A 107,693-nucleotide genomic window follows, 5' to 3' on the forward strand; every position below is an offset into this window, starting at 1 on the left:
CTAGTAAGCCAGAAATCTGTATGATGGCTGTTTCTCTCCTAGTGCAACACATTTTAGGCAACATGATGTAACTGTTTACATGCTTAGTGTTCTCTTTCTGTTGCCAGAGGAAACAAAGTATTGAACTTGAAATTGATTTGTGTTTGCATTTAATTGAGCTAACGGGTCACTCGCTTATCTGTGCAGCCCAAAATGCTACATTTAAGTCAAGATAGAGCCAGTCTGCCTTTTTGTACTGAAAGTGGAGAAAGGGGGGAAAATCACATCAAGATAAGAAGGTGTGTTTCTCTCTAGTCAGACATATCTCATGCCAGATACCATTTCATCATCAAAATCTCCCAAATTAAGTCTCAGCACAATCAGGTGGAACTGGAGGGAAGTTTGTTGGGTTTTTTTTTTAATGGGTGCTTACACTAACCTGTTTCCAGTATTCATCTTGGTGAACTCTACCAAAAATCGGATTGCACAATGGTAATTAACATTCTCATTGTGCCTTGGAGGAAAATTTGGTAGCTGTGTAGTCTATTTATTACACACTTACTGTCTGCCATGGTCCAGCTGGTCATGGCTTTGCAGGCTGTTGAAACAGTCTCATTTTTCCTCTTATAAAACCCATATGGAACTTGTGGGTTTCTGCTTCCTTGGCAAGGTGAGTCAGGGCTGGAATGGAGGACTTCAGCCACATCAGCCGTGATTTAGATGCAAACACTCTCCCTACTCATTTAACACCTTTGTGGCTTAGTTGGCATGATCACAGTTCTGCTTTGGAGGGCAGTCCCATGCCCATCACAAACTGCAAACAGGCTCTGCCATGTGTGAAATCTGTACCTATCACCCACTGCTGTTTTATTCCCTGTTTAGCATGAGATGGTGGAAAGCAGCTCTAGAAAGTGAACTTGGGGATGTTTCAGGCTGTGTGGTTTCGTGTGTGAAACCGAACATGGGGAAGATGGGACCAGAGTATAGTTTTTAGCAGTTACTGGTGTAAAATGACTGCAAGGGCAGTGGCAGTTTTGGGTAGACCAGAGCCCTTCGGATGGGGCTGACAAGAGACCAGACCTGAAGATGCTCCTCCTCTGAACTTTGACATTCTTGCTCATATTGAAAACTGTGGTCTTGTCTAAAAAAAAGACTAAAAGACAAAAAAATAAGGGAAAAGTTAAAAAACTAATTGCTGCTGGCATAGGGCAGTGGCTGGGGCAGGAATCCATCAGGATCACAGGATATTCCGAGTAGGGAAGGATCCACAGAGACCACCCAATCCAACCGTACCGTGAATGGCCCACGCGGGGATCGAACCCGCGTCCTCGGCGCTGTGTGCCCCGCGCTCTGCCCGGGGCTGATCCCCTGAGGGGCCGAGCCGGGTCCCGAGGCACCGAACTCCTCCAGCCGCCCCTTGCGCTGCCCTCGGGCTCGGTAAAACCGGGACGGCCGAGCCCGAGCAGGCCGGATCTCCCGGGTTCGGCTGCAGGGCCAGAGGGGCCGCGCTGGGCTGGGCTCGCACCCGGCGTTTGAAGCTTTCCGGCCCCGGGGCTGCCGCAGGGTTTGTGCCCCGGCTCCGGGGCTGTGCAGGGCCCGCAGGTGAGGCAGAGCTCGTGGCAGTGGAGCTGCGCTGAGCCCTCAGCTTCACCTCAGCTGCTGTTGCAGCCACCGGCAGCGTCCCTTGGGCGCTGCTCGCCTGGAATTTTGCGGCAGACGCTTTATAGCTGATGGGCTGGCTTCAATTCCAAGAGCTCTCCTTCCCAAATGGAAGATAAATACTTGCATCGCACGTGTTTGGATGATGGCTTCCATCACTGGAGAACGCTGGGAGCTTGGGGTAAGCCCGACGTGTTTTGTGTTCTTTGATGAATGCATTTGCTCTTTGTGATTGAAGTTTTAGACTATGTTGTGTTGCAAAGCCTTATCAGAGGAATCGCTGTCTTTAAATGCATGTAGCTTAATAGAAAAATAAAAAAAGTGTTAAGCTTTAAGAAGTAGTGAAGTTTGATAGAGAACTCTGATTTGACTTTTACTGTTGTTAAAGAAAGGGTCCTCACACTCAGCCACAAAACTCGATTCTCAAAAAGAAGCTTCTTCTATGCTTGCAACCAGCAAGCTCCTTCACCTGTATGGGTGTTGCCATGTTGAGTAACTGCAGAACAGAATCACCATTGGTTGTATTTCTTCTCTTGACTTCACAATACTGATAGTGCTGCTTTGGAGATGATTCATTTAGTCATTTTTGTTCCCACTCTCTTGATAATTTTACCTGGAGATGATTTCTGTGTTGGCCTATCCCATGGGATGTTCCTGCCCAGCTTAGAGAGAAGATAGCTTATTCGTATTATACTTGTTGGAGGTGAGGCTGAAGAGTTTGAAATGGCCATTCTCTGTTTCAGTAGTTGCAGCTGTGAATCCAGAGCAGGTGTTTCTTCTTGGGATTTCCTCATTTGCAGAGGAGGCTTGCCCAAGACAGGCTTAAAAGTTTTGTTTGTTTATGTGATTTGAGATATTTTCAACAAATATTTTATTAGTGAAATTCAATTCCTACATTTTTTTAAAGAATAAAAGCTTTTCAGCACCTTCATTTCTGAAATAGTATTTGTTCTATTTCAGTCAGTTAAAATGAGCTGCTGATGAAGGCTGGCAGTTCAACCTCCTGGGTCCTGTCTTACATAGAAGTGTATTTGACAAAATCTGTTTTAATATATTTTGAGTCTATTGCTAGAAGTGTCTCCTAAAAGCTGATTGCATCTAAGGAAAACTTGAAATATTCTGAAACAGAAAATTCCTGGTGCACCAAGGTTTGCCTGTAGTCAATTTAAAATTTTGCCTTTTCATATCTACTTGTTATAAAGCTTTTGAAAAAGAGCAGGTGAGGGCGACTGTGTTATTTAGCTGAAATGCAAATATTCAAATAAAGATGACAGCATGTTAATTTAGACTTGCTAATTGCAATTTCTTTTATTATAATGTTATTATAATCGTTTTACTTTAAATACATTATTTTTAATAGCTATTTTTGGTGGCTTTCTGTGTGCTTGCTGATAATAAATAGTTGGGTTTAAATAAAATGCCTTCCCTTCTGTAAACATTACTAAGGTACTGCTGTAATTTAGCCGATTTAATGTTAGCTGTGTATTTGGGAGAATATCTTTTGCTGCCAGCAGATGTCCCCTTTCCATCGGGGTTGGCAGGAAGGGGCCCGGAGCAGCTTTGGAGCCAGGCGCTCCCTGTCAGCAGCTGCAGCAGGAGCTCCAGTGGCCGGGAATACTCTGGTGTCTGTGAGCCTTAAAGTCCGAGGTCATTTTGCTGCTCATAAAATTGTTGACTTAAGTTGGTTGTGTTGGTTTTTCCTTTGTTGTTTGTTTTTTTTTTTTTTTCCAAATTTGTCCTTGTTTTTTATTCTAAATGTTTTCTCCCAGTTCATTGGTATTCTATACGGTTGCTCTGAAATGTACAAATTGATCTCAAATTGTGAAAATCACAGTGGTATTTGACCACATTTAGTCGGGAAAAAAAATTAACTTTTAAAAACTGCTGTAAAAAATGAAATGCATAAAATGTTTGCTAGAAATCCAGTGGCAATGTCTGGACAAAAGGAGTGCTTTAAGTGTCACCCCAATGTAAACATACCGCGCTAGACCAAAAATGAAAGAAAAATAACTCTTCAGTCTTCTGGCTTCAAGAAAGGAAACCATAGCTCAGCACTGTAATGTCAAGGCTTTACAGCAGATGGCATTTGCAGTTACAAACAGGGCTGCAGCCCTTGGCGGCGGTGGGGCCCGGCTGGCAGAGCCCAGCTCTGGCTCTGCTCCCCCGCTGCTTCAGCCGCTCTGGCTGTGCCGAGGATGGCCCCGGGGCTGGCAGAGCCCCTCTCACGGAGCTGGGCGCCTTCTCAGGCTGTTCCCTCGCTGCTGTAAACTGCTGCTGGCAGACAGCGAGGTTGTTGTTCTTGTCGGTTTTAATCCTGGTCTCTCAGGGCCTTTCCCTTGGTTGTGTTCAGCGCCATAAACTGAAAGTCTTTGGGAATTCTCCTTGTGGAGGATCCAGTGAGATACTCACTTGTCACCATCATATTTTCTGAAAAATCCTCTTTGCCCGGGATTCTTCTCCTGGGAAGCTGAGAAGCCTCAGAGAAAAAGGAAAACAATAATTATCTCATTTGCTTCTCCTGTGTTTTGCTGCTTTGGACCATGGTTTGGAGATTGTTAATCCAGCAGGTGGTTGTTTGATTGGTTTCATGTGAATTGTTCTTACTTAATGACCAATCACGGTCCGGCTGTCACAGGACTCTGGAGAGAGTCACGGGTTTTTCATTAGTATCTTGTTAAGCCTTCTGTATGCATCCTTTCTCTATTCTTTAGTATAGTTTTAGTATAGCATTCTTTTATATAATATAGTATCATAAAATAATAAATTAGCCTTTTAAGAACACGCAGTCAGATTCATCATTTCCTCCCAACGATGGGGGACCCCAAAAATACCACACTCACTCAGACTGTAGAGTGCAGATCATATAGAAAGAAGGGTAAAAATGGGGAGAGGTTTTTAATGTTTTGTATTAGATCTTGAGTTGCTCCAGCGCTTGCCACATTTTGGGAGTGCCAAATGTTTTCAAGAGAAATTGGAAAGGGAGGAGTGTGGGGGGTTGCATATCAGTAGTTCCACTAGTTAGAAAAAGGAACAAACCATCCCACCCACAACCCTTAACCCTCGAACACCAGAGTTGTCTTTGTGAATTTCTGTTGCTTTGAAGTCTGGGGACATTAAACAGGGCCTTCTACTGCTCCTAGATCTTTTAGGACACTCTTCTGTTGTTGAGCAATAAGTGAAAATAAGAACATGTTGTGTTTAATTTGGGAAAGCAGCTTTTACAATAGACCTGATGAAGGCACAATTGTTCTGGTTTATACCAATGTCCTGTACGGGTCCCTACCTTCCGGCTTGGCTGTTACAACATTGTCACTTTTGAAAGGCTTTTTTGTTGTTGCTATTTGGTTTTAATCATTCCTCGTTATCAGCACTTTATCTTCTCCTTGCTGGAGGTAGGGGAAAAGTTAATGTGCTACTGGCATGGATCACTTGTGTGTGTATATTCCCTTCTAAAATAACTTGAGATGTTAGAATTGCATGCAAACATAACTTTAAAAATTTGTATTCCTGTGCAAAAATATTCAAAATCTTTACTCTGAGTACATTTAAAATAATAATACTTAGAAGTATGCAAGAGCAAAATGAAGAAAATATTGTTTTATTTCTTCTTACTACTATCCACAAGAATAGATGAAAGGTGGAAGGAAACAACAGAATAACTGAGGAGAGGAAAAATGATGTATTTTGAGGGGGGGGAGTCTCACTGGATTTTTCTGTGAGAGGCTCAAAAAGCTGATGGTTGTTGGAAAAATCAGTTGTATGCAATGGAACAGCATTACAATTTAGCTCTTTGCTGTATTGAATAAAAGCTTTTGGGTTTGTCAGGAAGAGTAAGATCTTTTCCTGCTCTTTTCTGAACAAATTCAGTTTTGGGGATCTCTCTGGGACTACTTTCAGTAGGGATGGGAGGCACACAGAGTTCTGCTGTGGGAGAAATGCAAAGATGTGGTGGAACTGCACAGTGCAAAGGCTGCTGTAGCTGCAGAAGCCCACCTTGTTGACCTTCACATCCCCCAGTAGGTTTAAGTCCAGGTGGGCTTTGGCTTCCCTAACCCTGTCCCTCCATGATCAGACAATGTCTTTCTACTCCTCTAGGGCCACATGTCCCTGCTTGCGTATCCTGCAGGGCCTTCCTCCTCCCTGGTCGGGGCAGGAGAGGTTAAAGTGAGGAAAGGACAGTCTGAGCCTTATCTGGAGTGTAACATTTGTCACTACCCCTTAGTCCAAGGAATTCTTGGTTAAGCATGCCCTGAAACTGTGGGACTCATTCCCATTGGATTAGGTGTGCCTTTCTTTGGTTTGATGCAATGCAGTCCTTGTGCAATTGGGAACTTCACTGTGAAAACCCACACAAGCTACACTGAATATTAATTGTAGCAATAGCATTAAATTAAAATGTTCTTGAAAAGATCAGGGCTTTTGGTCCTTTTTTTTTTGTTTTGCTTTGGGATGAGTTTGGTTGGTTGTTTTTTGAAAAGCAATTAAAAAACTTAGAAAACCAATCAATTTTGCTTAGTTTTTACCGACAAAAAATCCATGTCTGAGAATATAAACTGTCTAAACCTAAATCTGAGATTATAAACTGTCAGATTGCTTACAATGCGTGTATTTTGTGTGTGTGTGTGTGTGTGTGTGTGTGTGTGTGTGTGTGTGTTAAATTGCTCTAAAATGTTTTATCAAAAGTCAGGTACATCATATTCCTGATGGGATCTGGAGCACAGTTTGGATGATGATCTGCGGGCCATGGGGAGATATGTCCTAGAGTTGGAGTTACACCTGGTAGTCCTCACAACAGTAATAGACCTTTTCTCTTGCTTGTGAGGAGGAGAAGGCCTATAAGGATGGCAGCTCCATATTTTCAATGAAATGTGGCTTCTGCTTATCTGTAAAATCTTTTTGTTCAGCTAAAAGATATTGGTAACTGATAACAGTGTGTCTGTGGTTTTATTTAAAGTGACCTGATCTTGCCTTGTAAAAAGTAAGCCCCCAGAAAACAAAGGATTCCAAATTTTCAGGTTATGGGGACTGATTTGGAGATAATTTGGGGAAGAAAGAAAATGGTAAGGCTGTGGACCTAGACACTGATAATACATCCCAGAGGGTGTTTCTAACAACAAGGGAGACTGTGAATGCAGTGAAGGCAATATTTTGGGATGGTGGGTTGTTTGTTTCTTTTTTTTTATTCTGTTCACTGGCACCAGGTTCCGGCAGTGGTTCCCTTTCAGACACAGCCACCCTGGCCAAACAGCAGCGTGCATCCACAGTGTGGGAACTCACTGCAGCCTGGAGACCTTCCAGCTACACAGCAAGTCCAGCCTTGGATGTTGGAGCTTCCAGAGGGTTTGCAATGACCAAGATAATGACTCTTGTAATGGTTTAGGAGGTGGGATGGTTTTCTGACCTGTTTTGAACAGGAAAAGCAGGTTGCAAATGTGCTGAAGAGGCAGCATCGGCCCACACTGCCGGTGGGCTGGGAGGAGCCGGCAGCAAAGGGCAGCACTGCTGGCAGATTGCCCTTGGGGAGCCCTGGGAAGCCACAAACACGGAAATCAGTCCAGGTGCACTGTCGATGGAGCTAAAGCAGCTCTGAATGGGCAGGTCCAGAGCCACGGCAGCCCAGGCTCAGCTGAGCACTGCTCCATGGGGCAAGCAGGAATGCAGCTCCCAGCGCAGCTCTGTTCCTGTTGCTGCTCTCAGCAACTGCACTCACAACTGATTATAACTTATAGACTCTAGGATTTTTTGAGACAATTAGGATAAACCAAAGTGGGGGAAATAAGGGGTTACTGGATACAATTGCAGATCGTTCATTGCATGTCTGTCATTGAGCATAAATGATGTTTAGCCTCTAGATACAGAATAGGAAATTGGATTTGAAATCAGAAAGAAGAGCCAAGGAACAGTTTTTCTTATGCCAGCATCTCAGTTTTTATTGCTTTGAGCAAGGCTTAGTAAGGGGGAACATGCAGAATTTGTGTGGATGTCACTGTAAAAAGGAACTTTGAGGAATAATTATGGAGCTAGTAATGAAGCAGACACACCTGGCTCTTGGAGCCCTTGAATTTTAACTCTGGAATTTGAGTCAGGAATCCTTCAGAAAAGCTATTACAGAATTAAAATAACTTTTGAATTCTATTTAGCAAGCACATCATCTCTCTTCAGAAATTCTTCTCATTCCTATGTATTGTTGTTGATTTCAGAAATATTCCGTTCCATATTTGTTTCAGATAAAAAAATTGTGAAGTATACAGGGAAAAAATGGTTACTCTTTAGCAGACTATGCCACTGAAAATTGAACTCCAGAAACTCTTTGTGTAAGAGGACTTGCATTTTTTCCTGAATGCTCAAAACCACTGCCATCCCCACCCCCACTTGAATGGTTTTTTCTATTGTTCAGTGTACCCAGGAAAAATAAGATCCTGTGGTTAAAATTCATTTTTATTTTTTACCCACATAAACCATGGGGTGTTTTTTTAATTTTCATGTCAGAAACACTCCATCATGTGTTCCCAAATCAGCAGTGGAACACTGAAACCCAAGAGATGAGTTTTTCAGTAGCTTTTTTTGTGTGTACCTTTGGAACACACAGTGCTTTGCAGATCCCTGTTTGGATGGTGTGAGAGAGCAGCTGTGCAGAATGGTGGCTGCTGTGACAATCCCCCTCACTGGGGGATGTTGGGAGAATACCTGTGACCCTCCCTTCTCTCTTAAATGGGTTCTGCTGTTGTGCTTTAGGAATTACATAAAGACATTTCATGCTTGCTGCCCTTCAATGACTCCAAACCCAATATATGTTTTTCAGGAATGGCAAACAAATCCTAAGATCTCAACCTCACTTCTCCACCAGTGGTGAGGTTTGTAAATAGATAACCATCACTAATATGGAAAGCAACCCAGACTAGTACCTGTCACTGTGGTGGCTCTGTAGTGCCAAAAGCAGTAAAACGTGGCAGGCTTGTTTTGAGGGTTTTAGATATGAAGATGAAAGTGGCAATTTATGGTAAGGATGACATCATGACATAAGTGTGAAAGTTTGTCCTGCTTGTGATGCTCATGAGCAGCTGCTCAGGTTGTGCTTCCAGAACGATTTGTGGCATGGCCTGGGCTGTGTTGCACATTCGAGGGTCTCACACTGGTTTTTGTGTATTCATTCCCTCTCCAGAATGTGCCCTGTTCAGTGGAGTGGGCTCTGTGAAAGCTCTGCACAGGGGGATATCTGCTGGGGGGTTCTCTTGAGCCTCTCCCTGCCTGGCCAGCACACACGGCCTGGCTCAGGAATCTGCCCAGGTTTGTTCTGATATACCCCAAGTATAGATTTTGTTTGTGGAATGAGCTCATCTGGTTTTGGCCACATTTGAGTACATTTGAAGCATGATGTTAATATTTAGTCTAAAATTATCTTCGTTTTCCACATAGTATCTCTACAGTGAATAAGATCAGCAACTTGTGATTTTTTTTTTAACTCACCCCCTCCCCCCACATAAATTTTTCACTCTGAGGCACAAAGAAAGTTGGTTTTTTAAAGTAATTTTTTTGTGAACACAGTAAATGCACCAATAATCAAACCACACATCCAGCCTTTTGTCTCAAGTCTATTAAAGTATTAAAGATAATGTTCTCTTGATAATGCTTCATGATGGGAAAGCATTCCTCTCTATTTCAAAAGTGCCTTTACATTTATCTTACTGCAGCGTTCCCTAAAAGATTGCTAATGTGGAACTTTATAAATAATCCTTTCTGCACTGCTGTAAAAGTAATTTAATGGCCGTTTCTGGGAGGTATTTATAGGAAGTGCCAGGGGTGCCTGACAAGGTGAGGTGTTTGGCCGGGAGGGGAGCGGTGCTGGTGAGCAGCCGGCGCTGCTGGGCAGGGTGAGCACACCCTGTGCCTCCTGCTCCCAGCCCACCCAGCCTGTTCTGAGAACAGCTCGGCTCTGCAACCCTTGTAAACATTGCTCCAGCTGTGTGAAGCCACTGGAGTGACTGCAGTCGTTGCTGGAAGGCCAACCAAGGCCAGCCTTAATTATGCAGACAAAAAAGAGAAAATAATTTAAATGTTCCCAACACTGAGCAAACAACAAAGATTTCCTCTTAACCCTACTGTAGCAAGAACACCTTTTCTCTGAAGGACACATTTTTTTATTTCCAGAATGGCTCCTCTGCCTGAAAGCCTACCCTGAATCATCAGTCCTACCTGGCCATGCCTCTGAATCCAGCCTCTTTTGCCAGGTTTCTTCTTTCTTACAAAGATGATTTTTGTGTGCAAAACTCTGCACTACTTTTTAGAATATAAGTCTATAGAGGGTTGGTTTGATTTGTTTCTCCTCACTTCATTTTTTTGAGACATCCAGTGTGGGGTACCAGCAATCTGTTCTGTAGGAATGAATGCTGCCTTTCTTAAATACACCTTCATGTGTCCTTTCTTTAGTTTTGCATCTGTTTTGTGGAAACCACCAGTGGTGCAATACTGGCTTTCAGGTACTACCTTTAGTGGCAGGGGCAGATGGGAGGCTTCCTGGGCAGTTGTGCATGGCTGGTGTTGGAACCAATTATTTCATGTGGTTTGGATGCTTCTCTACTGCTGTCAGAACAAGAGAGGGACATCATATTAATTGTTTATATATAAATTATTCATTACTTTTAAATTAATAAAACTAGAAGCCTGTGTTAAAAATTTCTAGGGTTCATCAACCACCATCTGTTAGTAAAGTGAATGTGATGCTGGGGCATAAATAAGGCATTAGAGGAACTCAAGTAGCTTTTCATAGCAGCAGAATTTTGGAGCTGGGTAGGAGGACTTTAAATATGAAATAATAGGAACAGAATGGAGTGAGATAAGGCTCTCTAACCAAGAGCTGGCTGCAGGCATTGCTGCCACTGCAGATGTGAGTTGCAGATAAGAAAAGCCCCTGAACAGCTCTGTCCTGCTCCCTCCCCACGTTTTCTTCCTCTGGGAGTACAGGGAGGGCTGGGAGTGAGTGCACCACCCAAACCCACCTGATCCTAACTGGGAACTGGTCCTTCTCTTCTCCCAGTGGAATCTGATATGGACTCATCAAGTAGCACGGAGTGGGAAAGAACCAATGCAGCCTAAAGTTCCTTTGGTTTCAGGCCAACTTTAGATGGTGAATTTTTCTGGGAGTAGAGAGAGAAATTGCTGAAAAAGCTGGGAATTGCTGAAAGTTTGAGTTACGGGAACGATTGTGATGGAACAGCTCATGATCAATATGTCTGCAAAGACCAGGACTAAAAGGTGCACTTTGTAACCAATAAGACTCTAAAATGCTTTCTATATGTGACCTGAAATGTCAACCAAAACATATATTGAGTTCTGGGAACTGGAGATCACAGTACTTAACAGAGATTTTATGTTATCTCAGTGGGACATAGTGGAAAATAACTTGGACTTCAAATGATAGTTGCTTAAGAAAACATTTACCTTAGTAGCCTGCACAAACCCAGGTGATTACATAATACCTACTTGAAACTCACCTTTATTTCAGCTGGCCATGATATTTCTTAAATCTTGACCTTTATTATAAATATTAAACACTTGCTGCATTCCAGCTGAGTGGAGGCTGTCTTCTTGGTGACTAAAATGTTTTTTTTTGGCATTTATTTGAAGTACCTCATGACAGAGAGTGGGTTAAAACAAAATTGTAGCACAAATCATCTATGGTACAGCGATACTGAATTATTAGTATCCTAAGACACCCATTTATTTTACCAAAGGTTGTTCAGTGCTGTGATGTTCTGCCCTGTGTGAGCCTTGCAGTTCTAGTGTATTTTCAAAACCTGAATGTCCAGCAGGGAGCCTCCAGTATGGTCAAAAGCTACTAGGAATTATATGTGCTTCTGTGCCATATGTGCTGCAACTCTTCCTGCAGCTGTGCCTTTTGAAGGGAGAACCTGCTCTGTTGGTGTTTCAATTGAGTGGAAGAAGTCCTGGGTGGCTGGGTCACTTGCTAAAATGTCCTGGGGTCTCAGTTTTTACATTCACCATGTGTGAGGATAAGGAATGCCTTGCAGTTACCCAGATTACTGTAACTAGCACGAGTTAAGTGTGATTTAGATTGTGAATCTGTGTTTAATCATAATGCTCAGAGCAATCAGGTTAGTTGTTTTGTTTTTTATAAAACATATAAGTCGTAGAAACAGATAAGCAACCAGTGCTGTGTTTAGTCGAGTTGCATTTATACTGTGTGAGAAACCTTTCTCTTTGTGCAGTAATCAGCTTTGCTCTTCCTCCTCCTGATAACCTTACTAAAGGGTTTAGCTTTTGTGTTTTGCACATTTTTGATGGGGTATCTTTAGTTTTTACAGCCGTTATTCCCTTTCAAGTCTTCTAGAAGATTTATCTAGGTTTAATCTCAGCTGATACCCCCTTTCTTCCAGATCCTCCTCTTTTCTTGGGTAGGCGAGTTGGGCCACCATTTTAGTTACAATAAAGGCTGTTTTCCTTCCATATCCATGTAAAGGTTTCCAGCCATTAGGCATCGGTTCTTTTACTAAATTGCTGAGGTGTTTTGCCTCAATGAGGTGTGGAATTCTCTCCCTTCCGTAGGTGCTGCCCGCTGCTGTTGCGCCGCGGCCCCGTGTCAGTCTGTGCCGAAAGCAGCGCTGCGGCTCCGTCACCTCCCTGCTGGCTCTTGGGAGACCCCGGGCACTCCTGAGCACCGCTCGCGGGGAGTGGATTTCCAACCTTCTCTCCTTCCAGCACTTTCTTGTTCTAGAAGCAAATCTCCCCTGAGCTCGTCTGCGGCCAGCCCTGAGATGAAGAATTAGCAGCGCTCCCAGGAGTTCAGGCTTTGTTTTTCGGTTGGATCCATTGTATCCCGATCCGCTGTCAGGCGCTCGCCTCTCCTGGCTGTGAGGCGGTCCCGTCATGAGCTGGAGGCGGCAGCAGCAGGGACCTGTCCGAGTCCAGGACAGGGGACACTGCAGGGGCTGTGACCCTCCCGATGAACCCCGGCTGGTTCAGCGCAGGCAGACCAAGGCTGCTTCCCTCAGTGACCTTTCTGCATGTGAGATTTCATCTCCAATTCCTGCTTGCTTATGTTTGTTTTGTGGGAGTCCTACTGAGAGTAAAGTGACTCAAAATACACAAATGGAGAGAAATAATTCAAACTGCGTGTGATTTTAAACCTCCTTTTCAGTTGCAAGTAGAAAGCTAAAATTGGTTTGCCATTAACTTCTGACTTTAAGCCGAAATGTCTGTGCCTTTGGGGAGCTCACAAAGGCTATCCTGGATTCAGGTGTGTGTTTCCTGAGCACCCACACATTTTGCCAGAAAAAGAGACCCAAGAGAACTGTGCTGTGTCAGCTTTTCTTACCCCGACTTTTCTTGGGGGCAATTAGAACTGCACAGGATCTGTGCGTGAATTAAATTTTATAACACCCCTGGCCCCATGCCCAAGCTGCAATTTGCCTTCTTAAAAAAAAAATAAAATCCTAAAATCTTTTTGCTGTTGAGAGCAGGATCCTGATGGTATCTATGTGACTGAGAGAGTGCCAGTAACACCAAATGAAGGTTTGACACTTGTTTAAACAAATTTGAGGGCTTGGGGGACATTTTTAGAGCTGAACAACTGAGCTCCTTGAATCTCAGCAATGTGATTTCTTTTTTGTTAACTCCACCCCTGAGGATATTTTATGTTGCATGGAGCCAGTGCTGATTCTGCTTGCTGGACCCATCAGCAGCACATCTCTACTGTCTGCAGAATGGCCTTCAGTGAAGCCAGCCAAGTGTATTTTGAATGAAAGAAACACCAGGTAGCTTGAAAGAGAGCTTGAACTCTCTTGCAAGCTGAGAGTAAAGACAACATTTAATTGCTTTCTAAATTTTTTTCTACTTTGATTTTTAAAGACTGAGTTGCTGTTAAATATAATATTTTAATGTCACTCAGAATTGTTCTGGTTTTAGGTAATGTCCTTCCAACCAAACAGGATTTTTTTTTTTGTTATAAGTGATGGAATTCCATTTTACTCATCTGGTCCAGATGGTGTTTGACCTGCTAAGAGTTCATGTGCTGTTGGAAAAAATATTGAGGTTAGTGTACTATATGTGAAAATGATACAAAGTCATGAAGGCAGAGTCTCTGTGGGGGTGGTCTGGGCAGGAGGGCACAAATGGCACAGAAAAATGGAACAATTTACATTAGAACGTGCCCTGCTTAGCCAGTGATATGTTTAACTGTTGCTTATCTAAAAAATTATTTTTGCAGCTTTACTGCTATCTAAAAAGTAAATCTAAGTAGAACATTGTGGGAGATTTTCCTGCTTTCTGCTATGAAGTAGTTGAGGTCAGCCTTTCACAGGAGTGGAAGCCTGTAATTGGAGACAGACTTGCATGGTAACCAAAATATTTTCTCTTTTTTCTTTTCCTCCTTTTCTCTGTCTTTTGTATGTTTTGTATTCCTCTTTCTAGCTAAGGAAACCTTATTGGTCTCCAGTGTCATTTTAGCAGCTGGATTAGTTCCAAAATGTTTAGGCTTGGGCAAGCAGCATTTGAGTCTCTCAGCAAACTTTACTGACAGCCACAAAATGTATGGCTGTGCCTCTCCAAGCCACGATGTCATTCAGCCTGGATCTGGCCAGTGTTGGATTGCCTGTTATCCTCCATTGTTTGTGCAGCTTTTCCATTAGAACTTCTGTCAGTGGTGAGGTCAGATGGCAATGATGACATTCTTGGCATAGCTTCTTTCTTCATATCCTAAGAAAAAAATAATCCCATAGTAGCACTTAATTCTGTTTGAGTATTGCCTTATTTGTCCTACTGGCTTGATGGCTTATACTCCTCCTCCAGCTACTGTGACTACAGCCAGGCAAATGTCACAGGCTGGTATTTGCTGTTACTTGAATAAAGTTATCCTTGACCTCTCATAGTTGCTTTCTGTTGAAGGTTTTATTAGCCAATTTTTATTCCTGGTAAGGGAAGAAATGGTGGGAACATGGAAATGCAGAAATGCATGTACTGGTAATACTGTGTGTGCTGATCAGCACAGCTGGAGACAGAAACAGTTGCAGCAGGAACTGATCACACAGCACAGACCTAAGCAGGAGCTGCTGTGACAGGCAGGTGTGAGGATTAATGTCCTGAGCAACCTTTCCACATGGAGACCCAGCCTAGAAAACACACAGGGTAAAGTTGAACCAATGGCAGTTAAACTGGAAATCTGCACATCTGCTGTCAACTGCAGCTATTTCTGACCTGTAAATGGTTGTTGCATCTTTATTATGATGCAATTCTTAAAATGGAAAACCTTGAAAGTAAACCTTAATTCATTAAATCATAGGAAACCAGCTCTGGACAGGCTATGCAGCAGCTCTGGAGGCACTTCTTCAAATGACAGAAGACTGGAAAAATCTGTTCTTGCATCATACTTAGAGAATTTCCTACTTGAAAACAGTGACATACTGACTGCTAGAAGCTTGTCTTGTCCTTTTCCAACACATTGCAAGAAACACTTGGCTGGTGGATACACCAGGGAGTTCTTGGAATATTTACAAACAGATCCTTTTATTGCTGTGAGAAAAAAAATTATGATGCATGTAGGACAACACTCAGCTGTTCTGTGCTGTGTGGTTGCTGCAGTAGTTGTGCCTCCTTGGCAGAGAAGAATCCGTCACACCTTCTGTACCGAGCTGTAGTAAATTTAGGAAGGCAACCCTGACCTTTCATGCCTTGTTCTAAAAAATGCTCTTTGCCAGCCTAAATCCTTGATGTTGGTGTTACAGCCAGAAGCTTGCTTATGTGGAGAAGCTGGATTTAGGAACTTTTGTCTTTGATTCCAGAACCTGCAGTCATTAATGTGTGGAGGTGTTTATTGAGAGATGCTGCAGTTGTTAATGTGTAGGGTGGTTATTGTTTTTTATAATTGCCTGTTTTCTAGAAAATATTTGCCTTCCCAACATCAGGTTTTTTAACACGTTGCTTCCCTGTCTTTCCTGCTTTTTATTACAAGAAGGACCTTTCTAAGCCATCAGTCATTTATCATTCCATTGTCAGAAGAACTTAGAAGAGTAGTTGTTCCCTTTTCCCTTCAGCTTACATTCACATGACACCACAGATTATCCAGCACTGCATTCCCAAGCAATATTTTCATATCAAGTCCTCTTTGGGTGCATCACTTTTCTTTGATCAAAAATTACAGGCAAGAACAAGCACAGACTACAAACATCCTTCCAACTCTTACCAGCAGGTGTCACAGCAATGACAGAAAGGAAGAGGTAAGTATTTATTTTTCAGTTTCTGGTAATAAAAACCACAAATGAAATGAAAACTTTACATTTGCAGCTTGAGAACTTGTATAGCCTGACTTTTCTAGTGGATGAATCTCTTCAAAAACATGATCTATGGAACATCCAAGTCTTTGCAAAGTAAATATTCCTTTTCTATTGCTTCTGTATCTTAGTCTGGTTTTTTTTTCCTTCTGTTTTCTTTTGCATGTAGCAGGTGTTAACAAAAGTAACAGTAGGTTAGTGTAAAATAATTTTTAGAGGATCCCTGCAAATAACAATGCTTTTTGTATACAAAACTATGCATGAATTTGAATATATTGAAAAGAGTTTTTTCTTTTCCATGGCCTTCTACATATCTTAATACTTCACTCACTACAGCAGTGGCTAGTTCCTGAATACTGTTATTGTAAATTATTGAAGCCAAGGGGCAAAGAAAAAAGGTAGGGACAAAACAGCTCAATCCTCACCTCATTCAGTCCAGTGAGCATGTGGTAGATACAGAATATACATTGGTGTTTTGCTTTAGGCAGAGACAGAGAGAGAGGTCCAGAAGGAGCAGCAGGAAGAAGACAGCACAAGTCTGTGCTGTGGAATATTGTAAGGAAATACTGGCTACAATATGAGAAGTTAAAGGCCTTGATTTCTGCCAGCATTTCCTCTGGGTTTGGGTCCCGAGTGTACTAACGTTTGGTTACTCTTCTGAAGGAACTGACTTTAACAGGACATTCCTTTTCTCTGATTACCTGAAACACCAAATCAGTGTTGTGCAAGGTAGAAGCGACTTTTTCACCCTGCCTGGAACAAAGCCTGGTCTCTGCACCGAGAGCCGTGTCAGTGCTGAGCTCCACCCGCCCTGGCTGAGCGCAGATCCTCTCCTGTCCCACCCCAGCACCGAGCGGAGCAGCCTCCAGCCATTTGCATCTGAAAGGCGACTTGAATTGACGGCAAAGGAGACGCAGTCAATGGCTTATTGCTGGTGTCGGTGTGTGCTAATTATACCCCGGGTAATCACCCTACAGAACATGTGAACAGCTTTCAAACTGCCGGGGCTATTTTTACTAAAGCTCGGCTATATTTACCGTGCCTTCGGCTGGTGCCACTCGAGCATCCCCTTTCTGGTGTATTTATAGCCAAATGCAGCTGAAGGTAATGGGCCGGGACAGGCGCTCCGAGGGACGCTGATCCCAGCCTGGCCGGGATCCCGGCTCCTGCTCTCTGCAGGCAGGTGAGCGTGGCAGCCAAAGGCCGCAGCTTCTGCCTCCGTGCTCGGTTCGGAACTGCCCCACACCTCCCTGAGATTCCACGGGTGGGGAAAGGGCCCGGCAGGAAACTGCAGGGGAGATAAAAACCTTTCCAGTAGCACCAAGATCACTGAGATGAGATACACATTGTAAGGCCTGACTGTACCCACAGGAACTTCCCTCGGTGCTGCCTGATCAGCCAGGATTTGGCAAGTACCATAAACTTTGTTGGAATTTCACATTTATTTCAGAAACTGTTTAACTACATCTTACCTATGATAATATCCTTTCAGGAATGGGAATTACTTTTTATGATGAACTCCCTTGAATAATAATTTCTGGAAAAATCTTTCAAAATAATCTTGTGATTGTCTAATTGAAACAATGACACTTGCAAACAGGGGAGCAGCAGTATTGTGCAGGCTGATACTCTGCCAGCACTGCTAATCAGCTCTTAGGCAGGTGGAGGTTCACCTTTGCTGGCTCCAGTCTGAGCCCCAATCTCTGTCAGATCACCCTTCCAGGGGGAATATCCAATGTCCCTCAGTTCCCCTGTCCCAGCCTGGCACAGCTGGTTACCACTGCATCACAAATGGAGTTTCCTCCCAGTACATTTGAGTCTGCACTTCAAATAAATGACAATGTATTTGCATTATTTTTATTTATTTGAACACTATGATTTAAGAGCCTAAATGCAAGTTTTTCCCTTTATTTCTGCAAGTAGCACTGCAATCATAACTTACAAAAATGTTTAAAATACAAAATGTACATGAAATTACAATACAAGGCTCTGTAAACATCTAGAACTTAATCTTTATTGTCCCACGTTTTAAAATATAAAACTTCAATTTGAACGATTTCCGAACCTCAAGGAATGACATCCATTATGAGTATCAAAAATAGAGTTTCAAAGCTTTGTATCAGAACAAAACCATTTTTTCATTCTTTGGTTTAAAAAGGGTGGCAGTTCCCCTGATAACAGGTAAGTTTTACTACAGAAATTCAGATTCCTAGTTTATGGTAATTTCAGAACTCACCCCTGTCCCCCTGGATTAATATACTACCCCCTTTTTTTTCCCCCCAAACATTGATCTTTGACCCTCCTTATAGAAAAGCTACCTCATCATTAAGGCTTTCCTTCAGGATAATCTAAGTTATTAAAAATTTTTGGGAAAGTACTCAGGGAGAAGACAGGACTTAAGGACAAGGAAGTGGATGCCAACAAAATATTAACAGTTGCCGGGTTCTGTTGTTTAATTAAATTTGCATAGTCCAATAGAGATAATGTGCTTTTTATACCACTAAAATTATACAAGATTAACAGTCTTTATCTACGGTATCACACAAGCTAAAATAAAATTAAGACCCTTGTATTGAAGCTTTTACAAGGCAAATACAAAACTGCTTTAGTATCCAAAGCTATATTTTTTAAATTTCATTTTTAAATAGGAAAGCATTTCTATGTCTACAGGCATCAAGGTATTTAAAGGCATCAGAAAATTTAGTGCATAGCAACTCCGGATTGTTTGGGCTCCTATATTTTAGGTACAGTGTGAATTCCAGCTACTTGGAGAACTTGCAAGGAGAGTCTGTACCAGCAGGATAAAGGAGCATAAATCCCATACAGTATGAAAAGCTTTTCAGTCAGAAATCTCCTACAAACAATGGTTAATGCAAAAGACCCAACACATGAATGAAAACTGGAACGTGCCTTGCCACCAGCACACACTGTGAGACAATGACATGGTTAACAGCATTGTGTGGTTTGGTTTGTTTTGAAGGTGTTAAAAAGAGAAGTAGATGTATTTCTGTGAGTTCTTTCTAGGACCTTTAACGTACACAAGTAGAGGACAGAGTAAAGCACCATTACTGAGGGACAATTACAATATCACACTTTCCAGATTCCAGCCCTGCCAATTATTTCCTGCAAATGTCAAGATTTGCACCACTCAACAGTACATTCACAAAAAGGATGCTTAAGATTCCCAGCAGGTACATAGTGGCCTTACATTAAGTTGTTTGAAATAATTATGATACATCAAGTTAGTAGCCTCAGGCTACACTCTTAAAAGAAGTACATGATAAAATTACTATTTTACCCACTTAATATGGTCTTTAAAAGTTCATAATTCAGCTGTTACAGAGATGGGATTATAGCTATGGTATTGCTTGGGCACTGACTTCATTCCAGGTGTAAGATTCTGCCTGCAAAAGGCTCAATGGAAAGTTTTCCCCACCACTGTTTGCCAAAATGCAACATCAGTAGAAGCTGTGTTTGCCTTCCCAGGTGTTATAACTCAGCACTGCTCTCCACTGTCAGACCCTTTCATTCATTTGAAGTCTACAAAGGGCATGTGCTCCCCATGTGTTAACTGCTAAAATGGCTACACTTGTCTGAACTGGATCCAATGCAAATATATTTTCCAATTTTCTAATTCTTTGTGTTAATTCACTCTTTAATTTCTGTTAGATTGTCATGGCTCACCCAAATGAGCAACTGAAAGGAACACCTTGGATGTTCTGAGGTTCCCTATACTGCTGACCTTCCTTTGCCATGACTGGTATACCAATGGAGGGAAGCTCTGTAATGAGCGATTCCTGGGGGAGGGAAATGGCTGTGGCCTCCACAGGCCTCTCCACAGTGTCTAACTGGAAAGACCAGAGATTTTTAAGTAATGATGTAAACAGATTGTTTCAAATTCATCAGATTATGGGGATAAGGGAGATGCATCCTCAGAGCACAGCACAGAGTTTACTGCTGCTGCTGAATCCTGTGTATTTCTTTGGTAGCTCCTGCTTCACACCTTTGAAATTAAACATGGACACATCGTACTGCCTAACCACTAATTCACAGTAAATTACTTTTAGCAAACTGACATTTACAAACAGCCTGAATTTAAGGAACGGTAACTGTCATCTCCGTAGGAGTTCCAAGTGGCATGGTTGGGCATACAGCCTAGAAAAGATACAGATGTGATCAAATGATCTATTGCATTGAAAACTTGAATGCCACTGAATTGGTGATTTTAAACCCATATTCTGCAGGGATAATGGGAATATTTAGATCCTCAGCAAACATTACATTTTCTCCTGTATCTAACATGGCTTTGATGTTGCTGTTCTTTAATCTAAAATCCTACTGCTCAAATTTGATTACAAATGTAACTTGCTAAGAAAAAAGCTATTTCAAGAAGGAGCCTGTGCTAATAAAGATCAGGAAGATTATCCACAAAGTTATAAAAGTTAAATTTTGGAATGTAATTTCTATCCCAACACTTTCATGATGGAATGGTCTTTTTGCAGCCTATCAAGTAACATCTTCAGTTTATAAACAAGTGCAGATCTACATTTGGCTTTGCTTCCTATGAATCTAAGAAAGAAAACACTACAGTATTCATATACACAATGGCTTCCGTGGCATTGGCTTCAGATGACAGGTAAAATTTGCCACTGGAAGATCTTATTAAGAAAAAAAATGAAACAACAGAAGCTTTAAAGGCTTTCCAAAATGACCAAAAGGTGTTACAAATCATCAGTTACAAACTATACTACCTCTAAGGGCAAGCAGCACACTGAAGATGTGCATTAAATCTTCCACGTTCAGGACTGTGAATATTATAAGAGCAAACTAACACCTCCACACACCTGAAGCACTTAAAATATAAAAGTATTCTATTTAAATGCAAAAAGCAAAGCTTATTTGTAACTTTAAAACAGTTAAAATATCTGGTGTAGATTCTGTGTGTCCATTTTAAGAAGTCTCTTTACAGCATCTGAGGAACTATAATTAAAATGCTCTGTCTCTACATCAAAAATGTAACCCACTAAAAGGGCTTTGCAAGGATCCACTGTTCCAGTTCATAAAGGCCACAGAGTTGGAAGCACAGTAAGTCTAAAGAGGAAGAGGACGAAGAAATATTCAGAGAAACTGTGATGTTTTCATGGATGTTGAGTCGTTAGCTTATCCATTACTGGATTCCATCAGATATTCTCGTCTCCAGAGATCCAGGACACGGATGCGCAGGCTGGCTGGCCACTGTTGTTCCATGTGACACTGAGATCTGTGACATATCTCTTCCTATGATCTCATTCACTATAAAAAAAAAAAGAAATATTAAAGATTGACAGGTTTTATGCTTTCCAAAAGGCAGAACTCATCAGTATAACCCTTTAAAAAATAAATACTTTCAGAGCTAAGCCTTGATGCTGTTATGTAAGAGGAGATGAATGAGGAGCCTGACTTCAGCAACAGTTAAGCAAGGGGGAAAAAACATCCTGCCATAATCCATGCAGGAGAATCCCTAAGCCCCTTGAAGAAAATAAGCACATGAGCATTCATGACACACAGGTAACAGAAAGGCATAGCAGAGGTCAGGTTTATCGAGATTTCCCCACAGAACTCCTTCTGTTCAAGAGTGTGACAAGCACAACAAATAACTCGAGTAACTCCTGGCTCTTTCAGGCTACTTACAGAACTTCCTAAGAACCTGGATTCAGGTTAAGAGAATATTCTTTTTAAACACTACATACCTATTAATTTGGCCAGTTTTCTGTATACTTGCATTTCTGAAAGCACAGTACCTGAATTATATCAGTCAATTTCTCTACAGTGAAGATTCAGGATGCACTAATATACAGGCCAGTTTGTGTGTCAACTTCAGCCAAGTTTAATCAACTTGTACTATTTAAAAGTGAGGGACACCTCCATGAATGTGACAAAGTTAACCTAGATTATTAAGAAATTACAATCTTGAATTCCTACTCTAAATCCTATGTAATTAAATGCAGGACAATTGATTGGAAGATGATAAAAATTATAATTTTAAAGGCTAAGTGTAAAAGCAATGATAGAAATGTCTATTTTACAAAGATGGACCTTGGTAATGTTATCAAAGAAAACTGAATAACATTCTATGTGGACATGAAAAATATCACATTAAATAATAATGACAAATTTTAGAAAAATATTGGACCATAATCACAATCCAAATTATTATTTCATTGTTAGAAGCAATGAATCCTGTTGATTCCCATTACTGAGTGGGCAGTAAGTTATATAATCTCTTTCTCAGCAAGACTTTGAATAGGCTGAATTACAGAAGCTTTTCCCTAATCATTGAATGAGTTTGCTTGGACCTTCTATAAACAGGTATTTAATGGATCCTTTTGTTGACTATTTTTATGTTTAGAACGTTTTGTTCTGCTAATAAGGTGCTTCTATTGAACATCTTAACAGATTTGGAACCCAGGCTTTTAGTACTTTGTTCTCTATTGGGTAATTTTACAGAACAGTGTTGATGCACTTCACCACCTTTCTTAATGCTTCCTTAATTTTCCATAGCAGGATTTACTTTCCTACCAACTATTCCTGTCCGGTAGAAGCATAACAAAACTAATCTACAGGTGGTGTAAATTGTGTTTCTAGCACTGAACAGCCTGAGCACTGCCCTTCATCACAGTAGTGGTAGTTCTGAAAAAAAAAAGTATTCATATTGTGAATATGCTGAAGTCCATGTAACTTAGAAAATTCAGCTCTGAAAAGAGGTTGTGTCACTCAGGAAAGCATTAAAACCACCCCCTGCACAGCCCTGTGTAGTGGAGGAGGTGTTTGTTATCCCTCCCTGCAATGGTTTTCTCCTCAGGAGTGCAAGGACAGCTTGTTACACTCTGGTACTGAACCCAAGGGTTCTAACAGGTCACACCCACCATGCAAAAGCCAATTCCCTCAAGTATTACAAGATGTGCAATTCATCTGGCTTCAGAAAAACCTATCATTCAATGAACTTAACTGCACAAGGACACTGGAAACTGTGATTGCAGGTAGGGCACTTTCCCAAGTATTTTGATTAGGCCAATACAATACATAAGTAAACAACTGCTAAAAAACCCCACAACTTTTTATTTTTTAAACAAATGATAGATGCTTATTCATAAGAACTGTGCTCCACCAGCTTCTGTCAGGGCATTCATTAGCTTGCTCTCAGGAGCTCCAACAGCTCTTACCTACTCAACAGTAACTTTGTGCAATTCCAGGGTCCCAGCTGTTCAGTACTGCTAAAACTTTCATGAGTGCTACAATGAAAACATTATAAATAACATTCCAAAGTTCAGTATTTTGAAATTATTAGTTACTTCCCTTAAGTTTTGATGGCTGATCTGTATCTGTACTAGCACCATCAGCACAAACTGGTCTGTCCTGCAATGTTTTGTAGTTCCCACCGGCAGAGGTGTTTAACTGAACAGCACGTAGCCATTGGCACTGCATTCTCCTTAGAACACATTACACTGAAGACAATAGCTGGTCACATGGGGTTTTATTTGCCAAACTTCTGCAGAAGTCATTATGTAGAATATTAAAGCTACAGGTTAGTTTGTGTTGCTTTGTTCTAAATAATCACTGATTTGTTTATAAGAAGCTGTTTGTAGCTCAGTGGGGTTTTTTTGCAATACTTTCAGCATGTGGTGAATACAGATCTGGTCTAGTGGAAGACCCTCACTTGTCTCAGTGACTTTGTAAGAATTGCTAATTTATAAAACCAACCAGTATTCAAGTGTGCTTTTCTCAAAATAAGTATGTAAATCAGTGTTCTGCCAGAGCACATTGCAGGCCTCAAGAAAAGGCCGAAAATGCTTTTCCTGCTGTGTCTGACCAAGGTGTTTTTTCACAGACCTTGGCCTCCCAACTAACATATCTTCCTATTCTGTACTTTCCAAGAATGTCCATTTCAGCTGTCTGGAACTCTGTACCAAACAAATGGACTGGGGGGAGCCTGCAGACTCCAGAAGACTCTCCATTGTTTAGATGAGGTGCAGATGAGGGTAAAAATAAAAGCTTCAAAGAAAGGAGAACTTGCAGAAGGCAGCAGCTCAGATCAGTCTCTAATCTTCCATGGCACATATAATATTCATATAATACCAGCATTATCAGAACTTGTCTTCCTGGTGGGGAATGGTATAAATTAAAGCAGTTTCAAATGTAAATCATCTAGTCAGTAAGAAATAAAATCCTGCATAAGAATGTTCAAGGCTGAGGGCTAAATCATCCAACATTTTCCTTTTTGTATTAAAGACTAAAAGAGAAATCCAGGTCAGTATTTGAATGCATGTCGTGTCACCTTCTTCCAAAGAGGGGCAAGCACACAACATGTAACAGTGTGTGATTAAAACTGAAAACTTAATTAATGTGCATAAGTACAGGTTTTCTACAATATTATCTAGCAAAACTCAAGTTCTTCAGGTGACAAACTCAGAGAGGAACAAATTTCAACAATTCTGAGAAAGAACAAGTTCAGGCTCTACTGCTGATCCTTTACAAACAAAAGAAAATTTCTTTACTTTTAAAAAATCACTTTTCCCACACTCTCCTACTTTTGACTGTGGGCTGCAGGGGCTACTCTGTCCTAAAAAATATATCTACAAAGATTTCATATCCCTCTTGCTTAACCTTAAGAGCCATCCCATTAGCAACTAGACACTGGGAAAGAGCATGCATGGCTTTGTTAAACCTCCTGGTCTTGATACCATTTCCTTTCTTCAGCACAAGTTTGCAGGGGAAGGCTGCAGAGCTTGTTTGGGATTCTGCAATACAGATCTCCAGGATGGTTTTCATGTTCTCTGTGCTCTGTCTGCCAGGTTCATGTGTTTTGTAGCTCATACTTTTGCTGCCTCTTTGGAGAGAGCCAACTTCATTAGACTTTAGATGAACAGTTGTGCAAGTAGGACCTTGACTTTTCAGTCCATGGCCCCTCCAGTTAAGTCCCTGACTGTTTGGCACCTGTGGTGCCAGGTGTTGACTGCTGATCCCACAGCCTGGACCCCTACTCACTCCTCAAGTCAGGAGGAACCAGAAATGTCTTACACACTGTGAAGCATTACAGAGGCCTTGCTAATATTTAGGAATCATTTGGTATCTACTGATACCTAAAATAATTCTGGATGATCAGTGTCAACTGAGTAGATGACATCAAAGCGTTACAAAGTGTTTTCTGTGCTAACAGTCCAGGTCAATAATCCTGAAATGACTACTGGAGGAGACAAAGAGAGAGAGGGGTGCACACACTACACTGTGTACACATGTGGCATATTCCTCCATACAACACTGATAATTGCACTTTGAAAACTTGTCAGATATGGCACAGATCAAAATGTGATACAGCAGGTTTTTAAAATATTATTTTTCCCCTTTTTTTTAATATTGGGTTGTGAAATGGAAATTATTTTAACAACTTTCCTCTGTCTATGTAATTGACCTCTTTGGCGGTTTTCCCAGATTTCAGAATTTCAGCTGTTACTTTATTTGCAATAGTTTCACCTTTTCATCCGTTAGTATTTATCTAGAACATAAGCTGGCTGGTAAATTTATACTAACAGTTAAAAATAGATGGTGTGGAACAGAAATTAAATTGGTGGGGAGAAAATCTGCTCCAGACATTAGACTGGCCTGGTCAGTACTGGTGATACTGCAATATTGCATTGCAAAGCTTTTGCCTCTCTGTGCTGCATTGGAAAAGGAGCAACACACTGCATTGAGAAAGCACCAAATGTCAGACAGAGGCTCCAGCCTACAAAATTAAAAATTGCAAAATATGAAGCAGCATCCTAACATCAATATGGGTAGAACAGAGTAGAAGCAGCTCTGACTTTTGGATCTGCTGTAAAATAAGAGCAACCACTTACTCTGTTGTACTGGGTTCTTCCCATGGTTTTCATTTCCCATTGTGCTCTGTTTGCCTGTTTCCAGTCCCTGCTCACTGCACAAGTGGCAGCAGCTGGAGCACCAAGGCCCCCCCCGCCCCTGAGGGTTTTGCCTCTGGTCAGTTAAGGCTTGCCCTGGACAGCTGACAAAGCCACAGCCTGACAGCCAGGCTGCGCAGGATGAGCTCTTCAAACTTTGCAATTTGCTATCCAGAAGTTGCTAACCTAAAGTTAGGTTGAAGAGCTCAGCCATTTGTGCAGTGAGTGACACCCAGAGCCATGGGTGCTGATCCCATCAGCTGTTCCAGCACTGACCAACCCCTCTGGAGAAATTCCCACCTACAGAAAGTGATCCATGTTCACGGATTTGAACAGAACAGAGCTCTTGTGCTATGAAGCAAGACATCAGCATTAGAAGTTGGTGCTTCTAATAATAAATTCCTGGATGTTTTGGATAAATTAACCCTCCAGCTATGAATTTAGAATAACAAGTTCTCTTAAGGTGTTTTTAAGGTGTTTGAAGTTCTAATATCAAAAGGCATTATCTTCCTTAATCAAATGCCAAGCAAAAACTAACATGCTTCTGAATTGCTCTGTATCTAATTTCCCCTCTCATTGTGCTAAAAAGACAAATATTTTGTACTGGAGCACAAAGGAAAACAGAAGTATATCTAAGTATATATATATTTTATAAGAATATAAGATAAAGGAATTCATGAACCTACAGGCCTTTCAGGGAATAATGCAAGTAACCTCTTTTTCCTTGCAGGAAGCCACTCATCTACTTTCTACAGGACAAGCAAGTATCTTTATTGGCAGTTACCAAACATTTTAGGTTTTTCTAAGTAAAAAATACTTCCTGAAAACCTCTATGGAGAACTTCAGGCAAACCAGTTCAGATTACAGATCACTGCAATGGGCAAGAGCAGAGACGTGTGCAAGATACAACAATGCTTCCTCAGGATGTTCCACCAGCCTCCAAAATGTGTTTTTCCCAGGGAACTCCTGAGTTAGAGACAATATCTTTTGTGCCAAATGTTCCCATTTGGATTTTTCTCTCTGGGATCTTTAAGGTCTGCGCAAAATTCTGTCAGCTGCAATATTTTGTGACAGCAGATTGCAAAGCTTAACTCCCTATAGCAAGAGCAATGCATTTTAGATGTGCTGAACTTGCCCCAGGATTACTTGGTGGTTATTTACTGGTTTCCTTCCCAGGAATTATCTTCCATTACCTTTTCTGTGCCCCTCACTCATTTTATTATATTTGGCATTTTCTCCTCATTCCCTTTTCTGGCCGTAGAGTTCTAGCAGATCCAACAACAGGCATTCATCTAATTCCTTTGTGGCATCAGGGACAAAATGTGGCCACAAAATAGATCTAAGAAGTAGCATTTTCTTATTCTCTGCTGTTCCCTGGACATTCCTAGCATTTATTCACCCTTTCAAGACTACTTTTAACACTACTGAGCAAGCTCTCATAGTTCTCATGGCTCTCATTTTAAATTCAAGACAGCTTTAAAGGAGAATAGTTAGCACTGTATTGATGAGTGCAGGTTTGATTCTTTCCCTTACTCTAACTTCCACTTTAACTACCTGGTTTCCTTTAATCACAAGATCTTGCTGTAGAGGTTTCTAGACAGTTTTTGGTTTTCACCCTTCTGAATAGCAGAGCAGCAGCAGTGTCACATTTACCCAGGCTCCACACCAGGTTCCACTTTACAATTAACTGTTGCTTGCTCTTCCAGAGCTGCTGTCTGGCATGTCATCTACTTGAAGACAATTGTCACTGTCACTGCTCTGAAACCTTTTTACTGACACCTTACATTGAGGCAGGTCCTGCAACATGTCTCATTTTCAAAGGACTCGGCATGAGAATCTCTAGTTCCTCAATTGTCAACATCAATACACAAAACTTTCTAACATCACTTACCTCATTTTAACTGAATAACTGATTAGTCATCTGTTGGTCGCATTTCCCATTTAACTTCATAATTTTTATGTTCTGTTCTGATTTCTGCAAGTGGAAGCAGCTTGTAGTCTCTCTCACAGCAGAGTAATTGCACACTTATGAACCTTCATAAATCATCTGCAGACTGCTTGCAACTGTGTGACCCTTCTGACCACCTATTATAATTTCATAAACTTGATTGTTTTCTACAGTTTATCTTTTCAAGTTTGTCACAGCCTGTGATGCTAAAACTGCTACCAAACAAGATTTAATTTTTTCAAGAAGTTTTTGCACACTCATTTCAACCAAATAAAGAGATATTTCCTCATGTGGGTTCTCCTCATGTTTTGGTACTCCCTGTAGCAGCCACCTCACTTACCCCTTCTATAAAGGATGACTCAAGTATTCCATTGGTTATTTCCTGCCTTTGTAGATGCTCTGATCTCCTGCAGCACACTACAGTCACAGTTGCTCTCCTCTTCAGCAGTATAATTTAGAAGCTGTGTTCTTCCTAATTTAAGCCTGAAAATTGGCTCTGTAAGAATTCTGTACTGGCAGTGGATACAGTTAACTTGTCTGATTTGACACTGAGCATTCTTCAAGGTACAAAACCATCTTACTTTCCTCTGTATCCTATCCTGTACTAATATCACACTACATTGTGCCAAATACATAAAATACCCATTATTTTCATTTTAAAAAATGCCATGTTTCTCAATTGCATTTATCAAATGCTAACACTTGTGTGTAAATGTGTTTCTGTCTGGGTTTCTGTTTGTGTGCCCTTTATAAAAGGGACCTGTCAGCATACATTTCATAGGCCTAAATTTGGGGTTTACCACCCTATGTGCTATTTTTCACTTGGGGATACTGGTATTTGAGGTTTATTTTATTATTAGCCTCAATTTCCATTTTTCAAGAACTCCTGCTCTTCAACAATTATTCTGAACCTACCAGATTCTGAATTGCACAGGACATAGCGCAGAACACTGAAATAATCTAAGTTATAACTCATATTTTACTAATTGATTTGCTGTTTCAAGACACAGGAATGTCAGCTTGGTTTACAGTCCTTTCCCTGGCTTTGCCATTCCAAATAGGAGCTACTTACCTTACTAATAACATTTTGATAGGTAAGGAAAGCAGAATTAAGTTTCTTGAAAGTTGGCAAAAGACCAGTGTGGTTTATTTCAGTTTCATAAGCAAACTTAGGATCAGCCTACACAGTAATTGCGTGAAAGTTTTATGAAGAGCTTGGTTATTTCACTGTTACCAAATCTCTGGTACATTTACAATTATTAACCTTTACAAATCTAGGGAGAAAGTAGAAAATGTTATAAGTCTTTATAATGTATATGTGCATGTATTGAGAGAAAAAGGACAGTATAGTTCTTTGGCATTTTAGGCATGTATGTAATAAAGTGAAAACTACTAAAGTCTAAACACCAACAAGACCAATAGACCATGCAACAACTTCTAATATAATTAGTATTTAGAAGAGTCATAGGGACTAATTATCTTGCTTATATGTGAAATAAAGAAGCTGAAATAATAAATCCAGATATTCTTACCCAATTATAGTGCACATTCAACTCTAAATCTAGTTATGAACCTGTGTTCCTAATACTCTGACTGGAGGTGCGTGCCACCGTATTCCATCTATTTAAATTGACACAAATCTTTTCGAAAAAGAGAAACATTGCAAATTTCTCAGTTAACTGATCTGGCCACTCTTCTACCTTGTCCATATTTGGCTTAGGATTTTCATATCCTCTTATGCTATTTTACTAGATCCTACAGCACACAGGAAGTTCTGTGGCAGCTCTGTATACTCTGAGTGGAGGTTTTTACTGAATGAGTGTACACCTGGTTCATGAATGCTAAATTTCCAATTATTTCAGAATACAGAGGTGTCTGGTTATAGCAATACTTCAGTATTACACAGTGCTTTTCACTTGCAGCTCTTAAAACTCTTACAACACTTTCCCCTTTCCTTTGTGCTCCAATTTCAAACATTGAAGCATTTCAGTAAGCAGACTCACCCTCTAGATTTTCCACAAAGGAGTTGGACATGAGTGCTGAATGTTGAGTCCATTTCTCTGTTGAACCTGATGGCTGGTATTCCAGGTCAGAGATAAAACTGTCTGTGTCAGAGAAGAAGACAGACATAACTACTGACTGGACTAAACCAAGAAGTTACAGTTCACTCAACCAGGAAGTGATTTTCATTTTTCTTTTAATAGCACTAAATTGAAATACCCCGTTTCATTCACAAACACTGCGTATGTGACATAAGTAACTATTTATAATTATCAGAGTGCCTATTAAAAACAGTATCACTTTTCTTGTGTATTTACTTTCATTTAGCAGCCAGAGCCATATAGGTAATGGTTATTTTTTTGGATGTCTGCATAGTTGCATCATCATGAATTTATACTACTTAAATCTGATTTTAGTATTGGTGTTTAGAACATTCCTCCTTCAGTTTTTTTTAATTTGCTTTACTTACTGTGGTCAAATTAGAAGTACTTGTGGCACTTGACAGCAACTCCAGGGTAGGCAAAGGAGTCCTAGTGAACAAAACCTGTTGTGCCATTTTGCCTCTCCCCCAAGCACAGGGAGCTGTCCCAGCGCACAGCCTGCCCAAGGCACGGCTCTGCAGTGGGGCCACCACAGCTCCAGGGGCAGAACACCAAGTGTTGTCTTGGCACAGGTGGCTCCCTCAGACGTGGGCCACGTAAGAAGCCCTGCAGGTAGTGCAGAGCTGCATTTCATGGAACTGCTTTTCCTAGAGGAAAAACCAATGTCAAATAGTGTGTTCATTATTTCAACCAACAAGTCTGTGTTTATTCAGTTGTGATCAGCAGCTAGGCAGAGCTTACAACAGGGTTGGATTTGGTTTTTCCCCTGCCCAAGACAGGGTTGCAAATTCAGTCAACTAGGCTTTAACACAGTTAAGAAAATTACTCTGGACCCTGGCTAATTCGTGCCTCCTGGATAGAGGCACACACTTGTTTTGCCAGCGTGGTATCTAAGCCCTGCTTAGGGATGACTCCTGGGAGAACAAAGGAATCTACTCTTACTTCCTTCTGAAATTCAAGCAGTTCAAATTACCTCTTTGGGTGACTTCTTATGCTTAATTGTTCAAAGTGTAAAGTTACACACGTTTAAATGGGAAGTGGAAAGCATTATCTGGGTTTCAATGAAAATGTCCGCTGCCATTGTGAAGGAAAGGAGTAAATTAAGGACAAATTCTTCTCAAATAATAGGAGATAAGAAAAGATCATTTTCCTCCATCAATTATGGTAGAAACAGCAAGAAAGTGATATTTAAATAAAGATCTAATGAATCCAGGGAGATGGGCAGGAAACTGCCTCGTGAGGAAACAAATTAACTGTACCAACAACCCTCTTTAGAAAGGTGAAGCTTTCAAAAGAGCAGACAACAAACACTGCCAAAAAGCCTCCAGAGAGAACAGTGGAGTTCATTAGCTTATAAAGCAACAGCCTCTGCACCATTAAGACAGCACAGCTTATACAGTAAGGATTATATGTCACTCTGGCAGGGAAATATGTTTCTGAGCACTTTTTCTAATTAGTTTCATACTTAGCAAGATCCTGAGGTTCTTGCATGCACTACCAAAGCTGCTGACAGTGGTAAGTGTTTGCTTTTATCAATCCCTGACAAATTGTGCCATGCACAGCACACACAACATCTCCAGCCAGCACCTTCTGGAACAGAGCATGCACTGCCCTCGGGCACACACTGCTTTTTGTTTGGGAAACATGGGACATAAAACAACAGCCTTTTCAACTCTGTGATACAGCATAAAGATTTTGTTCTAACACACACATTAGGCAGAACTTGAGGTACCAGAAAAATATACATTGAAAATACCTTTATACTTTGTAATACCTTAAACATTTGAGAAAGCTTTTTGTAGCCAAAGAATATAAAGCCAAAATGAAAATTAGGAAGTTGAAACAAAAATCAAGAAAAATGACACCTGGTAGATCTGTTTAACTGATCAAAAATTCATACTTTTCTGAATGACCTCATTGTCCTGACTCAGTCTTTAGGTAAAGAAAGTTTAAGAAAAGCTTTAAACCCTCAATTATGAGCACCCGGTTTGGGTCAAAGCAGGAAGTCAACTTTAAATTACAGTTCTGTTATGGGTACTTGCAGACCAAAGAGCTCCTGGAGTCATTCCATTTGGTTTACAGGATCTCCTCCTACAGGAGTCAATTAACTTCCTGTTTTTGTAGCACTATCTGATTAAAAGTTTAGCCTGTGTATCCTTTACTGCAGCTGAACTGGAGCAGGATGTGCAGGCTGTGGGACATAACCTAGAAGATGTACTGCTTTTAGAAGAGTAAATCTCCCAAAATATTCTAGAATGCATGATTGTCTGCAGCGCTGCTTCAGTGAGTAGCAGAGAGTGGAGATTTTTAAATATGCTTTGTAAGAAGTTTGATACAAACTGTGTGTTTTAGAGGACAGGTGAAGAATTCCTCTCCTGACAGAGGTAACAAGGATCAGCAAACCTCAAGGAAAACTATGGACAGAGTGCAGCACACATTTCCTGGGACATACACTTTCTTCTGTCAGCTCCAGACAGAACTCTACCAGCTGAATTTACGTGAACAACCTCTTTAACTATGTCACATTGCTTAGCGCAGTATATTTAGCCTGGTTTTGACTCCACATGACCAGCAAGTATCAACTTTCCCTAACAAAAAAGAAGAAGCTTCCAGGCTCTAATTAACCCTCAGTTGTCTGTGCTGGAGCAGCCAGCTGATTGTGCTGCTCTGAGACCAAACCTGTCACAGGTCAGGCCAGGGCTGCTGTGGCAAACTACCACAGACAGGGGGGTGCTTTAGAGGTCACCATTCCAAGCCATAGGCCAGGGTTGCTTTCAGTAATTCCAGGTTTAATGCCAACTTCACTAAGCAGTACTATTTTTTTCCAATTAACTGTATGGAATGTTGGAGTATAGCTTTCCCATGCACGTTATGTACAGAAAAATGAAATGTGCCTGCAGAATCACAGCACCAGCCCTGCAATTACCTGCTACAGTAACAAATACTCTGCTCATGGCTTGGCTATGCTGTCACACTCTGCATTTCTGCAGCCTGGTGAAACCAACTCATTGCAGTCATGCTTACCTTTTCTCTCACGTAAGAAGAGAGCTGAGTCTGACACAGAAGTCAGCACAAGCCTTGGCTCTAGAGGACACGTGGGCTGTGCAGTGGGAAGTGGTGCTGAAGGGTCTGTGTGGATTTTTTCTGGGGTCACAAGGTGCACTGCTCTCCTTCCAGTTCTGCTGTGACTGCCAGCAGCCACACCTTGGTGCAGAAGTGCCACCTGCACTGATGGAAGAAGTCTGTAACCTCTTCCAATTCTTGAATGGGAATCTTTTTGACATGGTGAGTCAGTTGAGTTTACTTTGCCTTAGTTACAAGACGTTCTGTGGCTCTCCCAGGGAGAGCTGGCCACAGACACCTGAGGATTTAGCTGACATCTTCACACATTAAAAATCTGTAACTGGGATGCCTCACTGACAGATTTTATGGGCACAGTGAGTGAATCCCCTAGATGATACAGTCAAAGCACCCTTTGACAACCCTGATGCAAAACATTTCACCTTTGCTCACTGCTCCATCCTTCAGCTTTTAGACTACTGCTCAGTCTGGATCTTCATTCTGTTCATAACACACATTTTCTCAAAGTAGATTTCCATTCTCTTTCAATACATTTCAGGTTCTGCCTTATCATCTCAACATCTCACTGCAGGATTGCTTTTTACTGCTGCCTCATGCTGCTTGACAATACAGATTTCATAATCAGAATGCTAAGAAAGAAGGAGTTTCAACACAACTTCACTGAACAGTCTACACTGGTAGAGTTTTCAGAAAGCCTTTTAGTGCAGGATTGCTCTGACAGTTCCAGGCACAGTGTAGGTCAGAGTCCTTGGCCTTGCTGGGCACACTGCAAGGTGCAACATTCCGCTCTGTACTCAGGAGACAATAAAAACACCTTGGATTTGAGATGTACATCTCAAGTTTGAGCTGCTCTCCTCCACACTACACCAGACTCCAGCATTCAGTACTTTTCTGTGCTTCTGCAGACCTCCAATGGCAGGATGCTGCCTTAATTAACACTGATCTGTTAACAAGTAAGTTTTAAATACAGACAGAAATACATAGTATAGTCCTTCTCCAATACTTTCTTATTACACACCACTTTGATTCTCCAGAAATTAAGCTGAAGCTACAGTTAAAAAGCTGCCTGCAAAGATGTACAAGTCTTCTAGCCAAGATCAGAATAATCTGAGCTTCTCAGGAAAAGAATTTATAAGCTGGAGAGTTATCACAGAACTATTAAAATGAATGAATGCTAACAGCTTAGAGTTCTACATGGAATGTGTCTGACAAAGCAGCCTTATTGCTTTATATACACAAAGTGCTTAGGGGATTTCTGGTTATGATTTATAGTAAATGCACATACTGGATTTTCTAATCTCCAGCTTTATGTAATGGAGATGCAATGAGTAACAAAATATAAGAGGATTAGTAGAAGGTCATCCTGATTTGCTGAATCCAGCCAAACAATACCTTAAAAATGGTTAAATACAGGTGTACATGTTAGAAATCTCATCACTGTAGAAAGCCATGAAATCCAAGGTAAACTCCCTCCTAAACTGCAAACCACAAAAGATTAAATTTGAGATCAACAGTATTGGAACAGTTTTAAACCTAAAACCTGACAGTGGGAATAGGTTAATCACTACATTAGGAGCACTTTTTAAAAACAGAGGGGGTAGATTAATTATGCCTCATCATATAACCAGACTGAGTCTAACTTTGAGTAGCTTTTCTTTCAAGTGGGGAAGAAACTTTATTAGATGGGTGTGCAGCAGAGGCCAGTATGGATGATGGATATGGGAAAGGCCAGAAATGACCAGCTGCCTGTTTCCTGTCACTTCAGCTGCCTTGTTTACATCTGTTTGCAGCCCTAAAACCCCACTGTCTGCCCAGGGAAATGTTAACCTGAAGTGTTGGCCAGAGAGCTGACTTGCTGAGTGATGCTAAGGGAAAAAAGGTCCAACACACTGAGAGACAGAAAAGGTAGAGGGGACAAATAAAAGTGCATGAAGCTGCTTTTACTTAGTTCCAGCCCAAAAGTTTCTGAGCTTGTGCAGCCTGACAACTGCAAAACCTAAGCAGAAAAGAGAACTTTTCCAGAATACCTTTGAAGTAGTAGCATACAATACTACTTTGAAATTGTGTTCTGTTCCAAATATTTTTTATAATGTAATTTGAATTTTGTATCTATGTGACCTCATGCATTTTGATCCCTTGTTTCAAGTGAATTAGAAGGTGCTCCCTGAAGGGTGCAAGGATAAGAAGAGGGGAAAAAACCATAAAAGCAAATTCAAGGTGGAGATTAGAAAAGTCTAAGGATATCAACAAGGTCCTCCTGAAAAACAAGACAATGAAGAGTCACACAAAGTTCAGTATGGGGGATGGGGAGAAAGGAAAGAAGCAGGAAGGAAAGGAAGGAAAGGAAAGTCCTTTGCCAGACACATGGGCAGGATCTACCCTTCCATTGTGTAACTTGTGTTCAACCACAGTGTGAACAGAGCCAGGTAAAGGGCAAAGGAATACAGCAACATTTCAAAAGGTTCTCCATCTGGCCACTGGCAAACACCTTGGACTTTGCAGGGAAGCTACAAATGGGTTACAATTTCCAGGAGATGCTGGATCAAGACTAATCCAGATGCTCTTGACTTGAGCACTGATGGACGAAGCAGCTTTGTAGTTCTGTATTAGGCAGTGACTGGGAAGGGGTTTTGGTGTGTTTTTAAGAAAACACCTGAGTGTTGGCTGAGGAGGCAGTAAGAATCATTTCTAGGGGGTCTTACTTAAATGAATTTATGTAACTACTATGCACACAGCCACATCTGGAGGTGGGGTGGGGATTTCTCAGTTTTGTGGGTTTTTTAATTGGGATTTTGTTTTTAAGAATTTTAAATCCAATTCTGTCAAGATACACAGTAATGCTGTGATTTACTTTATCATGGGGTAGCACTTCCACACTACACTGAAATTTTGTAAAATATTTCTTGAAATATTTTATTTTCTTGGCAAAGAAATAGATACTATTTTAATTTTGAAACAGCATACATTACTTAAAAGAAAGAAGATAATTTATGCTCTCAGAGTTTTTTGTTTATTTTAAGAATACTGATTTAAATATTTAAGGCCAGTAAGCCAGACATGATTTAAAGAATTTTCAACTGGCTTTGCCTTAGTGCTTTATTTTGAGAGGTTTATTTGCCTTAATTGGTAACCTTCAAAAACCTATTTTCCAACTAAGTAGAGCTTTCAGGTTTGATGTATTAGTTGGGAGAACATATTGTATCAACACTCATTTTATGTATGTAATTATGTTTGGACTTTTTTCTTTAATTGTTATAACATTATTGTAGAATAGCCTATTTGCTATTTGTGCTTGGCATTATTTGTACAGAAACTAAAATTCAATTATACAAGAAAAAGAAATTTTAGAATTGTTTTTTAAACCAGAGTAATATGTCAGATAAATTATTGAAAAAAGTGTTCTTGTCTAAACATGGGGGTTTTTTTCCCTTAAAGCTGATTAAGCAGAGGAAGTATTCACTCACATTGAGAGAACTGAGCAGCTTTGCTTCTTGTCCCTATGCCCTTCCAGACTTTGGGAACAGCAGGTTTCATGCTCAACATCTGATTTGTATTTGCAGATTGGAAATGCAAACAAGCCCCAAACCCAGCCCCAGGAAATCATCGCACGGCGGCACCGTGGAAGGGAAAGGCACTGCTCACAAACCCAGGGCTGCTGCCAAGGGCAAGCTCAGCACTTAAATCCATGCTCAATTTTCCATACATGAAGTATGTTTAATCAGCAGTTATCAGAACTTCTTTAATTTTCTACAACAATCATTAGAAAAAAGAAGTTAATTAAGCTGCAGCCATTTGACTCCCATGTTTATTGTACTCTGAACCACCAGCAAGCGGCCACGCTTCCAGTGGGGCTCCAACAGCTTCTCCTGTGATTCCATGGCTTTGTCAGCACAGAAAAAGGCATACTTTCAGTGCTAAGCAAAAGAAATAGTATCAAAAAGCAACAAATATTTGTGATATAGAGAAAAAAACTTTTTTACTGTTCATCCATTTTAATTTCTGAACAATTATAAACAAACTGCCAAGATGTTCATAACTGCTAAACACTTCTGCTTACTTTATGAACAGTCTAACCACAGTATTCAGTTATATTTGATTTGTTTCTACTTTTTTTTTTTTTGTGGGTGTGGAGAGAAGAAGGATGAGAAAAGGTAGGTTCTAACCTGACACTTCTTGAAACATTAGATTTCCCTCTCGTTCCTCTATACAAAAGTATAAAATGCAATTTTTTTGCTGCATGCTATTTCACAAAGCCTTGCTTTTATCCCCTCAGTAAGTCCTTGACAGAATCAGTCTCTTCCTTCCTTTCTAAATAAACTTAAGTTGATTGATAAACAGTGTTTCTAAAAAGAGAGCTTTGTTTAATTAAGGTGGCTATTGAACTGAAAGCTCAACTAGACTGGTTTCTCTCATTTTCTTCCTACTGTGCCACGTCTTTAAAGGCATTTCTTACTAAATTTTATTACTACTGTCTGGAGGTAACAACAGCAAAGCTCCATTTATGCAGGGAGTTGGGACTGACACAGATACTTAACAGATGGCCTACACTTAAGTCTTTATTCTACTGCTGATGCAATTAAGTAATTACCAGGGATGGTTTAAAAAACCCCAAACCACAACATTTATGACTACTTTAGAAAAGACACACTGGCATGATTCCCTTCATCAAAACCAAACACATTTTACACAACTTTTAAGGCCAGGCCTTCTGTGCTTCCAGTCTTTATTAGCATGACATATTCTTTAAAAGTGAACTTCTCAAAAAGGTAGTCAGAGCGGAGAAAGCAAACAGCCACTGTGAGCAGAGGTGCTGGATGATGACAGTATCTACAGAATGTCTGTGAGGAGACCAAGAGAGTGCCAAAATGCATGTGATAGATTATCAAAACACCAGCCTGCCCTTCAAAACTGGGACAACTCCAAGAAACAAGACTCCAAACTCCATCTATGCAACTTAGATATCGTATTATGAGTTTTACTGAAATGTATCAGTGACACAATCAGAAAAGACTTCAAATTACTTTCTTGACTACAAGGTGTCAATGCGTAAGAGTTGATCCTCAAGCTTTGTTTTATGGCAAAACCAAAATCTGTGGGCAAATCAGACTAAAATGCTTGAATTGTATAACTACAAATTAACAGCCGACATAATTAGTTTTAGACAATTTGTTGCTTTGGACACAAAAATATGACTCCAAGACTGATGCTATAAATTTCCTTCTGTGAAGAGCAGTGTGTTCTAAACAAAACAACCCTCCCACACCCACTTGGTAGTTTAATGCCCATTATAACCCCAGTATTGCAATATTATATCTACTTACCATCATCTAGTGTGATGTCTTGTAGTCCTATGGTTTGAAAATTCAATTCCCGGTCTTCAGGCTCTGGTTTGATGTGCACAGCTGCCCCCTCGGGTGCAAAGGGAGACGAGTCACAGCCGGGGTGGGGCCCCAGGGGTGACACCGCGCCCAGGGCTCCCAGCGCGGGGCTGGCGGCCTGCGGCGAGTGCTGCCCCGAGCGGCTCCCGGGCGGCGGCGACGGGGCGGGTCCTGAGCTGGGAGATTGGTAAGGCAGAGGCTGGAGCTGGGGGGAAGAGGGGCCGGACAGCGGCGAGTGGCCCAGCGGGTGGGAAGCTGTCGGGGACGGGGAAGAAGCGGCCGCTGGGTTCGGAGAGTGGAACGGGACCTGCTGCAGCTGCGGAGAGGCCTGGCCGAGGGAGCGGCTCATGGCAGAGGGCAGGGAGCCCTGCCCCGCGCCCGGGCAGTGGAATCCCATCGATGGCAGCTGAGCAGGTGACTGTCCCGAATGAGCTGCGTGTGCCAGGGGGTGCCCTGCTGGACTTGATGCTGACACAGAACCTGGGTTTGAAGAATGGAACTGCACCGGTGGTAGAGCTTGGCAGCTGAGATTTATCAAATGAGGTACAGCCGTGTCCTGCGGAAATGAAATCGCATCAAATCCTGGGCCAGAGGCAGAGTTCAAGGGAAGCCCAGGCTGTCCATTGTACACATCACTAGGCTGCATAGGCTGGTAAGAAGGCCTCACAGGAGGTGCTGATGTTACCTGAAAAGACTGAACCACGGCAGGAGGCAAAACGTGACACTCTTCACTTGGACTGAGGTTTCTGCCCTGCATATGTGGCAGGTGTGGCACTGCCGAGGTCACCATGGCTGTGTAGGGTGGCTGCATGGGACACACGAGGCTCCTGGGTGACGTGGACAGCAGATTGTCATGGGGGTGCCCTTGCTCTGGGGAAGGCAGCTGGGCTCGCATGGAGTGCAGGCCCTGGACGCTGCCCGCGTGTGGCAGGGCCAAGGATGGAACAGCAGACAAATCCACCTCATCTCTATGCTCTTGCTTCATTATAACTGGAAAAAGTAAAACAGTTTTACAATTCCAGCCCATCTGTACCCTGTGACAAATACACACTGACTGCTGTTTAACAACCACAGTAGCACTGTTAGTGTCATTGCTTCCCTTCTGCTCTGCTTTCACCTTCTTTGTTTCTATGCCTGCTACACCAACCCTGCAAAGCCAGAACAACCCTCCCAGCAGATATTCAAGGGCAAGCATCTCCCCTTCCACCCCATCTTCCTATGCAATGGATGATTTTAAAGACATTTGCAACCCAGCCAGAGAAAGTCCAGTTCATCTAAAGGACGTTCTTGTCACCAGAGGGGGGGAGCTGCTGCTGGGCTGCACCGAAAATGGGCAGATGTGAGCTCAGTATCAGGCACTAGGAAATGGGAAAGGCAATTTTTAGCAGGCTTCAGGCCTTCCTTAGCCTCTGATCACAAGGACAGCTGAGCTTTGCAACACACCCTAGCTTGAGTAGTGCACCATGTTTTAACTACAGCAGCTCTTTAAGCACATCCCCCAATTCCAGTGATGGCAGCAACTGCTCTTAAAGAGCTACAAACTGACACACTTTCAGTTACAGGTTTATTTTTTTAAACTACTGGCAGGCTCACAACAAGATACTGATCTTAAGTACTAGTAGAAAAATGCTAACATTTAAATGCTCATTTACTAATTTGTAAAATACAGTTAACTAATATTACAGTCAAATGAACTGTAATACATATAGAGTGTTTTAAGTGCCTGTGTAGTAACAGCTGCAGTTACAATTCAGCTTGCTTCTTATTTAAGTAGTAACTGTCATAATTTCATTCCATCATTTAAATAATTTAAATAGAGATATTTCAAACAAAAATATAGATGTGTAACTATCTTAGGAGCTGATATTCTTGAAAAACAGTTGACAAATACCACAGAAATCTGATAACACAGTTAATGTGTACTTGGCATACCAGACACCTCGGTAACACTGCCTAAATTTAAAAAGTAGGTAATTTTAGAGCACAACAAGTGAGCACAGCTTATTTTAAATTGTGTTAACTAATGGAAGTTGGCTTTGTCAGCATACACAGAAGTTTTAAGAAGTTTATATTAATATCTGTATCTGACTTTAAAGACTCCTTCAGATATCTGACTTCAAGTGCTCCAAGCAGCACCAAAGGGTCGCCACCATCACTGGCACCTTGGGAATTCTGACTGCTCCAAATGGGCACACAGCTGAAATAAAGCAAGGGGCAGGAAAGGAGCAGGCAGTGCACATCTGGTGCAAGCTCTTCCTCACACCAAGTGAGGCTGTTTCACTACATCTGCAGTTAACATGTCCTGGTTTTACTTCTGCCTAAGTTACAAGCTGATTTGTCTCAGTAAACTGCAATGTATCTGGAGTGGGGGAAAAACTAATTTGACCTTCCTTGTATTTGAACCTGTTTTTTTTTTCTTTTTTGACATTTAGAGAGTGGAAAAAAATGCACAAATTTGTTCTTCTATGATCTCACTATCCATCGTGTCATCATGACGATTATTTCAAGAGCAGCTTCTGAGAGCAGCTTCATCATCATTCTCAAAGAAAAGGAGAATGCAAAAATTATTGTGTAGAAAGTGTAATGAAAAAATAACTAGCTGTAGTCACAGTACTGGAGCTTATTACTCTGTATTTCAGCTTTTTAATTAGACAAGCTTTAGTAACTGTTTTACAAACAGTTCAAAGCTAATCCTATGCTCCTATCAAAGGAACAAGACTGCCTGGAGTATTTTTGTATGTCCACTTTAAAAAACAAAATAAAATGCCACTCTTTTTTTCATTCAGTACCTGGTGTGTAAGTAAAACGTTGAGATTGGCTTTTTTTCCTCTTGCCATTGCAGAGATAAAACTGCACCTGAACTGCAGCTGTGATGGCTTTGTTATGGTATGGAGGAACTTCAAGTATGATGTTTGCCTATAGGAAAGTTGAAATAAAGAAGTTTTACACATTAAAAGCAAATGAAATTGTTAATTACAGAAAAACTGAAACAGTTATGGTAAAACTAAAGCACCCTAATATTTTTAAATTGGCAAACTTCATGCACATTACATAGTAAAACAGTACTACAGGCAAACTTTTATTTGGAGAATTTTATTTTCTTTCATATACAAGTGCTCTGAAGATAATGCTTTAATTAAATAGACATATCATATAAAGGATGCTTTGCTTATCTGCCAGCGCACAAGAAAATGTTCTAGCAGTTAAAAAACCCTGCATTTTGGATCATTAAGCTTTTAAAAAAATTTTAATGCTCTGGAAGTAATTTGTCACGTTAGCAAAATTATCTTAAGTTTCCGCTTTTTAATTTTCAAGTTCTTTTTTCATTGCTTTCACAACAAGCATGCTATTTCCAGTTCCTTCAAAGCATCCTCTTAAAGGCTACTTTATAGTCTTAAGACAATTCAGAAGTCTCCAATTGTCTGTCTGAATTAGTCAGCGATCTACTTATTTTAATAAATGAAGTCTAAATGTCAGAACAACAATGAAAATATCAATTTACACATTTTAAAAAAACAAGCTTTCTAAAGTAAGAAAAATTGTTTCTCACCCCTTGACACCTTTCCCTAATTATTTTCCCTTCTACCTCCCACTGAGGTCGTCCATCTGTTGAGAAAAATTGACAAATAAATCAAGCAAAAACCATTTTCTTAATACTTTAATAATTCATCTTAAAAATATTTAAATACTTAATATAAAACAGGATTTATTTTCAGTCACGAAGAGGCTGTTAAACTGACAGACACACACTGTAAACAGAGTAGAGGGATGCTTTAGGAGTTCCAGCAGTACAGCCAGTGCAGTTGCCTGCAGCCCAGTGTGAGGGTCCAGCACAGGCAGCTGAGCTGCAGGGAGGCTCTGAGCACCGGCAGGGTACAGAAGGGTTCTCCACTCGTTCTGAAACCTTTCTGAAGGGTGCTTAAACTGCTGCTGCCACTTGTGCTCATTCAAACAACCTGCTGATGACTTGGAGGCTGAGTCAGCAGCAGATAACCCAGGCCACCCCTCCCTGCCCGGCCCGGGGTCACAGTGCCCGGGGCTCCCCGCCCTGAACCCACAGACCCCGCGGCTGGAACCTGGGCAAGGTGCCCGTGCCAGAGGGGCAATCCCCTGGGCAGGCTCCCTGTGCCCTGACCTGGCATAACCCACACCCTGCACCCTGCTCCCTCTGCCACCAGGTGCTGTTACAGGTAACCTGGGAGAGCAGCAGCTCTGCCTCTTCCAAAGGTGTTCAGCTTGTGTGGCAGAACACATGATTACAAAACATTTTGTATTTGCTAATAAAAACAACACCATTCTTATTTACATATACACAGAAATAATAAGATGTAGAAGAATTGGACTCGGTTTGCAAATTTTTGTTTTTAATAATTTCTTTTGCTACTGTTTTCCTGAAAGTTCAAATCAGACACTTAAGTCACCAAAATGATAATTTAAGCTGTTCAGATTTTATGTTTTATTGTTTTCTAGCTAGCATTTATTTCATTAGCTAAGGAGTCAGTTCCTATGCATTAATTAAATCAGATGTAACGTGGCATCAATGCCAAATACTACTTTTCAATTAGATTCCATTTTCACTTTTTCATTTTTTTATAAGAAGTAGCAAATACATGGTATGATCTGTTAACAGCAGCTCAAATACACACCAAATACACACATTCCAAGTTAGTTACCCTCTAATTGTCTTCCTGAATCAGAAGGACTACTTCATTAATAACTGCCAACCAGCACACAGATCAGTGCCCAAATGAACTTTCCAATTACTACTCTTAAAACATCCTTATTTCTTAATATCAAGCTCAGGTACTGAGATTGGTTTGAAAAAAAAAAACCCAGCAAGACAGTATTTACCTTGTCCTTTTTCAAAAAATATAATTTTGGATTCTGGAAGAAAATTGGATCCTGTCACCACCATTTCATGGCCTCCATTTACTGAGCAGCTGTTGATGCTGTACTTCTCAATCTGAGGAAGCTCTTGCGCAGATCGCTGAGCTTTAGAAATATTAAGGGAATAATTATTATTCACAATTTTAATCATAATGACATTTCTTTTATGAGTCTAACTTGAAGAATCAGGGATGAAACTGAAATGACCGTCAGTTTATATACACAAATCATGATTCTCTATGATTTATCTTTGCTTTTAAAATTATTTTGAAATTATGTAATTACAGAAAAGAAACACCAAGAAGACATGAATGCCAACAGTCTCTACTGTTACAGTAAATTCAACTTTTAGTTTAGGAGTACTGGATTAAAAATTACTTTAGTAGTTTCTAGACAAAATAAATTCTAGGGGAAATTCAGATTAAGGTCATGCCTTGATTCCTTAGTGCCAATATTTAACAAATCAACTCTCTAAAAGTTCAGCTGTTCACTAGATATTTCTGTATAGGGAAAGTCATGGTACAGACTCTTGTCAATAAAATGGTATCAGCTTTAGAATGAATATTTTCACTGAGATGTATCAGCTGCCTCTGCTCATACACAGGCACTACTGAAGCTGCTGTATGACTACACTGAAGCTAAAGCCCAAACCCTTGTTTTTCCTCTGAACCTCCAAGTTATCACTTGGCAAGTACCTTCTTTACTTAAAGATACATTAACCTTTGCTAATTGAGTGCTTTACACACAATGCTTTTTACACAATTGCTATTTATAATTCTGGCAATACATATTGTCAGAGTGACACTACTCCTGACACATGCAGAAACCATGAGTATAAAAGATGTATAGTTAGAGCAATCTTACAGCATTCAACAGGAATGGAAGCAGTCTGCAGAGATAAGACTTTTCCACTGGGCTGTGGGATGTGAACACGGAACACGAGGCGCACTCTGGTGTTCTTCCTTCCAATATCTGTCTCTCCTTTCCGGAGCTCTATGTCTGAATTGCGCAGTTTCAAAATACCAGCACAATCGATACTGGAGATGGGAGAGGATGGACAGATGGATCACAAGAGAAATTGAAGAAAACCAATCAAAGTACTGCCAAAGTTCACTCTCTAAGCCTGTCTTTTGTTAAAGAATGAAGCTGTTGTATTTTCCCCCACATTATGGTATTTTAAGGGTTATTTTAAATGTCTGTGATTGAAAGAACGCTTAGTGTGGAAACAGCAGCAAGTACTCGTGAAACATTTTGTCTTGTAAATGTCCAGCTGCTGCTTTTTTGAACCTTTAAAAGATTATCTGTTATTGCACATTGTTTAACCTCCAAAGTGAGTTATTTAACATAGTAAATGTCATTTAGAAGGAAAAAGAGACCACTACTTAGTTCTAGTTTAGGAAGGACTAGAGAACGACAAAGTGTACCCATCAAATCCCAGCTGCTATTCCACACAGTGGTCAATTATTCATATGAGACACACAACCTCGGTCATATAACACATTTGTACGAGAGCTTCCCTGCCTCTCTGCTCCTTTACTTCTGACTGTTCTCACACTGGCCTGCTTTAAGAGATGTGTCTCTTCATCATGACCCAGATTTGTGGAAAATACGCTGATTTCACAGGACTTTTCTTTCACCTTTGCACAAACGAAGAAAATAAAAACTACACATAGCAACCAAATGGCTGACTCATGCTGTGATGTACCTGGCTGACATATTATTTTCAGGAAGAAGTGGAATTTCCAACACTTTGGTGCTGGCGATGATGATCTCCTGGCTGGCAGTGGCCACGGTCTTGCCGGTGATGCGGTGCACCTGGTAGAAGGCGTGGGGCCGCAGGTAGCGATCGTCGGCCGTGCCAATGAACATCTGCAGGTTCACCGGCTTCTCGCTGTAGCCCAGCAGCTGTGGGGGGCACATGGAATAGAACAGGTTAGGCGATTCCCACGGCATCTGTGGGTGCACACCACAAACACACAGCCAGTCCAAAGAGTTAAGAGTTAGTAGTATTTCATTACAAACTGCAGAAAACTGAGTACAGGTATCTGTCGCCGAACACAAGGACTGGCAACAATTACTGGAATGAATGAATGGATGTCAAAACATCATTATTATTTTTGAATCTCTCAAAGACAATTTTTCTATCTACAGAATTTCTACATCAAAGCTATGCTATGCTATAGGTCTGTTTCTGGTAATGTTTTTAATTACCAATTACCAATTTTACTAAGATGCACTTAGATTCTAGAAATACTAAAAACTTTTAGCTTTTCTACTGTGAAATGGAACAGCAAATTTTATTAAATTTAAGAATTTTTGTGAATGAAAATGTATCAAATTAGGACAAGAAGATTCAATTAATATCTAGACAATCAAGTGTGGTTTGTTTTTGGCAAAGTAAATACTTCAAACCCCCAAATTCTGCAAATGTTAATTTACACATCTTTCCGTTTCTCAAATACACATCTAACCACTAATGCAGCCAGTTGCCATAAAACCACCTGTTGCTTGAGCTAACTGCAGCAATTCTGGTGCAATACTGAAACAGCAGAAAAAATTATGAACTGAAACTAGAAGAAAAAGCCCATTTTACGATAGTACATGGGTAATTTGTTAAGGAAACAAACATAAAAAACAGTAACACCAGTTTCCTTTAACGCCTCTTATTATAAATCTGAAGCCTACAGAGTATTTCTTACAAATCCATTTTCCTTCCCCTTGCTGCAATTGGCAGATTGATGCAGGCTGTAAGTTATATAATTGTAAACTGCACTGGAGCAGATTTACGTTTCATTGACTTTGACATCAACTTATGTTCAAACGGGAGGGAGGGACAGACAGTCATTCTTTAAACGTGGTTTTGTCATGTCAATATTTTTGTCTCTAGGGAGAGTTATTTGGTCACACAACAATATTATCCAAGCTCTTTACACAACTAACACTTAAAAACCAAACAAAACATGTCAATTTAACCTACTTAGAAGAGTAATTTAAGCCAGTAGTCAGCAGCACACAAACCCAAAGCACACCCACACCCAGCAGTCAGAAGCCCCACTGCTGGTGCAGCACTCCTGGCAGGCAGTTTTATGGACCAGATGAACCAAGGTACAGTTTGGTATCTATATTCAAGTGGCAGCATCTACCAGGTCTGTTGCTTTTAATAAAGCTTTCTTAGTTAAGAACAGAAATTTAGGTTTCAACAGAAGCCTGGAAAGACTTTGTTTTGTCAGATATGTTATGCCTGGAGTTCTCAGTACAAAAAGAGCTAAATCCAGCTTAAAAACACCAAACTAAATCATACTATCCCTTCAGCCACTGAGTGGAGACAGTCTAGATTGTCAGAGTTGCTTCCCATGTAAGTAAATGTGATAAATAAGCATTTAGAAAGGTTACAGAAAAGAATCTCCTGTGACAGTCAGTGTACTGGCAGGTTTCTCTCCCTTCACTGTCAGAAGTCAACTATAAACTACAGGAACATCAGGATCACAAGGAACTTTTCTCTTAGTGTTGCCATCACAGTGGAGCATAGGGACTGTTACACCAATTAAACATATACACACACGCATAAGTTCCTTTTTATGCTTGATGCAGGACTCCAGTGTCTTTCCAAAAGTGTCTTTTTTGTTAAATATCAAATGAATAATTGATTTTTTTAATTAGTCTGAATTATTTTAGGAGTTTAAAGAAAATTAGGACACATATTAGTTTAGCATTACAGCAGCCATCTTGTCACAAGTTCTCAACACTGTGACTCCACTATCCATTTTCCTCAGAGTTAAAATTAAATCTTAACACAATGGAATACAGCCTAAATGTGACGTTAGTTAAATGTGTTCACTCTAATACTGGGAATTATAAAAATTACAAGCCAGACCTATTCAACAATTTGACTGACTTCCAAATGCGGTCACTGTGACAAAGCTAATTTCCAATTAAGGCTAATCTTCCCCATGCTGAACAATGGACATGTACACAGCAGTTCTAGAGATACTGGTGATACCAGAGAAAAGGAAGGGTGGGGGATACTTGTAAAACTAAGCTGGTCTCTCTACAGTGCATGAAGACCATCTTCTACAGAAGACACAGAGCAGGAGCTCAGTTTAGGGAGGTAAAACATCTCCCATGCCAGCAGTCACACTGGTATTGCCCAGGAGACTCGATGGCCATATACTCTGGCAAGGTAGCACAGACTTAAAAATATATATTGGGTATTGCAGGCAATTTATTGCTTTTATTCAAGGTCAAGTAAAAAGATAAACACCCCATTCCCCCACGAAGTAAAGGAATAAATATAACCAACGTGTGCAATACCTGTGGCAATAAAGTAAGCCAGGGAGTGGGAAAAAGAATAACCCCCACGTATTCCAGCACAGAGTGTAATTCAGGGCCTGACTGCAGCAATGGGGCCTCATTAAAGGAAACATCCCAGCCTCAAGCAAGCAGTGGACAGGCTGCAGTGTCCCTGTGTTCCCAACAGCCACAGCCAAAAGCCACTAAGCTCAGCAGGCTGTGCATGCTAACCAGACAGTCTGATGTGCTAGTGAAACTCAGGCAGGTGGAGGGATTGTGGATAGAAAAATCCCAACTTTTATTATACAAATCTGTGCTTTAGAATGAACATTTCCCCCTTAAATCTTGTGTAATAAGCAAGCTGGCTGCTCCAGGCTGACTTGCCATTATTGATGCAAAACCTACCTTGTGAATAACGAAGGAGAATTACCACCTCAAATCAACTTCAAATCAGGAAAAATTATTTATTTAGGCATTTAAAATGCATTCCTTTTAAATACAGTTTTGTTTTCATTCAAAAAAATATTGATTGCTCTTTATTTCATTGACAAGAGGGTAATGCCTTCTTACCACCTTGTCTGCGTCAAGCACAATTCTGTATGTTGAACATTTAAATCAGTAAAAAACCTCAACCTGCTAATTGTTTTTCAATGAAAATTAGAGTGTAATTAACTTGAGAGAAGAAGTACTATACTTTGTTCAAATACATAATGAAGTCATGGGATCTGTGCTTTTAGTTCACCTTAGTAAAGAATATACACGAATAAGAACACAGTGTGTTTTTATAGACCATAGGTATTTAAATAAACAGCATTTTACAACCTACTGGCAAGTGCTGCAGAATCAGCACCATGAAGAAGCATTATGGTAAGGCACTACAGTATCAGTGTGCTCAAGATTCAGTCATGGGTCACTTACAGAGGAACAGTAACCTGAACTACTGGCTGAGCCCTAGGAAGGCTTTCAGGTACACCTTCCAGCATTTGTTCCATTAATGTGCAGTATTAGAGCTGCTCACTACAAACAAAAAATTGCTAATTTTACTTTAAAAAAAGATACAGCACTTTCCCAGGAGCAGCAAACAGTGTGCTGCAGACAAGCAGTAAGTTACTGCACTGTGTCACTAGTGACCTCTAGAAACCCTCCCCTGTAACAGAATCCTGATCCACCACCCACTGCTCTGCCGAGGAAACTCAGCCAAGTTGTTTTTGTGTTTCTATATCGTTTCCATAGCAAAGGTCAGTGCCTGCGTAAGTTAAACTAAAGCTGGAAGGCTAAAGACTGAAGGTCACTACAGGATAAGCCACAAGGGCTTCACGCCAAAGCAGTTCCAGAGTATTACTACACTGCACACAGGAAACCCCTGCATGGCACTGCGACTTCAGAGCTTTTACCAAGCAACTACACAGGCAGGCACTTAAGGAGAGAGTTTTGGATCATCAAGAAGCTGTATGTTATGCAACAAAAACATTCCTATGTTCTTAATACACACACGGAAAATCCTTTAAAAATGTGTCATGCTAGAGACTATATGGATTCATTTGATCACTGAAGACAGCACTATTTAAACTTGGAATTTTGTGGCAGTGGTGAGAACCTTTCCTTGCTGAGAAAAATAGAGGTCACCTTATTTAAGAGGCATCAACCTGGAAAAAATAAATTAGCATTTTTCCAGATTTCATGTGGATTTTATTTGGACCATAGCTGGCTCACATATCATTGGTTCCATGCTCTGATCTAAAGAAAACAGCAACTTGAAAAGCTTGTGAGAAGACTCTTTTTAGTCTCTAATACTTAAAATTTTCACCTCCTCTTCTCACTGTTTTTTTTTAATGAAGAAAGTTCAGACCATGTTTTCCATTTATTGTTGCAGGCCAAGTCTTACCAATCTCTATTCAAGTGTACAAGTGTCATTTCTTAAGACATACAACAAAGCTTGGGAAAAATATCCAAGAGGAAATAGACACTTCACAGTAACCAGGGACTAAAGACATCATTGGTATACTTGGAAATAGTCTGGGTTTTTGAAACAATGTATCCAAAACCCCAAATACCTAATAGCGTCACCAAATCTAGAAATAATGTCAGCATTCCATACACCTACACTTTCAGTCTTAGAACTTAAGAGAAAACATGGAACTGGTTATCTGTGTATGGGGTGGTAGTGGTAGGGGAAAGATAATTTCATCAGTTAGGTTTTATGCTCAGCTATCAAGTATACTATGATACCAACAACATTCTGATGGTGTCAAAACCACTTTGATTGTATTTTTATAGCATTTTTCCTGCAAAACTTTCCAGCATTTATTAAGAAGTTGCCATGCTTAATCAAACTTTCTTTGGGGTTTAATACTCATGTTTTATGTGCCTTTTTTTTTGCTTGCTAATTGCAGATGAAGATTTCAGTGCTCCTTTGCCTTTGCACAAATAATTCACTGCTTAGGGCATTACTGGATTGGTGAAGTAGGCTGATTACAAAGAAAGCTTTTACATACAAATAGGTCTCCCTAAAAATAGGGCACAGTCTTGAAATACAATGCAAGTTTGACATAATCAAGTCCCTATAGTTCACAATCCATCTTCACCAAATGAACCAGTATCTATACAGAAATCCTCAGCTCAAATGTGAAGAACAGGAAGGAAGCTCATCTGTGTAAAGATCCACAAGCAGTTACTAAGCATTTACTTCAGATGGAGATTTCCAAGGCTTTTCAACACCTTGATATGAAAGGCAGCTTGTAAATAGTTATTTCCCCCTCGACAGACTCACAGCAGCTGGATGCATTTCAGTGACTTCTGTATTCCTTAGAACACCCCAGAGTGACAAGGTAAGGAGGACAAAAGAGAAGAATGCAGACTCCATTGTAGAGAGTGAAAAGAAATAGCTGTTCTTACCAATCAGATGCTTCTTCCTTTTACTTTGGAAGACTGAGCAAAATATGGTACAGTTCACTATGAAACCTAAACAATCCTAAAGGAAAAGAACCTTCACTGCTTAAATTTCAGTCCACTTCAAAAGTAAAATATAATTTCTTTTGAAAAGAAATTATTTAAAGAAAAACTGAACCATCTAAATGTTTGATCCTCCGAGAAAAGGGAGACATGACCCACAGGCCTGGAATCTTTTGGACAGTGATATCAGAGAGGCACCATTGCATGGCTTTGATCAATGGAACTTGTCTTCTGCAGACATTTCTCCACAAGACTTTCCCTTTTGAGTGGTGTGCAGCAGCTGTCCTAAAGAACTGTGAGGATGGCTGGGCTTAAAAGCTGAAGGGCTATCTGCCAAGCTGAGCAGCACATCTATCAGCCATGACTTGGGATGACAAGTAAGGGATGACAAGGATCCAAGGGCATGAAGATGAACATAATTTAAAACAAAAGACACCATGACTAATGCCAGTGATACAATTTATTCTGAATTTATCAACAGCTGCGTTTGGAAAAACTTGAAGCAAACCATGGGCATGAAATGAAGAAAGCAGAGCTCAGGGAAGCTACTGAAAGTCAAAATGACCTCAGTATTTGACCTCATCCCTTGCAGCCTTGCAGAGCTGCAGTGAGTGCTGACCTATAATCTCCAATGGGCTGTTTAAAAGAGACTGCAGAAACTGATGGAAGGAAACTCCATTCAGATCTATCATGCAATACCCCAACCGCTGGCTCAGAAAGTCTTAACAGCACATTGGATTATTTTTATAATTTCATTCTGATTCTGCAGAGGTTATAATGTTACAACAAGTTAAATGTCTGATTTTAAAGTTCAATACACTGAACCAAAACATCTATGCCGATCCCTTCCTGACGTGCAGTACTATTTTCTGTTGCTTGATTATTTGGTGCACCTTTCCATCAACAGAGAAGGAAAAGCAAACACATCAGAAAAGTCTTCCTTTGTGTTTTGTTAAATAAACTTATTGAGTAGACTGACTTCAAGACTTTAAAATAGTACACAGACCTTTGCAATTGTGAAAAAAATAGTGTCAGATAAAAGGAACAAACTTTAATAAACTATTAGGTAGGGGCACAAGTCCAATTAAAAACATTTTAAAGGTCGTCACAAAAACAAACAGATCCTGCAAAGGACTAAAGCAAAAAGAGTAATGGCAAATATCAGTTCATTATTGGTCATGGTACCATGTGTTTAGACATGTACAGAACATTCTTCAAGGTTTAAAAACTTGGATTTCTATTTCTGAAATCTCACACTTTTACACACTCACTGCTTGCAGACAGGATTGAAAGAGTTTTAAATACTGACTTCAGGCATTTTCCAAGGTGTTTTAGTCCTGTCCCATTTTACATTACACAAAAAAGGATATAATCGAATAGCTAAAACAGTATTTGCTAATTATGCTACGGAGAGTTTTTGGACAAGCATTGCTGGGATAGGAAGAGGTTATTCCCACATAACCTGTAGAAAAAAGAAAAATTTAGTAAACCAATGATACAAAAAGCAGATGACTATTGGTTTTCACACCAATTACTGCATTTTCTAGAGTGAGTACAGGCATCATTTTGCTATCTGTTTTTGGGATTCTGAAGCAGAAGATGCCTAAATCAAACTGTTCTTGAAAGCTACATAGTTTTAGAATCTCATCCAAAGGTCAATGTTTTTTGCCAGTACAGCCCATTACACAGTTCACACAGGCTGAGATTTACCTTCTGCCTTTTAGATTTATTGGCAGGTTGCTGTCACCAATCAAGAGTAGGCAACCAGAGCTGGGATACAGCCTGCCTTCTGGTGAGGGACAAACCAGGAAAAAATTCAAAACAAAAATGAAAACTAGAGAGTGGAAGGCAGGAAGAATGGGAAGGGTTGCAAAACACAGAACAAGAGTGCTATTTATTGGACATAGAGAAGAGGGAGAATTCCAATATTGTACCTAATATTCAAGTAGTTACATGCATTAGCCACAGAGAACAGCTGGGAAAAGGTGACAGCAACAGAATTACAGGTCAGGAAACATACACTCATTTAGACAACACTTTGTTAATTTATTTTTATCAGATCATCTGACATTGCCTGGATAGATCCTCTCTTGTTGGTTGCAGTTTCTTCCATCAGGACTCAGGTAGAGTTTGACAGGCTTTTTGAGAACACATTCCTGTCTCAGAACTTTCAAAGCAGTTCAAAGGGAGTTTACTTTTGCTCAATTAGTTTACTTTTTTCATCCACTGCAGTGCTTATCATGACTCCAAGCTCTGCAATCACTTTAAACAGAGCTGACACAGAGTCCCTCTTTTACAGATCTCCATGAAACCCCACACAGAAAACTCTGCTTGTCAGTGAGTAGCAGTGTGTAGCCATCTAAATAAATAAACTTTTATTTAATATTGCTTTGATTTTTGATCTTACATCTTTTTTTTAGCTGCAGAACTGCTGAGTTGTCCATATGGATTCCACACTGCATCCCCTCCTCTGTTACTGTGAATCTGCTACAGGAATAGTTCTGCTTATGGCAAAGGAAGAGAATTATTATATCCTTAAGCACTTTGCAGTATAGGAAAAAGACACTTCTGGTCCAGGCAAATTCTTAACTGCTTCCACCACTCCAAATCTATCCTGCATACACAGGGTGTGAGTGGATTCTATACAGTGTCTGCTGCAGATACACCATCAGTCGTAGAACAATTACCCATCACAGTTCATACCTACACCTGACTGCCACAGTGGCCCCAGGACAGACACTCCTTGCACACAGAAAGGTGCTAAGGAGCAGCTGTGAGCCCACAGTCCCTGAGTACATCACTCTGTGTGCTTACAAGATGACCAGCATGGACATCACCTTCTTCCCTAGCAACAGGACAAAAGAGAAAAGGAAATACTACTTCTTGTGCACAACACAGCCTTTATGATTTACTATCAAAAGATGTCATTAATTTAAAATCCTTGAGCTCAGAAAATTGCAGAAAATTACATGAGTAACAGGAACACAATACATAAGGCAAGTTTATTGTATATTTAAAAAAGAAAAGTTCATTTTAGATCAGAAAACTAAGGTACAAAAGTAAAAACCCCCAAACTATCCCATACAGATTCTTATCAGGTGCCCACCTGCTCTAAAAGGCTGTTCTGTTTTTAATCACAAGCATTATCCAAGTGAGGTCTCATGAAGAACTCTACCAGCTCAGACAGAAGTAAAAGCTCATTCTAGCGAATTCTAAGTGCAAACATTATTTTATTTATACCCATGGGAAGGGTGGAAATTCAAGCAATGATGACTGTTCATTTAGAGTTGGATAAAATGTGACAGCTACTTGTTTAAAAGGCTCAGTAGATGGGTGAATTGCAGACTATAACCTACGAATTAGAATGGTAAAATTAGGGAGTGCTCACAGGCTGTCTCCTGGCAATGCACTACAAAATTTCCACATCATTTGGATGACAAAAGCTCAACATGCCACCTTTCTCCTTGTAAACCCTTCTGCTATATTATTTATTCCTTCCCTGTGAAAACTGTCAGCATTATCACGCAGATTCTCTACCAAGGTAAAAGAAACTGTTCCAGATGACAAGGATTAGCTGGAACATACTCCCAAGAAAGCAGAGCTTAAAATGAAAGGTATCTGCTACTTAGAACATTTAGCATTAGAGCATGCTAAAAACAAGGGAACCTCATTATAGAATTAGCTTTCTTAAAGTTAAGAGATATACAAAGCAAAGCATGATGCTCCACTTACTTAATTTCCTCCCATTTGGAAATAAGCTGATTAAATGTACTCACAACAGATGATGCCAAATTTGTCAGAAGCTTAGTGTCCTAGCAACAGGTGTGGTACAGTATTAGTAATAGATTAATGACATGCACTAATACATTAAAGGCTTGAAGCCATGTACTATCTTAAAATCTTTATTTTAAATAATACATCAAGTGCATATGCAGAACTACAGAGGCTTCACAGTTTGGAGTTAAATACTCCAGCTTTCTATAAAATAATGTTCAAAAGCAAAACAAGTTGTGTCAGAAGGAAAAGCACAGTGGCCTTCAAGCACCCAAAGATGTTGCAGTTGGACTTGACAACCTCTGTAGGTCTGTTCCAATTAAAGGATTCTGTTCTCTTTACCCAGCTCCTTTCTTATCTCTGACACTGGTAAACACACAGTTATTTTACACAGGAAGATGTGGAGTACTTTACTGCAATGAGCACACACATGAAGTGATTGCTTGAAAGCTAAGAGCACCAAAAAGAAAAGTTAGAAAGAAGCAGTAACGCATATTGCGATGTGGATTTCTGATATAAGCTTCCAGAAGTACTGGAAAACATTTCAGTTTGTATGAAAGTAAAGTAATATTCACCTGCTTACAGATATCAGTATTACCTTTTCCAAATTTGGCCTTTCCCATGCTGTTCTTCCAAGCAGTAAGTAAAAAGTAAATACAAATCAATGCTTTGTTTCATAACAGCTTCCTATCTCCTATCAAACACAACAATTAATTTGCAGTCCAGTTAGAAGAGACCAAATTGCAAAGTTGAACATTAATTTGCATTTGCATTCATTTTAATTTAGAGAGACATAGTACAATGCATGTGTTGAAGCTTAAGACTGTCAGACACATAAATGCCATCCTCATTTTTAAGACAGCATTTTCATATAGCAAAGTATTTCACAATTTCAATGCAAATAAATAGCTTTTAAAATCATTGGTGTAAGTCACCCAATACAGATGTTTCTTCTAATTTGCATTACTGCAGTTAGAAGCATCCAGTACTGCAGCTTAGAAGCATCTAGTTCTGTAAGCAAAAGAAAGCCTACATATTTGTCAAATCTTGCAAATATCAGCATAAATTCCCTTAATGCAAATATTAGATCAAAACAAACACCCAGAGGAAAAAAAATTAAACAATATTGAATGCAGTTCACAGCAGTTCAGGAGAGATTTATTTTGTCAGCTAAAATCTCTCAGGTTTCTGTCCTCACTAATGATGTGTTAAATTCCACTGAGAGCACCTTGGCATGTGGAAGTTGTGTCTACTTGTCCTCCACTGACTGAAGCAACACACTACTCCACATGAAGGAACGTGTCTTGCCAGCTTTCCAACCCCAGCCTAAGCCAGGTATCCTCGAATTTCTCTAGTTTGCAGCACACACTTCCCTAAGAAGCACCTGACCTTTGCCTCTACTGTGCTAAGAAACCCTGTAGGTCTGACAAAAAGAGAGAGTTGCTGCTGGTTAGGCCACAGCATTGTGAGAAGAAAAACACTGAGCAACTTTGCAGGGAACATGAAAGCTGGATGAAGAGCTCAGCTTAAGAATTGCAATGGAAAAACAAGAAAAGAATTCAAGAAAGAAGATGGGATGCAGATAACCAACCCTTTTTAGAGGAAGAGAAAGGAATGATGCAAAGTCTTGAAGACAAAAAAAGTGTAATGAAAAATTTCAAGGTAAACTAACAGAGAAGAAACAGTGATAAGCAGCCCAAAGAATATGATTAGGAGTCAGGCTGAAGAAATTCATCAGATGAAAAGCCTGGAAGCAGAGGTTGCTTAGACAAATTAATAACAGCAGATCATCCAAGACACCTAAACTCTGCTAGTATATCTTCATTGATACAGATGAAATGTAATGATGTAAATTTCAGTGTGACACAATTTGCTTCCCAAAGAGGAGGAATAAACTATAAGGAGGAAAAATGATTATATGTTTATACTACAGTAAGAGTAGGAGAAATAATGGAGATGGATTATGCCAATCCCATCGGCACTTTGCATCTGGTCTCCAATAGTAATGAGTTACTTTCCACTACTGGAAAAGGATAAATATATAAAATACATTTTTAATGTATACACTGTAGCAAAAGATTTAAGACTGAAACACTGACTTTACTGGAAAAGAACATGAAATATCCTGGCTTTGGAGGAAAAGACAAAAGCTGCTGCAACCTTCATGTAACCAGATTTTTCTCCCCTCTTTTTTTAATAAAGATTTTGTAACTGTTGTCTGATTTGACTTATAAACAAGCCATTAAATTTTGTCTTAACCTGGCTTGGAATTAATATAAAGACCATTAAGCAATATTGAGGTAAGTGAAGAGACACTGCTTTCACCTAAGGATGTGGCAAACATAAACCAAGGCATCTTAAGGAGCCCCACAGTTTCCCAGCACCATTTGCCCCACATTCAGTGAATGAGGGTGGGTTCCCTTCCAAGCTGTGTGAGCCAGCTGACACCATGGATATTAAAGGAGACATCATGTCTCTAAGCAACCCAGACATCTCCCTAAGCAAGCCAGAAGTCTCCCCAGCACAGAGCAAGATATTTGTGTACACACCTGAACACTCCAAGTCAGAGAGCAGCACATCACATCTTGTGCACACAGTTATTCCAACAAGACCAAACCCACATATTTTTCTCTTCAAACAGAGTATGATGCCAAAGTCAAGTCTAATTTACCAGGACCTTACATCTTATTCTGAGCTCAACAATAACTGGTTTTATTGGTCAGTGTTTTCAAAATAGTTAACATTATATTTAAGGGAGAAAATCTTGCCCAGGAAAGGCTATAAGTAAGCTTACAAAAGGTAACAATTCACAGCATTGTAAATACCAGTAACTGTAGTTAAAAAATTACCTTCTATTCAAGAAAGCCAGACTTCCTACCTTTACTACAGGGTGTCCTCCAGTAGATGCTTTTACTGCTCCTCTGCTTCCTTCTGTTTCATAGTGAGCTCTGTGATGAGTTTTAGGCTGGACTTCTATTTTCAATTCACACTGCCCATAATGGCTTGGTAAAGGCCAGTCAAGAGGAGGCAATGAAGATGTGCTGCAATCAAGATAAGGACATGTGGTTACACAAATGGTGCCATCCGGCACAGCAGAAAGCCTTCACTGTAAAACACAGACAATGATGTCACTTCCCTAAGAAATGATAAGCAAATAAGAATAACTATCAGCTTAAAATTGTTATGTGAAAATCCACAGTTTTGCTGGTACGTTAAAATCTTGAACTAGAATGGAATTTCTTGAGCAAAAGAAAGGTACTCTATGACCCCCAGCCCCACACTACCAGTGCTACTCTATAATGCCTTTATATTCACTTTTTAACCTTAAGTATATCAGCAAGCAAATTCAAATGTGGTTTAGAGGGAACAGTGTAAACTCAATCTGCCAGTCATTAAGTTTTAATTCTGCACTGTCCTCCAGCTTGCTGTTTTTGCTTTCCTTTGGCAAGCACTGCATTTTGTTAACTATCATTAAAATGAACACTATGTGATCACCCTAAGTTTTAAAAAGCTACTTGTTCTATCTAAGCATAAAGACTTACTGCAGCAGAAAACAGAGACATCTAAAGTTGTGTTCAGCCTGTCCACAGACACACCCTTACATACAGTAGCAAAGTCACTCCAGGGAAGAAGAACAAAATACAGTAATAGAAATAACATGGAAGAACCTCAAACCAATGGTTACCTACCCTTTTACCCGCACAGATTTATAGACTTAAGATTCTAATAAGATGAACAGTCAGATTCAAGCCAGTCATTACCTGGCAGAATAAATTAAATTATGAACATTTAAAAGTGAAAATCTTTTTATCTCTTATGTACCCAAATTTCTCTGTCAAAATAGCTGGTATACACTGAATAGATATGGTACCTGAGAGAACTCTGTTAATGCACCACAGGCTAATCACCAATTATTGGGAGGTAATACTGGAAGTTGAATGATAAATTCAGTCAAGAAAAAAGTATTTGTTGATCATGACCACTCTCCATACAGTGTCTCAGAGAGATTTATTCCTCCTGCAATTAACTAACAATAATGTGGCACAAGTTGTATAAGACTCACATTATCTTTTGAAAAAAATATTTGGCATACTAGGACAAACATGGAGACAAGAAAATAACCAACTCTCAAAATTTTGTCATTCTTTGAAAACAAAAAGAAAATAACAGCATAAGAGCAAGGAAGAGGACTGTGCACGTGCAGATGCTTAAAATGCTAAAAAATTTGCAAGAAATTCCCCAGTAAATGACACAACTTTTGAGGCTGTACTGCATCAAACAGATGTTTTCTAGAAGTAGCTGGTCTGGCAGTTACAGCTGCTTCCCTTTTGATGTTGGATACCCAAACTGTTGTTTCTCTCTGAATATTTTCCTTGCCTTCTCTCCCCCTGAACTTCTCAGCAGCACTGGATTCTTTACAGGTTTTAGGGTACTCTGTCATGCACCTTCCTGCCTTGTAGGGGTATCAGTTTTATGTATTCTTGCTTCCACATCATCCTTACACATTTTTCAGACAAATACTGTAGAGGTACACATTGAGCCAAATCAGCGATCTAACTTGGGTTCATTTTGAAATGTAAATTCTTTAATCCTATTAATTTAACAGAGTCCTAGTTGCCTGTACACCTCCAAGCAGAACAAAGGGGTGGGAAGCAGAGTGGGAACTTCTAGCCAGCACTGTCACCTTCTTAAAGTCACATGAACCCACAAGACTGCATTACCAGATAAATTAAAAACCCCAACAGAATACAGTCTACAAACTCTTGGTATTTTGGGTTTTTTTTATTCTATGTACAATTCAATATTAAATGAGAAAAATCATGTCAGCCTTTGGGGTGCAAGAAGTAACAAATTTGCATATGTTTTGAATACTTTTTCATATGACGCAATGCTATTCTGTACCAGATGCTGAATATGGGAAAATAGGTCTGAAGCTGTCAGCTTTACTGCATGTAAGGATCTGTTCTCAAGAAAATATTCTTCAGTCTACACTGATAGGTGAGGATTAGCAGTAAAACTGCTAGATTTAACTCACCAGTTATCAGCTGTAAACTGTGCACTGAGCTTCACTGAACTTCTGCATAATCTCTGATAGTGCAGAACTTCAATTCAATTTATAGTGGTGTATTACTCTTAAAATACCTGGAACATGTTAAAGAATAAGCAGCTCAGCTGCTTCAGAAATGAACAAGTACTTTTTCTGTCTCTCCCCAGCTTACACAGCATGACAGCTTTGTGTTATTGATGAAGACACCTAACTTTGTATTCAGAACCCAGATCAGCTGCTGGCCATGAGGGGGTTTTCATGTTATTTTAGAACAGAAGATTAGGAAAAATAAGAATTCATGTTTTAAAGCCCTTCACTTTTCAGTCTTGATGGAGAAGGAACATGTTTGTAGATATTTCCATGTTTCATTAGTAAATTCTACCTAGTTTGGTGCCAAATTACTGTTAGAACAGTTTGGGACTTAGCCTTTCACAGAAGTTTCTCTCCCCTTTTTTTTTTTTTAAATTTTATTAAAAACGTCATTAGCCATGCAGTAACCTACTAATAAACAACCAAATCACATCAGGATAGGGAAGTAATGAGTGACAGTCATTCTAAAGCTTTCATTAAATCAAATCTTTGCACATTGTTGAAACAGCACTGATCTGTAAACCTACAAATGTTCTTCTGGAAATACCAAGGGAGTTCTATAATCTGATTAATGCAAGCCTCAGAAAGTTCATACTCATATATATCATATCAAGACTAAAGATTTTGGAGAACAGCAGCTATTAAAGGGAACTCAGAGCTAAAGAAAGAACCCCTTGGCAGCATTCTCAACAGAAACAACAGCATTTGAAGGTATCACTTCATTGATTTAATCAATATTAATCTAACAGATACCTTCTTCTCTGCAACCATTATTTACAAAACAGAACTGACTGATGAGGAAACAACTGATGTTCAGTGTAAGAACAGCCAAACATGTCCACAAGGATCTGAGCATTCACAGCTGTAAAAGGCAGGGCACAGCTCATGGGCTGACTCTGCCCCTCTGCCATAGGAAGAAGCCTGGGGCAGAAACAGGACTTGCTCTGACTCTGGCCCCAGAGCAGTGTGTGTGGGACAGAAGGAAGAACAAAGCCTATGGGACTCATTAACATAATTCAGCTAAGAACAATTACCTTCCACTTGTAGCATTGTTTTTGAACACAGGTGCAACTGATACAAAAATTCATTTTAGCCACTCTGTATGAAAATGTTCCTACCTCCTTGTAGCCACTAAATGTAGTAGCAACCTTTCAAAGATACCCCATAGACCTCCTGACAGTTGTGAAAGTTCACTGGTTGAGATTCCCAGATCTTCTAGAGAGATACTTTTATTAATTTTTGGTCGCAGCAAAAATAATTTTCCACTTAAAGCTACTCCCAACATTTCAAAAGAGAAAAAGCTCACTGACCATACAATGGCTATTCCACATTTTTTCCTCATCCCAAGTTTTTGCACAGATGAACCCACAGTGTATTCTGCGACAAGTCCATGTTGCAAGACAGCAACCCCCTGAGAATATCAAATCATAACTCTGATCCAATACTATGGTTTTCAAGATCTCTTGCAGAGCCAAGATACTGCTGTGGCTGCTCTTCACTGCCTAGAACAAAGCCATATTCTCCCCGATGGAGAAATTCTTAAGTTAAGAAGTTTGGGGTCATTCCAGCTGCCACAGTGGCCTATCAATAGACTTTATTAATCTGTTTACATTCAAAATACCATTCTGCTCCTAGCAGAACAGTTCACACTGCTGTCAGAGTACTGGTACAGTGAACTGCCATGTGGAAATCTCTGTTCCGTCATCCCAGAGCAAAGCAGAGAGATGAATAACAGGTACAGCACTAAGGCCCTGCACTAAGCACTACCTGAATTTCCCTGGATTTAGTAATGGTGTGTAAACATTACAGTGATAGTGTTGCTTATTAAAAACCTAAGAGGGTCAAAGTTCCTCTGCTTGTCTCACTTAAGTGGGTTCTTATCTTCAAAGTCAGTAATTTGCAAACATTTTCATTTTAAAATTTTGCTAGTAGAATAGCTGGTGTTATTTCTATTAATCAGAAAAAGGTGATAAATACTTGGCAGACTAACTTTGTCTATAGAACTCTTTCAATGTGAGTGCAGTTCTTAAAATTAAGACCGAAGGCCCAAGATACTTATGGTAAAAATAAGACATAATTCTGTTCCTCTCTATTCTTTAGACTTCCAAGAGAAAGATTCAAACAAAAGAAACCATATTCTGAAGTATTCCACTATCTACCACTTTATGTAAACTATTTTTTTTCCTGAATGAGTTAATTACATTGTTAGCCATCCTAGTTTTCAGCAGTAAAATACTCTCAAGCGGCCATTACATGTCCACCATTAAAATGATTTCTGAGCTGTAAATACATCTGTCAAAGCCTGTTTGGTTCACTACCATTGGGACAAAAAAACTATTTGATGTCCCATCACTCTCAGTGTCATAGATTAAATTAATGACAAAACAGTCTGGAGACAAACACCAATTTATGTTGTAGTTTTTAAATCAATGTGCAAGTCTCTATGAATTCCATGAGGGAAATAAAGGAAGCTAGGTTTTATTTCAAGATTTTTGACCATTACTGAATATTGCCAGATTATCTTCCAGACACAAAAGCACCATTTATTGCCATCAAATACTGTGGGACTAAAGAAAGAAAGAAAAAATGAATGACTCATTAAGTTTCCTACCCTGCAAATGCCTGTTTGCTTGAGACACAAATTAGATTCTCAAGATCCACTTGACCAAACCTTAAGTCTACTGTTCCACTAGTCATTCATGTTAAAATAGAAAGTTTAAAGCAAAAGATAATAAAGACTTTTTAAAAGCAAAAATAACAGAACTGCCATGATTTCCAATTGCATCATCAGACAGCACTTTTCTAACAGCCCCATGTTCCTGCACCAGGGCTGGCCATGTCTGTGATGGTCCTTAACTCCACAATACCACAACCAAGGTCAGCACCAGCAATGTTCCTGATCTCTTATGAATTGTACTTGTAGAGTGAAGTCCTCACCAAAGGTATTGTATTATATCACCTGCTCAGTAGAGATTTCTAGGTGATCTCTAGACTCTCTTTACTCTCCTTGTTCAAGTAAAAAAAGTACTGTAAAACAGACTTTCTGATTATTTTTTGCACTTTCTGGAACTCTTACAACTCAAACTCTAACAGCAAGTATGAAAGAAAGTCATAAAATCAGCACATTTGTGGAATGTTGGAGTAAAATGCTAGTGGGAAGGTTGGATATACTATCATTACATTAAGATCCCAATAAAGGGTTTTTTTAAGTGGAGGGGAAGGAAAACATGAGACAGATAAAACCATGTCTTACATATCTCCCTCCTCTGGGGAGGCTAAGGGTGAAAGAAAGAGGTATCTTAAACAGCAACAAGAGTAACCTTGTAATAAATATAATTACCAAGTTAATTGCTGAATATTCTGTAAAATGACCAACTGAATCTGCCATCATACCTGGTGAGTGACACCATCAGCAGCCACCTCCACTATTCCCTGTCCAGAAGCTGCTGCCCAGTTCTTTCACTTGGAGGAAGGAATTGCAGTGGTCCTGCCCAAGCCCTTGCCCACACTTCTCTTTGACAAGGAGCAGAAATGGGACTTGGGCCATGTAATACAAAGACATTTTTCATATGCCACTGACTGGCAGATTATGAGTTTCTGTGACCAAATAACAAGCTGTCATCAAACAAACCAGTTTGGATGGCATGTGAAATATGACTAATGCTCAAAAGCATCTTATACATTTTTAGATTTTCTTAAGCATTGCACACTTACTGAAAACAGAAGAATGAAGGAAAACATGATAAGGCCTGAAAGATAAAGTAGATAACAGATTTACAAAACTTTAGAGAGCACTCAGAGCAGAAGGTGCTACCTACACATTTCACACCACAGAACATGTAAGGCAAATCACTCCCCTTCTTCCAGGGGTCAGTTACTGCTGCTAGGTGTGTACTTATTTTATCTGCTTGGAATCAATACTCCTGTTTACTTCATGCACTGCTTTGTGCTTGACAACACAATCAAGACATTAAAAAGTACACTATTTTCACTATATCTTGTAATTTATACTACAATTAATACAATTGTACATACATTATGGAATAAATACATAATAGAGATTACATAATTCTTTATGATAACTAATATGCTCACTTTTGGTCACCATCATCAACTATTTAGAAACAGAGGATCTTGCATTTCATTTTTATTTATAAAAATGTAAGAGTCAACTTAGGTTTACAAGAATCAAAATTACAAAATACTATATGACAGAATGGAAGGTTTTACCTACTGAAGATGCACACTGCCATAGCCCCTGTGGAATAGGTTACAACTGCTAAGTAATTCAACATTTCAATGAGGATACAGCTGCCAGTGCAGCCATTTCCACCAATTCAATAGTCAGCTGACATTTTTGGCAGCAAATGCACCCAGCTCAATAGGTTTATGTAGCCTCCTTGTGTATAGGTGTAGTCTTCATTGTCTTCTGTCTGTTTGCCCATCTTATATTTACAGAAATTCTTCAGTTCCTGCTTCTAAATAAAGTCTGACATTTGAAAAAATATTTTTACTTTTTAATGAAAACACTAAAATTTCTTTTTATTCAGTTGTACTCAGTTCCCTGCAGTACAAGAGGAAACAGGTATGAGCTGTCCATGTTTCAAACCACTTTGTTCATCCCACAGAACCATAAATCCACAGCCCATGCCTGTTTGTTCATGACATCTAACCCTACAGTAGTGCTCACCTTTTAAGAACAATGTTAGCATGCAAGCTAACAAAAATGGCAAAATAGGACTGCTCAGTATCCTACACAAATATAATACAATTCCAAAATACATAAATAAGTTAAAACAATCATCATTGTTTCAGTTTGAATGAAAAGATTCTAGAAACAGATTGAACACCTATTACTAACAGATGGCAATGGAATTTTTAAAAACCCCAGACTTGAGGACAGTTAACTTATCTGTTAACACAGTTGTTTCAGACCCGGTAGAACAGATTTTTCCAGCCACCAGCTTTGTGTCTTTACTGTTAAATTTTACAGTAAACAAAAGCCATAAACAATTATGTGGAAGAACATTAAAGGAGAAGAAAAAAAAAACCACTTCTATTTACTAAAATCAGTACAATTCTTTGGAGAGAAATTAAAACCTGTGGTTATAAAATTAGGCAAAAAATAACCAAATGGTTGAATAAGTATTGTTTAAATGGATTTAGCTATTAACAAGCCAAGCTAGATGACAACTTCTCAAGAATTTATACAAGCTCTATAACTTGAAAGACCACAGAACTGATTCATCTAAAAAGTGAAAAGTGGGGGGGACTTTTCCTCTCAGTTAAACCAGTTCCCTCTTCTGAGTCTCCACAAATCATCCTGCTAGCACATGACTAAACTGCAAAAGGAAAAGACCTATTGAATTCTATCATGGATGGTGCAAATACCTTGGAACTACAGCCCAGACATCCATTCTTTCTGGATGACTTTCAGCATGGCATACAAATATCTTCCTTTATTCTATTTCTAGAATTTATGAGCCCAAAGAAGTAAATCGACACAAAAGCAAATAAACTCCCTATCTCTTTTGTGATCTCCCAGTTTTATAAAATCATGTAAGTCAGGTTTCCCTAGCTATATTAAAATGTCAAGTGCTCAGATTAGATGGAACTGCAAAGCATGTAAAAAACCACAGACATTTAATTCAGCTGGGCTCTGTGCATATACACAAACTTTACTTAAATAAAACTAATCCTATTTACAATGATCTACTGTGTTTTTAAAGATGAAGGGTATCTGGTATCTCAACTTGCTTTTTCCTAATTACAGCATTCGTCTGCCTTCAACAAGTTTTCTTTAAGAAGTCTTAATGCATCACTGAAATACAAGGGCATTTATATGCCTATTTAAGATGCACAGGAGGGGAAAGCCAGGAAGGAGCCACTTTCTAATCACTCACCGGAATATAGGAGTGTGACCAGGCTTCGGCTTGTTCCAAGTAAAGTGCGAAGGAACAGAAAGAAATTGGTCTCCGGGCAAGTCTTTTTTCAAGGTGTGCTGAGAGCCAGAGCAATCATCCACGGCAGTTTCAAGGGATGATGACAAGTTACCTTGCTCTTCAGGACAGATATCTATTTTTCCAGATAAAGTGGCAGTCTGATCCTCTGAGGTCTTTCTGGTTTTTAGAGGAATATCAGTCTCTGTACAACACTGAAATGGTGAAAGCCCAGAGTTAAGGCCTTGTACATTATGAATGGATGTGTTCAGCCACGTGTCTTCTGTTATGCTTCCTCTGGGAGAATGGCCGGGTGATGGAGTTGGAGAATGGTGAGGAGAGAGAGAACCAGCATAGCAAATCTCAGCACTGGAGTGGCGGCGTTTCCCACAGGGGGATGTAGGTCTGGATGAGGGCCTTGATGTTGGTCTGGGGCTCAGCCAATTTTCATCTGTAATACTAGTTCTAGGAGAGTGACAGGGAGACTGCCTGGGTGACAAGGCATGCCCAAACCCATAAGGCTGCTGCCATGATTCATCACTGGGACCTCTCGGAGAACCACCAGGTGATGCCAAAGGAGAGCCAAGGGTAAATCGAGCAGCTGCTTCATTTAGCTCTGAGTCTACATCATCATAAACATGGGAAATGGATTCACAAGAGGAAGCATCTGAAAACCAACTCCTGGATGAAATGCTGCTGGCAGGGCTGGGACTAAGGGATGATTCCCTATACGATGGCTCAAGAGGAAGATAGAGATGGTCCCGGGAAGGCCTTTCCATATATTCATTTTCTGTGCCATTTGTGTGTAATTCATCTTCATTGGCCTCAATCCCCTGGTGACAGTTGGGTGAAATTGATGTGATTTGAATGCTGGGGCACTCGAAGGGTTTGGGTCCACCTAGTGGACTGTACTTGGATTCTGGTACCTCACAAGTGCCTTCATAGTTCTTGTGACTCTGAAATCTTGTCGGAGAGGAGTGAGACTGCAGTCCATGGCGAGGAATACAAATTGGCTGGTTGACAGAGGATGATGGCTGCTCTACATTAAAGATGTATATGGACGCACAGTCATCTGACTCAAGATCTGAAAACGAAATTAAAAAAAATAAAAATGTAGTAAGAGTCAGAATGCAATACTTGGATAAATGCCATAAACAAAATCCTTTGCTTCCCAGATATGGACTGTTATCAACATCCTAGACATTTCCCATTACACTAGTTACACAAAATAAAGCTAATTCTTAAAATTCTTAAAATTAAGTTTTCCCCAGTCTATTTTACAACTAAATATGACTACAGTATGATTTTCTATCATATATCCTGTTTTCAATCAGATTTCACAGTTTATACACATCTTCACAAAGAAATTATAATGCAAACAGAAAAATGGGTTAAAATCCTGAAAGGCTCTAAGCTTGAACACTCAATTCAAACTTCATCTCTCATAACTGTATTCCACATATAATAAACATTTTTAATCAAAAATCATTAAAAGTTTATCTTTTTTGACACAAATAGGATGAAGGTACTTTCTGCAAGTCCTGTCAATACTTATAAGAACCAGAACATCACATCCATAATACTGATCTACTTTAACAACGGAAAGCATCTTACAGTGACTCAAGTTTGAATGAAGATTATGAGCTACTAAAAACATTCAACCAAAGGAGGCCTAACAAGGAATATTATTAGAGATACTATGAAGAATTGTATTCCTAAGATGTATTTTTTGTAGGTTGGAAAACTCTGAAGTGCCTATGCTAAATAGCATTTTTCAGTGCAGTTGCATGAAGTTTGAGCACAAGTTGTTCAGCAAAATAAGGCAAAACAAAATATTCTCAGGCCTCACTAACTTATCCAAAACACAGGAAATATTCCAAAGAAAAACAAGCAATTGAGAAGGAGTACAAGTCCCATTATCAAAATCAGCAACTTCATCTCACAGAACTGAAGCAGTTTTTCTTCCCCATTTCTCAGTATTAAATTAACTGCCAATAGGAGACATTTGTCTGAAACAAAAGTAGAAAACACAAATTTTTTTTCTTATTTTGTAGGTACTGTGATTCCACTCTTGTTTCTTTTCACTTGTAAATAGGGTCTTCAGTCTTTAATTTTCCACAAATCCAGGCTAGATGACATAAATTGCATCTCTAGGTATTAGCTCTTTTTTTTAAATTATTTTTATCCTGAATACCAGCAGACTAATAATATTTGTTTTAAAATAAATGTATTCTCTCTCACAATCAGTTAAAATATCCAGACTGGAAGCTATGTATTTTAGACCTTTGCATGACAAAAAAAAATTAGTTTGTTAATGAAGTCAGTCTATTTCACTAATAGCAATCAGCTTAAAATTACCTAAAACAGAAACAAAACATCGGCTCCTCAGAGACAGGGAAGCATTTTCAAATGAAGAGAAAGCACATTGTTACCAAGAATTGGACTACATTCCTCAGACTTCACAAAAAAAAAAAAAAAAAAAAACAAAAAAAAAGGCTGAAGGTTCATGAGCAGGGAACAACTCTATAAGAAATCTATTAAAGGAGGCATACATTGCATTTAAGGAGCACATATTATAAACACTGCATGATTTTATATGTATTATGGTTATGTATGACAATTATCCATACTATATATCATTAACTACTACTATATGTGTTAAGAGCACAGAAAATCAGCATAGGTTGATTTCTAAATATGTACACACTGAAAGAATCAGGGTTCTCAGGAAGGACTACTGCACATATCACACACAATTAACTCAAGCTCACTATGTTGAGCACTACCAAAACTGCATTTCCCTGTTCTTTCACTAGGGTAACAAACATTTTTTAAAAACATTAATTGAGAGTCTGTCTTTCTGCTGTTTTCCATCACAAAACATGAAATGCAGACAGTAATTGGTTCTAGGTTTTGCACATTTATTGGTGCATTAACATGCAAGATCACATATCTGTTTCCTAACTCAGTATTAATAAAAGCATAGATGTAGGGAAGAAAAAGCCAATCCTATAAAGGCTATTACCTACCTTATCAAAACTTGGAAATAAAACAGTTTCAGCCACAGAACTTTTAAAATAATAATAATAATAATGTTTTAGAAAAACAGCAGTTGGAAGTCTTCAAGCCCTGTGTGTAACCATTTACTGTCATTAATTGTTTTAGGAACAGTAGCAGCACACTGTTTGCACTAAACCTCTCACCACTGCAAAGAGCCTTATTCCTCTTGCACTAATAATCAAGAGATCTTAAAATATTTAAGACAAGTTCTCTACTTTCAGTGTCACAGGGATTTATAAAAAGCAGATGTATATTCAGAATTTAATTTTCACAATGCTGAGGTGGAGAGATCAGACTCACACAGAATTACCAACACCAGCTGGGCAGAACAGGGGAAGAGATGGAGCAGACAGGAGACAGAACTTTTGTGACTCAGGCTGCTGCGGTCCCTCTCCTGACAAACCCTCTCCTGAGTTTGGCTGTGCTGGCCGTTACCCCTCCCCAGCTGCACACACAAAACAGGAAGCTAGAAACCTAATGAATATCCAATCCCAAAAGCACACTTAACACTGTGAACACAACATGGTTTGAAGTCTAAATCACCCACATCATTTTCAGACTCAATTGATAAACATGTAGATTTATTTCGGTCTGTGCACACAAATCCTCCCCCTTACAGTTCATGTGTTTAAATAACCTGTTAGCTGCTCACAAAAAGGACAACACTAAGACCTTTACAAATCATGTAATTAATTCTACTAAATTATTTACCAGAAATTATTTTTGTCCTAATAAAGATTGCAGAGAATCCAATCTGAAAGAGCCCTCTAACCTATCTTAAGGAACTAGTAACACACAAACATAAATATACAACTGGGGGGGAGGGGGGAAAGAAAAAATGAAAAAAACTTTGCTGATAACCCTTAAAAGAGAAAGCAGTGAGAATAGCACAAAACAAATCCACCACAGGGCTTCAAGAAGCAGAGGGTAAACAAACAAAGGAAAGTCTCACAGTAGGCAAGTGTAAAGAAAAAGGAGTTATGGAGAAGCCCGAGGGAAAAAAATGGAGTTCTGGAAATCTGGTTACTTCATAGGAGAGGTATTACATGCAAACAATCCTATTGGGGGAGGAAAGACAATAAAGAAGTTGGCCAAGTCATGAGGCCTTCACTGACCATAAAATATATGAAAGCACTCAAGACACAGAAACTAGGGCAGCCTACGAAGGTAGAGCACAAAAACTACCACAAGCACATGGGGGCAAGATGACAAGACAGACACAGCAAAACACACAGACCAAGAGAAGTACTGCCATTCACCTCAAATCCCTTCATGCCACTGAAAAGGCAGGTGTGCTAAATGCTTTTGCTTTAGTAAGGACAACAGAATAAACTGCTAATAAAAATAACAGCAATACAGAGTAAAGAAAACTGGACTCAATAAAAGGTTAAAAAATAATGAAGGATTATGGGCCAATAAGTTCAACTTCAGTTTTAGAAGTAGTATTAATAGTTTATTTGTTCCAGTAAGCATTTTAAAGGAGACGAAGAAACAAAACAAGTCGCCGTTTCCTAAGAACAAACCACGTCAAACACATTTTCTTTTACAATCAAAGGAGATGTTCTGGACAAATGGCATAGAAAGAAACTCAGCTTTGTCTTTACTTAGTAAGATTTTTACCACTGAGAAGCACAGAGAAGCCATGAGTCTTTAGAAATTTATTGGCGTCTTCCTCCCCACCCTGCTGAGATCAGGTTCACTACTGAGAGATCACAAAAATGAGCAGACGCTCTATATTCACATATAAGCTAAATAAAGCTGCAGACTTTCATTGCAATCTTACATCAGGCATCTGTGTCATCCACTGTCAATGAGAACCAGAAGGTTGCTCATTTTGAATGTACATTTGCTACTGTCTGGAAACAGCCTCGTGTACAGAAGCTCCTGTTCAGCATTAAAACAATGCTGGCTCATCCCTTACTAAGCTGCTAACTACACTTCAACATAAGCTGTCTAACTGGGGAATATAATTAAATAATATCCAGAACAACTGCTTCTAAAGTACATTTTGCTTACTACTTGCTGTATCAGAGTGCACATTTAGGACTAGCAATGCTTGCCCACCAGTTGTTCACTCCCTGGTGTTGTACTGGCACATGCACATGTGCAGCTGTGCACTCAGCCAGATTTCTCCAGAGAAGGAAGGTCAATTACTATCAAATGTCTGAACACAAGCCCTGTGCCAGAATTACCCAAACTGTTTTATTATTCTAAGTTTACAAGCCCATAAACAAACATTTTCAGACAATAGGAGTTGCTATAAGGTACGAAGAAAGTGCAACTTGACCTAGGTCTTATAAAACTACTACTGTAAAACACGATCAGCAATCAAGTCCTTTAAATAGCATGAGGAAAGACCTGAACATTGACACAGACATCATGTGTGTTCTCAGGCAAGTCTGTCTCACCTACAAGCTTTAAAAAGAATGACCAACTCTTCTGTTTTCCACTTCTGTCATGACAGTTACCATTATCTCTTTCTGAACACAATAGTTACAAAAATATTTGTAAAAAGGGACAAAAAGCATATGTGGCTGTTTTTTTATTTTATTACTCTGCAGGTTTGCACAAGTTTATATATTTCTTGGGATGAAAGAGGTGTCTTAATTTTCACAGGGAACACAAAATAGTCAATAATCGATAGTTTTTCTTTTGTGTACATAAAAACACGATTGATGAGAGTTCTTCTTGGCATACTATTGCACTAAAGCTCTATAAGTGGATATTTAACCCCAGTTTTCCATTACAAGATATCAGTTCTCCAGAAACACTTCCTACAAGCTTAAACATCAGCTTAAAAAATTCCACAACCCCAAACTGAAACATAGCAATGTATTAGTTTATAAGGAGTACAACTGACTAGCAAGCCAAATATGGTACTGAAAAAGAATAAATTGTGAAAAAAATTAAGGTAGGTAGCAGGGTGGAGTAGGGGGAAACATCCTTCTAGACCAGTTAGAAATACATGAAGGAGTACTCCAAGTTTAAGTTTTCAGAAAGGGATGATTTACAAGTCTCATTTTATGAAGCAGTTCACTCTCTTCAATGGTTTTGTGCTCTGTTTCATGGTCATGTCAGATTACTCAAAAAAGGATAAAAATTAATTTTACTTTTGTCAATCATGTATGCCAGAAGCTGTTCTGTTGTGCCAGTCACAATTTCACTAATTTTCTTTTGTTAAGCAAGTATACTAGAAATGTAGAAGAAAAAGAACCTTCTCAACAGTGGGAGCTCATCAAGGAGTCTTTTCCAATTCTAGTCTGGATAAGAATTCATTATCCTTTGTAGAAATAGAGAAGAATAAAGAAGCTACAGTAGTTTAAGCAGTTTAAACAAGAGAAGAATCCAGCATATCAAATGTTTACAACTGACACTAAAATAAGAACATACTGGCTCTTGGGGTGTAACTACACTAAGGTTTTTTGAGCAACAACCACCCTCCCACACACCTTCACACACAAAGGGGGAGGGGAACTGAGAAGAGATGTTCTTTTAACACAGATGATTTTGGTAATCATATTTACAGTGCACTAACACCTGTATATGTACAACTGACAGAATGGCAAGCTTCAGGACATGGGAGGAAACAAGCAACCAGGACAGGAACAGCAGGTGTTCACTATCAAATAAAAATGTAACATGCAACTAAACAAACCCTTAGGTCACAGCCTGGTACGCATTTAAACTAGAACTGTTGTCTTAGTGTACATCCAGCTTCACACTGAAGTAATGAAATTACATTTCAAATTGGGAAAGAACAGCTTTGAGCTACATTGCTAACAGGTTATGTACAAGGCAGGTAAAGAATTCAACTTGTAACTGTAAGATTCAACAAGAATTAGTCACTCTAAGTTCAGTTACAAAACAGAAAATAACAACCGGATGCGTTAAGCAGTGTTTATACCTGTGCCTTCTCCAGCTCTCCTGCTATGTCTGGTTGATATGAAGCATGTCTTTAAATGATAACTTTTTATATAAAGCCTTTGGTTGAGTATTTAAGGATTATTCATTAATACTCATAACAGGTTAAAAAAAAATCTGTTTCTTGCTTTAGAAGCCTCCAAGTTCTGTGGGCTCCTCTATTTTTAATCTGTGGCTATATCATTCAAGAAGACATGGTATTTCACTGCATAATAACCTTGCAGACAAAACAGAAGCTGCTGTCCTCCAGTTTGATGAAGCCTCATTTGTCATTCACTGTCAGATCAAAGGTAATCTTAGCACGACCCAGTAGTTCAGAGATATTAGTGTACAGCCTTTTGGAAACAGCACAGTACATGGGCACAGCAGGTACTATCACACAGTATGAGCAACCATCTGACACTGCTGTTCTGAAGATGAACTCTCTTATTCTGTATTAGGTGTTAGAGCCTGCAAAAGGACTGCAGCCCTGCAACCTCCGAGAATTTCAGATATGTAGACATAAGACCTGAGAGAAGACTGATCACTCCCAAACTGGTGTGCTGTGCCTGACCCACTGGAAGTAGACTGAGCATAAAGGTAAGTGAGAAGATTAGGCAAATACCGAGTGAAGGGAACAAGGGAATTAATCATGGGTTGTAATTGCCAGCAGGCCAGGTTTGCCTAGATTCTTGCTACTGTGGGCCAATTTACCATGCACAACTCTTCCTTTGTGGGGGCAAAACCAACAGACTCCATGAAAAGACTCTCCAGTCAAACAGAATGAACTGAAATTCTCACCTAATTCACCTAACTCCTACATGGATGCCTTCACCACCAACTGACTTTTAACATGACCTTGCTCATGGCAACCTGCTGCTCTATACAGAGACGCTGCCAGTTCACTGCTCCAGTCCTGAAGCAAGCACTGAGCAGAAACCAAACTTGCAAAATCAGAAGGTGTTAAGTAGGGCCGTATCAAAGAAAACAGACTGGAGTGTGCAAGAAAATTTGTATTTTAGTTTACAGGAGAGTTCGGTGACACAGAGCAGGGTCTTTGTGCAAACTGGTAGAAAAGGAGAGCAGTAAGCCAAGGCAAGATGTCTGAGTGGGGAGCAGTTACACAGTGGAGGGGAGACTGAAATGGGGGCATCCCCTTTCTGATTATCAAACAGAGCATGACACAGAGATTGAGAACTGGTATCAATAATATCTGAACAAACTCGTTTGGGAACTCTTCACATCTCGGCCAAATTACACTGTACTGCTGCAGCAGCCTGCACGACAGAGGGCAAACCATTCCACAGCAGGCAGCACTCCTACCATATAGTTAACTCAGTATTTCAAACCATCAAGTTTTACAGCTTTTCACCAATATTTTATAATGCAGTTTAAATGTGGACTTCAGGTGCATTAAACACAAAGGCTGTGTATATCAAAGAACTGTAATGAGCCAGAATGACAATCTGAAACTGCCTTGCTTTCCCATCTGCTCGCATGAATGTAGAATCAGAAACACCTTGAATTCACTCTGCTAGATTGACACAGTAAAAGGAAGAAACATGAATCAGGCAAATGAAAAAGAGGAGGCTGAAGCTAAGCACAAATACCATTTTTTCTTAGCAAGGTTCAGAATGACACCCCAATATAAAGAGGTGGTGATATTAGCATGCTTCATGACTGTGCCACATGTAACTTTGCACCTCTTCCCAGAGTCCTAAATGGCTTGTGTTTATTCCAGCAGGACTGGAGGTATCACTTCATACTGTACATCAGCCTAACTCCTGCCCCCAACACAAAAAGCCTGGCAATTTGAAGGACAGCAGCATTTGCTCTCAAAAGACTAAACACGACAAATTGCACTGATGAAATACAGAGACTTAGGTCAGTTAAAGAAGCTGTGCAAAATATAAAATGTTGACAGATTTTCTTAGTAGTTCTTTGGATTAAATAATGTATTTCCTTATGGCCTTGTTTGTTTGAATAGTTATTCCAAATGACACTATTAAAGCCTTTTGTAATCAGTTACTGAATCTCCTCATCTTCTTCATGCCCTTGACTTAGGGAATAACTTCTAGAAAGCATCTAAAGATACACATGAGCAGCTATACATCACTGCAGATATTATTACGGGCCATTATGGAGCCATCAAAGCAATGAATCATTGTAACCAACAGTTAATAAATGCAACATGACTGGATTTGCAGTTTGTCATTCTGTCACACTTTCATTTTGGCAATGAAGATACAGAGGGCTACTCTGTACAACAACTCTAGTTAAAAGGTGACAGCTTTTGCCTCGGCCCAACTACAAATACTGCCTCTCTGAAAGTATGTCTAAGTCATCCTTCAATTTTTCCAAAACCATTAAAAACATTAAAATGTGGGATTAAAAAACCATTTCCATTAGCATTTGTTCCCAAAAAAGCAATGTTAGCAGCCATTAAGCCATGAGGATTCTCATTACCCCTCTCCATCAACCTGCTAAAAAAACCCAGAAAACACCAGAAATATTCAACTCCATTCAAGAATTTTTTCTATATTAAAAATATTTCTCACTTTTAGAAGTGATGACTAATCTTCAAAGTGCAACCTGAGAGACCATTTTAAGCATGCAATTCGTATTAATCTAAATATTAATATAAATAATATGATACTACATTTCTGGTATTAATAAATTAGCTCCAAGTACTTGCTCATGTTTTTACCTACAAACATCTTTTGTGCAACCTCAAATGAAGTTTTTGTTTCTGCTTTAAAAAAACCCACCAAAATCATCACACAATACCAAATCAAACCACACACAGAATTCTATTTTCATGACTTTACTGCTGAAAGGTCATGGGTTTGTAGTCAGATCCCCAGAAAGTTCATTCTTCTCTCCTTCCACCAGACCTGCAGTGCTTCAGATTCAAATTCATCTTCCCTGAATGACTTTGAACAGTTCTATGATTTTTTAATGTTCTCTTTTGCCAGTATTTCAAAAGAACACTCACAAATGGGTGCACGAAAGGTAGAAGGGAATGCTGCCTTCTTAATAAGCTTGCTCCTGCCTTGCAGTTTTACTTAGCCTTACTGATCATTTCACTCATCTTAAATTCCACTGTCATCCGAACCCACATGGCATGCCTGGATAAATGCAAGGACTTGGATGTTGTTTTACTGGCTGGGCTCTCTGCCAAGTCTGCTCCACGTACTTCCCTGGCCCACTAGGGCAGCTTGAGGCAACAGCTCCCGTATTTACGTTATTGCTGTGAACAGCCGAACTGCTGCTTACTATTGACCCAGGCCCATCTACTCCAATTTATTCTCTCTCATTTACAGCAACATTACTGAGCTGGCTACACTTCAGGTGGCATCTGACAAACTGCTTCCAGTTGGACAATACAGACCAAAGTAATGGGACTGTCATGTTTTAAGCGGAGGGCTACTTTTTACTTGGAGAAACAGCAAGAAATTTATAATTTTCAGAAATATGTAAGACAAAAGCAGTAGCCCAAATGCTGGCCTGCACCTGACTATCTCCTACATCACAAATCTCAGGATTTGTTTTCATTTACACTCTGCCTACAATTCAGTTGGGAGGAAAGGGGACAGAGAGCGATGTGCAACTACGAATTCACCAACAAAATAAGTGACATTTTGTCAAACTGGGGACCTTTTCAAAATCCCTGCAATACATAGTGACTCACTAGCTAGTGACTCTCAATGCACTATGTAGTGATCAAAGAACCATACTGCCAAAACAGAAAAGTTATTAAATTAGATTAGCTGCAACTACAACTGCTTTGCAACACCACAAAAAAGATTTTGGTATTTTCCCTGAATAGTCTCATCCTGGTCAAGCTTCATTCAAATAGGCAAGATTTAATTTATCCAGAGTACTGTGAAAAATCACAACATACTCAAACATGTTGGCTTGCCAGGATTACCATCTTAATCCCTTACTCTTAATTGCCAGACAATTCTTGACTTCACTGATACCACTTTAGAACACATTCTCCTTTGGTCCTTCCTCAGTGTTTCTCTAAGCTATCTTGAAGTCACAAGACCCTCTGTTTTTGGTCAGATGCAGCTGTTTGGTTTTCCCTCCTCCCCCCTATCAGCAGATTATATAACCACAGCCTATATGACTGATTTGCATTGTGTCCCTGTGTGTCAATCTCTTACATGCAGATACCACCATCCACCAGCTTGTAAAATAAAACGACAGTAGCTCAATTTCCTGCAAGCGGTGGTTTATTACTATATATTTAATACTCAGTTATCAAATAAATATTTCTGTTAGAAAGTGTCATTTATATCTAAGAAAGAAAAAAACAAACAGATTCAAGTAACTTATCCATTCATTCCTTTGTTAGAATAGCACCAGCTGATCCTATTCTTAACCACACGAACACTCTTTTGTATAGCAAATGTTAACAGACCAGCACAGACAGCTGTATTTAGACGGATGGCTCGAATTATATATATTAACCACAGTTACCATCTTGTGCAAAGACTTTCTCTCCTACCTATTTATACAGACATCCAAATCTAAATAGAATCAAAATAATTTAAAAAATAATAAAACTTCAAGTGAAACACAGGTGTGCAAGGTAGCCTGGTAAACAGACTTCAAAAGATATCTCACAAGCTCCTCTTACTCAGCCAGGGAAAGCAAACTTTGCAACAGTTCTGGACCAGCTCTTTTGAGCACAAAATCAAATTTCACCAAGAGCAATCCTCAGTCAACTCACACCGTAAGTTCACAGCTACTGCCAGCATCCAGCCCTTCATTTCCCACTCAATCTAATCATAAGACTACTCTCTCTTTTCTACCACAACTTGATTTTCTTAAGATTATTTACCTTAATCACAACCTCAGGGAAAAGAACAAAAAGTTCAACCATGCTGAAAACTATCATCAACAGCTTTGACTGTTTTCTACTCTCTACCAACAATCCCTGACAGCAATACCAGTCATGAATGCACATTTAGGAAGGGAAAAGGATACTTTACATATTAATGATGAAGGCAAAGCTATAAAGACAAGTATTGTGGTGGTGTTTCAGTACAAATCAGTGGTTTTAAGACTTCTACGGCACACATAAATGAAATAACACATACATTGTGCCAGTTTTCCCTACAAGAGAACTCTGCCTAGCTGAGGGAAAACCCAGCACCCATCACCACTTCAGAGCACTTGGTATGTGGGCAGGAGACAACTGCTGAGAAGCCCAAGCAGCTCATGGATGCTCACAGAGAAAGGTCTGACACTAAAACCTTCTGAAAAGATCAGGCATTACTCTGACAGTCACTATAGCAAAATGTGCATTTCAGTCATGTTATCCAGTAACAAACCAATAACCCACCAGCTCTAAGTGAAAGGAAAAAAATCTCAGAGGAGAACAGGAGTAAAAGTTTGTAAACCAATGAAAGAGACAAATCCAAACATTGCGACCTTAGGCAGAATGAGGCTGCAGCTCATAAAGATGTTTCGAACAGTCACTAATTTCATCACAGAACTGGGATGTTTTTATACTTTTCAGAAGAAAGGTAAGAGATATCATAAGATTCATTTGTAACAAGATTACCAAATCGTATTACCTAACCAAATGTTAAGTCACAGGAAATACGAAGAACCCGTTCTCATCTTGTTTCATGATTTCCAATAAAATAAAATAAATACTATGAACCTGAAGCCCAGGGAGGGTAGTTTGATCAGTTCTTTTAAAGCACTCGTATCATGAGAAAGCAAATAAAATCAACCAGGGAAGATTATTTACATGGAAATATTAACTTCTCCTTCTCTACTTCATAATCCAAGAACAAAAGGTAGAAGTTAGAGTGAAACTCATACTACTGTTTCACAGGGTTACAAAACATTAGCCCCTCTTTAGCTCTTAGAATACTTAATCAGAAATAACAGGAACATTTTAGGCAGGAGGCTGAAGAGCAGCATCAATAACTCACCTGTAACTCTTCATCTTCTGCATACTGAACAGTTTGCAGCCTCTAATCTTAAGTTAGTTCTGATTTCACATACCAATAAGAAATAGTTTGCATGACACAGAACCCTATAAGATCCCAAAGTCTCAGCTTAGTAGTGTATACTCCAAGTACAGCTTCTACCTTGTAAAATATCATTCTTTTAAAGAGAAGATGAACCCCTAAAATAAAACTTCAGAAAATATTATAGCAACTCATATTTGCTTTCATTTTGAGAAGTTTGGCATTTAAAAAGTGTAACGTGTCCTCAGCAGTGTGAAAAACTCAATGCAGTTTAATTGCCTAATAAATTCTAGACAAATTCCCCAAAGTTACACTGAATAGTATTGCAAAACTGGTGGTGGTGAAGGGAATCGGGGCATCATTACAAAAGCATTCCAGCTAATTCAATTATTCAAGCGTCACATATTACATCCCAAAGGTCTCTTCATCAAAAAGACCAAACCAGGTGGCACATCAAACACTGTCACTAACAGTTGCAAGCCAGTCTCTTTTAGCAGACTGTGGAGGACCTGAATGTACTGTAACGCACGTGCTGACTTAGACATTTCAAATGCAGCTGATCCAAGGTGGCACGATGCAATCGGATGCTACTGCAGCTACCCACACTTTTGCAACAAAGAGCACACCAAAGAGACTTGGTTCACTTCAGAGTGATCTATAGCATTAACTTTGGGCACTGAAGGCTTGAATTTCTTGGTCATAAAAAGATGAAGCTCATCAGTACCTAGAACTGTACCAAATGCTTTTAGTGCTTAACAATACAAAATCAAAGAGACAATTTCTTTGTTCTTTGGGATAAGAATACTGAACAAACAGAGAAACAGAAAGCAAGTTTGCAGAAACTCTTGCTCAGTACCTAACATCCACTCAAAAGCAGCTGAAGAGCTTTTGAGAATCTTTAAATTAGCAATTACCTGAGCAAATTTTTACCTCCACTCAAAACCTACTGGAAATGGGCTACTCCTTTTAATTTCAATCCAAGTATTCTGCAAAGACTGCAGTATTACACTAGGGATTGCAAGCATCTTCACACATCTTCTTTCATGCATTCTCCTCTGCAGCAGGAACTACAACTTTCAGATCAAGCAAAGAAGCAGTAGTGCAGAACAGAGGTCTCAAGTCCTGCCACTTAGCACAAAACTACAAATGTCAGTCCTGCTATCCTGAAACCCACTGAAATTGTTCTGTAGATAACTAAAGATCCCACGTGATTTAATTTCTCTTACTGTTCTTTTAACATCATAAAAAGGATAATCTACTGCCTGGCACTAGCACTTCCTTAGTAGTTCAGATATCTAAAGTATTTCAAGGAAATGAAAGAATAGCTCACTTTTCCTTGCTTTTGATTACAAATACAGTTAAATATAAATATGGAACTGAATATACTTACATGTGTACATATATAAAAGAATAAAATCATCACAACACTAGAGTAGTCTCAGTATAAAAGACATCATTAACATAGATTTCCATGTTATTTGCACAAGAACTTAGTACCAGACACTTCCTTCATCAGAATGCCAGTCTCAAACTTTTAGAGACAGAGCATGAAGGATCAGAATGTGTTTTTAGGTGTTCTCCACGATCATGGAAAACTGAGTAATTTTAGTATTATTTCTTTCAAATTAAGCAACTTTCCCTGTGACCTACATGTTTTATTATTAGCATACACCCTTATGCTTACTTTGCAGCACAACAGACACCACCATTGAAGGAAGTGATATGGGGTTATGAAATATATGCTTTAGGGAGCTCTAAGAATTTTTTTTTTTTGTTCATTTAATGTATTTAGAAGAGGGGTAAGGGAAAAATAGATTTCCAATATGGGACCTCTCATATGAATTCTAGTTCTTCATGTGTAAAATACATGGGCAGAATAAACAGATGAGCTCTGGCAATACTTTTAACAGAGGACATGAAGGCAGAGTCCTACTCTAATCCTTTCCCCCGAAGGCCACATCTGTGCACAGCAGGCAAGATCATCTCCAGAATTCTACAAAACAGTAAAATTACTTGAGTTTCAGATGCAGAATTTCCTACTGAGAGCTACAGCAAACTACTTCATGGTTCAAATATCACATTTTTAAATTTGACATAAGAATAGTTTTGACTTATCAAGCATGGAAAATTCTCTGTATTCAGAGTAACATCTGAACTGCGGGTTAAGGACTGCTACCCAAATACAAATATAACAGTGAGTTGATACCACACTAGTATTTCCAGTTTTCTGAGAAACTTATTCTCTCATTCTCATCTACCATCGACAAAGGAACATAGTTTAGACAAACAGTTTTATGTCAAAATAATAGAAATGAGAGTGTCAAAATTATTTTTGTTGTCATTTGTTCACATGCTTTCCATTGTTTTCATACGGTACTGTAATGTACTTATCTATGCAGAATTCAGGCCCCCTTCACAACACACACCATCTGCTATTGTACCGAGATGGAAAATAGACAAAGCCTTCCCTGATCTGAACGAATGTGCAAATTAAATCTGAGCATCAAGAAAGTTAGGGATTTTCTAAGAAGTTAATCGTGAGTGCTTTCACACAGACTGTATCAAACAAATTTTTTTCTAATTAACTTAGGCAGACAACCGAGTCAAACAACATGGCTGCATCATTTAGCCTGGATACAGAAGTGTTTCAGAGCTATCTTATCATCTAACACTTAGACATAAGACAGCCTATTACCAATCAAAACTTATTTCAAGTACGTTAGAAAATAAAGCACGCAACCATCAAACTCTGGTACAGCTAAACAAGGCACAGCTGGTCCTTATTGATTCTTCACGCCACAATTCACAGGGAATACTTTGTTTTCTGCAGTTTCAAGAAATACGAGCATTTTAAAACGGGATTTTCAGGCTCCAGTACTACAAAACAAAGTAAAATGGAAGCACTCTGAGATGTATGCGTGCATCTGTACACAGGGACCCAAAAAAACCATCACATCTCGACACGCGGTGTTCGCCCGTGCACACGTACACAAAGTCTGCAGAACACACTGGGATGTTCTGTATACGGGGAACACTTCGGCTGAAACTTTTCATCGCGAGTGCCCGAGCACTGCCCTGCTGCGGCCCCGTTACCACTTTGCTGCTCTCTGCCCGGTCCCTCCCCGGGCTCGGGGGGCGTGGGGCCACCAGATCCAACCCGGGGCCTTTTCCCCGCCGGCGCCACCGCGCCCGGGGCGGCTCCTCCCGCACGATGCGAGCTCTTGGGTTTCTTTTCCCAAAGAAAGTTGTTACGGCGGGGAGAGGCCCGGCCGATCGCTCCTGAGCCCCTGCGTCCCGCGGGAGGAACGGGAGCGGCGCCGGGAAGCGGCCGAGGCCTGAGGGACGGACAGACGGCGCCGCTCCCCCCGGGCTGCCGCCTCCCGCAGCGGCGGGGCCGGCGCAGTCCCTGCTGCCCTCCCCGCCTCGTTCGGAGGAAAACAGGAACCCGACCGACCCCCCCCCAGCCCCGGGGCGCACCTGCGGGCCCCAGCGGCGGCCCGGGGCCGGGCTGCCCGTCCTCGCCGAAGATCAGCCTGAAGTCGAACTCGTCGGTGGCGCCGCAGTTTGCCGTAGTCATGGGTTTGGCCGGCGAAGCGCAGCGAGACCCCGTCGCCCCTCAGGGCCGCGCCGGGTCCTGCCGGGCTGCGCTCGCCCCTCAGGAGCGCCGCATAACACCGGGCGGCGGAGGGGCCGGAGGCGGGGCGGCGGAGCGAACGGCGGCTGCGGCCCCAGCGCGAGCTCCGGTGCCCGGGCGCTTCTGTCACTCGGGGGGGGCGGGCGCCTACTCCGGGCTGCGGCTGGACCCGCCCCCGCGCCGCGCCCCGGGCAGCGCCCCCCGCCCCGGCCCGCCCCACCGGGTCCTCCCCTTCTGTCCGTGCGTCCTCCGTCCGTCCCTCCCACGGTGACGTCACGGCACCGACAGCGCCCCGTGACCGCCGCCCGCGCCACCGAGGGACTGAGAGAGCGGGAGGGACCGCCCCGCCCTCCCCGCGCCGCGGGGACTGCCGGGAACTGTAGTCGGCGCTCGGCTCCCAATCGGACGCGGCCAGCGGCGCGCGGGGGCGGGGCTGCGCGCGGGGCGCGGTGCCACGTGTCGGTCCCGCCGCCGCCGGCAGCGCCCGCCCCTCTCCGCGCCGAGCCGAGCGCGCTCCCGGTCCGGACCCGGACCCGCTCCGTGACCCCTCCTGCTCAGCCCGGGCGGCCCCACGCCGAGCGAAGGAGCAGAATTCCCTTGCGGCGTGCGGAGCGTTACTTTCTAAAACACCGCATGTAAATAGGTGGTGCTCTTGGCACCAGCTAATGACTGGAATAATTAGGTAGGATGGCGTAAGCTGAGGAATGTCACTTGGGTAACAAATGCTGGCTCCAGGACTCAAAGCTGTTGGCTCCTTGCTTTCCGGTCAATGGGCACAGTGGCAATCAAGCAAACACAGAACCACAGAACACTGAGCTGGAAGGGAGCCACAAGGACCCCGCAGCTCCTGGGCCTGCACAGGACACCCCAAGAACCCCACCGTGTGTCTGAGAACCCTGTCCGAGCGCTCCCTGAACTCCGGCACGTTTGGGGCTGTGACCGCTTCCTTCGGGAGCCCGTTCAGTGCCCGGCCCGTTCCGGTGCCCCACTCATTCCGTGCCCAGCCCGTTCAGTGCCCGGCCCGTTCCGGTGCCCCACTCATTCCGTGCCCAGCCCGTTCAGTGCCCGGCCCGTTCCAGTGCCCAGGCATTCCCGTGCCCAGCCCGTTCAGTGCCCAGCCTGTTCAGTGCCCAGCCCGTTCAGTGCCTAGCCCGTTCCCATGCCCAGCCCGTTCAGGGCCCACCCGTTCCGGTGCCCGGCCCGTTCCCGTGCCCAGCCCGTTCAGGGCCCACCCGTTCCGGTGCCCGGCCCGTTCCAGTGCCCACCCGTTCAGTGCCCAGCCCGTTCAGTGCCCAGCCCGTTCAGTGCCCAGCCCGTTCTGTGCCCAGCCCATTCCAGTGCCCAGCCCATTCCCGTGCCCAGCCCGTTCAGTGCCCACCCGTTCAGTGCCCAGCCCATTCCCGTGCCCAGCCCGTTCAGTGCCCAGCCCGTTCAGTGCCCAGCCCATTCCAGTGCCCAGCCCATTCCCGTGCCCAGCCCATTCCCGCGCCCAGCCCGTTCGGTGCCCAGCCCGTTCAGTGCCCGGCCCATTCCCATGCCCAGCCTGTTCAGTGCCCAGCCTGTTCCCGTGCCCGGCCCGTTCTGTGCCCAGCCTGTTCCCATGCCCAGCCTGTTCACTGCCCAGCCTGTTCACTGCCCAGCCTGTTCCCGTGCCCAGCCCATGCCCAGCCACCCTGGCTTGCAGTGTGGCACTTCTCATGCACTTCACTTTCTGGTCACCACAGCTGCTGCAGCAAGGCTGTAGAACTGTGCAGAATTCTCCTCTGAAACCAATTGCAAAAAGAATTTTAAAGCATGGAATAGTGCCTTCTCAGTCTTGTATTTTGTGAGATCTGCATCTAAAAGTTTTTAACTCTAAGGAAACGAATTAAAATACTCCTTAGCAATGTATGTCATCAATTAAGGGAGCCCAGCAGTCAGCAGGGAGATCACAGAAGCTTCAGGATGCTCTGCCTGCACGATAACATACTGCAATCGATAGTTTTGCCTTGCACTAAGATGAAAAGTCAAAAAGAAGGGCAAAATAAAGCAGAATTTGTTCTTTGATGTGTCTGGAATTTGCACTCTAAGAAATCATACAGCATCTTGAGGGGAGCTTAATACTTGAGTCCTGTGTCCAGTTCTGGGCCCTTCACTTCAAGAAAGACATTGAGGTGCTGGAGCATGTCCAGAGAATGGCAGAGAATTGGTCTGGAGCACAGGTCCTGTGAGCAGCAGCTGGGGAAGCTGGGGTTTAGCCTGGAGAGAAAGAGGCTCAGAGGTGACTTTAGCCCTTTTCTATAACTCCCAGGAAGGAGGGTGTGGCCAGGTGGGGGTCGGCTTCTTCCCACAGGCAGTCAGCAACAGGATGAGAGGACATGGTCTTCAGCTATGCTAGGAGAGGCTCAGGTTGGACATCAGGAAGAATTTCTCCATGGAAAGGGTTGTCAGGCATGGGAAGGGGCTGCCCAGGGAGATGGTGGAGTCACCATTCCTGGAGGTGTCCAAGGAATGACTGGACTTAATGAAACAGTCACTGTGTGCTGTGGAATTAGTAAAATATTAATCCTCAATACATGTGACCTAGGAAGATTTTAGGTTTGAGCTGAAATTTTGGCATTGATGGGATTTAAACTACTACTCACAAATAGTCAAGTTTGCTTATAGCCAGTTATGTAATATTCACAGTTTAATTTGTAATGGGATGTGAAACTCATATTAGCCAGAAATATGATCGCTATCTCTAAGGCTTCATTACTCAGTTGAAAAATCATCTGAACTAGTTAGTGTGTTGTGACTATGGCCATCTCCATGTTAATATGGTTTGATCTAAAATAATTCCAATTGTTGCTATGCACAGGGTCTTTCCATACTTGTTGCTGTTTAGGCAGATCCCAACAGGCATGTCATAATCCCAGGCATGCATTTGTACCTGGATGTTCTCATTAGAGCCTGTGAATGAAAGTGAGACAAGAAGGCTCACATGAAGAGGAATTAGCTACAGTGAATAATCCTCAGTCCAGAAGCTCTTACCAGAGTGCAGTGAATTCTCTGTGAATTCTCTCTCTCTGTGCACTTCTGAGGAAGGTCAGTAATCCATGCTGAAGAAAGCAAGCCTAAATTAAAAGCTACTTTGTGACATTGCAATTCTAGAGGAAAAAACACATAATATTAAAAAATACTTTGCAGAACTTGGGACAGCAGGAGTTTGCCCAAAATGGGAAGTTGCTTCTAGTGCAAAAGCAGCCATATGTTTTTTACTTATCTTGTAAAGCACTGTCCTTGCCATTATCACTTCCCACACGCCACTAGCTATTTCTTTACTGAAAATACATGAGCAGCTACAGCTACTGTTCTTACAACACTTAAACCAAAGATTCATGCTGTTCTTAGGGTAGACAATTCCCTTTTCTGAAGGAAGCCCGAACCTTTATAAGGAGCTCACAGCCAGTTGGCCTGTAGCCTCTTTTTATCTCTAAATCCAAGGTCATGTAGCAAGACAAGCTGGAAAAGTATGTGTAATTGGATTAACTGTGGTTAAGAAAAACCCTCATACATTCTTGAATGAAAACAGATCTACGATGAACCAGTCAGTAAAATACACTATACATAAAATGACTTTTAACAGCTATTTTTTGTCTAAAAACTTTGGGGTAATCTTTTGCTTTTCAAAGCAGCTGAATTAGACTTTGTCTTATTGTTAAATAATTGTTGTGTCAGATTACAGCAAATGGAGCAACCACAGCAGTTTCCTGTTCTGTTATACCAGTAGATTATTCATTATGCACGTCCCTGGTGAAAAATACAATCAAACTTATTCTCTTCATAAGGGTGGATTTGAACACAAGTATTTGATCCATGTTCTTTGATAAGATGCTCAGACTATATTTCTAATGAATATGCTAAATTAAAAATTTTAATATTAATGACCTGTTCATTTCCCTTAACTGTAAAATAAATCTTGTCTCTTTCTTGTCTCCACTATTTATTCAGAAAGCTATGATATAAGCAGGACATTAGGTATTGCTTTTAGTCCTACCTACTGCTCTCAATTGAAAAAGAAAATGGACTATATGTCCTAAAATAAACAGAGTAATTGGTTATAACATGACCACCTAGCCAACAAGGTAAGAATTTAGAGAATATGTAAAAGGTAAAGTGGTAAGTTATTTACAGTAAACTTTATAAAGCTTTTTACTTCAAAAGCAGATGTATGTCTTTGAGTTCTGTTCTTCCATTGTCAACATCATCCTTTCTTTTTATCTTGGCTTCACCATAGCTTTCATTTTGCTGACTGTTGTACTGCACCAGAAAGCACATCCTTTCTGCATCTGAAACTAAAGAGAAATACACCTTCAAACCTCTTCTACACAGCTAAAGAGCAATTGGGGTGTGACTGGGAGGGAGTTGGTAAAACAACTGACGTGAGTGAGCTCACATCAATTTCCAGGGAATTATGTCAACCTCTGTGCTTGAGGTCCAGGGCATGGATGGCTGATTTGGCTTTTGTTGGCTACTGAGAAATGAAACAGTGGCAGTAACAAGGGCAACTTTATTTCACTTGTGGTTTTGTGAGGAGAAGTTTCCTTTATTTATTCATTTATTTAATATGCATAGGTGGTTTCTGTCCTTGTTGCTTCTAGGCTATGTTATTGCATCCAGATGGGGATACACCTTGATCTGGTCAGGAGCTGGAGTTATTGCATGTGACTGGAGAAGGAAGGAACGTGCTTCCTGTGGTATTTGAATCCTTTCCAGACTGTGGCTATTTTTTAGGTGTGTTGTGACTTTCGGCTCCAAAAACCTGAGGGCTACATTGTGCTGTGTTTTATTTTCCACACATCATCCGATGCTGGATAGCTAGGAATTCTGGATCTGCAGCCACATCCCAGATCTGTGTTTGTGTTGGAGTAATAGGGATTCCTCCCCCCTTCCTATGGGCAGCAAATCAAAGCCAGCTGTGCAATTGTAGCCAGAAAAGGCTTTGCAAGACGCATGGTCAGGCATTCGTTCTGCATGATTCAACCAACCAAACAGCCTCGAATTAGGAATATAACACAGAAGGTTGCATTTCTTGTGCTTGATCTCATTCCCATTTGTGGTTGAATCTGGACCTGTTTAAAAGCCCCACACACCAGCGTGGCATAGAAAGGGCAGATGAGAAAGCACAGAGAGAGACTCCTGGATTGAGCAGATAGTGTTCCTTGGCTGCAGCAATGGTTATGCTTTTTACAGCTGCTATTGAAGAAAGCATGAGTACAACAAGGGACATTTTTTGCTCAATGTGTATACTTACTACCCTTAAATTCATCTGCAAATGGCATACAAACAAAATTACCATAGCCTTCATGTCTATTCCAGCTAACAAGGGATATCCATTGTTTAAGCAAGCAGAATGGTGTTCTGCAGGAGGAAGATAGTATTTCAGTATAGAGCCTATGCTAAAGAAGATTAAATTCAGCAGTCATATAGGAAAGAGGCTTGCATTCTGCACACAAGGTCATAGGTTATTTATATTTAATATGTGACATCTGGCATTTTAAATAATTTCCTTGGCTAATTACCAGTGCCTGGGTGAAATATGAAACTTCTGCCGTTGGGGAATTAAAAGCAAAACAAAAACAAAAGTAGATTGTATAGCATTGGAAAGTTTTCTAGCAAAATTAGGAGTTGTGCTAATTCAGGCATTAGAATACACAGTTGCAAAAATAGAGTACAAGACAGTAATTTGACTGAAAATCTAAAGTGAAAATCTACAGTCATCCTTTAAAGTTTTCCTATGTCATGACTTGGCTACAGCACTCATATCTAGATCTTGAGCTTGCTGTTTGATCAACAGGGCATTTGTAATAGCAAGATTACAAAGTTAAAAAAAAATACTGCCGACAAGGTGTGTGTTGACAAAACCATACCCACATAAAAACTTAATGAGGCCTTATTTAACCATTTTACAGTTTTCCCCAAGAAATTTCATCGCTCTCCTAAACCTACTGCAGTCATATTAAATACACTTTAATATATTTCTCCTCAATATACTTTTACATTAAACAATCATTGCTTTGCTTTATTGTTTGTTTAACATGCCATGTAAAGCAGACATTACTTCATAAAGTTTGCTGCTGTTTTATATTTCTAGAGTTTTACAGAGCAGGTTGCAATCCTCCCATTTGGAGGTTACCATCACACATGTTGAAAAGACTGGGAGGGTCCAGAAATCTGGCACTGAACTGCATGGCTCTCCTCACAGACTTTAAATTCTGAGTACTTTGCTCTCAGATCATAGAGTGAAAGCAAAGTAAAATTACCAGCTGCATTATTACTGATACCAGTATATAAGGACACTCCAGGCACAAGTACTTGCTTCTGAAATGATTGCTTTTACAGATACCTTAGAGTCTTATTACAAAGCCTAAAGTGGTTTGTGAGTGAAATCAGATGACAACCGAGATTGCTACCAGAACAAGAACAAACTCCTTTAATGCACAGTGATGTTTGCATAAGATAAATATTTGTGGAAACTCAAATGAGGTTTCTTAAAAGCTCTTAGGCTTGAAAAAAAAAAGACTAAGATGGCATTTTACTTACTTTTCCATATTTTAACTTTCATTTTTGACTGTTCACTAGCCAGCAGACAGTCCTCTTGTACAGTACTGGATATAGAAAATATGGGCTCTGTTCCAAGCTTCCCCTTTTGTGCAGTCTAATTTTCAGACTTCAGAGGGGCACAAATAACTTGCTATTTACATAGACATAAAACATTGTCTTAGTTTCCCTCTAAGGTGAGGGTAATACAAATTTTGTTCCTCTTTTCACTTAGATTGCAAATGCATCTGAGGACTCTCAAGTCTGGAATACTTCTTATACACTCCAGTTGAACATTTAAGCAGCCTGGCCAGATGATTTGGGCTGGTATTTCTCTTTGTACTGGACAAGGAGAAGCATCACCCAACTGTTGTAGCAAAACGGAACCTTAGTCCCAGACCCTTTAGCTATTTTGTCCTAGGATCTATAAATACTATGGTCCTTCTGTGGAATGGTTCTGTTTTGTTCAAGAGTAATGCACACACAGCTGAAGGTGCAATGGTTTTTCTGGATTTCATATATACATTCGATATCCTTTGATTAGCTTAGGTATAACCACAATCTTACATGCTTAAGTCATCCCTCCTTATATACTGTAACTTCATAAATGATACACAGACTTTGCTTATCCATAAATCAATGTTTCTTCATCAGTATTTTAATTATCTTCAGAAGCAGAAAAAGAGTATTTTCTCTCATTAAAGCTTTTCACCATAATTCCAAATAAGCAACTAGAATAAATGTATTACTAAACTTTCCTTGATGTGCCTGTTCCCAGGTTTCCATAGGAAGCCTAATGGGCTCACTCTTGAGTGAGCAGGACTGTCAGCCTTGTGCAAACCACTCTTGTGTCCTTGACTTGATCAGGCTAAGCCAACATGAAACAATAGGTTCCAGTGGGGCGGAAAACTTGAAAGGCTCCCTGGCAGGTTGGATCTCTGACTTCCACCTTTCCTCTGTGGATCCATTGTGCAGTCCTTAGAGCCCATCTGCTCACCCCTTGCTCAGTCTATACCTAATGAGCTTTCTGACTCAACATCTTAATTTGCACACAACAGGTTTCAGCTGAGAGGTAACTTGGAACACAACTGCCGTACCCCAGCTGTTGCAGGTGCTTATGTGTCTTTTTTGCTGTAATCCATCCCAGTCTAAAGTCAAACAGGCCAGCCAGGTGGTTTACCTTTATTTTTGCCTTTGCATTGGAGCAGAGATGGGGGTTTTCATTAGCTGCCCTTGCCTCTCCATTTTTTAGTTGATTGAGTTTCCGCCTGGCTTGATGTCCAGATTGCAGCGTGTAAGAGGGCTGGTTCTTCTTTGACAGAGCAAGGGCTGGGAGCTTTAACTATTTGATTTGGTCACAGAATCAATCCTCATTACACCCAGTCATCTGATATGCTGCTGGTCCTGATCCTTACCTTTCTACCCTAACCCCTTCACAAGAATAGGCTTAGCTGCATCCTCTAGCTCCTTATATATTGGCAGAGTAGATTGGGATAAAGGTACTGGCGTATATTAAAAATTTGTGGAAAGTAGAAAAGTCAAAACACAGAAAGGAATAACTGATTAAATACTATCTCAGTATTTTTCCTAGCTGGAGAATGAGCTATTCAATTAACAAAGTGATCCTAGTCAGCTCTGGAAGAATATTACTCAGTAAAGGTTCACCCATTAAAATTAATATATTTTTGCTGTATTTGCAAATACTATATATGCATTCATCAGATATGTATACAAAGAATGGTTTGGCTGGTAATTTATACTGAACAAAACAACAGAGTTTAAATGAATGCTCACGTAAAATGGATTTTTAACATGTATTCAAACTAGAAATCTTATTGAAAGGGTTCAGGTCATTTAATCATTGAGCAAAACCAAATCATATGACCAACCCTTTTGCTTTCATTATCAAAAAGGCCACATATGCCTGAATATGCACAAATCATCTGTCTACAAGTACAAAATAAGATGTTTGACCTACTGCTTACTCCTTAGGAGACCAGGGCCTGGTGTTCCTATACATTAAGAAGAAATAACACCAATAAGCTACAAATATTTTCCCATTGAGAAAACCAGTAAGAGAAAAGGCTAAACTTGTTAAATTCAATGTTACGATACCATTTGATCAGTAAATAATTCTGTGAGCTCTGTACCAAACTTACCTTCCCCTTAAGAAGTGAAATTTGTCTAAAACAATTCTATAATCCATGACATTGAGTGATTCATGTTAAAATACAGAATGTATCCATTCTAAAATGATACACACTTTAGAGCACTCAAAAATCTTTTTTCTCATGTATTTCATTGCATACTGTTTTTTTGAGCAATATAATTGCTTGACTTTGACAGACTGAAAATACGATTATTACAAAATGTCATGTGCCTTTATCATTTAAAATATTGGCTAGTTAACATTTAAAGCATTCAAGGTTGCACTGGCTCCTGGGAAAAACAATTAACCATTCAATTTTATTTTTATTCAGTCTGACTTTTTTTATAAAGCATTTTTTGACACTGAGGTTCACAATCTGTTGATTAATCAGAAAGCAGACAACAACTGCAAAATGTATCATCATAAAATTGCTCAGTGTTCAGACTACTCTTTAGTTTTGTCATTTACTTCTGGTTTCTGTGATTGTCAGGCTAAAATATCATAATAGTAGTTACATGCAGGTAGTAACATTTGAGAGGCAAAGAATATAAGATCATGGAATCTGGTCACCTCCGTGATGATGGGTAAAATACAGACAGGGAGGTGCTAGTAAGTAGTTTTATGGCAATTTTTGCTTTACCTTAATAAACCCTTTTGCTGAACTAAATATACTCAGATAAGAAAAGATCTCTGGAATCTGCTACTTAGCTTTCCATTATAACTTCAACACACACATCTTCTCCGGTTTTGCACAATTAAAAAAGAAGAAACAATCAATCAGCCATGGAGTGGTTTCAGCTGGGCAGGGACTCAGCAGGACTGGATGTCCCCACAATCACTATAATGCATGACTTTTTTAGCATGTAGTAGCATTAAGCTGTCCTGATGGCTCAGCAAAAAAATGCTGAAGAGAACAACAGCTGCCCATCTTGGTGCTCTCCTGCAGCAGACTCTAATCCTCTGGGTTTATACAGTTGTTCAAGAAACATTAAAAGGAAAAGCCTTCTAAAGCACCAGAGGCACCAAATGGGACATTGCTTGCTCCAAGTTTTATCTCTGTTAAGAAAAAGTGCATTTTATGCTTTAATATTTTTACAGTAGCACCTTCCAAAAACAGTCAATGTATTAAAGATCTATATCACAGAATGCAGTTTTGTATTTATTTTCACAAAGGGAGGGGTATGTCTGCTACAGTATGGCCATAAACTGAAAATTAATCTTTTCCAGTCAAGACAGTACTTGAAACTTATTTGTCTAAGCAGCTTCCAAAGTTGTAAACCCAGTCCAACTGGCTACCAGGCTCTCACTGTGCTTGGTTCAAAACAATTGGTACAGACCAGTGAATCAGACAAAAGATCAAACTAAAAATAGTTTCCACACTGGTATTTATACATCTTCAGAGTATTAAAAATAGTCTTACTGGATTTCTTGGAGTTTTTCTTATTGAGGATTCCCTGACAAATAATATTGAGGCTGTAATAAAATTGATTGTAAGAGTTTAAAATTAAGCTTTAAAATTAGTGTAGAAAACATTTGTAAGCCAATAAATGTTAGAGCAGAACTTGAAAGGAATCCAAACTTTTTAAGGCATAGAACTACACATAGGATAGCCAAGCAATGTTAACTCTTTCCTATAGTAGTCCTTTAGTTGGAAAATAAATTTGATCTACTTTTTAATATGCTTTTAATCTGAGATTACAATCTCTTTTTACAGTAAATGATGTCAAGCATTTGCTATTAATGTACAGCATTTCTGGTGTCAACAACTTTGTGAAATATCTAAAACTCTTCTGTTAATTAACTGTAACATCAATTGTCTGTGTGAGGCTTCATGTTAGGAAGTAGTAGCTATATGTGGTTTATATTGCTAAGGGAATCACAAATAAGAAATGCTAAAAGGAAAGGAATGGTTTCCAGTAAACTGTACAAGACCAAAGGTTAAGTAACTCTCAGAACACGAGGTTATGGGTTGAAGTAGTTAAAGGGGAAATATTCCAGAAATACATTTCAGAAAATAAACTAATTAACCCATAATATCACCAGAATGACAGGTATTTAAACAAAAGGGAAGGGGTGGAAATAATCCCTTTTTTGGGAAATCTACTTCAATATTTATAATTTAACTGGCCCAAATACGACACAAAATTAAAAATTTAATTAGAATTGTGCAGGATTTAAATTCCTTTGTACTTAATATCCTTGCATTTCTCAGTAGTGGCTCAATTACTCAAGAAAAACAGTATTCTGGAAGGGAAGTTTTTCTATTTTTTTCTGCTTCCATTCAGGGTGTTTTTCTCTAACACCTAGAGCCAACCTAATTTACAGTTGCCACAGGCTGGCCCCCACCCTCCTGTGCTGCTGGTGATTTGTGCTGATGTGAGCGCTGCGCTCTGAGGCAGCTCAGGGAGCCCAGCCAGCTAAAGGCTCCTGCTCCAAAGAAAGCAACTTTTTGTCTCAGTTCCCTGAACTGGCTCATTATCCAGTAGCGTGAGTGGCAGCAGGGAGGGAGCTCAGGGAGCTCAGCTTCAGGCTGGTTTGAGAGGAGGTCTCAGAGAAGCCCTGGGACCCTCAGCATTCCAAGGTTAACCACCCTGCTGGGAGCCCACAGTGATATGAACTACAGTTAGCTTTGGACAGGTAGTAAATTAAACAGATGAAACTTCACCAAACCTGAGGCTTCCAACATGGGAACAGTAAGATCTTTCAGCAGAAAAGTCACAAATGGCCCAGCATGACTTGTTAGAAGTGGTTTGCTGGAAGCAGCACAGTAGAGGTGCAGTGGGATGGCTGCTTCAATTGGACATTTCCCTGTGGAAAGGGGGTTTCCACATACTTCCTTCCCTATGACCCCCCTGTATGAGAACTGCCTAAACTCACTCAACCAGATGGAAATGTCTCACTCATTTTGCTTTGGTAATTTTCTGCCTGGGGCAGAACAAGGTGGGAATGGAGTAATTTTCTTTGGAAGCAGGTTTTTCAGCTCAACTCAGCTCAGCCCATCCTGTTCTCTCCTGGGCTGGGGATGCATGTCCTGGTGGCATGGTCTGGGGAAGGGGTGACCTCTGCCAGGCACCCACAGCTCACTCAGTGACACTCCCTTGCAGTCACTATTTAAATAAACCACATTACCCACACAGCTTAAACTGAAGCTCTTTCCCTGTGAAAATCAGGATGGAACCTGTATCTCAGTCATACCTTTATCACCTCAGTTTTCTTCACCAACAGCCCACCTGCCTATGCCTCAGAGCGAATTCTCTGAGGTATTTGATGGGTGTGTACCAGAGCTATCTCATTATGCACCAATTTTGCAATGAGGCCACAACAAACATGTCAAAGACAGGGCTTTGCATGTAGCCTTTTCCTGTTCCTCTATTGTTGTGTCTCCACACCTTCTCCATAAAATTAAAACAAAAAGAGCAATTTGTATCAACTGAACACATCCCTTTCAAAAATAAGGTTCTAAAAAGGATGAACCCGTTGCTTCAACAGAAATTGTCAATTGCTTGCCTTGCGCCAAACTGTAGAGAGTGGGGGAGGAAAAAAAAAAGCTTTTAAACCATGGGATATCTGAAGGTTTGATCAAAGAACAATATATGGAGAATGAATGCAGGACAGCAAATGCATAATCACAGCTTTCTGACCTACAAGACTTGCAGGAAAAGCCAGCCCAAGTCAGGTACAGTACAGAAATCACTGGAATTGGTTCAATTTGACTGAATGCCAGAGCACACTCTAATCCAGGGAACAGAGCCAGACCTGACCCCATTTGCAGGACCTTTGTTGCTGTTTTAAACATGTATCTTTACTGTGCCAGATAACAAACCAAAGATGGTATTAGCCTTGCAATTAAAAAATAATTAGCAAAAGAAGCAATGCTTTGATCCATACCAGTTACTTAGACTGCCATTAATGCCAACTGGGGTGTATTAAGTATGGATTTTTCTCTAATAATGTTTTAAGCAATTTGAATAAATAAATTAATTTAGGCTACATAATAAGTTATAACACCTATGTCTCAAAACCTCCTTCCTTAAAATCAGCAACCTAGCCAATAAAGTAGATTGCAGTTATAACTACAAGTATTAGGAAATAAATTTAATATTTTCATCTGTTTGTACTCTGAGGCTTATAAGAATATGGTATTAGGCAATGCCAGTGTAATGGTTTGCTCCTTCCCTCTGTGCCCTGCAAGCATCCCATCTGCTCAGCTGCCTCAGCAGAACCATTTGTGAGACCACCCCATGAGCCAGACCAAGGGAACTGACCCAGCTCTGGGCTTTATTTGGGGAGAGGGGAGGATTGTCAGGGCTGCCTGAGTTCCCCTGCTCACATCCCCACAAAGAGCTGTGTCAGCAGGGCCACGGGGATGGGCCAATGGCTGCAGCAGGAACACAGAGCAAGGATGGCTAAAGTTAGTGCTGCTGCCAAGTGCTGCTGTCATGAGACAAAACCACAGGAGCAGCCTGGTCACTGGCCATGCCCACGGCAGCCCCAGAGAAACGCTCCAGCACTGAGTCAGCCATGAGCCCCACAGCAGGAAAAACCCCCTGAACGAGCATAGGAAGGATGAACAGATGGCATCTCCAGGATAAATGCTGGGAATATTCTGCTGTACAGTGACTTTAGAAGAAAAGCTGTGATGAGGCTGATCAGTAGTGAAACTTGGAGAAAATTAATCTGAACAGTAAATAATGAGGCTTATTGGAAGTGATAAATACAGGACTACTGAATTGTTTGAAATAGAATTTCCTCATTTTATCCTTTGTTTTAAAGACTTTTTGCATGCAGTAAAGAAAAGGATAAACACTTTAAAGGATCATTGTCAGAAAGATGTATATGAAATAGTAAATCAGGAAAAACAGGCTAAAGCTTAGTTCAGATAGGAGAGAATCTTAGACAAAAGACACTTAGACAAAAATTAATCAACTTTTCCCCTCCTCACAATTCATAGCAGTAACTCTGAAAACAAACAATTTATCCTCTAGGGATGATTGTTGTTCTAAGCCATGGCCCTGATGAATGTATTTTTTAGTCTCAGATATAAGGAAAGCTACAAAAGGTTAAAAAATGTGGGTATAGTTTAGATAAACATCTGAGAGTTTGGAAATTCATCTGAATGCTTTCTATCAGAAAAAAAATGTGCTCTAAGTCTTGTGAGAAAAAGGCTTATTTGTGATGTTGGCTCCTTTATTTCTGTTCTCAGCTGGAATATGATGAGAGTAGTCAACCTCACACATGGTGTTTTGTCTTCAGGAGTTGTGGGGAAAAAGTTCAGTTCTAAAAATAGAAGATTATGGTGAGACTTTCATCCTACGTAAACTCACTTTGCCTCTTGTGAGAGGGAGAGACAATAGGATAGCAATGTAAAATTTTCCGTAACACTGAAAAGTTGCATGCAATTAAAGAAGAGAGAATTGTTTTCATTTTACAAGATTAAAAAGTCCCCATATATTCAACTGGAAATACAACTTTTGTTCTGATTTTTAGTTACATGGCACAAAATCAAAAATGCCTCTCAGTTGACTTGAACTGTAACACTGACATCCACCAAGTTCTTATGGCAGTGCCTAGAGATGAAGCTTGACCATACACAGCAGTAGGACTAAGTCTTAGCAACAAATGGAATAAGTAGTCTACCATCATTAAATTACCTCCAAAAACTGCATTTCATTTCCAAAATGCCTTAGATATTTATATTTTTTTCATTTTAAGTCAGTTGCATGTGGCCTCTAATATTAACCATGAAAATGAAATCTGAAATTACTTCAACTTGTTGAAATTTTTCTACCAACAGTTTTATATGACAAATACACATATGTGCAGGGAAGGGCCATGGTATACATGTAAATTCTGTATGCTCTGCCTCACCAGGGGCAGCTAAAGAAATCACATCTCTTCCATAATGGCAATTCTCCCTTTCAATAGATCAGGGGGGGGTTTTTGTCCGGAAACAAATGGGTTTGGTTTATATTTCCTTGGACTAGCTCTGCTGGGAAGCCTTTAATATTTCTAATGTCACAGACATCCACATCAACAAAGGTAGCTAATATCTACAGGACACAGTCTGATAAATGCTGCTTTGCCAACAGTTCTGTCTTAAACCATCCTTGTCTCCAGGCTCCTTGTTCCTTCCTTTTCTTTCTGCCTTGTTGCCCTCAATGAACTGTTTGGAGGGGGGTGGCAGTGATGTGGAGAATACAGGTTTTAACCTGCAAAAGCTCCCTGAACCACCTATAAATCAGACTTGCACTCCTAGGACTGAGGAGATTCCTACTTAAAAAGGGTCACACACAGCCCTGCATGGTCTCTCCTTCTCTCTCCCAGCCTGCATAAGGTTGCAATTTCACACTGCTTTTGTATGAACAAGCTTGTTGTTACTGACTCTTGCAGTTTATTGGAAAATTAAAAATTAAAATATGCAGACTTTTTATAACCCCACATGAATGTACAAACTTCCAAGATTCAGTACGTTTGCTGTCCCCAAACCAGATACACAATATAGGTATTTGTATGAAAAAATTCATAGACCAAATTTTAAAGGCTCTATAACACACAAAAAAAGAGCTGTTAGGCAGCTGCTCATTCCCCACTTTTATGAATAGAGGGCTGAGTTATTACTCCATATAATAGAGTACTTGTTTTTCCATGAGGTAGGAGGTAATCCCTAACACTTATTCTGTTTACAGGTCATATCTGCTTCCCCAGTGATTCTTCCAGGGCCTGGTATATTTTCTGAAGGGCAGTGGGACTAGACTAAGTGCCTTTCACATACTGACCAGGGTATATGCTCCCTATATAGAACTCTATAAAGAGATTCCAGAGAATATGCTTTTGTTTTAGGGAACAGAGGCATATTTTTGTTTTGCTCCTCCTCTCCCAAATCTTTTCCTTCAGAAACAACTCTTGGTAATCCTTTATACTTGTGTTTTTTTTAATCTATAGACAAATATCTGGAGCCAGAAGGCAGAAGAAAATTGAAATGCATAAATCCTTTTAAAAGAGTTTCTATCTTATCTAGGCTTATATACATGTGGTAGGAACGTGGAGACTGGAGCCAACTGTATTATTTTTGCCAATCTGCCTTCAAATGTGAATAATGTCCCAAAAGTTTATATGCTTTCCTAGATATATGTTACATAGCTCACAGATAACTGTGTAGTTTGTCTGTCACCTATCCCAGCAGCTGTGAGAAATACCTGGACTCCTCAGGAAGACATACTGTTCAAGATGTCATCACCTCATTCATTTAGAAAGTAATAAATTCTCAGGAGCAGCATCAAAGAGTAGTGAAAAAAGGTTACTGTGGATCCTGAGACAGCCTTTTTTCAGTTCTCTCCTCTGGATATTTCCCTTCCCCTTGCTTTTTCCATCCCTTGTGCTCTTTGGGACCAGTTCAGTACAGAGGATTGCTCTGCAAACCTTGGCTTCATTCACAGTCAAGTAAAGCAAAGGATCAGACTCATCTGCCTGTCTAGAGCAATAGAACTTCAAGTTTATCATTCAGAAATCATACAGACCATAAGCTGAACATTTATTTGGCCTCTGTATCACAAGGAACTTTGAGAACAGAGTTTCCATCTCCCCTGCCTTGATCTGAGATGGAGCATTACTGAGTTTGGGGACATGGCCAGAGTTATGCAGCTGGTCTGTGTCAAGGGATGAACTCCTTCACACCATCTATAGCTGCCAGGCCTCTCAGATCTGTCAGATCTGCCATGGAGCCACTCCCTAATCTGGTTCTGTCAAAATAATCTGCTTTTTGTGGCAAGTTATCAGAGAACCATAGGAAAGAAATGAAAAAAAAAATGTTCCTTTTTGTAGGCTCCTGTTACTCCTGGGACTGGACAAGGTTCTCACTGACAGTTGGTTACCATGGCTATTAATACCTTGACAGAAAGTGAATGAATACCATGATTTAGTAGAAGAGTGAAATCTCACTAGGAATATCATAGGAGTAGGCAACTATATAGTAGTTTCTTTAAAGGGAGGAACTGATGGCCATTTGGAAAAAAAAGTATTTCTATTTAATGATCTGCAAAGTTTAGCCTCTGGCTAAACTATTTAAAGATATCTCTTACAATTAAAAGCAGTTAACTCAAAAACTGCTGCAAGATGAAAAATATTTGTTCTTTTGTCCACACTTTGAATCGGTACAATTTTTTTTTGCTGCAGACGAACTTCCCTCCAAATATTAAATGCTGCTATCTTACATAGCATAGAGAAGAGGCACAGCATCTGTTACCCAGTCAAGAAACAAGTCTGAGTGCCTTACTGCCAGGAAAGACAACTCACTTTGTACAAGAATGCTATTTGTCTGTTAGACATACAAGAATCCACTTAGCTTCCATTTCAGCTCATTTGTAGTTGCCAATATCTACCCTTTAAGTACTTCCAGCTGCCACTTCTGTGTTGAAAAGGTATCTGTTTTCATCTTTCATTTAGGACTGAGACATTGTCCAAAGCATCTGGTAATGTGAACTGTGAGGCCCTGGGTAGTCCAGAACTACATAACCTGGTTCAAAGGCATCCCAGCGGGGCATAAAGGAGGTTCCTGAGTGGTTCTTCTGGCAGCAGTGGTCCTTTGTTATCAAAAAATTTCACCTAACAAACCCACTTTCTTTTGCAGGCTTGTTTTTAACCCTGCATCAGTCCCCCAGTCAAGCTGGCCAGATAGCTGTACACACAGCTGCACTTGCAGAACTGAGAGTGAGATGCAGGGGCAGGAGGAGATTTCCACTCTACCCTTCTAGAATTTCACAAGTCACACTTGTAAAACTGACTTGACCACAGTGCATCCAAATCATAGACAGAGGACTTCAGCCTACACAGACACTAACCCAAACCTCCTCCATAGCACTAATTCCTCAGGCAAACATCTACAAATAGGCTGTGGATTCAATAATGATTTCAAAATGTTTATTTTCAGGAAACAATAGTGGGAGGATAAAGGAGGTAAAACAAGATATTTAATTTTAGATTCTACACTTGAGTGAATTGTTTAGCAGCTGCCACGGTCCCTATTGAGAGCTAGCAAGAAGTAATAAAATATCTAGGGCTTAAAAGATACAGTCTTCCCAAAATCACCATCTAGGCTCAGAAATGCAGATTTCCATCACAAACTTGCATTGTTGTCATATGCATCAAAATCAATGGCTAGTCAACCTGAACTACAACTACTTTAACCATTCAATAATGGAGATACTGCCCAACAACTCCCCAGTGTGTCTGAGAGTGTATGGACACTGTAGGCATTTTTAGAGCTACAGCCAGCCTGGCTGTAGAGCAGCTGTTGTTAGCAGAACTCTTGCAGCACAGATTTCATTGCAGGGGTGCATGATGTTCTACAATACTGAATAAATACTTGAGAAGTATTATTAGCCAGCTCAGAGATCTGTTTCAGTCTAGCTCTTCTGCCAGTAGCCAGTCATTTTAACTGGTATTTTAACAATACAACTTGAATTACATGGAAATAACATTTGTCTTAACTGCTCCTAGAAATCACAGAACTTACAAAGCAAAGTGTCTTCCAATATCCTTGTTCAGAAGGGCTCTTTTGCCATGACTTTCATCATCTGTAGGGATAATTTGATGTAAAAAAGTTACAAGTGTCATTTGACTAATATGAGCACTGCCCATAAACTGCTGGGAGGTATTTCTCTGGGCCTGAAGCTAATGAGGCTGTGGCTGTACTGACCTTTCCTGGTGACTAATAGGTGACTAACACAGGACAACAGTCCCCATGTTCCCTCTTTAGGCACTCTCCATTCCCAGGCACCCTTTCTCACTGAGGTGCCATCCTTGCAGTTGTGCCACCACTGAGACTTATTTGGTCCCAGAGTGAATCAAATCAGCTGAAAAATAAAAGCAACCACAAGCAAGTGTCTTTGTTGGCAAAAGGGAGGAGGTAAGAAGCAAAAGAGGCTGCAGTAAGAAGCAGAAGGCAAGGACTTGATACCTTGGTTCAAGCCACAGCCTAATATGTGAGCCTTGCTACCGTGGTGTATCTATTCTAACAGAGGATGTGGAGCTGTAAAGGCATGAAATTCCTGCTGGGTGAGAAAAGGTCAGCTAAAGAGTTCAGAATAGATGTCAAGTCAGCCTTCATAGTCCCTTGCCTTAGGTATGGCTCCACTTTTCCTTTCAACAAAGAAGGAATTTAACAGGTTTGAATTCAATACTACAAGAGTATATTTAGTAGCCTTGAGTGTCTCTGAGAAATGTGTTGTTTCAAGAATAATTAGTCCAAGAACATACTGGCAACATAGTTCAAACAGTGTCCTTCCAATACATTTACAAGACTCAGGGACAGGTACCAACTTCCTTAACTGAGTACCCCTTTCTGGCATTCTTCAGTTCACCTCCCAACTCAGTTAAATACATTTCATGAAAAATCTCATGCAGTCCCCATGAATTACTGCATATCAGTTCCTTCTTCTTAAGCACACAATTAAAAAATTTCAAACAGAAAAGAGCTTGGAGCAAAATTCCTTGGCTAAATAGCTTTTAAGTTTGTGAGAACTCAGACCCAAAGTATGTTACTGTAATCCATTTAATTCAACTAGCATTTCATCCTTTATAAGTAATTCAGTCTAAAGCTTTATACTCAACTAGTGAAACTTGAAAAAATGCTGATTTCCATGTTAAATAATCTCCTGTCAACGGTCATATATAATAAAGTACATCAATACTTCTCATGTATATAGTAGGTAGATCTGAATTCAGGACATCATCCAGGATCTTGAAGTCATACCTAAATTACCAATAAAAGCATTCATGGAGATGGTAACTAATTTTCCCCTGACATTAATATTGTTTCATGTGATCTCAGTTCCAGATCCCTGACTATTTTAACTTTCTGCTCACCAGTTCATCCACAACACATTCCTTAAGCTGCTTTGTATAATGGTTTTCTTTCTCCTTTGTCTTGATGATACCGTGAGTCCATTGTGAGTCCCTCAGCTTCCTCCTCCTTCACCACATCCATCCTTGTCACAGAGCACAAGTGCAAAAATACGTACTCCAGCTTCTCCTCTACTCTTGTGAAAAATGGGTCAGTCAGCTTTGTGCTCCTCCCTACCTTTCACCCTTTGTAGTTATATCCTGTCTGCTCTATTGTTCAGATTTCTTCTCCTAAAGGGTAAATTCTTCACAGCAAAGACTCCATATACTCTTAACACTTGGCCTATTTTGGATTTTGCTATCGTATAGAGGATAAAAGTATATTGCACACAGACCTGAACTTTTTCTCATATGAACCAAAAAACCCCAAACCCTGTGCACAATTGCCAATGTTTTTGAGTCAGAAAAGTAATGTAGGAGTCTATTTTTAGACACTGTGTTAAGTTTCACTCACTTTTGATAATCTGTATTTTCCTTTTATGGAGCTATGTTTTGTTTATGGCTTAGAAATTGTGCATGAGATCTCACACGATGACCTTTAAAATAAACCAAGTTTAACATCTTGATATCCACAGTGGCGTGGGAGTCTAAAGATGTGGTTGCAGATACCTGTTTCTCGTTAGAAGGAAGCTAATGACAGATCATGCCACTTCCTCACTTATCAAGGAAGATCCTCTTGATGCAAGTTTTGTGTTAACTGCAGCAGTTCACCATGCACTGGGGGTGTATTTCTGTTCTATGGATACAAGTTGTTGACAGAGCTCAATACTGTACATTGTTCATCAATTGATTAATCCATAGAAATGAACAGGATACATTTAATACCTATGCAAATCTCATGAACTCATCTGCACTATATTGAGCAGGCAATAAATGTGAAGTATAGTGGATAGAATTTCCAGACATTTTCCAGTTCCATCTCTTCAATCACAAGGAAGCATAACAGAAAAGTGCATCTGTTGGTCTGTATCTTCTGATGGCACTAATTTCTCTGCTAATTTGCATAGAAGGGCCAAAGAATTAAAATTATTACATTCTTTTAGGAGATGAGCTACATTACAGACAGCAACTGCACGAACTCCACAGACACCCTTATCACTGACCTGAATCCTGATCTGGACATACTGTACTTAAAAAGACTAAGAAGTATTTTAATTGCCCTTTTCTTTTCCCGCCACTGATGTTTGTGCTGAGGTTGTCAACAGGATGTTTTGTACACACATGTTCTTCAGGATCCCAGCTGCAGTATGAGTGAGCAATGTCAGGAAAATCAACACTGGCAGCAGTTGGATGCTGCCAACTGTGCCCTACAAACCTCAAGGAAGAAGCTGTGTAATGACCTCTACTACAGAAAGAATCTTTGCAGAATAAAGACTGGAAAACAACTGATGTACTTTTTTTGTCATCTCAGCTAAAAACCTTCTTGAATGGAAGTCAATACCTGCACAATACTGTTCAGGTATTGACTTCAGCTGCATCCCAAATTCATTTTAGTTCACCCAGGGATGCAAGAAAGGCCTGCAATGGAAATTCCAGGATTAACAAGGTGACTATTTATGTTCAGCTAAAAAGACTGGTCAGCTTGACATGCCTACTCTAAATACTGAAGTGGAAGAAAAGAAAGGTGTTTACAAAAGCTAACTTTAGCTTAGTAAGGCTAAGAAAACAACTGAGCAGAAGCTATCCGGAATTACAATTTGAAAACCCTCTTCCCAACTCACACAGACCCAAGTGAAGAGTACCATCAATATGCTAAGATCAGTTTTTGTCAATATCCCAAAATCTGTTAAAGAGTTGCAGATGGCTTCCTAAAGGATTGAGCTGTAGTTAGTGAAAATCAATTTCAGTCACAGTCCTAGAACAGCCAATACAAATTCCTAATGCAAGAAGGAATACAATTAGCTGCTCACTGTGAGTCTGCACTGTCAGTACAGTGACATGGAGGGTTCTAAAGCACAGGGGAGTGAGAGGAGTGAGCTGTGTGGGTGAAATGTTCTCTCCAACCCAGTGATCCCATGAATTCACAGGCTGGGCTGAGAGGAAAACAGTACACAATAGCAGCCAGGCAGTGATAGGTGAAGATGCAAGATGTTTTCTAACAGGATGAGGTTAGCTCTTCCTTTCATGAAAATATATCAACTTTTTCTGTAAAACCTCTTCTTCATCTAAATTGATTTTTTTTTTAAATGAAGAGGTATGAGGAAAATAAAGTGTGGGTGGATCAAATCTGTTTGTCTTCAGTGAGTTTCTCTACGAAGTTAAATGGAAACTCTTCCCTCCATCCTGTGGACAACGCAGAAGCTGTGTTTGCTTCTGTGGCATAAGGCATCACTTTCAATAAACACTGTATTACACATTTTGCCTCTAACAAAGAATGGAAAATCTTACTACAAATGTGAGTTTAAATACTAAAAATGAACACAAGAAAAATGGGTAAATGTTTAATCTATGGGTAAATGCTGTATCAGTACAACTGCACAGAAAGACAGCAGTGACTAATCTTATTTCTTTTCTCTCTCTGTCCCTTCAGCCAGCATCACTGCCATTATGGCATATGCACTCTCAGGTCATGCTGCACAGTCATGCATGTTACCCACACCAGTGAGCAAACTACCACTGATTTTACAGTCTACATTGCAACACTTGGCATGCTGATAAAAGTTAATGAGAGAGAAGGTAATTTATTAAATCCCTATTAATTCAGCATTCATAATGCAGTATTTCTATAGCCTACAGGCTATAAACTTTCTAAGAACTACAACTCTTTTCCATGTTCAGGCACTGCAAAACATGAAAGCTGCTATTAGCTGTAATAAGAGAATGTCACAGGGCAGCATGACATAATTAGCATGCCACTGATGTGACAGGTAAGCATCATGGTCTAACTGTACAGTGATTTACTGCCTGAATCCTGCAGTCCCAATACTGCACCTCCCTGAAATCATATCATTCTGATGCCCTTGTGAACACTCCACCTTCCATTCCCTTCCACCGACAGATCTGAATACACAATGTTAAATTAACTGCTAAAAAAACCCCCTTACAAACACCCCTTTTGTATGCCATACAGGGAAAATAAATGCACACTTCTGCTCAAGTGAAACTGCCTCATATTGTTTTTAACACCCTTAGATCTCATGGGTTTTGTGGCTCGTGTAGGTGCCTCTACTCACACGTTTACTTGTGTTCTGTCTGGTGTCCAGGATTTGGCTCTATTTCAGCAGTAAATGAAACAATGGCTTCAGCTTTTAAACTTTTTGTTGCCTGGGATTTAGTATGGATATGTAACTGGAACGGATACACAGATGGCCAGAAACTTTGCTTTCAATTTTATAGCAATTCAGAAAGCTAATGAAACAGTAAACTACCCCATAAATAACCAAAAAAAAAAACCACCCCAAAAAACAAAAACCCCCTTTTACTGCCTGAAAAACTTATAGAGAATGGCAGAGGTCCATTTCTTAAGTAAATAAGCATACACTGAACCAAACCAGGTAAGGCAGTGAGAAGCTTCCCAATGAAGTTTTTTCAGCCTGTTTTTTTTTTTTTACTCACAATCGTTGACAATGCTTAAGATTAGAAAAGATATAAATGTACTAATTTTAGATAAATATCTTTATAACGCTCACTTTTCTTTGACCACAATGAGGGAAACCACTTGATCAGTTTCTGTTTAAGAAGTTTAACACGAAGGCCCATGACCAGCTGCTGACAACCCATGCTAACACCTGTGCACAGGCAATGGTAAGTGCACAGGCATGCACAGCAGCCTAACACTGCTTAGAGAAGTTTGCAAATCAACAAGAAAAGTACTAGAAAAGGGAATGTGTTTATACTGTTTTAAACCAGCTAAAAAGTAGGTTGAAGATCTGTATTCAAATCCAGTTCTGCCAGCTCCATGCAACAGAATACTAATCAAAAATGCATGTTCACAACTGTACATAGATTATATCCATTGGTTGCAATTACCAAGCAATAATTTTTCAAGGTAGCTGAACAGGAACACAATAACATACTGAAGCATTAGCAAACATATGGAGTTTATCAAGGAAAATTAAGTTAAAATGAGTAAAGTATCAGATTTGTACTACAGTGCTCTTGCAGACAATAATTTTCTAAAAACAGAAAACAGAGACTCTTCCACCACATCAGGGCAAGGGAAAAGTATTTATTTGTTCAACTGATAGATGTTTAACAGCTGATTCACATTAGCTCCTGCAACACAGTTTCATTTGGGAGCTAAGTGAACACCACAAGTGAGGCATTTTAAGGCTCCTCTCACCAACCTCACTGAGGCTGGAGCTCCTTGGAATATGGGTGACTGAACCAGATTTCCCCTGGAGCCCAGCAGTTCGTCTCCTTATCTGACCTAGACAACTGTTTTTTAACAATACATGATGCACTCCCTCCTCACCAAAGGCTTGCTTTCCATGTTTAGCTTTTAATGTTTTTCATCAGCTTTGTCATCAGCACCTCTGACTCAAAGCCTCAAGCATCAGCTCCTGCACAGTGGCACAGATGGAACTTAAGCCTTGCAGGCCATCTCATCACTCCTTGACTTAAAGTCTGAATATAAGCAGGTTCCTGTTTAAAAAGGAATAGCTCTCATTATGTTGAGCTCCTAGATTTGATTAAAGAATGGCAGTAAAATGCCTTTGTGAATGAAGACTTTTTCCAGCTAACACCTGTGTGGGACCTCTCACAGTCTTGCCAGCTGACGTGTTTGAAAAGCACGTTCTTCTGCGTGTCATAACGGGTAAGGGAAAACCAAACCAAAACAAAACCTGTCCCACCTCCCCCTCCTTCCCCAGCAAACCGAGGCATGCTTATTCTTTGAACTGGAGAGCAGCTGAGCTGACATGTGGCTCACTTGCCAGTTTCTGAAACTGCAGTGCTGGGCAACTCTAGGATTTTGATATTCAAACTCTGTATTTGTACCGCCAACATTTAACCTCACATTCCAGGGCAGGGCTGGGCTCAGAGCCTGGGACATTCCAAAAAGCATTCCAGCCTGCAAGGCCCTGGAGGTAGACCCTCACTGAGTGCATCCACACTAAAGGCTGGTAAAAATATCTCTGCATTCCCATTCACATTGCTAGTAAGCAGAATACAGGGAGGACAAGTTACAGTTCTCCCCATACCCATGGACCACACTTTGGCAGGTATCATTACAAATACTCTGCAGCATCACTATCAAGTAAAAAAAATACAAATGCTCTTCTGTTGGCTGATGGTACCCTGGGACAAAACCCCCTCCAGTTGCTTCACAGAGTTCCATAGGATTAACAGTGAAACATTTTCACTAAGCAAATACTTAAAATAGAGCACAGCTTTCATCAGCATTGACCAAGCATTATATTCGCACCAGATTAAAATAAAAAAAAATAATTCTGAAAAGTGAAGCTAAATACCCTGCAATCCAGCTGTGGTCTCAATTGCCACCCTATGCAAGAATGCTGAAGTGCAATGGCTGGATTGGTAAATACTGCAGAAGACAGTGTATTTTTGTGCCAACTTTAAAAACACCTGCCACCTTCTGTTTCTGGAAGGTACAGCAGGGAACAGAAGCACGGCAGAAACTGAGACAGTAACCAGTTGCTCTTTAAAAGCAATGTGAATGTAAGGATTTCTAGGAGGAAAGCACTGGTCACTGAAGTAATTACATTCCCACAAGTGCTGAGAAAGGATAACGCTATTTATCATGTGTGCTCCTATCTGTAGAACTGATACACACATTTGTTGTAACAGAGTTACAAGGAATGAAAGTATGTAACAGAAAGTTGTTAAATCACAACATTCTGGCAAGCACATAGATATATATATACGTATATATACAAGTGCAATATTTCTTTGGTTCTTCCTGAAACTGATCAAAGGTGTCAAATGTTACACTTTCTAGCCATTTGCCAGAATTACAGCACTTCTATATTTAGCACTAAAAGCTCATTCCAACAGAGTGACTCCTCACTCTCATTTTCACAGGCTCTGTTTGGCCTATCCATAGATACAGCACAGACAACCCCATCAGTGTGTACAACGCCTGCAGAGAGCTAAGGGGAGCAAGTGTAACATTGGCAACCATGTAATAATTTCAGGAAGGATTTGAAAACATGAGGTTATTAGAAAACAAAAACATCCCCCCCCAAAGTTTAGCACC

At 40.2% G+C, this 107,693-nt stretch overlaps 1 protein-coding gene across 2 annotated transcripts; it reads right to left on the reverse strand.

Annotated features, from left to right (window-relative positions):
• Nucleotides 1-17,344: 17,344 nt before the first annotated feature.
• On the reverse strand, nucleotides 17,345-82,122 carry NFATC3 (nuclear factor of activated T cells 3). Of its 2 annotated transcripts, XM_030956385.1 has the most exons (11): nucleotides 81,771-82,122; nucleotides 65,305-66,424; nucleotides 57,143-57,305; nucleotides 44,954-45,153; nucleotides 44,113-44,285; nucleotides 43,213-43,353; nucleotides 41,912-41,967; nucleotides 41,151-41,277; nucleotides 38,305-39,351; nucleotides 29,804-29,905; nucleotides 17,345-21,212 (listed from the first exon to the last, which is right to left on the reverse strand). In XM_030956385.1, exons 1-11 carry the CDS (start codon nucleotides 81,868-81,870, stop codon nucleotides 21,088-21,090), a joined length of 3,354 nt encoding a protein of 1,117 aa, XP_030812245.1. In that variant the 5' UTR covers nucleotides 81,871-82,122; the 3' UTR covers nucleotides 17,345-21,087. The 2 variants fall into 2 exon arrangements, with proteins under 2 accessions (XP_030812245.1, XP_030812246.1); XM_030956386.1 differs by lacking the exon at nucleotides 29,804-29,905 and having other exon boundaries at nucleotides 81,771-82,121.
• Between the last annotated feature and the right edge of the window lie 25,571 nt (nucleotides 82,123-107,693).

Source organism: Camarhynchus parvulus, chromosome 11, assembly GCF_901933205.1.
Source record: "Camarhynchus parvulus chromosome 11, STF_HiC, whole genome shotgun sequence".
Lineage (NCBI taxonomy): Eukaryota > Metazoa > Chordata > Aves > Passeriformes > Thraupidae > Camarhynchus > Camarhynchus parvulus.

Bases quoted from the DNA above. Each gene is read 5' to 3' on its own strand.
- NFATC3 (XM_030956385.1), bottom strand. From the start codon at position 81,870: ATGACTACGGCAAACTGCGGCGCCACCGACGAGTTCGACTTCAGGCTG. The intron at 57,306-65,304 runs GTGAGTGATTAG...TCTTGATTGCAG, and splicing joins GGTCACACTCCTATATTCCG to CACATCTTCATTGCCTCCTC. The intron at 41,968-43,212 runs GTAAATACTGTC...TTTTCTCAACAG, and splicing joins ATTTTTTGAAAAAGGACAAG to ATGGACGACCTCAGTGGGAG.